A 121,896-nucleotide genomic window follows, 5' to 3' on the forward strand; every position below is an offset into this window, starting at 1 on the left:
CCCAATTTTAACAACTCTATACAGTAACTTCATCTTCCCCCAGGGCTTTCTGATTCTTCATTTTCTTAAACGCCTGTTCTACCTCATCAGGAAGATTATCGGGTATGTCGTATGTTTTGCTAATTTGCGATCCATCTTCCCCACTGCTGGCATCATGTCCTCGCTCCTTGTATAATTCTCTATAGTAGTCTTCTGCTATTTGAATTATGCCTTCTCTGCTGTTTATAAGTACACCATTGCTATTCTTCAGTTTCTGTATCATTTGTCTTTCTGTATGCTTGTTCTATGTTTCTTGTGTTAAATCTTCTTATGTCCTCTCTGAGTCTCTTTCTAATGGCTTTGCATAACTCAGTATATTCAATTTTTACCTTGTCAGTGTTTATCTTGCTCTTCACTTTTTGCCTTCGGTTCATCATAACAAGTGTTTCTTGGCTAATTTTTTCTTCTTTGGATTTCTTTTTCCCTATAAGTTTCTTGGGCTTTATCACTTTCAGAAAGTTGTAATATTCCTCGTCGATATCTTGGTCCTGAACAGTCTGCAGAAGTTCAAACTTGTTCTTAAGTTCCAGTACATACTGCTTTTTTCCTCTTCTGTTATCTCAAAGACCTTTGTATTTTTACTCGAGTCACTTTTTTCCTTTCCTATATCAAGTGTACATCTTACCATTCTGTGATCACTTCCAACATTTACCTTATTCAGGACGGTAACATCATTCACGGTATATCTTCTGTTAGTGAGGATGAAGTCGATTTCATTAGTTGTTAATCCATTTGGACTCTTCCATGTCCACTTTCTGTTCACCCTTTTCTTGAAAAAAGTGTTCATTACTGACAGTCCTTGAGATTCTGCAAATTCCACAAGTCTTTCACCTCTTTCATTTCTTTCACCAATTCCAAAATTTCCTACAGTTCCCCTTTCTGCGCTGTTTTGTCTTTTTCCAACCTTAGCATTGAAGTCCCCCATAATAATAGTGTAGTGTGTTTTCTTCTATGTAGAAGACTCTCAATTTCGGTGTACATTTCTTCAATCTCTTCATCATCATGGTTCGATGTTGGTGCATAAATCATTATAACCTTTAGCTTGTACCTCTTAGAAATCTTGAGTATTAGTCTTGACACCCTTGGTGATGTACTTTTGAATTCCAAAATGTTGTTTTTTAAATCTTTATGTACCAGAAAGCCAACTCGACCTTCACTGTTTCCACTGGTGTACAGCAGATTTTCATTTGATAAACTTATAAGTGATTCATTTCTTCTTCTTGTTTCAACCAAACCGATGATATTCCAATTCACATTTTCTAATTCCTTTTCCACCTCTAATATCCTGTCTTCACTGATGAGTGATCTTCCCTTATAACAGGCCAAATTCAGTTTCCGTGCATGGCAGCTGGTCGTACCCAGAGATTCTTAGCACCCTCTGCTTCCACTCTGATCCTCTCGCTGCCGTAAGAGGGAGAGTGAAAGCTGTTGGGGACTGAGGGCCATTTGTTTTGTCGTGCTGTCATATGCTGGAGGGCTTGGTCTTTTCCTCTTCACGCTTACCAGGCGTCTTGAAGAGAACCACTCTACACGTTCGTTGCCACCTAAGTGACGTAACAGGGCTTACCATCGAGAAGGTCTGCATGAGTGGATTTTAGGGAGGCAGGCCAACTGGACTTCTCCTAAATCTTCTTCTCCTAATTGGATCCATCAGTGTTTTAGGCTGAGTACCTGATAACACACAGGTTGTCTGATAACACACAAAACTGAGGCATTAATCCTGAATCATCGCCGTATTAGCGTCAAAGAACTAGCTGCAGAGTTCCAAATTAGTGTGGGGGTCTGTGGAGAACATCATGAATTACATGGCAGCTAATCACCATGGATGAAACTTCAATCTATTACTATGATCTCAAAACTAAACAAATGTCAAAACAATGGAAGCATGTAAAATTACAGCCTCCTAAAAAGGTAATCAAGTGCTGGCAAGGTGATGTTGTCAGTTTTTTGGGTTCGGCTTGGTGTAATACTAACAGATTACTTTCAAAAGAGCTGTCTTGTGAGGACGATGTATTATTCCAACGTCCTCATAAAGCTACTGCTGCTATATAAGAAAAAAAGACAGGAAAAGCCTACAAAAGGTGTGTGCTTGCTCCATGATAATGCTCTTGCGCATTCTTCGCGTGCTGCAGTGAGGTGTGCCCAAAAATGTGGGTTTGTGGGGCACAATAGTCAGAGTACTTCTATAAAACTAACCTTCGAAAGTGTATTGAGAGAATTGGCCTTGGAAAGCGTATTGAGAGGACTGGCCTTCGAAAGTGTATTGAGAGGTGGCAAAAATGTATTAATTTGCCTGGTGATGATGTTGAAAAAAAAAAAAAATAATAATATATGGTGTTTGTTTCAACTTTTTACCATAACTACTTCTTAGTGAATCTTTTTTGAGCTCCCCACGTAATTTGCATTTATCGGAATATTAAAATCTCATAATCGATTATTTCGATTGTGCCAATCACTAATTGTGTTACAAAAAGAAATGATTTGTCAACGAAACCTAAACATGTGTTTTATCAATGACAAAACTGATACTGATGACCATCTGTTTTCATTTAATTACTCTTTTAGATGTTTTAAAAAAAAAAAAGTAAAGTGCAGCCATTATCAACCCACTGCAGGATGGAAGCCTCCTCAACAATTCATGCTGAGGGAAATGGACCATAATCTGCCACGCTGGTCCAGTGCGGGTTGGCAGATCGACCATATTCAGCAGTCAGGGGCTTGAACCCCGGTCTACTCAAAGAGCGTGTGCTACTGCACTCCCGCTCCTCACCACTCGGCTACGAAGGCCGTTAGGGATGTTTAAATAGAAATGGAATTCTGAAGAATAACATGCAACACAGTTTTACTTTATTTGGATTTTAGCAAAGCATTTGACACATTCCTGTAAGAGGTTGCTGTATAAGCTGGAACTTGTTAGGATAATGTGTAAAATTCTAAAATGGATTGCAGGGTAGAAGGAAGCAGAGGATGGCACATACCAATTTATCAAACATTTAACGATACTCTTGAGACGGGTCTAACTTCAGAGGTTGGATTTCTCAAGGATCAGTTTTGGAACCATTGTCATTTGTGATTTTCATAAATGACATGATGAATGGATTGAGGGAATAGTGTCAAAATCTGCAGATAAGATTGGGAGAGTGGTTAATGGTCAGTGCCAAGCGGCACTCCTGCAGGATGACTAGGACATGCTTCAAGGACAGTCAGAAAACTCAGCTACGTTTTAATGCAGCAAAATGCAAGTTCTCCCATTTAGGGAATAGCAACCCCAAAATAACTTAATTCAACCCCACCGAGTGGGGCTGAATTAAAAACAGTATGGAAGATTTGGGAGTTTCGATATGGTTGGACATGAAGTTCTCCGAGCATAACAGATAGGAGGTAGAGTAGGCCCTTAACAGGTTGTCAATTTATCGAACATTTGCTTGTACAGACAGCAAGGTCATAATCCCACTCTGTGTGCTACAGGAGTTGGCAACGAGGCACCCATGGAATCTCAGTGAGGTCTAAAAGGGCACAGAAAACTGAACAAAGGCAAAATTTTCACTTTCATAAATGATTCTAGAACTAGAAGCCAAATTAAGGGAAAAGAGGCTTAGACTGAATTGTAGGAAGTTTTCTTTTAGCCAGAAATTTGTTAATTACTGGATAAGTTGGCTCCGTCAGTAACTAAGGCTGACAGCTTGAGGAAATTCAAAGTAATAGTTTGTAAATAAGAACAAGTAGTATAAGAGTAAGTAGTAGTAGTATAATAAGAAGTAAGTTACAAATAAGAATGAACTTAAAATAAGACAATAGGTAGTTTATTTTTTTTTTAATACTTATTTTATTTTTATGATTATATTTAATTTTTTTTTACATTTTTTTGGCTGTGCTGCAAAAGCCTGGGGCTTCCTTGCACTCTATGCTAATATAGATATTCCCCACTTAGCCCTTAACTGGATTTATAAAAATAGAGCACTAAGCGAATCCACATTAAGCACAAGAGTTATCCATAGGAAATAATGTAAATAATTTTAACTGGTTAAAATTATTTACATTAACTAGTTAACAATCACTTGTTACGTAATACTTACATTAATTATTATTTACATAATACTTACATTAATTATTACTTACATAATACTTACATTAATTATTGCTTACATACTAACTTATATTAGTTATTACTTATAGCTCCTAAATGTTATCATGTAGCTAAATTTTCTTCGAGTATTTTGGTGATCGTATAACATGATGGAAACATCAAATAATCGAGTATATTCTCAAAGGAATAGTTCTTTGAATGGCGAAGGCATAAAAATTTATTTTATGACTGAACTTCTTTTAAAAATAAATTCTTATTATATTCCTCGGTTTCATTTAATTTTTAACTTTTATTTTCCTTTAGTTAACTTCTGATCGTTCATTCGGATACTTGCCATAAGTAAATATTATTTGTTGGATACTTTAACGGCTTAAGTACATAAGTATTTAAGCTGTTAATAAACTACTTGATATTATTGCTAAGGTTTCGGTAATCATTTCAGTGTGGAGGGATAAAATAACCGTCCTTTTTCCAGTGAACGAAGGACACAAGTCTCGTGACTTGTTCCAGGAATTAAATGATAAATTAGCTCGCTTTCTTTTGGTCTTTTAGAAAATATCGCTGTTATAATCACACATGAACAGCATGACCGGCGAGGGAAAGAATCCTAATTAGTTATATCAGGAAAGCTAGTGGCAGCTCGTCTGCTCATGAAAAACAAATTTGAATCCCTCATTTGTTTTAAAAAAATTTTCATTCAATTGAACTGGAGTTAAATTTAGAAAATTTTCCTACATATATTTCTAAGATGTACAATATCATCAAGCCCTTAGTGTGCTTGTGGAGACGAATATAAAACGAAATAAATAGACAATTAAATTTTGTCTCTGTTTTCCTGTTAATTCTCATCGTTTTGACTACAGTTCCAATGTCGTCTTATTCCTCTACCTTTGCGTGTGACTTCAAGGTATTGTTTTCAACTAAAAACTTGTTGACGATCATTGAGCAATTATGGTACTTTGCATTTTAATGCAAAGTATCATAATTACCCTAAGGACAGTCCTCGCATGGTACCTTGCATTTTAATGCAAGGTACCATGCATTAAAATGCAAGGTACCAATTATACATGTTAACAAAATACCATAACTTCTTTATTAGACCTCAATGCAATGCTAGAATAATAGTTAAGACTTTCGATTTCTTTCCCAATATTATAAATGATATGATGCAAAATAAATTCTTCTTAACCAAAACCTGATAATGCAAATATTATTTCTGATACTTATTCTATGTTTTTTTTTTTTTTTACTTTATCTTGCCTAATTATATTTATTTAGGACTGGACCAGACGTTTAGATAAATGTTATTTATTAAAAGTAACAGCAATAGTAAATTTGAAACTATCAGCTTTGCTTTAATTTTTACTAGATAGTAAACATTAAAGTAAAAATCTTGCATACTGTATATGAGGAAGTAATTCATGTCCGTATGGAATTTTCGCTCAATGGGTAACATTGTCTGTATTAGGGCCATATAAACTGTCATATTAGGGCAACTTGAGAATTATTTCATTTATCTGCGTGCTCTCATGGTTGGTTTCTCTGTTTTTCTGGACCAAACGCGAATTTCCGGGGAAGGGGAACCTCACTGTCCTCGCCTGAGACAAACTAACTCAGTCACGCAATGAAAAGTCCATAAAAGTTCCTTTATCACTGACTATAGACTTTGCATGGTGTAGGTAAGAGACGAACTAGGGTAACCAGTATGGCGCTGGCCACAGGAAAAAAAAAAAAAAGATATAGAATAATTGAATTTATAATTTATTGTAAAAATATCACAATTTTCATTATGTGTATAAATCGAATTGAATTATATCAACCGAATTATAGAAAATAATCGTTATATTATTATCTATGAGATGGCACCTTTATTTTAAAAAAAGTGGCTTTTATAATAACTGTTACAGTAATGGACATAGCGTAATTGTTAAGCGATAACTCTATGTCTACATCAATTATTTTAAAAGACTCACTTTTTTATTTTTAATAAAAGCACCATATCATGGATAATGATTTAATAACTATTATTTTATATAGTTCAATTAATATTATAAAGTAGACATGGTTAAGCATTCAGCCTCAATAGGAAGTACAATGATTTAGTATTATAATTAATTCAAAAATTTAAATTAATCTTATAATAACTTAATTATTATTTTTTTAAAACAAAGGTACATTTCGTATATTTGGTGTCAAAATTTCTAGTTACACAATTAGAAATTGCATGAATCGACAAGCTAGCAATGTAACATTCGATAACACTCCTCTTAAAATCGGTCAGTTCGGCTGTACATGTCTGTGACTCATAAACCTTCCTTATATACCACAGGTCTGAGTTAGGGGGTTATTGGGAAGGCCAAAATGAGACTGTGAAATAAATTATGAAAACAGGGGTGTCTGAATACCTTTTGATGGATAAAGTACAAATTTACAGTATTTATGTATATACACCTACATATACGGAACAGCCGAGCCGTCCGTCGCGTACACTGTGTTTGAAACAACAACACCTTACAAAATATTCTGACAGCCCCCATTGCATCCGGTGCTGGGGCTGCTGGGAATTTTTCATTTTAAAAAGTTTGAGAACTAATGTTCTAGATTGTAAGTTAAACTTCCAGAAACATGTACTGCACCTTCATGATAAAATAGTCATGTATACTGTACTTCTATGCTTGTCCGTCTTTCGCATCAATCCTGGACTATTAACCATCGTACTCTTCGTCTTTTGTACAAAGTGATGTTTGTTACTATTTGTACCTATGGCGCTTCCGCCTGGTTTTGGTATACTAAGAAGGTAGCCATCCAATAGAAACTCTCCTCTATCCAAAGACGTATGCTCTTAATGATGAGTAGTACCTGTCGCACTACATCAACAGCTCCGCTACAGGCTTTAAACGGTTGCCTACCTCTGAACCTCCAAATGGCTTATCGAGGTTTTTGCTATTACCTTAAACATGCCATTCCAGTTGACTTTTTAGACTTAACTGTTAATATCCACTGCGATCCTAAAACCGAAAAAAACTCGTTGCTGAAACCATCTCTGCAAGATCAGTAGTCTTCTTTTTCCAAAGGTATGATCACAAGAAAGTTTATTCCATCTGTATCCTTTGCCTTACGAAAATCTATTCTATAATGGTTCAGTCCGAGTCTGCACATTCGTTTTCTTCTAACTGGCCATGGTTCCCTTCGTACTAAACTTGTTATGTTTAACCTGTCTGATTCTCCACTCTGTAAATGTGACAGACCAGAACACTGGCAGCGTGTTCTTTTCACCTTTCCATATTACTTGGATCTTCGTCAGCGTCTGTCTGTTGTGTGGCAACCATTTTCTAGAGGCAACGAGTTCTCTCTCTTGGACTCCAAAGAAAAATTTAATTTAATTTTCTGCAAGATTTTGCACATAAAGCATTTGCCAGAGGCGGACAACTCATCAGTAGTGCTTCAATTCCAGGAACTACTCCTATTCCGGCTCTCCCTCCAGTCCAGATCATCACCTCCATCGTCGCCATTTCGTGTTAACACCACCACCATCATCACTGCCACCATCTTTAGCTCAAGTACCATTTTCACCACCACTACCACCACCACCACCTTCGACCTGAACGGTTGCTAATCTTACTTGTACGATGCCGAACGATATCACTGTATTTTCCTGAGCCTATCTCCAGCTGGCCTCAGGCTGGTCCCAAGGCGGGATCATCTGCTGACACTGGTTATCCTGTGTGGAATCTTTATCTCGCCCTCTCTCTCCTTTTAACTTTATTTACTTGTTTACTTTCTATTCTTCCTTTATTTTTCTTTTTTCCCATTTTTTAAAATTTAAATTTTATTTATTTACTTATTTTTATTTTTTCCGATTTTTATTTTATTTTTCTTAATTTTATTTTATTTCATTTATTTTTATTTTTATTTTTTTAAATTTCTTTTTTACTTTTTAATTCCTTTTATTTCTATAATTTTTATTACTTTATTATTTTGTTTTCTCATACAGTATTTTGAATGGCTTGGACATTCAGTACGTGACACTCGAGGTTCGCTACGGTTCGCGCTTAAGTTGTAGCCCGTCTGCTCGTGGGGAAGGCGGTGGGTGTATCAGGACGCATCTCCCTGGTGCTTGTTGCTTCCTGATAGCAAAGCAGCCAGAAACAACATAACAGACACATACACGACACAAACATAGCATTACCCGCATTTCTGGCCTTTCTGCAGAAACTCTGCAGAAGGGCCAGAAATCATCACAGAGTACCACGGCGGAGTTGAACTAGCGTTTGTGAGCCGCCTTACATAATATACTATACATGTCTACATGGGCTGTGTTAGGTAACTAAGAGTAAGAACATGTGTATGTATACTTGCATGTACACTAATGCTAGGAAAATTGTAAATAAATTTGATGAATTTGAAGTACTGATCAAGTCGTCGAATGCAGACATTGTGGGAATAACAGAGACGCGTTGTCACTGAGACATAAGTGATATTGAATTTGAATATGGGGAGTAAAATTTTCAAAATGATGAATTTTGTAACAAGTTTGTTATATATATAGGAAGGACGGACAGAAGAGGTGGAGGAGTTATGCTCTTAGTAGTTAAGAAGCATATTAAATCTAAGGCAGTGTATCCAGTTGACTTCGGAGACTAGTGCAATGTTGAGTCAGTTTGGTGTGATATAAGCAGTGGGAAAACAAAATCGTAAGACTGTGTTATAGGCCTAATGACTGTGATGAGTATACCAAACAGCTATACAGGGAATTAGAGTGGGCTAGCAAAACAGAATATCTCATATTGGAGGATTTTAACTTTCCGGATGTTGACTGGAATTTTTGGATTGGTCACTCACACACTAGGAAGACTTATGTGGATTTCTTGGATGACTGTTTTCTACAGCAGCATGTTATAGGCAACAAGAGGAAGCGATACTCTTGATCTGGTTATCAACAGTGATTCTTCGTGCATTAAGAATCTGCTAGGATAAAGACCCACTGGGTGTCTTTTACCTGTTTTTTTTTTTTTTTTTTGGTTGATGCTTGCTTTCTTGCATCATTTTCCATTACATCTATTACTATGTTGCTAGATTTACCGCAGCCGGTGGAGGCAGGGAGTTGGAAGGGAAGCGTAGAAATATTTTGGTGGAGGAGAGAACCTGAACTTCTGTCACCAGGATTGCAACTAAACTAAGCAACTGTTTCTCTTAATATTCAGAATATACTCTTGAGTGTATGCAATTTTATTGAGTTTAGAATCAATATAGTGTTTTGTTTGTTTCTTTATTTATTTTTTTAGCGTATTTTCTTCGTGGGTATGTAATCTTGGGTTAGGAAGTAGTATTTTTATAGTCGATATTTTCCTAGATTTCAATGGGTGGCGTTCATGGATTTGCATTTTAAAATTCGTTTTTAAATGAGTGAACATTGGCATCAAACAAAGCTTTAATTTGTTAGATTCTTGATTAAATGGTAACATTATACATAGAAGATAATTAGCGGTACTACCAAAAAAAGAAGCAAAAGCTCTCTCTTTTGTAAGGTACTAAAATAACCATTTTCAGACGCAATTAATTTTAAAAATAAAGAGAGGAATTACCTCAATATATGCATGTAGGACGTTTCTTAACTACTCTCCTTGAATTTAAACTAATATTAAAATAACAAAATGAATTCTACCCCCGGAGGCAACCCATTAGCGATGCAACGTACCCAGCGTCCGTGGTCCGAGTGCTCTAAACCCACCACAAAAATACATCAGACCTCCAACGAACGAGTGGGAGAAGACATTGTATCTATAATTAAAAATGAATAAAAATCTTAAACTTCTAAAATCTTATTTACTTTCCTCTGATACCTGGTATATTGTGATTAAAGTTCACAACAGCAAATTTTGAGATGATATTTTGTTTAAGACAAAATTTTAAAAACCTAATGTGGTTAAGATTTTCGGAAGTTATTTTTATTCATTTTTAACTTATAGACACAATGTATTCTTTCATTCGCTATCGTTCGTTGGAGGTCTGATGTATTTTGGTGGCTGGTTTAGAGTTCTTGGACCACGCATGGCGGGCCGGGTACATTGGATCGGGTTGCCTCAGGGGATGGAATTCATTTCGTTGTTTTAATATTCCTTTAAATTCAAGGGGAGTGTTAGCGAAGAAACGTCCTACATCATATTTAGGCAATTCCTCTCTTTATTTTAAAAATTGATTAATAACATAGGATTTAAATATGTTGACATAGTTAATATATACACTTTGAATAGGTCTTACATCAATCTCGCTTCTCAAGTTCTAAACTAATAAACACTGGTTACTGTTAATCGTATATACCACTTTTGTGTTCTTAAATTATAATAATAATAATAAATAAATAAATAAAAAAGGTTAAATTTGCTTTATTTATCATACAAAAATCGGTAACAAAATCTTAATGTCACAATTTACCTATGTCCGCATTGAATTTTCAATTCAGTTTTCCTTAACTCTCTTGCTAACCACAGTTTTGTAATGGATACTTGGGAATATATCAAATGCGGGCACGCACGCGTGCCAACTTAAATCATTTCTCAGTTTACAGTTCAATGTTCGACATAGTGGTCTCTCCATTGGCTTTAAAAATATACAGTTACAGCTAATACATCTGTTCATGATAATACTCGGAAGTTGTTATAGCTGTCGTTTCGGAGTTTTGAGAGCGTTTAATTTAATATTTATGCTGACAACGACGAAAACTGCTACTGTACTGTAGATATTAACCACGAAATCTCTTTTACATTAGTGAGTTATCCGCACTTTTATAATAAAAGTCAAATAGAAAATAAAAAGTAACATCCAGTTCGAGAAATGCTTTCTTTTGCGATAAATTCTAAAATAAACATATTTGTAATTTGATTTTATGCAGAAAAATCAAATTAGAAAATTGAGTTGCCTGTGACATTACACTGTACTTCAGTCCCATAATTTTTTTTCAGGCACAGACCCCTTTTTATTCCTAGCTTTACCGGAGGATCCCCAAATGTTGTTCTTGTTCATTGGAGTTTAACGACACAAGGGCAGCTAAAGTCTACATGTACCATTAGACGATTTACTTGCTTATACGATGATTAGCTGCTCGTTGATGTTAATCAGATGCAATGGAAAGATTGATTTCCAAGGAAGATAAAAAGCACTGCAAGATTTGCTGTTTTCCGTAGATGTTGTAGAGTTAAAACGTCCTGTAGATTTGAAAGGATCTGAAATATGCTAAACCTATTATTAGAGTAGCAGGGACGGTGAATTAAGATATGTTCCACAATGAGCTTGGTCTTACATGAATTGCATTGAGGGGGACTTCCACCTTTTTTTTTTTTTTTTTTATGAGAACCCCAAACACGAGAGGTATTAGAACCTATAGTACTTAGTACCGTGCTTGGGTTGGAGGTTGAGAAGACGAAAGAAGATATTTGTTGACATTGGACTTGAACTTCTGTAGATTGTAATTTTCAGGAAATACGTATGAAGGAAGGTTGTTCCAGAAAACGGCAGTTGAATGAATAAATGAGGAAGATGAAAAGTTGGTTCTGTGGGTTTGAAGTTGGACAGTAAATGGATGTTGGCTGGTGGCGGCACGTGTTCGGACTGTTTTGAAAGAGAGAGCGGGAATTATAGAAGCCAATTCAGAAGAACAGTGCCCATGGAAGTATCTGTAGAAGAGGCATGCAGCAGAAACAGTACGTCTATGAGAAAGTGAGTGGAGAGACTCTGTTAGAGATGAATCATTAATTAACCTAACTGCCCTCTTCTGAATGGAATCAAGAAGCCTGAGAGAGGTTTTGGGGGCACCACCCCAGATGTGGGAACAATATTCCATGGCAGGGCGGATTTGCGATTTATACAGAGTGAGCAGCTGTTTGGAAGAAAAGTAACGCCGAGAGCGAAAGAGAAAACCAAGTTTTTTAGATGCAGAGGAAGCAATATTTGTAATGTGCTTGTGCCAAGAGAGATTAGAAGTCAGGGTAATCCCCAAAAGAGATATATCATTTTGCCTAGAAATCGGAGTGTCACTAAAGATAAGCATAGGAGCAGAAGAATCCTTTTTGCGAGATATAAGACAAGACTGAGTTTTAGATGGGTTGAAATCAACTAAGTTGTCTTTGCCCCACTGGAGAATTACCTGAAGATCGGCATTTAAGGAATTGGCAGCAGATTTTCGAGAACGTGAAGCTGATTGAGCAGGACAAGGTTTCTCAAAATGGAAAGTTGAATGCAATGTGCTATCATCGGCAAAACTATGGATAGGATTTCCAGTCAATGGAAGAAGGTCATTGATATACAAGAGGAAAAGAGTGGGGGAAAGAACTGAACCTTTGGGGACACCGGCATTAGTGGAGAAGTTAGAAGACAGAGAGCCATCTACCATCACCCTCAGTGAGCGATCACCTGTAAGCAAATGGAGATGGGTAAGTTAAGTGTGTCCAATTCGCAAACGGGCCAATACAACTTCTTCTTGTCTGTTTTGGCGGGAGCTAGAAATCCACTTTTCCGGTTCATTTTCAATTTGATGAATTTTGTAACAAGTTTGTTCCCTCTACATCTATGCCCATTCGAGATTACACGCTTTTTTGATCATGCTCTTAAAATCAATGTAGGAACTAGAGTAAGAGATTGCGGTAAGAGGTCAGTTCGTTTTGCAGCTGGATCTGCTGTTTCATTTTCCGGAATACCATAGTGTCCTGGTATCCAGCAGAGTATTATTTCTTTATCCCGTTCTTGACAGTATTGGAGGCGACTTTTGATGTCTTTGAGCACTGGATGGGAAGAGGAGATTTCATTTCTAATAGCCGATAATGCGCTTAGGGAGTCTGTATAAATTATGGTGGACCATAAGGAAAGACTGCAGATTCTTGTCAAGGCTAGTCGGATTGCATAACGCTCATCTGTTAGTATGGTACATTCCAGGGGTAGTGAAATACTGTCTGTAAAAGAAGGAAAACAGCTGCACATGGTAATTAAATTTTGCACCATCAGTCTATATTACACATTTATGGGAATTTTCTGTAGTATAAGCAGCATGCAATTATTGGAAACAACTATGAGTTGGTAGATTATTCTTCCTCCATTGTGTAAGGAAACATCGCAGCAAGGAATAAATTTTCCATGGTGGATCAGGTAAATAAGTAAGTATCCTGATGGCGAAATCCTGCAGGCTTTGCTTCATAGAAAGGAAACCACTGAGAATCAAAGAGATATTTCCAATTCGGTTGAGTAGGAAAGATTTGCATCTTTGCAGCATATAGACATAAGAGGGTTTGCCATCACTTTGTTTTATTTATTTGTTTTCAGAAATATATATTACAAAAAATATACAGCATAACAATAATGAAAAACAACAACAATATTTATTAATTATATAAATAATATATTTGTATATAAAAATAAAAGTAAATCAGATCATAACCGCTACATTATTTTAATTAGAAAACTCGTTTTACTTGATTTGGATAATGATTGATAAGTTATAAACTCCTGGCTTTTGTTGTTGTGCTGGAGAATAAACATAATCATTTTAAAATCGTATAATAATTAGATGCAGGTCAAAGTAATCGCATATTTCATTTAATTTTGATACTCTATTCTAAGACACTGTAAATAGAAATGATCTGTAGTGTCTATATTTTTAAATTTTATTTTAGAAAGAGAACGTTCTCCACTCTCCAGTGGTAGCATTCAAAGGAAGAGTTGACGTAATGACAACGCAATATTTTGAAAAGTACTGCAAATTGATCATTCGAAGTGGCATTAATTGATGTCGATGAACTTTGAGTTAAATAACATGTAATTATTGAAGTAATTCGCTTTTTCTTCTTATACTTTTTTTTTATTCATTGTAGAATTTGAAGCCTGAGGTTTGAAGCCCTCTTGTTAATTAAATTATTGTATACAGTAGACAATAGTATACAATAAGAAAATTATTAACCTTTTATTATCTAAAAATTAGAGATATCTATTGTTGCAATAAAGCTTGGAGGCCGTCTCGATAAAGAAGAAACAGCAAGAACAATCTAATTTCAGTAAGTATATGATTATAAGAAAGAAGACAACAACAGCTAATGCAATTTTAACCATTTAGTTTCTCTCTCTTAACTCACGTTTAAAACTAATTTCATATATTTTTTAAATTTTCAAAACATAAATTTATCAACCCTTCTCGCCCTCAACAATCCAATCAAATTCATCTTAGAATTTGTTTATTCTGGCCAAATATCGTTCCATTCGACCTTGCTGCATTTTTTAAAATAAAATTTACAAACTTGCCTATAATAATTGTCGGCACTACACCAATAAATTAACCCCCAGTAAAATCAGTTACACCGTTAACCCACTGGTAACATTAGCCATTTCCACAGATTCAAAAATTACAAAAATGTTGGGTTTCATCTTTAGTTGTTTAAACCAGTGGTTCCCAAACTACTGAGATCTACGGACTCTTTCAAAAAATCAAAAAAAGTTAACGGACCCCTTCAAATATCAAAAAAAAGTTTGCGAACCCCTATATATAGCATATGCATATATATATGGTCGACCACCGTTTCGCGAACCCCCTAGAACTGGTCTACGGACCCTCAGGGGTCCGCGGACCCCTGAGGGGTGCCACATAATTTGGGTTTAAATTACTTAAACTTATTATTTTTTTAAATTTTTATGTTTATTTAATTATAAAACAGTGTACAGTATGGTAGGGGTGCCGCAAAATAAAATAAATTACTTAGGGGTGCCGTTATTAAAAAAAGGTTGAAAACCATTGCAATACGGTGACTGTCACAGCGAATCTTCGCTGAAAATTACAAACCGCCTTCGCGGGTTGCAGAGGGTTACAATTAAAATCCTACCACACAGGGCGTAATAGTTTGAATTCGAATGACGTGGGGAAGTGTTAATGGCTTTTGTTTTTTTCAAAAGTTAGCAGAGTTATTTGGTCTTCCGAGAGGGTTGCATGTTTATTTATTTATTTTTTAGACTTTATTTTATTCTTTCTAGAAACTCGGGTTCATCTAGCAAACCAACCCAAGAATACACGCAGTTACAGACAATAAACTGTAGTAACACCTCATAGCCTTAATTGCTTTGGCGCTTGTAGTAGATGGCTTTCATCAACCGGTGAAATACCACCACTTTGCTTATTGGAGGCTTGAAGTGGTGAAACCCATGTTTAGTCTCTAGAGCAAAGTTTCCGGCATCCCCCTCCCCCCATACTTCTCCTTCAACCCTAGCCCAAGCACGGTACTGTACTAAGTACTATAGGTTCTAATACCTCTCGTGTTTGGGGTTCACATAAAAAAAAAAAAACATACACTACTTAACATAAACATATTAAAAACAAATCAATCGTCAGTATCCGTGACGGAGCGGCGTTCTCAGAATCAGGCGCCCGTGCATGCGTTACACCCTTCTTGGTGTGACTCTGGCGCTTATATTCTGAATTAAAGCCTGACTCTGGAGGGTCTATGGGAAGACATGTAAAGGCATCTTCACTTCCTATTTTATAATTAACAACCTCCTGAAGTTTTGCTAGTTTCGTGGAGCATCTCATTTAAATTTGTAGGCTATAGTATTTATTTATTTTTACCTTTTTTATATTATTTATTTGTTATTGTTTTTTTTTTTTTCATTAATGCATGCATTTTTCTCAATGCATCTTTATCCTTGCGGGCCTTTTTCCCGCTGGACCCTTCCTGTGGGCGTTTTTTCCCTAGATTCGAGAGATGCGCATGTTAACACACGAATCATCCTACAAAGACTAAAAGCTACAGACTGGAAAAAAATTGCTGCTAGCCATCCTGATCAAACGCTTACCAATTTAGCAAACTTGTTAAAAGACATCGCCTGTGAAGGGGCCTCCAAATCTGTACGCCTGTCTCCCAGGACCAAGAACTGGTTTACCAGCGACGCAAAACTCGCCTTCATCATCAAACAGAAACTATACAGGAAATGGCAAAAAACACGGGATCTAGCCGACTACCAACTCTATAAAAAAACATCGGGCACGCTTCCTACGCATTCGGAGGAAGGCGCAGAATGACTGGATTGCACACAGAATGAAACTTGGGAAAAGAATCTTCACCAACAAGAATCAACAGTCCCCCATGTCCACTGACACCTTCCTTGCATGGGCTAACTCGCTCGCAACTAAGCCCCTATCTGCCCCAAACCCCTTTATTCGGGTTAATCCACCAGCTAACCAGACATCACTGGATAAAATAGCCATCACAAAGGAACGCCTTACTGAGGTCATCAACAGTCTTCCCAACAAGTCTACCACTGGCCCGGATGGATTCCCTATTTTCATGGTTAAACTGTGCAGTGTATATATCATTGATCTCTTGCTTGATGCATTCAATTCCGTCCTCGTAACAGGAGTTTACCCTGCTATCTGGAACACATATTATGTTTCTCCAGTTCCAAAAAAGTCTAACCCAAAATTGCCTAATGACTACAGACCAATTTCTGTAGGATGCACTTTTCTCAAAATCTTGGAAAAAGCCATACTTCCTGCTCTCATCCATCACATGTTCGGCCACAAACCTCCATACCTCCATAGTGTACTACCTGGACGTTCCGCGATCACCAACCTCTTGGACACACTGTTCAGAATTGAAAGTACCTTAAGCAACAAAGAGCAACTGGATATTGTGTTTCTCGACATTAAGGCGGCCTTTGACAATCTGTCCACCCATGCATTATGTACCATACTGTGCAACTATTTCAAAATCTCTGGCAACATCTAGTTCTCCTTAGGAAACTCCTTCAGTCCAGGATCCTATGGATCAGAAATCAAAACCATAATCACCACATTCTCTGCTCCAGAGGGCTCCCTCAAGGGGGCGTTCTCTCTGCCGCCCTCTTCGCCGCATCTTTAGAACCCTTCCTATCAAACCGTACTAATTTTACCACCTACGCAGATGATATTAAGTTCTTCGTCATCACAAAATGCCCCCAGTCTCTCCAGTCTATTACTGTGAGCTCCAACCGACAGCTACATGAACTGCAAAACTACCTTCATGCGATTGGGCTCTCCATTAATAAAGAGAAAACTGCACAACTCTCTATCACCAAGAAGAAAAATACCAACGATGTGGACATCATTATTGCGAATTCTCCAGTTAAAAAAGTCACCCAGCATAAAGATTTGGGTATCATCTGGGACAAAGACCTCACCTTCTTGCCTCACTTTAATGCCACTCGAACGAAAACATATTCGGCTTTATGGGCAGTAAAACAAGAGATCTCCAACTTCCATAACCCGGACCTTATCATCAAATACATTCTTCGTTGTATTTTCCCAATTCCATTATATGCCTCGACTATATGGTCCTCAGCACCCTCATCATACCAAGCCAGGTTCCTCTCCCTGGAATTCTGGATCTTGAAATGGCTAAATAGGGTTGCCGGGCTAACACCTACAATCTCAAAATCTGTTCTGGTCACCAATCTTAATACGCTTCCTTGGAGGTATCACATCATCTCTAGGAACCTTCTTACCCTCTCTCAGCTTCTATCCGGAAAACTGAGGTCACCCGATATTTGGGATATCATCGCCAGACCGTCCGACAGGAGAAGATGCCAGTCCAACACCTCCCCATACAGATCGAAGCTGCGTAGCATGTCCTCCTTGGACAACATGTTTCCACACAACTCCTTCCAAATATTTAACAGATTAGCCATAGACGCTGAGAAACTTTGCAAGGACAGAACCTACAGATCTTCCATTCTTGCAGACATGTATGCCTTAGTCATGCTCTAGGTGGACTCTCTGTGATACCGCAATATCCACGCTTCGATGTATCCGGATGCACTTTTATTTGTTGTAACTTTATGTTTTTGTACTTGTTGTAACTTTATGTTTTTGTACTTGTTGTAACTTTATGTTTTTGTTATAACTTTATGTTTTTGTATCTTCACCAGTGGCTGTTTAAGGCCGTATATTGTATCTGGCTCTGTATGCAATGCATATGTCTGTATTTTATGTTTTTTTCTCTGTATATAACTCATGTCCTCTAGCTGCATAGCTGTAAAAGGACACTTCTTCGGAAATAAATTGATATTAATAATAATAATAATAATAATAACTTCAGAGCAAGTGATATACTGTAGTAATTTCATGATTGCAGTTGACACTTCGAAACATATTTTGTCTGTTCTAAACGACAGATCTGTTGGTTGTTTCGTTTCCGGTGTTATTTTGTGTCGAGAAATAATATTTAAACATTAACACTGTCATGCTGCAGAAATCTTTCACCCATTTTAGAGATGTAGTACGATCAAATGCAGAGTAATACTTTTGTTCACAAGTAATTGGCTGTTATATGGCTCTTTTCATAGGCTCTATAATGTCAGGATTGGATTACTCAATACAGGTTGTACCTTGAATTGATAATAAAACTAATTCCGTTTTTCAGTTTTCACGTTAAAATCCTTGAAACAGTTTTGCTGCTTATTGTGTACTTTGACTTGTGTACATTCTATAGGTTTAAATTTTAATATAGACAGTCTTAATTTTAACCACATGCTTATCCAAGTGATATTTACAAAATATTGGCTTTTTTAATTCACATCGACTTCCATGGGAGAGCAGTGACGCGTTATGCCTTCATGGTGCTCACATCTGGTGAGTATGGGCTTGACACACCCAGGGTCCTGAGCTGGAAATCATAATTCTTCTCTTTCTTGGTGATTCCCTTCTACTTCTCTCTATCTCTCTCTCACTCACAGGGTAACTGGGTAATTTTTTTTAGCTGGGGCAACATAAGCCTCAAGCTTCCTTGCACCATATGGCTAATAATAATAATAATAATGGTGCCCAAGGCAAAATGAAATTTGGGGGGGGGGGCATCTAAAGAAAAACTAAAAGAGAACATTTTCAATGTAATTTTATTATTACAACAAAACAAACAAATTATATGATTTAAGGAGTAAATATAAAATTTCATCAAAATTGGTAAAACTATTTTTGAAAAAACGTAATTTTCAAATTAATCTTCAAGCAAAGTTCATTGACCTTGGCAGGTAAAAAAGATCAGTTTCCGATAAAAACCACTTTAAAATATTAGGGAAAAACAGCAATGAGTGTTTGAAACAGTGATTTTGGGGCCCCCTCTGATCAGTCCCCAGGCAGATGTCTTTTTTGCCTATAGGATAATGTGCCATTGTGGGAGTGGAAAACTAAATGTACGATAAGCCATTGAGAAACCTAGTCACATTCTATTGCAATGCACTTCGATAGTCTTAATACTGACATTACTGAATATAATAAAACCCAAAGTAAAGGAATTTTAAGAAAGAACATAATGTTAAAAAGGGTACCAGTCTTTTCGGATTCGTTGTGAATTACCATACTGGTGCACGCGAAAGCCAAGGATTTATATTCAGTAATGGTAGTATTGAGAATATCACGCTATTGAAGTGCGCTTCAGGGAAGCTGTGCTTCTTAATAGTTTTCCATAATTTTAGTCCTCCCCCCAATATTCTTCCCACTTTTCCATGGAAGTCTGATGATCCTGATCAGCAGATCTATAGAGGTGAGTTATCTTAATAAAGACTTCTTTAACATCTTGAAATTTTAATGCAGTAAAATTAGATGCAAAAATTATATACCTCATCATATTCAATGAAAAAAATATATACAAAGAATAATATTTTAAAATAAACGATTTTAAAGCAAAATGATGTAATAAATCGGAATGCACTTTAGAAGGTCATCATCCTCCGCAATGCTACGTATTGAGATGCTTAATTGGAGTATAAACGAGATTGGAGTAATTGGAGTAAAAAGCTACTTGCTAAAAACATGCCATTCATTCCTTAAATGAATTACTGGTATTTTTTCCACCAATATTTTTTGTGTTCATACAGCACTCTATATATAGGACTGTATGAACAATAGGCTTGTGACGTTATCTAAAACTATTATTTTTGATTGCTGTTTTCGAAAGAGGCCAACCTGACCTAATACAGGTCCTTGTGTAGTCTAGTTGTATCGTCTATTAAGTAGCACAAGACCTTGCCGCTGTCTATCCTGGGTTCATGATCAAAGAGAACCGGAAATATTAGGCACGTGGGAATGACGTCACGAGAAACATGCGACCGTTTATTTGGTGGAGAAGGTGGCGCCCTGCATGATCGACGGTACTTGTAAAAATGGTTTCCGTTAAGGAGGAGTGGGAGAGGATTCCTTCGTATTCCGAATTAGCACATGGAGTGTACAATTTTAGTTTGTATATTATTCAGCAAGCAAAACTGATCAGTTATACGGATAGCATCAGATATGCATGGAAATATTGCCAATTGGATATAAATGATGTGATCCTTGTGTTATTGTTAGCTTTTGCATGGACAGCAATTCGGCATTTTGCTACGGAATGGCTATTCAAGGTGAATGAACTTATTTTTGTATGTCTGTTATTTCTTAAGAAAACTAATTCCTTCAGGTGGGTTAAAAATAATCTTTATTGTTATTTTTTTTTTCTTGCGTTTGTTTAATTGTTACGGCCCTTGTTATTACAGAATGCTCTTAGCTGGTAATCTAAACACGCTGTGCGGTTTCTGACTCGAATTGCGCATCTCACCGAAACGTAGTTTGTCGATATTTATTTTATTGTTTTGTTGTATTACGAAATTGTTTTAATAAATGTACTGTAGAATAACAACAATAATAAAAGGTCAGCGTATTTAAGGTGCTTGGCGTCGTTGCCGTACCAAGTGGTGTCATATTTCTTTTTGACAGTTTGTAATATTACCGGTGATCAAGAGGTAGGGAAAAGAAACTTGATACACCAGCGACAATGAATGCAATTCAAACTTACATTTGTAAGCTGAAAATCTGGCAATTAGTAATTCCATTTGGAAAAGAAAGGTAAATAATATATGTGGAGAGGGAGTTTTAGTTTCAGGTAAGTTAATTAGAACTTGCCATGGAAAATTATTTGATACTGGGAAGTTTGCGACTTCAAGGGCAGGAAACCACTTGGGACCTTGCACCCGGTGAAAATAAAAATCATGCAGAGGCAGAAACTAATTTTATATTAATAGAATTATATTTTATAACTGGAAACGCACTTTTATAAACAGGTAGTATATTTGTAGGAACGGTTTTCTGTAACATTACAGAAAATTGACTACTTGTTTTCTGTAATAATGTCGCAGGGTATGAAGAAAGAAATTATGTATTGGCTGGTTTATGCGATAAGTAGCAATTAGCTTTATTGCTTCTATTGTAAATATTTCCCTTGACTGAATCGCTTAAAACGAGACAGGGTTTCTGGTTTGGCCTAACGTATCTCAAGCTCGTTTAATTAAACAATAATAAATCTGCTATACAGATAATAGACGATGTAATGTAGTCTCTACCACAGCAAGGAATTTTTGCAGCTGGAGGGAGCAAAGCCAAAAAATACCACCACAGAATTCTGTTATGAGAATAATTTTGATCGTGCCAAATAGCAATAATGTTGCATTATAAGCAACTGATATAATATATATTAGTTACATAAAAAAATGAGGGGATATTCACACACAACATGAGGTGGAAGTTACACGGATGAAAAATTCCTTTTTAGTATGTGTTAAATTCATTACAATTTTTGAATTTACATATTGATATTTTTATTTTACATGCAAATAATAAAATACAAACCATTTACAAAACGTAATGAACTGATATTCAAAAATTATTTTCACAGTTTATAAGCATCTCTTGTGTTTGATGGCCTTGTCCTTCAAGCATACCCGTTTCCCCCCAAGAGGCCCCACATGAGTTGCATTTTCAAATTAGCACTCTATGCCACTACACTATTCAAAATTAAATATCTATTATCAGTGATCAGGCTGTCACTGCTGAAAGGATATTTCCTGAGCTGGATATCATCATCATTCTTCTCTTTCTTGGTGATTCCTTTCTACTTCTGACTCTTGTTTTCTCTCTCTCTCTCTCTCTCTCTCTCTCTTGGAGTAATTCAGAATTTTTTTTTTTTTTTTTTGGCTGGTGCAGCATAAGCCTCAGGCTTCCTTGCACCACATGGCTGTTAATAATAATAATAATTTGGAATAGTATAGTGCAAAGAGCGTTAATGTTATTAAAACATTTTTGCCACCTGTCACTTGTGTGGTGCTCACAGTTCAACCACTGTCACAAAAATGAATTTATATAGATAATCCTATTTGCTTCATAATGAGGTAGTCTGAGTGCAGTGATCCAAAAATAGCGCTATTTTCTGATCCCATATAATTACAAAATATATTAATACCTTTTTATAATAAAGAATGTAATAAAATTGTGATAGTATACTCTTTAATTGAGATAAAGAATTGTTATTGATGATTCATATAAGAGGAAACAGCTCTTACCTATTCTCATGACATTTCATTTGAAAAACTAGAATACTAACTAGAAAGGGAATTAGTATCTCTGAATAGAAATTTTAGGTAGTGCTGTTGGAAGCAGAACTGAAGTAAGGCTTTTATAAAACTCAAACATGTAAGAAAGGGACCCCTTATGATTTTATTCACAGGGTCAGATATACATTAGCATTAGCATTAGCATTAGTAGAGGCATTTGATGCAAGAAAGCAAGCTTATGCAGCATCAGCCAAAAAAAAAAAAAAAAAAAAAAAAAAAAAAAGTAACATAAATAAATAAAAATAACCACTTCCACTTCACCCCTCTGTACATTGTATATTATAGTGATATGTGGGTTTACAGTAGGAGCGAGAAAGTAGAGGAGTTAGAAAAGATGTATATGGAAGATGCTAAAGTAACCTTGTCCACATATGGAGAATATAATCTGACTTTGGTAGTAACGAGTTTTAATTTTGAAGCTTTAATTTGTTACTTTTTTAATTTTTTTAAAAAACTCTAACCGAGTAATAAAATAGTTGAAAAACTTTTGTAAAAGTAACATATTTCACATTACGTTAGTTCAGAAATATCTTATATTTTTGCAATTTTTTTCCTTAACAAAAATAAATCTAAAAGAAATATTGAAAAAAATAATTATTATCAAAGGGTTAGCTTGAATCTTTGGAATGAATGTGAATATTCTAAATGGGTACAGCCTAATTACTGCACAAAGATTACTAACATCCCAAATTCCAAAATATGATTAGCACTTGACCATTGAAAGGAATATTATATGATCTGTAACTTGCACACAACTGCCAGTTCCTGTTCCTAGGAAAGAACCTACTACTCTTTTTTTTATACATAAAATAAAGTTTTATTTCATATTTTAGGCATTTAAAACAATAGCAATTTGTATTTTGCACAAAGGTAATTATTTTTGTTGACTTTTTAGATTATGGTTTGAAATGTGAAATAACACTATCAATGATATTTCAGAACAGCCTAGCAAAATGATCTGTTCTTGCAAAAATAAACACAAAACTATGGTAACTTTAATGTGAAAGATATAAATAACTTTAAATGAAATAGTTATAATTCTGAGAAATAATTTTAGCCAGTTTCCTTTCTAGGAACGATGATGCTTTAGTGTCATTAACTCTAAGCACCACACACTTAGAAAATTTTATATATACAATAGAATAATGCTGTGCTGTTTTCATATAATATTAATATGAAATTTTAAGCAAAAATACTAGAATTATTCATATGTAACTTTTAGTTATTATGCAAAATACTTTTATCAACCATTTATATTATATATTCTGCTAGTAGGGCATTACATTCTGTTAGCATTTTTTTTTACCTGACAAAAAAGAATGTACTTAAATGAAATTAATTACCACATTTGTCAGATGACAACATCCATCTAGATTTTAGAAGGTGGATTTTGGAAAAAATATTTTATTGCAAATGTTTAAAATACAAATTCACAACTAAAGGTCATTTTCTTAATTATTGGATAAATGCAGTATCTTTCAGATCCCCTGTTTCCATGTTTTTGACATAAAATTTAAAATTTAACACTTTAAATTTAAAGGCAACAGCATGCGAGAACCTCTTCTGCCTTGTACCCATTTCATCATGGCTACAAATTTATGACAAATCAGACTGTTGTATTGCAAAAAACATAGACACCTGAGCTACTAAAGAGTTGTTTTTATCTCTGCACTGGTGACTCATTGATTTATAGAAGGGGCTACTGATATTCTTGGAGGTCATGAGAGATAAGGTCAGTAAAATGTTTACTAATACCAGTAATACAGACTGATCATGCTACTTGTTACATGTGTATATTTCAGTGGGAAGAAGCAGGATGGGAAGTTAGACAGTTTTCATATGTGATAGTAATGCAGAGCATAATGGTAACTTCCTATAATCCTTTCCAGAAAAAGGTTTCTGGAAGAAAGTAGAGTTTTATTGTACCAGGAAAAAAGTGCATCTTATGGTTGGTCCAACAAATATGGTAATCCCTTAATGAAAATGGCATTAAGCTGAAGTGTGTAGTTCTTGTTTTTGAAATGACTATTCACAATGCTGTTGGTTTTATTTGCCATGAAACTGGTATTATTAGAGGTCTTTCATTTAGGACAAGCTGGTTTGAGAATCCAGGAATTGGTTCATTATGTGAATATAAAAGTTTGTAATCAGATGAAGTAAAATGGATGATATATCTGTTTGGCATTCAATTTGAATTCCAGTGAAGTTGGTGAATGTTTTGTATATGATTTTATGTCTGTAATGTGCAGTGATGAAAGATTGATTCATTTTGCTGATCACCTGATTTCCATGTCTATAAGCAAAAACTTTTAATTTCCTGCTATTACTTGGTAACAACCAAGTCTTGGTATGGATCAGATTTAGAATCAGAGGGAGAAAAAAAAAATTTTTAAAACCAAAAATATCTTTGTAGACTATAAATAAGAAAATTAATCTATTTTTAATTGTTCCATTCCAGCCATTGAAATTTGTGGGTATTAAAAGTTGTTAGAATGAAATGAATTGTATTGAATGAGTGAATTTTATTAAATGAATGAATTTTATTATGAATACTTTCATAATAAAATTTATAGATTTCATTTCATCCAGTCTAAACAATGCCATTTAATTATGTTAAATATACCAGTTTTTACTGGTACTTACAACACATGTAATGCTTAATTTGTGCTGATGCATTGCTTTCATTCTGGTAGCAGAGCTTCAATTAAAACCATGTGCTACTAAGGTGAGAGATATTTGCTCCCGACACTGGCACCCTCATGTGCAACATCTTACACCTACCTGCCATTCCATATTTATGCATGAGTGGAGTTGGGTAGACATGTTGTTCATAGTGCAACTTTTCCTCTAGTGGTGATATTTAGTACCAATTTTATTTTTAATATATTTCTTTTTGTACATTTCCTCCATTAGATCATGTTTCAGATAGCTCTAAGCAGGAATACTTAGGCCATCTGGTACTTAGATACACTATACTGGGGAGTTTCAGGATGTATGATGAAGAGCTGCTGGAATGAGTACAGAGAAGGGTAACGAGATTGGTGAGGGGAAACAAAGGGTTGGTGTTGGCTTCTGGAGACTAGGCACCTGCGAGGTGGTCTGATTTGAGGTGTATAAAGACTTGAATGGATTGAGCAAGCTCAGTGCTAATGAGATTCTTCCTCTTGCTCAGATTACTCACTTTAGGGGGTATAAATTCCAATTGAGGAAAGACAATTGTAGAATAGATGTGTAGAAATTCGCCTTTAGCCACTGGGTGGTTGATAGTTTGAACAAACTTCCATCTGTTGTAGTGGAGATCAGCAACTTAAATAAGTTCAAGGCAGAACTAGACAAACATTTGGAGTGAATGGATGGGTGAAATGGGAAGGGTGTTTTTTTTTTGGTTGATGCTATATAAGCTTGCTTTCTTGCGTCGTATGCCCTGCTAATGCTAATATGCCCATTGTGGTTCCTGCTTAATTCATTAGTGTGTGGAAGGAATTTTTTTCCTACCATAGTTCAGAAGTGCCATTTATACATCAGAATGTTTCAGATTGACTGTGAGATATTCATTGCATTTTTTGTTACTGCCCCAATATTATATAAAAAATACTCGTCAGCTAAAAGGATTTTAGTGTCATTCTAACAACATTTTTAAATGTACTAATCAAAAATTGGAATTGAATTTAAGACCTTGATAGGCATTGGTAATATTTTTGGGGTGTGAAGTAGAGTTATCCTATATTGGTTGTGGTGATCATTATAGTATAATAAAACTTCCTGCAAATACCTCAATTGACTCCTCTAAGGTGCCTAGTTTCCAAGCTCTGCAACCCACATATTCAAAGTCTTTCCTTTTACCGATCTCACCAAGTGAGTTATTCGTCTTTGGACCCTTTCAAAAAGAACAATGTCTTTCTTTAGGTGCAGTCTCTATACTTGAACACAGTATTCCAAGTGTGGTCTAACAATAGCCTTATAATGGCATTATTATGTACTTATCTCTATTAGCAAATGTTCTATAAATCATCGATAAGACACCATGGGCCTTCCTTGCAGCCTGTCTACGATGCTCGGAGAACTTCATGTCTGACCGTATTGTAACACTCAAGTCCCTTTCCTCCACTACCGGCTTTAGTTCAACTCCACTTTGCTAGATTGAAGCATAGCTGCCATTTTTCTGACTACCCCTGAAGTCTATCTAGGTCACTGAAGTATCTCTGCTTGGCGGTGATCATTAACATCATATAAAATTTACACACTTCATTTGTCAATTCATTCTAATAAATTACATACAACCTTTTCAATAAAAAGTTGTTTATCTGCATTTCTTTCGGTCTCTTTATGAACTTGGTATATGCTGATTCTGAATATTACCCCAGTTTTTCCATAGCATTAATGGTTTGCCTAGTAATGAAAGAAAAGTAAATATGCAATGATATTATATTGTATTTATTAACAATGTTTAATTTCTGTATAGAATTGATTTGAGTATACTCAATTCTGCATAATAAAAAAATAAACAACAAGCTAAAAATTACAACGTAAAAAGCTAAAACCCTTTTATGGTTAAAAAAATTTTTTCTTAAAATTTGAACATGTATGTCTTTGATGTCAGTGTGATCATCCTGAACCAAGAACTCACCCATTATAGTTTCAATCTACTTTCCTTGATACCTGGGTGCCTCCGTAGCCAGGTGAGCAGGAGCAGCAGTGCGTAGCACACGCTTCTTAATTAGACCGGGGTTCGAGACCATGACCACCAAATACGAAGGATGCGGAAAGGTCAGGGAATGACCGCCGCATATCCCCAGAGCAATATGGCCTTAGTTGCTAATGCTCCTAAAAAAAAAACCAAACCTTGGTACCTCTTCTCCATTGCCTGTGTCTTGGTGGTGGTGGTGTCTTCCCTATACTTTTCACTAACATTTGCCTAGATTTGGCCTGAAAAAATCTAGGCGAGAGTGCAAGTAATGGAGCTTGATTGTTATTCCACATCTCATTTTTCAGTAATTCTTAATCAACTTGTCCACTAGTTTCTATGTAATTTTTAATCAGTGTTACCAAGCATGGCATTCACTATAAGGGGAAATAATTGCAAAGTATTTTATTCAGCATCAGTTATTTTGTCTTTGGCTCTTGTGAGGAAAACAGATTCTTGATTTGTGAACCAATAAATATGCCACCTTTTTGCCTTTGAATGTGCAATTTTGGAAACAGATTTTATATGCTTGAAGAGCTCACTTTGAGGTTTCAGTACTTTAATAAATTGTTTGACCAGTCCCAACTGGAGTGATGGAAACAAGACTGTTTCTTGGAACCAAGTGATTGCTTACTACATTATGTGCACAGGCTGCAACTCAGTTATTGAAGAGAATTCTTTTTTTCTGTAGTGCTGATCCTATTATATATATATAATATTATATATATATATAATATTATATATAATATACAAATTAATGGGTGACGTGGAAGCCTATGATAGATATAAGTTGGTCTGTAACCAAGTCACAAAGGAGATTAGGCAGGCAAAGGCAGATTATGAGAAATCCTTGGCAAAGGATGCAAAGAAAAACAGAAAAGAGTTCTTTACCTATTTAAACTCAAGAAGGAAAGGGATGAATCAGATTGGTCCACTGGATGTTGATGGTTCAACAGTTGAGGATCCAGCTCAGGTGGCTAACAATCTAAACGAGTATTTTGCATCTACATTCACACATGAGGAGTTATTCAGGAAGGGGAATGTCGTAGGTGAAGTAAACATTGGCAGTGAGCTAGATGATTTTCTAATAACTGAGAGGAAAGTGGAGGAGAAATTGTTGAGGATAAACATAAAAAAGGCACCCGGGGTGGATGGGATCTATCCAGTTATATTAAAGGAGGCAGCAAAGGAAGTAAGCAAACCCCTAGCCATAATTATGAGAGCTTCTTTGGACTCAGGGGAGGTACCCATGGACTGGAGATGTGCAAATGTAACCCCAATTCACAAAGGAGGATCAAAGGCTGACACAAGTAATTATAGACCTGTTAGTTTAACTTCGGTTCCAGGAAAATTAATGGAGGCACTGGTTAAAGAAGCACTGCAGGATCATCTGGACAAGAATTCAGTTATAGCTCAGACACAGCATGGGTTTGTTAAGGGCAGGTCTTGTCTGACCAATTTGATTGGATACTATGATGTAGTCACAAAAGAACTGGATGCAGGGAATAACTTTGATATTATATATTTGGATCTTAGAAAGGCTTTTGATACTGTTGCGCATGGAAGACTGCTGCACAAATTGGAGAAGTGTGGCATTCGAGGCAAATTGCTGCTATGGATAAAGGGATGGTTGAGTGGCAGAAGACAGAGAGTGGTAATCAATGGACACTGCTCAACGTGGACTAATGTTATTAGTGGAGTTCCTCAGGGTTCAGTGTTGGGTCCATTGTTGTTTTCTGTATTTATAAATGATATTGATGATGGTGTATCAGGCTTAATGTCCAAGTTTGCAGACGATACAAAGATTGGCAGGGTTGTTAAGGACACTACTGATACTATGCTGCTGCAACAGGATCTGGAAAGGTTGAGCAGATGGGCTGAGAGGTGGCAAATGAAGTTTAACATTGACAAATGTAAAGTACTACATATGGGAAACAGTAACCCCAGATCAACGTATCAACTCTGTGGTACTACGCTGACAGTGGTAGAGAATGAAAAGGACCTGGGGGTAATTGTGCAGGCAGATATGAAGTTCTCTGAGCAGTGCAGACGAGCTGCAAGAGTAGCTCATGGTGTCTTGTCAATGATATACAGGAATTTTTCTAGCAGGGACAGGGATGTGATTATTCCCTTGTATAAGGCATTGGTCAGGCCACACCTTGAGTACTGTATACAGGTCTGGAGGCCTCATTTCAAGAAGGATGTAGAGCTGCTGGAACGAGTACAGAGAAGGGCAACAAGATTAGTGAATGGAACAAAGGGTTGCTCTTACGAAGAAAGGCTTAAGTTTTGCAAATTACAGAGCCTGGAGACTAGGCATCGCCGAGGTGATCTGATAGAGGTGTACAAGGCTTTGAATGGCTTGAGCATGCTCAATGCCGATGGAATTCTTCCTCTTGCTCAGAATAATCACCTGAGAGGGCATAAATTCAAATTGAGGAAGGACGGATGTCGGATAGATGTGCGGAAATTCGCCTTTAGCCAGCGGGCAGTTGGTTTGTGGAATAGACTTCCATCGCTTGTTGTTGAAGTTGATAGCCTAAACAAATTTAAGGCTCAGCTGGACAGGTATTTCGAACGAATTGAGGGGTGAAATGGGAGTAGTGGTTGTTTTTTTTTTTTTTTTGGCTGATGCTGAATAAGCTTGCTTTCTTGCATCATATGCCTCTACTAATGCTAATGCTAATGCTATTGCCTTGTTGTTCCAGAGGCAGAGAAAGCAAACCTACCTGAGGTCCTCGTCTTCCTATTTATACTGATTGTACTGCTTGATCTTCTCTAACATATGCTTCACATTTCTATAGTCTTCTTTTATGAATACTGTGTAACAGGAATTGATGTACCTTCCCATTGTGGTGCAACACAGCTTTCAAGCTTCAACTGTCTGTGAAAATATGCCACTCGTGTGGATTGTAACTAGTACCAATTTCTTCATAAAAATCAAAACACAGGGATCCTGCAATAGTGTAAAAAATACTTAAGTGAGATGTTCTGTATGTGGAAGTTATGCTACTGGAATTCAGTAGATTCCACTCTTAAAAGAGGTGTCAGGAGTTCTGCATTGGATTTAGTTATACCCAAGTCCCTCACTTAGTCATCCAGTTCTTTCTGATTAGAGAAATGTGGCACTTTACATGTATATAGTAATAACTAGGATTACACCTTGGGGTCCTGAGGTGTAATCCTAGTTATTCTGCGTTCCCTAGATTTATCATCCAATTCGGAAACTCTTCTCTGAAAGATGAATTGGGAATTGGCAGGGCTTCGTGTTTGAGGCATCAGAGCAAGAGAGGATGGTTATTTTGAGATACACTGCAGATTTTTGATCTGCAGAACTTTTTAAATTTTGATATATTTACCATACAAAAGTAGCAGTGATCATGGTGGTTTGTGTATTCTCTCAAAATTTTGAGGTATAGAAAAGGCATACACTTACGATTACCATGAAAGCATTGTTCTAATGCTGAGCTGAAAAGATTTCTACCACAGCAGAAATTATACACCCAAAACTTCATTTCTGATAGGCATTTCAAAATAGGCTCCATATGCATTGCAGAACTTGGTGGCATTAATAATGTTATGCTTTACTTGCTTCAGACCTACATCATAGCAGGAGGCCAGAGATAACTTGCACCTGTTTGACAGTCAAAATTACAAAAAAAACCCCTTAATATATGAATGATATTGATATTAGTATTAGTAATGGTCATATGGTACAAGGAAACCCAGGCTTATGCTGGACCAGCCAAAACACAAAAAAAAAAGATAATATAAAAGAAAGATAATATAAACAATAATAATATAAAAGAAAAAATATAAACAATAATAATATAAAAGAAAAAGATAATATAAAAGAAAGAAGAAAAAGAGTAAAAAAAAAATTAAATAAAATAAATAATAAAAGTAAAGGAATTTGACAACCAATGCATTTCCCTTCTCCCATAGGTAACTATCCAGCTGACTTTTGAATTTCCCCAAATTATCAGCCTCTACCACCCGTGTAGGTAACTTATTCCACTAAGTTAACTCGCTGGCTAAAATAAAACTTCTTGTAATGCAGTCTTTCAAGTTGCAGTCCCTGTAACTTGAATTTATGGCCCCTTGTTCTAGAATCATTTATAACCTTGAAAATTTGGTTCTCATTCATTTTACTTTTGCCTCTCAGTGCTTTAAATAAATTTAAATTTTCTGTTTATACTCTGGCACGACAATCAAGTCAGTAGAGTTAACAATAAATCATCGATACAAATATTTATCGTATTTAGTAATCACAGGCTTGAACCCCGGTCCACTCAAGGAACGCATGCTATGCACTCTTGCTCCTGACCTCTCGGCTACGTCAGGCCTAAAACCTCAATCAAGTCTCCTCTAAGGCATATAGTTTCCAAGCTGTCCAACCCACATATTCAAAGTCTCCTCATATGGACACCCTTTTGCTGATCTCTCTCTGAGTTACCTATCTTTGGACCCTTTCAAGAAGCTTGATGTCTTTTTTTTTTAGGTGTGGTCTCCATACTTGAACACAGTATAGCCTTGTATAATGGGATTATGACGTCTTTATCTCTACTAGCAAATGTTCGATATATCATCAGTAGGTGGCAGTGGGCCTTCCTTGCAACTTGTCTACAATGTTCAGAGAACTTCATGTAGGTGCCTCCGTAGCCAGGTGGGAAGGGGCAGCAGTGCGTAGCACATGCTTCTTGATTAGACTGGGGTTCGAGCCCGTCACCACCAAATACAGAGGATGCGGAAAGGTCAGGGAATGACCACCGCATATCCCGGAGCAATATGGCCTTGGTTGCTAATGCTCCTAAAAACCAAATAACAGAACTTCGTGTCTGACTGTATCATAATTCCCAAATCCCTTTCTTCCACTACTGACTTTAGTTCAACTCTACCAATGTATAAGTTATTTTGGGGTTAATGTTCCCCAGGCATAAGACTTTTCACTGGATTAAAACATAGCTGCCACTTTTCTGACTAGGCGCCTCCGTAGCCAGGTGGGAAGGAGCAGCAGTGCGTAGCACACGCTTCTTGATTAGACCAGGGTTCGAGGGGTTCGAGCCCGTCACCACCAAATACGGAGGATGCGGAAAGGTCAGGGAATGACCACCGCATATTCCCGGAGCAATATGGCCTTAGTTGCTAATGCTCCTAAAAACCAAACAATAACAACAACTTTTCTGACTGATCTCTGAAATCTATCTAGATCATTCTGCAGAAGTTCTGCTTGGTGGTGATCATTAACTTTTCTATAAATGTTTACATCATCTTTATTTCTTTAAATTAATTTTTTGGCTTGCTCAGTGTATTTTGCCCTGTCTTTCTGTAAAAAATTAAATTGATAAAATTGGTTTAATTTTTGATGTTACAATTGAACTTTAATGAAAAAGTTTTGAAATTGATTTAAGTAACTCCATGTGTTGCAAATTAAGATATTTATCAAAATGCTACAATTAGAAAATTGACTCCCTCAGTACTTAACTCTATTATGCATTATTAAAAACCATTCTTGAATATATTTCATGCCCTCTATCTCTTCATCGATGTTGATTTAAGAAGATCAACAAACAACAGTGGTCCCAATACTGATCCCTGGGGAACCTCACTTCATTAACTCAATCTGAGGAATAACCATATACCACAACCCTCTGCCTCCTTTCCTGAAGCCATCCTGCTATCGGTCTAAGGATTTTCCCTGCGATTCTAAACTGTTCTAACATAAAGTAACCACTCATGTGGGACTGGAAAACATATCAAAATTATTCCCCAAATCCAGCTGATGAGTGGCCCTGTCAAAATAGCTAACCAGATCTGTTAAACATGATTTTCCCTTTATAAAACCATGCTGCATATCCTTCAGAATTCCATTTCTATCTGAATGATCTTGAATTCCACCCTTGATCATTGCCTCCATGAATTTCCCTACTACTGAAGTTAGACTGACCCGGTCAGTAATTTCCCACTGCGCTCTTAGAACTGCCCTTATGTATTGGTTTGTTTGTTATTTGGTTTTTAGGAGCATTAGCAACTAAGGCCATATTACTCCGGGGATATGCGGTGGTCATTCTCTGACCTTTCCATATTTGGTGGTCACCGACTCGAACCCCGGTCTAATCAAGAAGCGTGTGCTATGCACTGCTGCTCCTGCCCACCTGGCTACAGAGGAGCCCTTATGTATGGGAGATACATTGGCACTTTTCCAATCCAATGGAATCTTTCCTTATTCCAGTGACGTTCTCATAATTAGCCCCAATGGTTCAGTGCGCTAACTTGCCACCTCCCTTAAATTTATAGGGTATATGCCATCAACCCCAGGAGACTTACTTACCTGTAGGCTCGAAAGGTTTTCATTAAATAATCATATGAAATTTCAGTATCATTAATTACATATTTTTCGACTTCATTCTCTTATGGTACGCACTTACGTAATACATATAAATGTTGCGAAACGAAAAATTAAATTGCTGTTAAACTATTTACACTAAAATAAAACCAGTGAAACTTTGATTCAGCACAGCAGATACATATAAGAAACAGTTTAAATATAAACTAGAACTTTTTTTTTTTGTTTCAAAGCTTAATTTGTTCATACCTTTTTTAAAACACCCACTTTTGTAGCACTAGGTGGAAGTTTATTCCAAACCAAATATCAGTTATTCTCTAGTTCAGTTAGGGTTCCATGCAGCTGTTATGTCCCCATGCACGTATTATAATTTAAGCTACTGGTTTTTACTTTCCCTGATTAGTAGTGCACCTTCTGGAAATGAATTCTTACTAATAAAATATTTTCCCAGTTATTAATTTACCTTGTAAGTTCAATTCATTAATTTCTGTATTTGTGTATTGTTTGTATGGGAAATTTTGCATTTTAGATGGTTTATTGTTTCAGCTCCTGCTTGTCATATTGCCTTTATTGTAATATGACTCCACCCCCAGGTGGGGTCAGCATCAAAGATCCCACCCTAGGTGGGGGTAAGCAGCATAGATCCTGCCCCAGGCAGTGGTCAGCTCAAAGGATCCCATCTTCGGAAGATCAGGGTCTGCAGTGTTTTCTGTCAAGGTGTGGTTCTGTAGGCCAAGTGAAGTGTCCATCACTGGATATAACTATGAATGAAGTTAGGCAAGTCACAGTTGAAGGATTGGTCTCATTAATGTGTCAGGATGTCGTTGGTGCTGTTCTTGAGTAGCATTAGCATTAGTAGAGGCATTTGATGCAAGAAAGCAAGCTTATGCAGCATCAGCCAAAAAAAAAAAAAAACCCACTTCCACTTCACCCCCTCTGTTCGTTCAAAATACCTGTCCAGCTGAGCCTTAAACTTATTTAGGCTATCAACCTCCACCACAAGGGATGGAAGTCTGTTCCACCAACCAACCAAGTAATAGTTGTCCTACACTTGAAGAGGGCATTAGCATACCTACAGAAGCCTGCATGGTTAGCCTGAGTTGCATTTAATTCCGGTGCTTCATCTTGGGTGTAGCAGTCAGTCTCAATTTCAAGTTGTGTCTGGATGTCCATGTACAGGTGACAATCATATATCAGGTGGCCCCAAGATTCACTGTTTCCACAGGTGCAATCCAGGGTGTCTGTGAGGCCCATGCTGTGGAGTTTTTTGTTGAAGCTACCATGGCCTGTTAACAAGAATAGGGCATGGAGCCCTGCAGTGAACCATTTAGTGTAGTTCACTGCAGGGTGAATTTACAGGTGATTGCTCCGTGCTCTGTGTGTTGATACATTTCTCATGCCACCTGGAGACCAACAGCATTCTTATTCTTTTCAGATCTTGTTTAGCAGGAATGGTGAGGTCTATCTGAATGTTGTGAGCACTGTCCTATATGTTTCTTTTGTGGAGAAACTTTATCTGGTGATGAAGCAACTTCCATATCAAGAGGAATCTTGCTGGTAAGGACCTGGAGTGCAAAGGTGGAGGGTGTTCTGCAGGTCCTTGTCATTTGCTAGAAGGGCAGTCCTTTGGGCCTGTAGTAGTGAATTTCTCACAGCCTGTATGTTGACTCTGTGCCCCCATGCCTCTGCTCCATATGTTATTATTGGAAGCACAATACAATCGTAGAATAGATTTAGGGTTTGGAGTTTAAGGCCCCACTCTTAGTAATATTAATAATCCTTCTTATATATGTCTCGACTTTTTCTTTGACATACAGTACTTGACATGAAAAGAGAGCCTGCAATCAAATATTGCTACAAGGTATTTTGTGCTGGCTACGCTTTTAATGGATTGGCCATTGTACCCAACAGCGGGCGGCCTCGCTGGGTCTAATTTACCCTTGATGAGCATCTGTACTGTCTTGTGTGGGGATATCTGTAGCTTATGCTGAGTATTCCAGTCTTGGAGGTCTGTCATGATTGTATTGATCTGTTGTTCTATTTGAGCTCTGGAGTTCCCTCTACCAGCATCGTAAGGTCATCTGCATATGCCAGGAAGGTGGTGTTTAGGTATTCTTTTCTCAGCCAAATATCAAATACCATTGTCCAACACAAGGGTACCAGGATGAACAGGTGGTGGATTTTTGTCAGCTCTAAAAGGAATAAGTATTTTTAATTTTTTACTGTATTCTTCCTTAATTAACATACTACATTGTGTTTTACAGAGATATTACATATGTTTAGTAGCATTCGTTAGCTTCTTATTTTGAATTTAACCAGCGATTTTTGGAAGTTATACTCCCAGTGTTGGCACCAATATTGTTGAACTAGCTGGCATATTGTAGTCGATAAGAAATAGCATAATGTATATATATCTCGAACTGATAGCGTAAGGTATAAAGTAAAACTAGATAGCACAATACAAAGCACTGTATTAGGAATTTGTTAGCTTATTATAGTATTATCAATTAATCAAAAATATTATTAATCTTATTAAATTTCATTGTTAATTAAATTGTATTTAAACAGAAATTATGACCCAAACTAGAGCTGTGAAGCAAAGATCACAAACTAGCGAGAGTGCTGTGACTCGGGGAGAAACAAAGGGGGCAATTCTCCAACGCATCATAGTCTCAAAAAATGTGCAAAATGTTAAATGTTTGCTAACCTTTCTAAAACAGGATGTGATCTAGCCAAGGAAGATGCCTTTGTGTGTGTGCTAGGTGTCTAAAGTGTCAGGAAATTAGATGCCAATTCAGCGTTTTGATGGGCATCTATGAGAGCTTGAGGTGTAGGGTAAATGCCCTCGAAGAAATTAATATGAGGGGCCCATCAAGCTCTGAGCTGCCTAGCTCAACGGCAGAGCTCACTCTGTGCATCAAGCAACACAGAGGCAATCTCCAAGGCAGAATGCATTGCTCCCAAAGGAACTAGTTATTGTTGGTGACTATTGTCAGGGACATGGGGAATATACTATGTAAGAAGGATAGGTGAATCAGGACCAGAGTATGTCTGCCAGGGGCAAAATTTGATCATCTTGTAGAGCAGATATCATCTTTTAAGGGCACGAAACGTGATATTGTTGTACATGTTGGAACTAATGCCATTGAGTAAAAAATCTGCAGATTTACTTAACAAGTATAGGTCAGTGTTAGGTGGGTCTGAAAACTGCTAGCTTGGGGGGGGGGGGGATACACAGACTAAAAGATTAACAGTGGTGGCAGGCAGAGGCAAAAGTGATTTTTGCATTGCTTCTATTAGAATGAGTAGCAGCCTAGAGAGCAAGTTGCTGGGGATTTCAAGAGCTGCTGGGAGTGATCTTGGAACAAGTAAATACATGGGCTGTGTTAGGGTAACTAAGAGTAGGAACAGGTGCATGTACACCAATGCTAGGAGTATAATTAATAAATTTGATGAGCTTGAAATGCTAGTCAAGACATCAAAGGCAGATATTGTTGGGATATCAGAGACATAGTGTCACACAGATATAAGCAGTGAAGAATTTGGAATTTGGGGAATACAATGTGTACAGAAAGGATAGACAGGACAGGGAGGGAGGAGGGGTTATGCTGTTAGTTGAGAAACACATAAAATCTAAGAAAGTGCATCCAATTGATTGTTGGTGGACAATGCAAATGGTGTAGGACAGTAAATCAGAATGTCTTATAATGGGGAATTTTAATTTTCCAGATATTGACTGGAACTTGTGGGTTGGTCACTCGCACACTAGCAAGACTTTTGTAGATTTATTGGATGACATGTTCTACAGCAACATGTTCTAGAGGCAATCAGAGGGCGCAATACTCTTGATCTGATTTATCAGCAGTGATTATTCATGCATTAAGAATTTGCAGATAAAGGAAACACTGGGTGACAGTGATCACAGTGTACTGATGTGGGAATTACTTAAAGATGTAACTACCATCAAGACTAAAGGGAAGGGCTTTTGTAAAGGTGACTACAGGGGTCTCAGACAGTTTTTAAATTCTGTACAGTGGGATCAACTGATGATGTTCAATGTTGAATTCAAAATGTGAAGCCTTTGGGGACTTAATTTTGGAGGCTACTTGGCTTTTCATTCCAACTAAGAAATACTGTTCAAAGTTTAGGCCTAAATGGATGTCAAATGAATTAATGAGACTTGTGGCAGAGAAGAAAAATGTATGTTATGCATATAACGTATCAGGTGACATAGAAACCTATGGCAGATATAAACTAGTCCGTAATCAAGTCACAAAGAAAGTTAGGCAGGCGAAGGCAGATTATGAAAAATCTTTGGCAAAGGATGCAAAGAAAAACGGCAAGGAGTTCTTTACTTATGTAAACTCTAGAAGGAAAGGGATGATTCGGATTGGACACATTTAACATAGATGTGTTGACAATTGATGATCATGCTCAGGTAGCTGATAAACTGAATGAGTATTTTGCATCTACATTCACACATGAGGAGTTATTCAGTCAAGGAGTGCCAAACGTTTATTAATTCTAACAGGGAGCTAAGTGATTTTGTAATAACTGAGAGCAAAGTGGAGAAGAAATTGTTGAAGTTAAATATAAAAAAGGCACCCATGGTGGACAGGATCTATCCGGTTATATTAAAGGAGGCAGCAAATAAGTAAGCAAACCCTTAGCCATAATTATGAGAGCTTCCTTGGACTCGGTGGGGGGGGGGATACCCATGGACTGGAGGTGTGCAAATGTATCACCAAGTCACAAATGGGGGGTTCAAAAGGTGACACAAGTAACTGTAAAACTGTTAGTTTAACTTGTATTCCAGGGAAAATAATGGAATCACTGGTTAAAGAAGCATTGCAGGATCATCTAGACAAGACTGCAGTAATAATTAAGACACAGCATGGGTTTGTTAAAGGGAGGTCTCATCTGACTAATTTGATCGGATATTATGCTACAATGGATAAATTATATTATTGCTACAATGGATAAAGGGATGGTTGAGTGGGAGACGACAGAGAATGGTAATCAATGGACACTGCTGTTTGTGGACAAATGTTATTAGTGGAATTCCCCGGGTTTCGGTGTTGGGCCCATTGTTGTTTTGTATATTTATCAGTGATATTGATGAAGGTATATCAGGTTTAATGTCCAAGTTTGCAGATGATACAAAGGTTGGCAGGGTTGTTAATGACAGTAAAGAGAGTATGCTACTCCAACTGGATCTAGATAAGTTGGACAAATGGGCTGAGAAGTGGCAACTGATGTTTAACATTGACAAATGCAAAGTACTGCATATGGGTAGCAATAACTGTAGAGAAATGTGCCAACTGTGTGGTACTACATTCAGGGAAGTGGAAAGTGAAAAAGACCTGGGGGGGGGGGGTAATTGTGCAGTTTAATATGAAGTTTGCTGAGCAGTGCAGACTGGCTGCCAGGGCAGGTCATGGAGTCTTGTCGATGATATATAGGAATTTTGATAGCAGGGACAAGGAGGTGATTATTCTGTTATACAAGGCAGTGGTCAGGCCACACCTAGAATACTGTGTACAGGTCTGGAGGCCTCATTTTAGGAAGGATGTAGAGTTGCCAGAATGAGTACAAAGAAGGGCAACAAAGGGGTGCTCTTATCAGGAAAGGCTTAAATTCTGCAAATTGTAGCGCCTGGAAAGTAGGCACCTGCAAGGTGATCTGATTGAGGTGTATAAGGCCTTGTGAATGGATTTAGCAAGTTGAAAATGCTAATGGGATTCTTCCTCTTGCTCAGATTAAGAACCTGAGGGGCCACAGTTTCAAATTGAGGAAAGATAGTTGTAGAATAGATGTAAATTTGCCTTTAGTCAGCAGGTAGGTGAATGTTTTGTTGTGGAAGTTGATAGCCTAAATAAATTTAAGGGTGAGCTGGACAGGTATTTGGAATGAAGGGAGGGGTGAAATGGGAGAGTTTGTTTTTTTTCTGGCTGATGCTGCATAAGTCTGCTTCCTTGCATCGTATGCTAATGCTAAGATATGGGCAAAGTGCAGATATTTTACAATTTCTCCTACTTGTATTTTGCTGCTAATTTCAATTTTTAAACAAATTTTTCTTTCATTGATTAATAATAATTACTGATCTTCGATAATTGTAGATTACTTAAAATACCATTTATAATTGACTTAATATGATAGCATAGCTTAATTTATTATTGGTACTCACCTTTTTTTATAATCTGCAATTGATGTTTGAATAGGGTGGATGATAATTTTAATTTAAATTACGAGTAAGTAAGTTGGGGTTTAAAAACAGAAGTTAAAATATGCGCAAGGAAGTAAAGTGCAAGTCTTCATCCTTGGTTGTCGATATTAAAATTGAAAATAAATGGTTAAACTTGATTTAATACTTTATTTTCAATTTTAATATTGACAACCAAGGACGAAGACGTGCACTTCTACTTCCTTGCGCATATTTTAACTTCTGTTTTTAAACCCCAACTTACTTACTCCTAATTAAAATTATCATTCACCCTATTCAAACATCAATTGCAGATTATATAAAAAAAGGTGAGTACCATATTAAATTAAGCTATGCTATCATATTAAGTTAATTACTGATCTGTAATTGGTAATTGTGTGATGGTAAATGTAAGGAGTATATAGTTAGGTTTTTTTTTTTTTTTTTTTTAAATCCATATGTAAAGCAGTATTCTTTGTAAAGTAAAATTTACTCTGCCTAGTTAGGTCAACTTGTGTAATACACTTATTGGTCATTTCCAAATTCCACTAAATCTTGTCATTGGGCTTATAGTATGAAGTACATAACAGTATTTATAATTTAATACCAAGTGTGTGAGGCATGGCTATTAAATAATGAGACCATGCATGTAGCCACTACACACTTGTGAAAAAAGAAATAACAAAGATAGTTTTTTTAAATGTAGATAACCAATATCTTTGCATATAAAATCCAACATCAAACACTACATGGAGAGAAAACAAAGCAGTAATAACAGGAATGTAATATGGTTAATAAGCAGTATTTACGAAGAAAAATGAAAACAGTATTTTGCACAAACAGTATTTAGGGAACTCTTTTGTGCTAGTAATGGAAGGGATGGCATAAACTGAATTTATTATCAAAATAAATTCAATTGGGGGAGTCTGCTGACGAGGCTACTAGAGACGGTCGTGTTCCAAGCCGCTAAGTAGATTTTTCTTATTTATTGATTTGAAATTATTGTTTTTCTAAAACTTTTGATTTAAATTTAGTAGTATAACATTATTTTGTGATTTTCTGATTAACTTGGTGTATTTATTCCTTACTCGGCCTTGTAATTGCATAAAAGTATCGGTAAAGGTTTCCACGTGTTTCAACTCCGCTACGTTCGTAATTTTCCCGCCATTGTGATACGATAGTTGTATGCCGTACTAGATAGCGTTAGTTGAACTTCGTTAGCAGTTAAATTGTACGTTTAAATAAATACATATAACGACTTAGATTACAAACGTAATATAATTAATTATATTTAACATAATTAATAACATAACATAATTAATTATAATTAATTAATAAATTAATAGAATCATGACTCACACCAGAGCAGCAAAGCAAAAGGCTCAAGCTAATGGAAGCGCTGTGGCTCAGAGCAGAACTGAGGGGGGCAGTTGTCCTCTGACTCACAGCCTTATAAAATGCACTGTTTGCTTAATGTTTGCAGAGCAATCGGGTACGGGACATGATACTGCCAAGGGGGATGTCTTTGTGTGTGCGCGATGCAAGGAGTGTATCGATATCAGGCAACAACTCGGCGTTCTTGTGGGCCTATATGAGAGCTTGAAGGACAGGGTGGATGCCCTCGAAGGAACTAAATTGAGGGGCCCATCAAGCTCTCAGCTGCCCACATCAACGCCAGAGCTTGCACTTGGGCATCGTGTGACACAGAGACAACCCCCAAGGCAGAATGCGCTGGTCCCGAAGGAACTAGTAGTTATTGGTGACTCTATTGTCAGGGAAACGGGGAACATGCTTTGTAAAAAAGATAGGTGGAACAGGACCAGGGTATGTCTGCCAGGGGCAAAGGTTGATGACGTTGTAGAGCGAATATCATCTTTTAAGGGCACAAAAGGTGATATAGTTGTACACGTTGGCACTAATAATATTAAGAGTAGGAGACCGGCAGAATTACTTAACAAGTACAGGTCACTGTTGAACAAAAGCCGAGAATTAGGGTTGAATTTGAAAGTGTCTGCAATTCTGCCCAGACACGATAGGAGGGAGTATATGATGAGAGCCTTGTCAATCAATTCGGCCCTGGAAAGATTGTGCAAGGCTCAAGGGGTAGAATTTTTTTCAGCCTGGACTGTACTTGTTAACAGGAGAGATTGCTTTTACAGGGATGGGATACACTTAAATAGAAAGGGTGCAAGAATATTTGCTGATGCTATCGAGGCAGTGTTAGGTGGGTCGGAAAACTGCTAGCTTGGGGGGAGACAAAGACCAATAGATTGACAGTAGCCACTGGCAGAGGTGAAAGAGATTCTTGCACTGCTTCTATTAGAATGAGCAGAAGCCTGAAAAACAATATGCATGGTATTTCAGAGACTGCTGGGAGCCATTGCGGTACAAGTAAACACATCGGTTGTGTTAGGGTAGCTAAGAATAGAAACAGGTGCAGGTATACTTGCGTGTACACCAATGCTAGGAGTTTAGTAAATAAATTTGATGAATTTGAGGTATTGCTCAAAACATCAAAGGCAGATATTATTGGGATATCAGAGACGTGGTGTCACACAGATATAAGGGATGCAGAACTGCAATTTGGGGAGTACAACGTCTACAGAAAGGATAGACAGGATAGGAAGGGGGGAGGGGTTATGCTATTAGTTAAGAAACACATAAAAACCAAGGAAGGGAAGCCAGTCGACATCGCTGGACAGTGCAGTGTTGAGTCAGTTTGGTGTGACATAAGCATTGGGTGATCAAAATTGAGAGTAGGAGTGTGCTATAGGCCTAATGACTCTGATGAGTATAATAAGGAACTGTACAGGGAAATAGAGTGGGCCAGTAAATCAGAGAGTCTTATAATGGGAGATTTTAATTTCCCAGATATTGACTGGAATTTGGGGGCTGGTTACTCACACACTAGCAGGGCTTTTGTGGATTTATTGGATGATTGTTTTTTACATCAGCATGTTCGGGAGGCAACTAGAGGGAGTAATACTCTTGATTTGATTATCAGCAGTGATTCTTCATGCATTAAGAATCTGCAGATAAATGAACCACTAGGTGGCAGTGATCACAGTGTGCTGAAGTGGGATTTACTGAAAGAGGTAACTACCATTAGGGGTAAAGGGAAGGGTTATTGCTTCCGTAAAGGCGACTACGATGGACTGAGACAGTATTTAAATTCTATACAGTGGGACCAACTGATGATGTTACCAACAGCCAATTCAAAATGGGAAGCATTCAAAGAACTTATCTTGGAAGCTACTAGGCTTTACATACCAACTAAGAAATACTGTTCAAGGTTTAGGCCAAAATGGATGTCAGATGAACTAATGAGACATATGGCAGAGAAGAAAAATGCATGGGATACTTACAAATTAACACATGACACAGAAGCCTATGATAGATACAAGTTGATATGCAACCAAGTTACAAAGGAGGTTAGGCAGGTGAAGGCAGATTACGAGAAATCCTTGGCAAGGGATGCAAAGAAAAACAGCAAAGAGTTCTTTACTTATGTAAACTCTAGAAGGAAGGGGATGAATCAGATTGGTCCACTTGATATTGATGGGTCAACTGTTGATGATCCTGCTCAGGTAGCTAACAAACTAAATGAATATTTTGCATCGACATTCACACATGAGGAGTTATTCAGCAAGGGGAATGCCAGAGGTGTATTCAACTCTAGCAGTAAGCTACAAAATCTTGAAATAACTGGGAGTAAAGTGGAGGAGAAACTGTTGAAGATAAACACAAGAAAGGCACTCGGGGTGGATGGGATCTATCCAGTTATATTAAAGGAGGCAGCAAAGGAAGTAAGCAAACCCTTAGCCATAATTATGAGAGCTTCCTTGGACTCAGGGGAGGTACCCATAGACTGGAAATGTGCAAATGTGACCCCAATTCACAAAGGAGGATCAAAGGCTGACACAAGTAATTATAGACCTGTGAGCTTAACTTCTGTTCCAGGAAAATTAATGGAGGCACTGGTTAAAGAAGCACTGCAGGATCATTTAGACAAGACTTCAGTTATAGCTCAGACACAGCATGGTTTTGTTAAGGGGAAGTCTTGCCTGACCAACTTGATTGGATACTATGATGCAGTCACAAAAGAACTGGATGCAGGGAATAACTTTGATATTATATACTTGGATCTTAGAAAGGCTTTTGATACTGTTGCACATGGAAGACTGCTACACAAATTGGAGCAGTGTGACATTGGAGGCAAATTGCTGCTATGGATAAAGGGGTGGTTGAGGGGGAGAAGACAGAGAGTGGTAATCAATGGACACTGCTCATCGTGGACTAATGTTATTAGTGGAGTCCCTCAGGGCTCAGTGTTGGGTCCATTATTGTTTTCTGTATTTATAAATGATATTGATGATGGTATATCAAGCTTAATGTCCAAGTTTGCAGATGATACAAAGGTTGGCAGGGTTGTCAAGGACACTACTGACACTATGCTGCTGCAACAGGATCTGGAAAGGTTGAGCAGATGGGCTGAGAGGTGGCAAATGAAGTTTAACATTGACAAATGTAAAGTACTACACATGGGAAACAGCAACCCCAGAGCAACGTATCAACTCTGTGGTACTACACTGACAGTGGTAGAGAATGAAAGGGACTTGGGGGTGATTGTGCAAGCAGATATGAAGTTCTCTGAGCAGTGCAGACGGGCTGTAAGAGTAGCTCATGGAGTATTGTCAATGATATACAGGAATTTTTCCAGCAGGGATAAGGAGGTGATTATTCCCTTGTATAAGGCAATGGTCAGGCTACACCTTGAGTACTGTATACAGGTCTGGAGGCCTCATTTCAAGAAGGACGTAGAGCTGCTGGAACGAGTACAGAGAAGGGCAACAAGATTAGTGAATGGAACAAAGGGGTGCTCTTACGAAGAAAGGCTTAAGTTTTGCAAATTACAGTGTCTGGAGACTAGGCACCAGCGAGGTGATCTGATAGAGGTGTATAAAGCCTTGAATGGTTTAAGCATGCTCAATGCTGATGGGATTCTTCCTCTAGCTCAGAAAAATCACCTGAGAGGGCATAAATTCAAATTGAGGAAAGACAGATGTAGGATAGACGTGCGGAAATTTGCCTTTAGCCAGCGGGTGGTTGGTTGGTGGAACAGACTGCCATCCCTTGTGGTGGAGGTTGATAGCCTAAATAAGTTTAAGGCTCGGCTGGACAGGTATTTTGAACGAACAGAGGGGTGAAGTGGAAGTGGGTTTTTTTTTTTTTTTTTTTGGCTGATGCTGCATAAGCTTGCTTTCTTGCATCAAATGCCTCTACTAATGCTAAGGCTAATGCTAAAAATATCCTAAGAATGATGAAGTTATATACTTGAAGAACCTAATATATGGATTAAACTGGACCTGAAGAGATATGACAAAAAAATAATAGTAAAGTTAAGCTAAAGATAAAACAAAAAAAACCAAAAGATAATAAAATGATAAATGAAATGCTGTAATATGAAAACTAAGGGATAAGAGTGAGAATCAGGTAAGCATCTATATATTTATATATATATATATATAAAGTTAAGCTAAAGATAAAACAAAAAAAACCAAAAGATAATAAAATGATAAATGAAATGCTGTAATATGAAAACTAAGGGATAAGAGTGAGAATCAGGTAAGCATCTATATATATATATATATGGGAGGTCAACATTTAATGTTTTCAATTTGTTTGTATCTATAATCGTGCAGTTATTTGGGGAGTGGGGTGGGGCAGAGGAGTTGTCTATTATATGTACTGTGTTATAAATGAGGAATTCTATTTCTCACTTTAATGAATGAGAAGTTACTAAAAATTTGGATAATCTAGGTTCTCTCTCTTTTTTAAAATTTTTTTTTTTTATACAATATGAATGTGGGAATAATGGGTATTATGTTGAAATTGCAGATAATGTGTAGATCAGGAGGCGGCATAACAATATGTATCAGGTCAAGCTTCTTCAGAATGATATGCATTATGAATGGTTAGAGAAAGTTCAGTTGTTTTAATCTGCCGTATGTAAGGTTCCACATTTCAGAATTAACAACTTAAGAATAACAAAGTGGGGATAGCACTGAAGGATATCAGTGTCAATTGGAAATGAAGGTTGCTATACAGGGTAAACAGTTGGTGAAGAAGGTGCACTGAAGCTTGTCAGTGATTTACTATATGTTTGCCTCTAGGGAGAAAGAGATTAAAGTTCCATTTTACCAGTCAGTGGTAAGACTACATTTGGAATATTGTGCTCACATCTGGAGACTGGTTAAAGAAGGATATTGAGCTCTTGTAAATGAGGCAACACTTAACTTGCACATTGTTAACAAATTTTAGTTTTATTGTAACATACTAGAAAGTAAAAAGCCCTTGACCCAGCACTCGATTTGTTAAGACTTTATAGGCTTTGTTTTGGATCCTCTGTAGAACCCTTCTTCGAGTTTTAAGAGTTGAGGAGCTGATGTTCTGAAACAACATAAGGGGTAATCATCATTAGTCCTTCAGTAATTCCCTTTTTGCCACTGCAGTGCAACACATTGATACCATTTGATTGTTTAATGGGTTTTTTTTTTTTTTATGCATTTGTTATTGTATTCTCCTTTGTTTCACCAACTTTCAGCCCAATTGTAAATAGCACTTTTTATGTTATAATTTTAATATTAGCCACAGTCTTTTCTCTTTTTGTGTCTTACTCACTGTCAGAACTTTCGGGTGTGGAGAATAACACCCTTGTTTACTTCAATACAAATGTTTAGTGTATGACTCCATTCATAGATTGTATATGGGCCATGTTATTTAGAGGTAAAGAAAGGTCCTTTATATTGCCATTGTCGCATAATAAAATTTTATTTGAAGGATGTACAAATGCTTATCTAATAATACCTTAATGTTTTCATTTGCATTTAATTTTTCCATTTGAATGGTTTTTCTTGTTTTAAAAAGTGATCAGGAAAAAATTCCGAAAAAAGTTCAAAATTATATTATTTGATTCTCATTTAGAAGAAACCTTCATTCTGCATAAATAAAATATATACATAAAAGAAGTGGCCTGAATTTGTGAACTTTTAGTGTATGCCAGTTTTTAAATCAGTATAGTAAATTATTCATTTGCTGAATTCATACGAAATCCTTATAAGAATAGGATAACATTTATTAAAGAAATATGATTTCTGCCTATGAGTTCAAAGGCAGGTAAATTCTATTTTTGGTTACTGATTTATTGTATTTTTTCATAGCCTTTAGGACATCATTTTGCATTGACACCATGGAACCAAGAAAAGATGCCAGAAAGTGCCTGGAAGTTCCTGTATTATCTCAGTGCCTGGAGTTTTGCCCTTTACTTAGTTTGTGTAAAAAGAAGCTTCTTTCAAAAACCAAGCACTGTATGGGATGGTATGTTTTTAAATTTAGAGCACTTTTTTATTTTAAACAGTTGCTAAAGAAAAGCTAAGCATGATTTTTATAAAATATCTTTTACTTAATAGTTAAGGTCAAATGTCATCATGACCCTTTTAAGGGTCATGGCGACATTTACCTTATTCGATATTTGACCTACATTCTTCTTAACTCTCTGCACTTATCCCAGGGTCTCATACATGGTGTGGAAGAAGCGGTTCTTGGATATCTACCAGTTACTTCAGTGACTTTGACAGCTGCCTCTCTGGTACCCAAGTAATAGCTGTAGAACTTTTCCCATTGTTGTAAACAAGAAGTGAAATGGGAAATATTCAAATTACTATCTCATCAAAATCCTTGAATTTGAGGTTATGGGGGGTGCAGTTAGTGCAAGTAATCCTACATTTTTTTTCACATAAAATATACATGTTTTGGTGATTAATTTCAAACTAATAAATGAATGTTAATTTTTAAATTAAAAAAAATTTAAAAAAGGTCTTTTGTGATAACTACTTGTATAGATTTTGGATGATTTTATCAATGCTACAGTTTAAAACAAGGGTCAGAAAATGGTCATGCACAGAAATAAAAATACATAATTTTGTGGACAGCGTTACTATCAGAAATCGTATTAATTACTTTTCTGATTTAATTTTTAAGTTTACTTCAATTTTTTTCTACACTTTTACCTATTTTTACATTGCTTTCCGGGTTGCTGCTCATTATAATAAAGCACTGCAAGAATAACTTTCGCCTCTGCCTGCAGATACCGTTAATCTTTTAGTCTGTGAATCCTCCCAATCTAGCAGTTTTCCGATCCATCTAACACTGCCTCGATAGTATCAGCAAATATTCTTGCACAATTTCTATTTAAGTGTCCCATCCCTGTAGAAGCAGTCTCTCCTGCTAGCAAGACAGACAGACCGCTGAAAAATATTCTACGCCATGAGCCTTGCACAGTCTCTCCAGGGCTGAATTGATTGACAAGGCTCTCATAATATACCCCCTCCTATTGTGTCTGGGCAGAATTGCAGACACTTTCAAATTTAACCTTAACTCGCGACTTTTTTCCAGCATTGATCTGTACTTGTTAAGTAAAGCTGCAGATCTCTTACTCTTAAGGTCATTAGTGCTAATGTGTACAACAGTTTCACCTTTTGTGCCCTTAAAATATGATATCTGCCCTACGTCATCAACTTTTGCCCCTGGCAGACACTCCCTGGTCCATATTATGAAACATTATTATGAAACCATATTTTGAATGTGTAACATGAATTTGTAACTCTTGTAACTCTGTACTTGTATACTGAACTTGTAACTCTGTACTTGTTTTGCAATTCAGCCCCTTCACTTTTCTGAAATTATTTCTGGCCTTTTTTGAACCAAAAAGAGAGAAAAAAAGAGCAGTTGACTGGCAATACCTCATCACCACCATATAAACTTCTTTTAAGCTGACATCACTAGTTTTCTTAATTGCCTGCAAAACTTCAGACCTTATTCTGTTTGTATGTCCATACTGAATTTTGGAGGTGATCTGAAAACAAGGATAAATTGTGACCATCTCTGCACATGCTTTTGCATAAGAAGAGAATATTACTTGGTGTACTGAGTCAGCTAATAAAGTAAACAGATGACAGTTTTTCTTAGCTGTCCTCTAGCATATTTCTCTATATTAGTCTCATGTATCTCTTGTTTAGTAGAAAATCGCAGTGCTAAATGAAAATTTCTTTTCAATAAGAATCCATCTAATAATGATAATGTGCTCTCTGACTTAAACTTTTGTGTATAGCATCACAAAAAGTTTATCACTAATGTTTTTCATTGTAGTTCAGTTCAGTCGCAGAATTAGTATTTTGTGATAACTGTGTATGTATAGAACCTTATAAGAAATTGGAAAATTTAATTAAAACTAAAAATATTTAAAAAAACAATCTCCAAAAAAAGAAGAAATTACTGCATATACACTGAGTGATCGCTGAACTATGACCACCCTATGAAAACTGAATGTGACCTATTGGCCACGTGGGGTACAAGGGTGCACAATTAGTCAACCTACATAGCATAGATAAGGTTTCAGTGGTTCAGGTAGTAAAATTCCGAACGTGATGGGTAAAATGAAGGATTTGTTGGACTTTGATAAAGGATAGATTGTGGGTGCTTGACGAGCTGGTGCCTCGATTTCCCAAATGGAACTGGTGGAGTGTTTGAGAGCTGCTGTAGTTAAAGTGTACTGGGACTGGCATCAAAATAGTCAATGACCCGAAGGAAAAAATACTGCAGAGGTCAGCAAAAGATTGATGTTAGACGTGAACACCAGGTCCGACGACTCGTACAGGCACAGCACGGTTGAAGAGTTGACTACCCAATACAACATGGGCCAACCAGGAACAATATCTGGCATGACCATGCATCGCATGTATGAGCTATACCAGCAGACGACCCCCATGGCATCCTCTCCTAACCAAGGTTCATTGGCGTAAAAGACTCTTCTGGTGCAACGAGCATGCAAGTTGAACATTAGAAGACTGGAAGAAGGTGCACTGGTCGGATGAGTCACATTATTTACTCCACACCGTGGATGGTCATGTATGGATTTGGCATCAACAACATGAGGCTCTTGATCCATCATGCATGGTATCAAAAGTGCAGGTTGATGGAGGCGGTTGTATGGTGTGGGGCACGTTTCCATTTCACTGGCAGGAACTTGGGACTCCTGGTGCATGTGGAACAACATATCAGTGGTCTCTGCTATCATCAACTGTTTGCTGACTGTGTACACCCTGCTATGTTACACTTTTACCTGAATGCCGATGGTGTCTTCCAAGATGACAATGCTCTGAGCCCTTGGGCACTTGTGCAGGAATGGTTTGAGGAACACAGTTCTCACTTCCAGCATATCGATTGGCCTCCAAACTGCCCTCCCCCTGATATCAATCCCACAGAGCACTTGTGAAGACTATGGAAAGGCATATCAGGCATCTGGATACACCAATCACTTCCATACTTGCATTGCTGACTGCATTACACACAGCTTGGTTGGCCATATCTTGTTGAATCAATGCCACGTCGGATAGCTGCTGTACTGATGGCAAAAGGAGGACGTATGAAGTATTAGGTAGGTGGTCATAATTCAGTGATCACTCAGTGTAGATTGGGAGTCTGTGCCTGAGGTGGCCTCATTGCTTTTGCTAGATGTCCGTATTATATCACTGTGTTCTACTGGAGGTATGCTTTGGTGCTGATAATGAACTGTTTCTAAAAAATATATTCAAGTGTACTTTGCCAGAGTACCAGATTTCTCCTTTTTCTCATGAATTTCCTTTCACATTGAACTGATTCAAGTCCCTGCATCTGCAACTATGGGTTCCATCTCTTGAATTGTTGACTGTGCCTCATCAGTTAATGTGAAAACTTATTCTAGTTGCTTTGTTATAATTTGGACATTGATATGTACTTCAGAGTCTTTCTTTTTCTTGTATTCTGAAGTTGCTTTCATCATCCTCAATTTAAACAAATCAATATTTGATAGAGCCAGCCTCACTATGTGACTTTAATAATTATCATATCTCCTTCCTCAACCTCATTATAGCCCATGTCTTGTGGAAGTTTAACCCTGGAATGTGGAGTCCCTCAGGGTTCAGTGTTGGGTACATTGTTGTTTTCTGTATTTATAAATGATATTGATGATGGTATATCAGGCTTAATGTCCAAGTTTGCAGACGATACGAAGGTTGGCAGGGTTGTTAACGACACTAATGACAGTACACTGCTGCAACAGGATCTAGAAAAGTTGAGCAGATGGGCTGAAAGGTGGCAAATGAAGTTTAACATTGACAAATGTAAAATACTACATATGGGAAGCAGTAATCCCAGAGTAACGTATCAACTCTGGTACCACACTAACAGTGGTAGAGAATGAAAAGGACCTGGGGGTAATTGTGCAGGCAGGTATGAAGTTTTCTGAGCAGTGCAGACGGTCTGCAAGAGTAGCTCATGGTGTCTTGTCAATGATATACAGGAATTTTTCTAGCAAGGATAAGGAGGTGATTATTCCCTTGTATAAGGCAGTAGTGAAGCCACACCTTGAGTACTGTATACAGGTCTGGAGGCCTCATTTTAAGAAGGATGTAGAGCTGTTGGAACGAGTACAGAGAAGGGCAACAAGATTAGTGAATGGAACAAAGGGTTGCTCTTACGAGTAAAGGCTTAAGTTTTGAAAATTGCAGTGTCTGGAGACTAGACACCTGCGAGGTGATCTGATTGAGGTGTATAAGGCCTTGAATGGGTTGAGCATGCTCAGTGCTGATGGGATTCTTCCTCTTGCTAAGAATAATCGCCTGAGAGGGCATAAATTCAAATTGAGGAAAGACGGTTGTAAGATAGATGTGCGGAAGTTTGCCTTTATCCAGCGGGTGGTTGATTGGTGGAACAAACTTCCATCTGTCATTGCAGAAGTTGATAGCTTAAATACATTCAAGGCAGAACTTGACAAAAATTTGGAGTGAGAGGATGGGTGAAATAAGGGGTGTTTTTTTTTTTTTTTTTTTTGGCTGATGCTATATAAGCTAATCTTCACTAATCTTGTTGCCCTTCTCTGTACCCGTTCCTTCAACTGTTGTTGAAGTTGATAGCCTAAACAAATTTAAGGCTCAACTGACAGGTATTTCGAGCGAACAGAGGGGTGAAATGGGAGTGTTGTGTTTTTTTTTTTTTTTTTTTTTGGCTGATGCTGAATAAGCTTGCTTTCTTGCATCATGTGCCTTTGCTAATGTGTGCACAAATGCCATTTCCCTAGGTAATGCATTCCTCCCCACCCAAGAGCCAGCTTTTTTTTTTTTTTTTAAAACTTTATCATTAGGAAATAGTTTAAAATTGTTCACTTTTTGATACCACTCTACATTTTCAACCTATTATAAACAGCTGTGAACGCCATTTTTAAAAAAAAAATTTTTTTTATTATAAATGTACATTTTTAAATACATATTTTTTTTAAATAACAACACCCTTGGGGCATGCGTTTGTTATTGCTCGAACTTTCTTCCTTCTTCGAGCATTGCCTAAATTGTTGCTGTGAGAAGGAGATTAATGCATTGATAAGGCTCATGATGCTAAGAATAGCAGAGAGCAGCACTTGCGAAAACAAAACTGACACATTTGTTATTGATGCTTGCATTGTCTGTGTAAGTCAACAATTCGAGCTGCTCCTGAAACACATGGTGATAGTGCATTGCCAGAATTTGGATAGAAAGACTCACTAATTTTAAATTAAGATTTTAAATAATTGTTATAAATTAGGTTTAAAATGTTATTTTATTTGTTTATAATCAAACTTTATAAATGATGCAATTTGAAAGTAATTGCATTACTTTCAAATTGCATCAAAAAGTAAAAGAAATGCAAATAATCATTTTTTTACATTTTGATTAAGTTCGCTAATCATGCTACAAGTAGATGAATTTATCAAATTGGGTATCAGATGTTTTTAAAGAGGGATGGGGAAGGAGGCACATTAATTGGATATCAGGTTCTGAGCCATTGTTGTTTTCTGTATTTACTAATAATGATATTGATGAGGGTACATCGGGCTTAATGTCTAAGTTTGCAGATGATACAAAGGTTTTCACAGTGGTTAATAACAGTAATGAAGGTATATTGTTGCAACAAGGTCTAGAAAAATTAAGCAAATGGGCTGAGAAATGGTAATTGAATATTGACAAATGCAAGGTACTACATATGGGTAGCAGTAATCCCAGAGTAACAGTATCAAATGTGTGGTACTACACTCAGGGTAGCTGAAAATGAAAAGGACCTGGTGGTAATTGTGCAGTCTGATATTAAGTTCCCTGAGCAGTGCAGACTGGCTGCCAGGAGAGCTCATAGGGTTTTGTCAATGATGTATGGGTATTTTGGTAGAAGGGGGGTGCTTATCCAATTGTATAAGGCAGTGGTTTTCAACTGGGGTGCCACAACAACATTCTAGGGATGCCATGTAATTTGGGTTTTAAATTATGTAATCTTAATTTATTTATTTTTATTTTTATTTTGAAAATTATATATTTATTTCATTATAAAAAGGTGTATGTTATCCATTGTACTGTGTCTTAATTTTGTGGTGATCTATAATTGATGTTTATCTATATAAAATTGATGTTCATCTATATAAAAAAATAAAATTATTATAGTATAAGTATATATAATTTGTATTATGAATTGTAATTTTGTTTATAATTATATTATTATAACTATCATATAACATGTTTTTTTAATATTATATATAGGGTATGTCAAAATTATGTTAACACTTATATGGAATGAATATTTGAATTTTATTTTTGTTTAATGTTGATAAATGTTTTTTTCTATATAAGTGTTAACATAATTTTGACAATGCTTTTTCCCTATAAGTATTAACATAAATTTGACATACTCTGTATATATAATATTACACACACACGCGTGCTTCTTGATTAGACTGGGGTTCGAGCCCGTGCCCACCAAATACAGAGGATGCGGCAAGATCAGGGAATGACCACCGCATATCCCTAGAGCAATATAGCCGTAGTTGCTAATGCTCCTAAAAACAGGCGCCTCCGTAGCCAGGTGGGTAGGAGCAGCAGTGCATAGCACATGCTTCTTGATTAGACCGGGGTTCGAGCCCGTGACCACCAAATACGGAGGATGCAGAAAGGTCAGGGAATGACCACCGCATATCCCCTGAGCAATATGGCCTTAGTTGCTAATGCTCCTAAAAATCAAATAACAACAACAACAGCTCCTAAAAACCAAATAACAAACAAACACACAGAATCGGATTATTAAAAGGTTAAAAACCACTGTGCTAGGTATTTCTTTTTAGCATTAGCATTAGTAGAGGCATTTGATGCAAGAAAGCAAGCTTATGCAGCATCAGCCAAAAAAAAAAAAAAAAAAACCCACTTCCACTTCACCCCTTTGTTCGTTCAAAATACCTGTCCAGCTGAGCCTTAAACGTATTTAGGCTATCAACCTCCACCACAAGGGATGGAAGTCTGTTCCACCAACCAACCACCCGCTGGCTAAAGGCAAATTTCCGCACGTCTATCCTACATCTGTCTTTCCTCAATTTGAATTTATGTCCTCTCAGGTGATTTTTCTGAGCTAGAGGAAGAATCCCATCAGCATTGAGCATGCTTAAACCATTCAAGGCTTTATACACCTCTATCAGATCACCTCGCTGGTGCCTAGTCTCCAGACACTGTAATTTGCAAAACTTAAGCCTTTCTTCGTAAGAGCACCCCTTTGTTCCATTCACTAATCTTGTTGCCCTTCTCTGTACTCGTTCCAGCAGCTCTACGTCCTTCTTGAAATGAGGCCTCCAGACCTGTATACAGTACTCTAGGTGTGGCCTGACCATTGCCTTATACAATGGAATAATCACCTCCTTATCCCTGCTGGAAAAATTCCTGTATATCATTGACAATACTCCATGAGCTACTCTTGCAGTCCGTCTGCACTGCTCAGAGAACTTCATATCTGCCTGCACAACCACCCCCAAGTCCCTTTCATTCTCTACCACTGTCAGTGTACCACAGAGTTGATACGTTGCTCTGGGGTTGCTGTTTCCCATGTGTAGTACTTTACATTTGTCAATGTTAAACTTCATTTGCCACCTCTCAGCCCATCTGCTCAACCTTTCCAGATTCTGTTGCAGCAGCGTAGTGTCCTTGACAACCCTGCCAACCTTTGTATCGTCTGCAAACTTGGACATTAAGCTTGATATACCATCATCAATATCATTTATAAATACAGAAAACAATAATGGACCCAACACTGAGCCCTGAGGGACTCCACTAATAACATTAGTCCACGATGAGCAGTGTCCATTGATTACCACTCTCTGTCTTCTCCCCCTCAACCACCCCTTTATCCATAGCAGCAATTTGCCTCCAATGTCACACTGCTCCAATTTGTGTAGCAGTCTTCCATGTGCAACAGTATCAAAAGCCTTTCTAAGATCCAAGTATATAATATCAAAGTTATTCCCTGCATCCAGTTCTTTTGTGACTGCATCATAGTATCCAATCAAGTTGGTCAGGCAAGACTTCCCCTTAACAAAACCATGCTGTGTCTGAGCTATAACTGAAGTCTTGTCTAAATGATCCTGCAGTGCTTCTTTAACCAGTGCCTCCATTAATTTTCCTGGAACAGAAGTTAAGCTCACAGGTCTATAATTACTTGTGTCAGCCTTTGATCCTCCTTTGTGAATTGGGGTCACATTTGCACATTTCCAGTCTATGGGTACCTCCCCTGAGTCCAAGGAAGCTCTCATAATTATGGCTAAGGGTTTGCTTACTTTCTTTGCTGCCTCCTTTAATATAACTGGATAGATCCCACCCACCCCGGGTGCCTTTCTTGTGTTTATCTTCAACAGTTTCTCCTCCACTTTACTCCCAGTTATTTCAAGATTCTGTAGCTTACTGCTAGAGTTGAATACACCTCTGGCATTCCCCTTGCTGAATAACTCCTCATGTGTGAATGTCGATGCAAAATATTCATTTAGTTTGTTAGCTACCTGAGCAGGATCATCAACAGTTGACCCATCAATATCAAGTGGACCAATCTGATTCATCCCCTTCCTTCTAGAGTTTACATAAGTAAAGAACTCTTTGCTGTTTTTCTTTGCATCCCTTGCCAAGGATTTCTCGTAATCTGCCTTCGCCTGCCTAACCTCCTTTGTAACTTGGTTGCATATCAACTTGTATCTATCATAGGCTTCTGTGTCATGTTTTAATTTGTAAGTATCCCATGCATTTTTCTTCTCTGCCATATGCCTCATTAGTTCATCTGACATCCATTTTGGCCTAAACCTTGAACAATATTTCTTAGTTGGTATGTAAAGCCTAGTAGCTTCCAAGATAAGTTCTTTGAATGCTTCCCATTTTGAATTTGCTGTTGGTAACATCATCAGTTGGTCCCACTGTATAGAATTTAAATACTGTCTCAGTCCATCGTAGTCGCCTTTACGGAAGCAATAACCCTTCCCTTTACCCCTAATAGTAGTTACCTCTTTGAGTAAATCCCACTTCAGCACACTGTGATCACTGCCACCTAGTGGTTCATTTATCTGCAGATTCTTAATGCATGAAGAATCACTGCTGATAATCAAATCAAGAGTATTACTCCCTCTAGTTGCCTCCCGAACATGCTGATGTAGAAAACAATCATCCAATAAATCCACAAAAGCCCTACTAGTGTGTGAGTAACCAGCCCCCAAATTCCAGTCAATATCTGGGAAATTAAAATCTCCCATTATAAGACTCTCTGATTTACTGGCCCACTCTATTTCCCTGTAGAGTTCCTTATTATACTCATCAGAGTCATTAGGCCTGTAGCACACTCCCACTCTCAATTTTGATCTCCCAATGCCTATGTCACACCAAACTGACTCAACACTGCACTGTTCAGCGATGTCGACTGGCTTCACTTCCTTGGTTTTTATGTGTTTCTTAACTAATAGCATAACCCTCCCCCCTTCCTATCCTGTCTATCCTTTCTGTAGACGTTGTACTCCCCAAAGTTCTCCCCTTTTTGGTCTGGGAGTGCTGTGAAAAAATTACTGGGATACTAAGGGCGAGAGAGATACTAAGGCCGTAAATCGAGAAAGTTTGGGAACCTCTGGTATAAGGCATGGGTGAGGCTACATCTTGAGTACTGCAAACAGGCCTGGAGGCTTCATTTTAGGAAGGAGTAGAGCTGCTGGAATGGGTACAGAGAAGGGGAACAAGGGGTGCTCTTACCAAGAAAGGCTTCAGACTATACATGTGAGGGGGGCCATAGATTCAAAATTGAAGAAGAATGGTTGCAGAATAGATGCAGAAATTTGCCTTTCATCCATTGTTGTGGAAGTGGATAGTTTGAATAAATTCAAGGAAGATCTAGACAGACTATTGAAGTGGTTGGATAGGTGAAATGGTATTTATTTATTTTTTGGCTGATGCTGTATAAGCTTGCTTTCTTGCATCATTCACCACTATTAATACTAATGCTAAAAGAGCTTCTGCTGTATGTAGTTAATATATGAACATAAAAAAAATATATTATTTGCTCTTTATCTTTTCAGTCTTATTTTTTATTGTTTCTTTTTTTTTTTTTTTTTTTTTTGTGATACGCCCTTGCCTCTTTTCATTTTGTGTGCTGCAGCCAGTAATTTGTAACTTATCAAGTATTTTACTATCTACAAATGGGTTATTTCCAATAGCTGATTGGAAATAGTCCACAAGATTGATCCCATAGGGGCTGTGATTTTTGACAAGCAGAAGGAGAAAGTTGTTGAAATTTGTGCAAATAAAATGTACTAGTAATATTATTAAAAATAGGTCTTGTCTTCTCAAAATTATTATTAGTGTATAAAAATGATAATTTTATTAGTGTATGTTTTTAGGCTCAAATATTATACTTTTACAACTTTTTCATGTACCATTTTTATTTGATTAGCAGTAATAGCTATTTTTATTTAGCAGTTAATAGTGTTATCAAATTACAGTCAAAAATTCATGTTCCACCTGAAAGAACAACATGAATTTTGAAGGTTATTCTTTGGAATATCTTCATTAAGTATTTAGAATAATAAGCAATAAGCAGCATTATTCCTTTAAATAAAATGTTTATTAAATTAAAAAAATTTTTTTTTGTTTCAGTACAAATTTTTTTACAAAAATTTGTACTGAAACAAAAAATGAAATAGTGGTCCTCGAGATTAAAGGAACAAGTTAATTGTTACTTATAATAATATTATATTGTATTTTATTAAATGTGCAAGTATTAGCGTTGTTTTTCCCACATCCCCTCTGTTATTGTGTAAAGATCTTGTCAATGAAGGAAAAATTCAATTTATAAACAAAGTATTTTATTAATGAAGTATATTAATTTATTTATATTCTTAAATTTCAGATTGGAAAGTACAGTCATCCATTCCAGGTGACATGTATGTATTGTATATGGTTCAGTTGAGTTTTTATTTACATGCTATGTATGCCACTGCCTTTCAAGACATATGGCGCAAGGATTCAATTGTTATGATAATACACCATGTGTTAACTCTGGCACTTCTTTTCATTTCTTATGCTTTCAGGTAAATAAAAATTGTTATTAGGATAATCCCAATAAATAGCGTTTACATTTTAAATAAAGAAAATGTAAAAATAATTTATATTACCACTTGTCCATCGAAATAATATTTCTCAGTAATGGCTGTGTTCAAGAATTCATTAGCTTGAATCAATTTGAAAAGTAGTAATAATTACTTCTCTGCAACTCTCCAGATTTACAAATACTTTCTCTTTTTGTCACTTTGATCCCATTCTCTGTTTCATCATTATTAAGGAAAAGGTTTTTTCTCTCTTTTTGGATTTACTCTTAAATTTATAATTTTTAACAAATTCTACAAGTTGGTATTATTTTTGTTAAAATAGTACCAACTTGTAGAATGTGTACCAACTTGTTACAGACCAGCATGCACTGGCCTGGGGTGCTAAGGTTTAGGGAGTGCCAATACTGTCCCTTTCTCCCAAGAACAAAGCCTGCAAGAAAAATTGTGTTATATTGCATATAATTTACTTTTTTGTAAGTAAATAAAATGTAAAATTAATCATTCTAAAAAATGAAAATCTTCACATCAGCAGAAGGGGGGAGTGTCATCAGTCAATGTGGCCTAGGGATGCCATAACCCTTGAGCTGGCATAGAGTACTAACTTGTTATCATTATTTTATTTTAATATTTTTTGTGTGGTATGAAGCTAATTAACAATGTACTTCAGTAAGATGCCAAATAAATACGACATAAAATTTCAGAAGACATGCAAGATTCTCTATGTATTATAAAATCTGAGAAAGGTAAAAGTATACTTTGTATACTGTGTGTAGATGTAAATTTTTGATTTCAATTGGAAGGAAATTCAGTCTAATTGGACATTTATAAACAAATAAGCATAAAAAACAATAGGCACTGTGTAGCAAAAATAGCATTATGCACTGATGATATTGTTATATATACTAAATTTGTATTCTTTGTTATCAGAATATTTCCTCTGAGTTGTGGGAATCATAGTTGTGCTAATTGATAATTCTATCAATTAGCACAACTCAGAGGAAATATGCTTCCTGATAGCAAAAATCTGAACATAGTATGTACTCATCGATTTTATTAAGGTCATTACGCATAGATATATTGAAGAATATGATCTAAATATGTTATATCAATAGTTATTAAATAATATAATTCTGTTTTGAATGTAGATTACTGTAATAGACAACCTGAAACAATTCTGACTTTTAGTCATGGACATTTCTACTAACCAGAGTCATTATTAGTGAAATTGGTCAGAGATGGAAAGAGGGCATTGTGATTTTTAAAAATGCATAATTTTTTGATTGCTATAGTTGGTAGTAATCAAAGTGATTCCAAGCTACATCCTTGGTAACTTTTCCTAATAGAAAAAAAAGTCAAATCAAAAGCAGTTTGTTCTCAGTGCCAGTGTTGGAAGGTGACTCTACAGGGTATGATGTTAAGCATTTACTCTTCTTCATTCTGAAAGCATCGTGGAATTCCTTTAAATAACCATTTTGCACTTTGCGTTAATTTCCATGTTACGGTAGGCCTAAAAACAAATATAGCATGTAGTATTGAAGGAGGAGATTGAGCACCTGACAGGGCCATCCTTGTCATCTAATTAATTTGTGTGCTGAAAAGGGGCTGCATGACCTCCTGTGAAAGTGGATCAATTCCTTCTACTACCTAGAAAGAATTGTCAAAGGAAAGATTGAAACAATTTCTGCTGTTAATCTCTGCCACTGATCAATGAAAAGTGACTTGTAGTAACAGTACAGATGTTGATTGTATTCATCATATCTCCCTTATTCTGGGATCTCAATGGCTGGCAGATTCTGCCTACCCTGCTTTGAGCAACCCCAACAATTTACTCTCTTCATTCCTGCCTCCACCTGTCAGACTGCTTTGTACCCTACTAGATGCTCAAATAAGTCAAGAATATTGATGCTGAACTCATGAAATTTGCTGTCAACTGACACCATAGAAATTATAATCTGAGGCTCATGTATCTGATGCCCCTCCATCGTTCATTGTCGGTAGCTGTGCACAACGTGCATTGACCCTTGCCATGACTGCCTGATTCTAAGCAGGAACCAGCGATTCCCTGAGAGATGACATCACCATCATGTGACAATGTCCTACAAGCCATCCTAGCCATCTGGACACAGCTATCTCATCCTTGCCCCCCCCCTCCCAGTGAGGAGGAAAAGTCATTGATGGACCAGATTGTGTACTGTGAAATGCCTCTTTGTCCATTATCATAGCTAGTGTGACCTGACTGCAATTGAAACTGTCCTGTAAATAAATGATCATAACAGAGATTGAGACATGAAGTCTGAGTATCAACTACTGTTCTCTCTCTCTCTCTCTCTCTCTCTCTCTCTCTCTCTCTCTCTCTCTCTCTCTCTCTCTCTCTCTCTCTCTCTCTCTCTCTCTCTCTCTCTCTGTGTGTGTGTGTACTTCCACTTGTATTTATATTGTCACTATTTATTTTTCTCTTGCTACTATATATATATCTATACTTGTACAACTATTTTTATCTTAATTTTATATAGCAGCCTACCACTTCTTTGTGCCATATACTATTTTTCATATTTTTTCCATAAATACTGCTTATTAACCATATTACATTCTTGTTATTACTGCTTCAAGTTGGTATTTGTTTTTTCTCTGGGTAGTGTTTTTAGCATTAGTAAAGGCATTTGATGCAAGAAAGCAAGCTTATGCATCATCAGCCAAAAAAAAAAACCCACTTCCACTTCACCCCTCTGTTCGTTCAAAATACCTGTCCAGCTGAGCCTTAAACTTATTTAGGCTATCAACCTCCACTACAAGGGATGGAAGTCTGTTCCACCAACCAACCACCCGCTGGCTAAAGGCAAATTTCCGCACGTCTATCCTACATCTGTCTTTCCTCAATTTGAATTTATGCCCTCTCAGGTGATTTTTCTGAGCTAGAGGAAGAATCCCATCAGAATTGAGCATGCTTAAACCATTCAAAGCTTTATACACCTCTATCAGATCACCTCACTGGTGCCTAGTCTCCAGACACTGTAATTTGCAAAATTTAAGCCTTTCTTCGTAAGAGCACCCCTTTGTTCCATTCACTAATCTTGTTGCCCTTCTCTGTACTCGTTCCAGCAGCTCTACATTCTTCTTGAAATGAGGCCTCCAGACCTGTATACAGTACTCCAGGTGTGGCCTGACCATTGCCTTATAAAAGGGAATAATCACCTCCTTATCTCTGCTGGAAAGCAGGGATAAGGGATATTTTTTGTTGGATATTATATGCAAAGATATTGGTTACTTACATTATGACATTTATAGAACACATTTAAAAGCCTATCTTTGTTATTACTCTGTAAACCAGTGGTTCTCACATTCTAGGATGTAGACTGTTGGTATTCTTGAAATGATTCCGGTGTACACTATAAATAATCTTGTTTATATTGCCATATTTTGGAAAAAAATTGGCAAGCTAAGATAGTAGGTAATGAATACTGGGTAACTTAAGAAATTAATCATAAAAAGTAAAAACTTAAAAATCACTGTTGAAGCTACTGCTTTTATAATGCACGTTTCTTTCCATATAGATTTCATAACATTGGATCTTTAACATTGTTACTTCATGATATCTGTGATGTGCAGCTGGAATTCACTAAACTTAATGTGTACTTCAAATTTCGGGGAGGACAACTAGTTAAAATCCATGAGCATCTTGCAAATATTATGTTCTGCTTTTTTGCATTTACATGGTAAGTTTGGCTTTCCTTGGAAACTTTTTTTTATTCTTATTAATAACAGTGAAACTTTTTTTTTTTATTTAGTCATATTTATAGATTGGCCAAATTTTAACTACCTATATAAATGTTCTTGTTTATACTCCGACACGACCACCAGGTCAGTGGAGTTTACAGTAAGTTTTCAATACAAATGTTAATCATATTTAGCAGTTACTGGCTTGAACCCCCGGTCTGCTAAAAGAGTGCATGCTCCTGACCACTTGGCTACATCAGGCCTAATGTCACCTGTGGCAAGAGTGAAGACTGGGCACATGTTCTATATGAATGCAATTTATTTTATGACATCACCACAACACAGCTAATAGCACAGATTGACCTCCTTCCCAGGGAAGAAGAACACCTATTCATCATAGAAGAGTAAAATTATAAAGCCTTTACTAACCTTCACTCAGAAAGTATTTCAAATTTACCAGAACTATCCAAAGAAGGTCAATTCAGCCCCCCAACAATTAAACAATAATCAATAGTTAAAATTGCCTACGTCTTCCACCATGCCCAGACAATGACTTAAAAACTGTCAGGATAGCAGTATTCCACACAATGACAGAAACGTGACATGACAAAACTGGTTTGAACTGGATATCCCCCAGAACTACTCTGCCATGTATAGGACCGCACGCCAGATAAGTAACCATTTAGGGGGGGGAGATGTAGGCAGTCAGGGGAGCAGATTAGCTAAAAAATATTAGTAAGCTAGTAGCAAGGGGATGCAATGTAGAATGAAAGGAGAACCAATGAGAAGAATGAAAGACAGAATGAATGGGCTGGGCACTGAGTGAAAGAGTGAATTAGGAATTATTGTAAAATGGAATAAATGTTAGTTTTGGTGAAAGAGAGAGTGATTGAATGTTATGTAATTGCAAATGTAATTGGCCAAAAGAATACAAAGTTAATAATAACTTACACTATTTTATATATATTAACAAATGACAAGCTGTATGTGCTACCTGGGAGTCTAAAACTCTGATGAAACTGATATCCAAGTGACATTCAAGTCAAGTGGACCCAATTTCAGCAAAGTCCGGATGGTCTGTGACAGTCAAATCCTCTGTTTACACCTTCACGGTGGTGGGACTGTTAGTAATCCTGGGTATAACCTCCATGCACAAGTACATGGTGGATGACCACCAAGGTGAGGTGTGAACCAACGTAAGCAGGGGTCGAGGTTTGGCGCCCACACCACATATTGGAATGCCACCCTTCTGTGTTACCAGGCAATACTAGGTGGTAGATGACTCTAATCAACTGGTGCAATACCACCACTTTGCTTATTGGAGGCTTGAAGGGGTGGAACCCATGTTTAGTCTTCAGAGCTAAGTTCCAGTCAACCCTTCCCCATCTCTTCCATCATGCAGTATTGACTAATGACTTTTCAGGTTATGATGAACATTATGGCGAGATCCAATCTTCCTTACATTTCGAGTGTACAGCACTAAAACGGTGTTCGCAGGCCGACTGCTAGTTAGTACACCAGACCGAACCTATTGGTAACTCTTTAGGAGGCTTCCGGATCAGCTAGTGTATAATCTTGCTACCTCTACTCTGCCAGATAGTGACTGGAGTGAGTCCGAGTAGTGTGTATGCAGGGGGGCATTGTTCAGGCCACGTTATGTCAAGGATCTGGGTATATTCTTACTATGTGCACGCCATATCCAATAATTTCATTACTTCATACAGCATGTTCCCCTCACATTTTCTTACTATTGAATACGCCATGAATTGTCAAACTAATAGAGTAAGCTTATCTGTGAAAAGATCTAAACCTCCCAAGCACTTCTTAATTCATTTCAAAAAATATACATGGTCTCAATTCTAATCTCAACGATGTCCATTTCCACTTGCAGTCTGCCAAACCCCTTGTACTTTTTCTGACAGAATCTCAGTTATCGGTTGATTCAACTGCTGCTCATCTCAGTCGCCCAAACTATTCGCTGTATGATTCCTTTTGCCTCAAAGGTGGTACTTGTGTATATGTCCATTCCGATATCCCTGTCAGAGACTTGGTAATTTGGAATCTCCTCTTTTCGATCTTCTCTGGCTTAAAATCTCTCTACCTCATTCTGTCAAATTCATCTGTCATCTCTACCGTTCTCCCAACTCTGCTAATCAGTTGGAGCTCTTTGACTTCCTCTCTTTGCAACTTGACTTTCTCCAGTCCAACTTTCCTAACAGTGAGGTAATTTTCCTTGGTGATTTTAATGTTCACAACTCCAGCTTCCGTTTTCTAGTTACACCGACCTAGCCAGTCGACATGCTGAGGCTTTTGCAATTACTAATGACCTTGCACAGATTGTTCATTTACCTACAAGAAAACCAGACAATCCTAACCATACAGCCAACACGTTTGATCTTTTTCTCACAAACAACCCTTCTAAATACATGGTCAAAATGAGTGGTCCTTTAGGCACCTCAGATCACAACTTGGTGATTGTCTCTTCTCTAATGGAGCCTTTATCTCGTGGCTATCCGAACTTCGTGTTGTTTGGCATTACAAGAATGCAAAATGGGATGACCTGCGAGATTTCTTTTCCTTGGTCTGATTACTGTTTCAAAACTTCTGATGTTAACGTTTGCTCAGATCGTGTCAGTGAAATTATTCTTGTAGGAATGGAATCCTTTATCCCACACTCCACTTTAAAATCTCGTCCTTTATCTGAACCTTGGTTTTCCATTAAATGTGCTAAGGCTGTTCAAGAGAAGAACGTTCTATATCATAATTGGCTTGTTTCCAATTCTTCAATTTCATTTTCTGCCTACACTAAAACTCGCAACAATTGTAAAGCAGTTATTAATCAGTCCAAACTAGATTTTGAACAGGCTAAGAGTAGAAAACTTTCTTCTTGCCCTAATGGTAGCCGAGCATTCTGGTCTCTTGCCAAAGCTATTGGTCGCAACTTTTGCCCATCTCTGCTCCCACCTCTGTCAAAAGCAGATGGTTCTGTTGTCACTTCAGCCAATGATAAAGCTGACATGCTAGCATCCCATTTTTCTTCCAACTCATGCATTAATGATCTTGGTAAAACACCTCCCACCATTCCCAACATGCTCCATTCAATGCCTCCTGTGGTCTTCTGTCAAAATGATGTCAGAAGGATTTTTACAAATCTTGATGCTAAGAAAGCTCCAGGTCCTGCTTGTATTTCTCCACTTGTTCTCAAAACCTGTGTTCCTGAACTTACTCCTGTTCTTTGCCGCATTTTTTCACTTTCTTATTCCAAAGGTGTTTGTTTTTCCTTCTGCTTGGAAATTTGCTCATATCCAGCCAGTTCCTAAAATGGGTGACAAATCCCTCCCATCCAGTTATTGTCCCATTGCAATTAATTCTACTCTTTCTAAAGTAATGGAGAAATCAATTAACCGCCAACTCTTAAACTACCTAGAAACCTTCCATCTAATGAATGATCGCCAGTATGGATTCCATTAATGATGATCCACTGGTGATATTCTGTCTTATATTATCCATTTATATACAAATTCAGTGGAAAAGTTCGGTGAAACACAAGTAGTTGCTCTTGACATCTCAGAGTCTTTCGATTGTGTTTGGCATAAAGGTCTTCTAAACAAGCTTCCATCTTATGGTTTGCAAACTGTTTTTTGTAATTGGTTATCCAGTTTTCTCTCTGATTGCTCACTGAACGTGATGGTAGATGGCTCTCTGTCTTGTCTAACTTCTCCACTAATGCTGGTGTCCCCCAAGGTTCAGTTCTTTCTCCCACTCTTTTCCTCTTGTATATTATATTAATGACCTTCTTCTGTTGACTGGAAATCCTATCCATAGTTTTGCCGATGATAGCAAATTGCATCCCACTTCCCATTTTGCCCTGCTGAATCAGCTTCAACTTCTCGAAAATCTGCTACCAATTTCTTAAATGCCGATCTCCAGATAATTATCCGGTGGAGTAAAGAAAAACTTAGTTGATTTCAAACCTTCTAAAACTCAGTCTTGTCTTATATCTCGCAAAAAGGATTATTCTACTCCTATGCTTATCTTTAGTGACACTCCGATTTCTAGGCAAAATGATATATCTCTTTTGGGGATTGTCCTGACTTCTAATCTCTCTTGGCACAAGCACATTACTAATATTGCTTTCTCTGCATCTAAAAAACTTTGCTTTCTCTTTCATTCTCGCCATTACTTTTCTTCCAAACAGCTGTTCACTCTGTACCAATCACAAATCTGCCCTACCATGGAATACTGTTCCCACATCTGGGGCAGTACCTCCAAAACCTCTCTCAATCATCTAGATTCCATTCAGAAGAGGACAGTTAGGTTAATTAATGACTCTTCTCTAACAGAGTCTCTCCGCTCACTGTCTCATAGATGTACTGTTTCTGCTGCATGTCTTTTCTACAGATACTTCCATTGGCACTGTTCTTCTGAATTGGTTTCTATAATTCCCGCTCTCTCTTTCAAAACAGTCCAGACACGTGCCGCCACCAGCCAACATCCATTTACTGTCCAACTTCAAACTCACAGAACTAACTTTTCATCTTCCTTGTTTATTCATTCAACTGCCTTTTTCTGGGACAACCTTCCTTCATATGTATTTCCTGAAAATTACAGTCTACAGAAATTCAAGTGTAATGTCCAAAAATATCTTCTTTCGTCTTCTGAACCTCCTACCCAAGCACGGTACTAAGTACTATAGGTTCTAATACCTCTCGTGTTTGGGGTTTCCATAAAAAAAAAAAAAAAAAAAAAATATTACTAACAACAGAAACACTGTCACTGCATTCTCCTCCTGGCCTACAAAAACTTGCAGCTAGGCCTGCACCACAACTGAAGAATAACAGTAAGTTCAGGTGCCCAAAGAGTGCAGTGCAGAAAGAGAGTGTCAAACAAATGAAATGAAATGAAAGCCTGAAGTCACAGTTAAGTACACAGTAACCCTAGTTTTTAATCTTTTATATTCCTACTTATTTAGCTTAATTATTATGTAATAGTATTTAAATTTACATTACACACCATTGCATTCTCCCCATGTGTGTGAGAGAGAGAGAGAGAGAGAGAGAGAGAGAGAGAGAGAGAGAGAGAGAGAGAGAGAGAGAGAGAGAGAGAGATGAGTGTGTGAAAAAAAAAAAAAAAAATATATATATATATATATATATATATATATATATATATATATATATTTATATTCAGGGCGTCTCAAAAATATTGGTACAAACGTTTAGGGGAGGTAGGTAACATCTAAAGGAATGTGAATCGCATAGGAACCCATGACTAGATACATCACCGTAAGTCAGTAGATGAACCTGTTCATCAGTTTCAAACAAATGAAATGAAATGAAAGCCTGAAGTCACAGTTAAGTACACAGTAACCCTAGTTTTTAATCTTTTATATTCCTACTTTCTCCTCTCTTTGATCTTCTCTGGCTTAAAATATCTCTACCTCATTGTGTACAATTCATCTGTTGTCTCTACCGTTCTCCCAACTCCACTAATCACTTGGAGCTCTTTGACTTCCTCTCTTTGCAACTTGACTTTCTCCAGTCCAACTTTCCTAACAGTGAGGTAATTTTCCTTGGTGATTTTAACGTTCACAACTCCAGCTGGCTTCCGTTTTCTAGTCACACTGACCCAGCAGGTCGAGATGCTGAGGCTTTTACAATTACTAATGACCTAGCACAGATTGTTCATTTACCTACAAGAATACCGGACAATCCTAATCATACAGCCAATACGCTTGATCTTTTTCTCACAAACAACCCTTCTAAGTACAAGGTTGAAGTGAGAGGTCCTTTAGGCACTTCAGATCACAACTTGGTGATTGTCTCTTCTCCAATGGAGCCTTTATCTCATGGCTATTCCCAACCTTGTATTGTTTGGCATTACAAGAATGCAAAATGGGATGACCTGCGTGACTTCTTTTCTTCCTTTCCTTGGTCTGATTACTGTTTCAAAACTCCTGATGTCAACGTTTGCTCAGATCGTGTCAGTGAAATTATTCTTGCAGGAATGGAATCCTTTATCCCACACTCCACTTTAAAATCTCGTCCTTTATCTAAACCTTGGTTTTCCAATAAATGTGCTAAGGCTGTCCAAGAGAAGAACGTTGCATATCGTAATTGGCTTGTTTCTAATTCTTCAGTTTCATTTTCTGCCTACACCAAAGCTCGCAACAATTGTAAAGCAGTTATTAATCAGTCCAAACTAGAGTTTGAACAGGCTAAGAGTAGAAAACTTGCTTCTTGCCCTAATGGTAGCCGAGCATTCTGGTCTCTTGCCAAAGCTATTGGCCGCAACTTTTGCCCATCTCTGCTCCCACCTCTGTCCAAACCAGATGGTTCTGTTGTCACTTCAGCCAAGGATAAAGCTGACCTGCTAGCATCCCATTTTTCTTCGAGCCCATGTATTAATGATCTGGGTAAAACACCTCCCACCATTCCTAACATGCTCCATTCAATGCCTCCTGTGGTCTTCCGTCAAAAGGATATCAGAAGGATTTTGATGAATCTTGATGCTAAGAAAGCTCCAGGTCCTGATGGTATTTCTCCACTTGTTCTCAAAACCTGTGCTCCTGAACTTACTCCTATTCTTTACCGCCTTTTTTCACTTTCTTATTCCAAAGGTGTTTTTCCTTCTGCTTGGAAATTTGCTCATATCCAGCCAGTTCCTAAAAAGGGTGACAAATCCCTCCCATCCAATTATCGTCCCATTGCAATTACTTCTACTCTTTCTAAAGTAATGGAGAAATCAATTAACCACCAACTCTTAAACTACCTAGAAATCTTCCGTCTGATCAACGATCGCCAGTATGGATTCCGTCAGTGTCGATCCACTGGTGATATTCTGGCTTATGTTACCCATTTATGGACTAATTCAATGGAAAGGTTCGGTGAAACACAAGTAGTTGCTCTTGACATCTCAAAGGCTTTGGATCGTGTTTGGCATAAAGGTCTTCTAAACAAGCTTCCATCTTATGGTTTGCCAACTGTTTTTAGTAATTGGTTATCCAGTTTTCTCTCTGATCGCTCACTGAGGGTGATGGTAGATGGCTCTCTGTCTTCTAACTTCTCCACTAATGCCAGTGTCCCCCAAGGTTCAGTTCTTTCCCCCACTCTTTTCCTCTTGTATATCAATGACCTTCTCCCATTGACTGGAAATCCTATCCATAGTTTTGCCGATGATAGCACATTGCATTCAACTTTCCATTTTGAGAAACCTTGTCCAGCTCAATCAGCTTCAAGTTCTCGAAAATCTGCTGCCAATTCCTATTCCTTAAATGCCGATCTTCAGATAATTCTCCAGTGGGGCAAAGACAACTTAGTTGATTTCAACCCTTCTAAAACTCAGTCTTGTCTTATATCTCGCAAAAAGGATTCTTCTACTCCTATGCTTATCTTTAGTGACACTCCGATTTCTAGGCAAAATGATATATCTCTTTTGGGGATTACCCTGACTTCTAATCTCTCTTGGCACAAGCACATTACAAATATTGCTTCCTCTGCATCTAAAAAACTTGGTTTTCTCTTTCGCTCTCGGCGTTACTTTTCTCCCAAACAGCTGCTCACTCTGTATAAATCGCAAATCCGCCCTGCCATGGAATATTGTTCCCACATCTGGGGTGGTGCCCCCAAAACCTCTCTCAGGCTTCTTGGTTCCATTCAGAAGAGGGCAGTTAGGTTAATTAATGATTCATCTCTAACAGAGTCTCTCCACTCGCTTTCTCATAGATGCACTGTTTCTGCTGCATGCCTCTTCTACAGATACTTCCATGGGCACTGTTCTTCTGAATTGGCTTCTATAATTCCCGCTCTCTCTTTCAAAACAGTTCGAACACGTGCCGCCACCAGCCAACATCCATTTACTGTCCAACTTCAAACCCACAGAACCTACTTTTCATCTTCCTCATTTATTCATTCAACTGCCGTTTTCTGGAACAACCTTCCTTCATACGTATTTCCTGAAAATTACAAACTACAGAAGTTCAAGTCCAATATCAACAAATATCTTCTTTCATTTCTCAACCTCCAACCCAAGCACGGTACTAAGTACTATAGGTTATAATACCTCTCGTGTTTGGGGTTCTCATAAAAAAAAAAAAAAAAAAAAAAGTTTGTGAGAGGAAAAATTTCTGGTTTATTCATTCAAGCAGTAGTTGCCACACGAAGAGCATGCATCGATATACCAACTGTGAGTGGTCAGACATGCATCGAGTGTATGGATTAGCAGAGGGCAATGGAGGAGCCACTCAACGAATTTATGGAGAACGCTTCCCAGACAGACATGTACCGGACCACCGTTTATTTGTGCATGTGCATCAAAATTTGTGCAGTTATGGGTCATTTAGAGGTAACAGGAGTAGTGCGGGCAGACCACTTTCAACACGAACTCCCACCATGGAAGAAAGTGTGTTGAATGCCATCCAGAATAATCCTACTACCAGCACAAGTGCCATTGCCTCTGCCTTAGGAGTGTCTCGTTGCAGTGTACAGCGTGTCTGGCACTACAATTCCTTACACCCCTTTCATCTCCAAAGGATTCAGTTACTGCTCCCCCAAGATCATCCTGCACGTGTGGCTTTTGCGCAGTGGTTTCTCCAAGAAAGTGTTCAAGACTTGAATTTTCCTGCCTATGTTTTGTTCACGGATGAAGCTTATTTGACTCGTGAAGGCTTTATTCAGTCAGCACAATGCTCATGTGTGGGCTCATGACAACCCACATGATGTGCGCCCTCATGCAGCGCACCATTGCTTTGCATTAAATATGTGGACAGGTATGGTCGGTGACTGCTTAGTCGGCCCATTCCTGTTACCATCCTGCATGAACTCGGCTAATTATTGGATCTTTCTTGAACAAGTTCTACAAGGGTTACTTGACGATGTTCCAGCAAATGTGAGACGCAACATTTGGTTTCAACATGACGGGGCACCTGCCCATTATGGAAGTTGTGTTCGTGACCATTTGACCAGCAGTTTTGGATGTCGATGGATTGACCGTGGTGGACCCGTTGCCTGGCCTGGCTCCCATACTCACCTGCTTTATCGAGTCTTGATTTCTTTCTGTGGGGACCCCTCAAACTATCGTGTATGAATCGCCTGTGGAGACGGAAATGGATTTCGGTGCGAGACTCGTCTGTGCTGCTGCTACTGTCAAAGAAACTCCAGGTGTGTTCGACCGTGTCCGCCAATCCATATTGCGTTGGTGTCACGCATGCAGCGCGTCTCATGGTGGAACCTTCGAGCATCTGTTGTAACATCATGAAATGCATCCATCTCGTACTCCCTTGTTAATATTATGTCAAATAAATGTTTGCCACTAATTACTGTCTTGTGTCATTTCTGCTTCTTGTGCCTCTGCTATTATTTTCCCGTGACGTTTCCGGTTATGGGTTCCTATGCGATTCACATTCCTTTAGATGCTACCTACCTCCCCTAAACGTTTGTACCAATATTGTTGAGACACCCTGTGTGTGTGTATTTTTTTTTTTTTATTTATTTATTTATTTTTTTACCGTAATAGATACCATAAAATAGAATTGACTAATATATATGCACACATATATAAGAGGGGGTATCAAAAAGTTCGTAGCCTGACCTAGATAAAACATCAGTAGGAAGATGCCATTTTTAATATAAGTTGTCTACATATTCAATAACTAATGTGAAATTTCATTCCCATAGGGGTGATTGTACACTAGAGGTGGAGCCTGGAATCTGAGGAAGGAGGCTATGGTTGACAAAGTGGAATATCGAGCAGTGATTAAGTTCTTGCATTTGCAGGGCAAGAAAGCTCAGGAAATTGACGAAGAAATGAAAGCTCTGTATGAGCAGAATTTTCAATCCTATGACACTGTAAAAAAGTGGAAACAGGAGTTTCAGTGCGGTTGTACAAATGTCTTTGACGAGCCAAGAGAAGGAAGGCCATAACATCCACAGACAGTGAGACGGTTGCAAAGGTTGAGCAGCTGGTGCTGAGTGACAGACGTATGACAATTCATTTCATCGCAAATGCAGTGGGAATTAGTTATGGTTCTGCCCACAGCATTTTACATGACCATCTGCACATGTCTAAGGTCTCTGCATGATGGGTTCCAAGATTGCTGATGCCTTTGCAGAAGCAATGTTGAATGCAGTTTTCTTGCCTAGTGTCCCGATCAGAGGAGGGCTCCAAAATCACTGTTTTAAAAACTTATTGCTGTTTTTTACTAATATTTTTAAGCAATTTTTATCAGAAACTGAACTTTTTACCTGCCTAGGTCAATGAACTTTGCTTGAAGATTAATTTGAAAATTGTTTTTTCAAAAATGACTTTACCGATTTTGATGAAATTTTATATTTATTTTTTAAATTATATAATTTGTTTCTTTTGTTATCATAATAAATTGAAAATATTCTTTACTAGTGTTATCTTTAGATGCCCCCCCCCCCCCAAATTCCATTTTGCCTTGGGGCCCCATGAAGGTATAATGTGCCACTGTACAGAGGGTGAATCATGTGGAGTGTTAGTTTTCTCAAAACTAAGTAAAGTGTTATTTTTTTGGAGGCATAACTTGTACTCCAATTTCAGAGGAATTTGGAAGTCTATTTCAGATAATGAGGAACTGGGACTCAAAAGTTTTAAATAGCATAAGAGGTAAATTAAGTATTTTGAAAGCCCTCAGTTGATATATAAATTTTGTTTTATGCTTAAGAACCTCCAAAAAAAAAAAAAAAAAAAAAAAATGAAAGCCCAACTCTAAAAAGAGTTTGAGAAAGCCTAACTCACAAGAAAACTTGTAATTTTATTGTTATTTTCTCTGCATACAGTGTCTTTTTGGATGAAGGTGGAGACAATCATCTATGTGACTACCTGAGTAAACCAGTGAATAAATACAGATTAGATGGTTTTGTGCATGTGTGTGTGTGTGTGAGGCGCCTCTGTAGCCAGGTGGGCAGGAGCGCAGTGCGTAACACACGCTTCTTGATTAGACCGGGGTTCGAGCCTGTGACCACCAAATACGGAGGATGCGGAAAGGTCAGGGAATGACCACTGCATATCCTCGGAGCAATATGGCCTTAGTTGCTAATGCTCCTAAAAACCAAACAACAACAACAACAGCATGTGTGTGTAAATAACTTAATTTACATACTTTCCTCACGTTGGGAGAGGAAATAAGTAATTATATTACTTATATAACATAATGTAGTTTGTCAGTTGAATTGGAGTAGGTTAAGTGAAGAGTAGTTTTTCATTAGCAACTGTAAACTGGTGTAATTGTTTAATGGTGTAACTAATTATAACGTAGTCACATGTAACATTGTAACTTTTTTTTTTATATTATTTGTAGGTTCTTATCTCGATTATATTGGTATCCACTTAAAGTTATATATACAGGAAGCTCAGTGGTTTTAGCGAAGCACATTCAATTGCCCTTTGCATCCTTAGTGAACATACTGCTGTGGATCCTTCAAATATTGAATATTTACTGGTTCCTGGTGAGTTAATTTTTTAAAATAATTAATTTATTTTTTTAAAGGATTTGTTATTGACCAAACAGATCCCAATGGTAAATTTACCCAGATCCTCTCCCTTAATATCAAACAAGAATAAATGCATTGTCAGTGTTTTTAATGCCCTAACCACCCACCCCCTCCAACAATCCCTTATGTTTCAGAATACATGATAGTTGAGGTGCAGTTGATGTATAATAATCAGGCCCCTGACTCAGGCTTTTGGGCTAATTTTACTTAACGTTAATTAAAATCTGATATAATTATACAGTTAGTCCTTGTTTTATGAATGTTCACATAGTTCCGGAAATGCTTGGTTTCCGATTTTTGAAGGTCTGTCTATGACACTTAACTGTTCACATCACCTTATAGTAACTATTTAAAATGTCCACCTTCTGCCTGAATACAGGCCTCATCGACATCTCATGGACTCTCGAAGATGGTGCTAAATTCCTGGCATGTTTCATATTGTCTCACAACATGCCACAATTTGATTGTGGAGAGTTTCCACACCAATTACGGAGTCAAATACACCGATGACTTTAAATGGCCCCACAAGAAGAAATCTAGTGCGTTTAAATCAGATGAGCATTGGAGGCTAGGCAGTTGATCCACCTCTACCTATCCACCGACCAGGAAACCTTTGATTCAAGTAAGTGCAGGCTAGGTGGCTGAAATGTGCTGGAGCACCATTGTGCATGAAGTGTGCTTGTTGTTGAATGATCAGTGGCACGTCGTCCAAGAAATCAGGCATGTTGTTTTCCAAGAAAGTTTCTGTACGCCTGCCCTGTGAGTTTGTTTTTGAAGTACATGGCACCCAAATAACTTATCACCAGAAACACCCGCCCAGATGTTGAGGCTGAACCGCTGTTGGTGATGTGATGGAAGAATTGCATGTGAATTTCCTCAGCCCATACATGCTGATTGTGAAAGTTTTGGATTCTGTCCCGTGTGAACTGTGCTTCATCTGTGAATGTTTCACAGATGAAGCACAGTTCACACGAATGTTTCACTGCTTCATCTAAGGCAGGAAAGTGAGGAGCTGTACCACACTGCTGCAAGAACCACTGGCAGAACATTACTCGCGCAGTCCCTTTTCAGTCCCATCTGCTGGTGACAAGGCCTGTACCCATTGCAGACAGTAAGGACACAGTTGGTGTTCTCGCAACACTCTCCAAATAGTTGAACGTTGAACAGCCAGTTGCGTTGCTATTCTGCGTGTGCTGATTCCAAGAGTGGCATGCACAATATCCAAAATCTCTTCCTCTACTTCAGGAGTCGTAGATCTTGGGCTTCCTCTGTCGGCAGCACGAGGTGTAAAGTCCCATGTTCACAAAGGTGGCAGTGGATACCTTCAAACGTTTTCCTGTCTGGACATCTTCATTCTGGGAACCTTTCGTGGTACAAACGACAAGCCTCCAGAGCATTGCCGTCTGCCAAACCATACATAAAGTGCATATCCGCTTGCTCCTGATTTGAGTACATGGTCGGAACGGAAAACCACCAGATTCTGTCAGTACCTTGTGATGAAGGAAATCACCTGCGGGAGATAAAACATTCCAGTTAATAACTCGGGAACCAAGCATTTCTGGAACTATGTTGATATAAAATATTTTTATTGTCTACATATGAGGAACTCATTCCTGAAGTTATGCCGTGTATTTTTGAGACACCCTGTATATACATCTGCATCCTTTGCTGTTGCTTTGTGGGCTCTTGTGCATTTGTCATATTCAACTTATTTTTATTTTTCCATTTCTCCTGGTTTTATATTTTATATCAATTTAAGAATTAGCTAACTGCTGCTTTGTGCAATGCTATTCTTTGAATTACAACCAGTCTGTTTTATATCTTCGGTTAGTTTGCTTGTTGCACATCCTGCCATATTTCTAAATGCTTTTTAGTCTTAATTTTATCTATATTTTTAAGATGGGTGTTTGCACCATCATTCCGGAAATATTCCGTTCCGTATCTCTATACACTTCATTATCAAAATTGACCAAAGAGGTCACTGGTTTTCAATTTCTTACAGCTCTCTTTGCCGTTAGGTTTATTATTATAAATTATTAATGCATAGAACTGCACTTATGTGCTACTGCTTTGGTCACGGTTATCGTATTGACCGTGTGTGTTTGTGCTGTCATTTCTAGCCCCTTCTTTTCGATATATCAGATATAGATTTTAAAGTGTTTTGCAATTTTTAGCAACCATTAAATTTAAATCTCTATTTTATTCGATGTTTCCGACTTTCACCACATTAGCATTTATATTAGTATCCAGCCTATGGCCATTTGCTTGCTTCAGAATTTATGAAAATTCTGAAATTAACACACAATTTATGGACACTACCTTGTCCATAAATTGTGTGTTATACTGCTTTCCCTTTTCAGTCCCATTTTCTTAAATTTCTTTTCTTAAATTTTTTACACAGTTATGGGCAAGTATAGAAAAGAATACTTGATGAGAATCAGTCGAAAGAGCAAGCTGGCTTTAGGACAGGATTCTCAACTATGGATCACCTTCATGTAATGTCACAGCTAATGGAGAAAGCAAATGAATGTAAAACACCATTATGCTTGGCATTTATGGATTATGAAAAGGCATTTGACTTCACACAGCATAAGGCAATGTTTCGGGCATTGGAAAGACAAGGCATAGATACCCAATATATTATGATTTTGAAGAAAATATATGAGAATGCTACATCCTTTATTAGACTAGACAAAGATAGTAGTAAATTTAAAATTGAGAAAGGAGTTCTACAAGGAGACACATCTCCGAAGTTGTTTACTGCTGCCCTTGAGGAAGCTTTCAGAAGATTAGACTGGTCGCAGAAACGAGTCAATGTGAATGGAGAGTATCTAAACCATTTATGATTTGCAAATGACATTGTGGTCATAAGCCATAATCCCAAAGAATTAGAGGAAAATCTTAATCAGTTATGCAGAGTTAGTAAGGATTTTGGACTAAAGATGAATATGGCTAAAACAAAAGAAATGATGAACAAGTATGCCACAGAAAGGGTTATAATGATTGAAGGAGCAGTAATTGAAAAGGTGGAGTCATATACTTATCTGGGACAAGTCATTAGCTGTAATAATGATAAATGGCTGGAAGTCAAGAGAAGAATAAATTTTGGATGGATAGTATTCAGGAAATATAGTCACATACTGAGGAGCAATATTCCAATTTGTCTGAAACGTAAAACAGTATACATTGGTTCATTATTCCGCAGCAGTGCGTAGAACATGCTTCTTTATTAGACTGGGGTTCGAGCCCATGACCACCAAATATGGAGGATGTGGAAAGGTCAGGGAATGACCACCACATATCCCCGGAGCAATATGGCCTTAGTTGCTAATGCTCTTAAAAACCAAATAACAAACAACAAACCAAAAGAATGGAAGAGAAGCTGAGAACTACACAGCGTAGAATGGAACGAATTATATTGGGAATCAGACTGTTAGATAAGAAGAGAAACAAATGGATTAGGCAGCAAACTCAAGTAAAGGACATTCTTATCAAAACTAAAGAACTAAAATGGTCTTGGGCAGAACACATAGCTTGAAGACATGATGACAGATGGACTAAGAAAATAACAGAATGGTACCCAAGAGGAGCTAAGAGAAAACCTGGAAGACAACAATGGAGATGGACAGATGAAATTCATGAGTTTGTGGGTAGTAAATGGATGACCATTGCACAAAACAGAAGGAACTGGAAAGTTGCTGGAGAGGCCTTCATTCTGCAGTGGATTGAAAATGGCTGATGATAGAAATGCAATCCTTTGATGCATGGTCAGGTGTAGTCCCCTGATGAAATACTTGATCATGCATCAGATTTTGCTTTTGCTGTCATTAGATTTTATTGCATCTTTTCTCTAATTCCCCTTTTTGAATTATAGCCAGATTTGCCCACCCTTATCTGATGCTAGTGACCATTATTTTTATTTTTCATTCTTATTTAATTTTGTACAAATCACTTCATTTTAATCGTCTTTATGATACAACCTGCATTTTTTTCTTGGTTTTTTGGCATTCAGTGTAACTTACATTTCCATCTTTATATTTAAATGTTATATTTCTTACTATTTATATATATATACATTTGCATCCTTTGCTGCTTTGCATGCTCTGGTGCTTTTGTCATATTCAACTTATTTTTATTTTTCACTTTTTTTCTGGTTTCAACTCTGGTATTTTATTTTATATCAATTTAAGAATTAGCTATCTGCTGCTTTGCGCGATCCTATTCTTTAAATTACAGCCACCTCTGTTTGTTACACATCCTGCCTGCCATACTTCTACATACTTTTTAGTCTGAAATTTAGCATGCATTTTCTCATATTTCGGTTATCTTTTTCGTCTTATTTCGAAATTTGTGTAACTTACATTTCCAGCTTCACATTTATATGTATATATACATATGCATCCTTTGCTGCTGCTTTGCACGCTCTGGTGCATTTGTTATATACAGCTAATTTTTTTTTCACTTTTTCTCCTCATTTTAACTCTCTGGTATTATTTTTATATATATATATATATATATATATATTAAAAAAATAATGGTGATAGTTATTATAATAATATAACTATAAATAAAATTATAATTCATAATACAAATTATATATACTTATATAATAATTTTATTCTTTATATAGAGGTACTAAATAAACATCAATTATAGCTCACCACAAAATTAAAAGATACCATACAATGGATACCGTACCTTTTTATAATGAAATAAATATATAAATTTAAAAAAAATAAGTTTAAGTAACCTAAACCCAAATTACAAGGCACCCCTGGAATGTTGTTGCAGCACCCCTAAGGTGCCATGGCAATTCGGTTGAAAACCCCTACTGTAGACTGTCAGAGAATCAAAGGATAATGAGGTTATTAGGATTGGTGTCACCGCAGATGGTGACAAACAAAAGCATGATGCTTTTGTTGAAGAATGCTGTTATATTGATGGGGTTGAATTTTTGTTTCAATTGCCTGCTTTCCCTTACACCACCTTCACACACCTTTTGAAGTAGATTTTCAAAATGACTTGAATGTGGAACAGTCTTGACATAATCAGAAAAGTTGAAGATTTCCTTCAAGTGCTATAGAGAACCCTAAAATAGGGAGCGACTTCTCATTTTGTTTCAGAAAACTTTAGCTATCAACGTCAATCATTTCTTTTTTATTTTATACTGTATGTTTTAATTTTTTACTCTTCATTTATGATTATTATTCATTATAGTAAATACATATTAGTAAAATAATAAGAGGAGTATACCTCAATATAGTGCGTAGAACCCTTCCGTATGATACCCTCCAGAAATTAAAACGGAAAAAACGAAAAAATCGGCAAACTTACCGGTACATTAGAGTAAAAAATAAATAATTAAATAATCAATTTAACACAATACAAATCAATTTAAAACAATTAAAAATCAAATTAATGCAATTAAAAGAATCAAACGAAAATATTCAAAACGATTTTCCTTCCTGAAGCTGACAACGCTTTTCGACCGTATGTCGTGATCACAGGAATGAAAATTACCGAATCGGGTTAAACCTGTTACTTAAATAGAGATTATTTGTCTTCGCGCATGCGCGTAAAGGTCCACGAATCGGAGATCAAATATGGCCGCCGAACATTAACAGAATTCTCGTGTAATTTAATTTCAACGGTTTCTGCAATTAATAGTCGCGTATAATTACGTTGAACTTTAAGTGTTTTGGCTTCGTTAAATAAAAAAGTATGTTTTTCGTTAATGGCATGAAAGGCTAATTCTGACGCTGCTGAACGAGAAACACGAACTGAGGCTTCATGTTGATTTACACGAATATTAAGAGAAAATCGGGTCGAACCCTGATAAGACGAGTCGCAATCACCGCAAGAAATGTTGTATACCAGATCATTAATTTGTGTTGCGAACGCTGAAAGAACCGAGCGATTGTTCAATATAGTGTGTAACTTACGTATTGGCCTAGCTACAATTTTAAATTCGGTATCTTTAAAGAATCTGTTAAGCTGTTTGTGCCACTGTTCAACATATGGGACAGAAATAAAGTATTTTTTGATGTTACTATTGTTGATCGGTGTAGTATTTTGTATCCTATCCTTAGCTTGTACCCTAATTCGGTTTATTGTGGTAATGGAATAACCCCTGTTTAAGAATCTGCTAGTTAATATTTGTATTTCTGAGTCCAAAGCAGATTCCGTCGTTGAATATTTATAGGCATTAAGAAATTGATTAAAGATAATCGATCTTTTGTAGGTGAACGGGTGATAGCTATTATAATGTAGAAGCATACCGGTGTTTGTAGGTTTTCGATAGATGCTAAATTGTATTCTATTCGCGTCCCGGGTAAGCGTGAAATTTAGAAAGTTTAATGACTTAGTATCCGTATCCTCGCTTTCCAATGTAAATTTGAGTCTAGAATGAATATTATTAAACGAATGTAAAATGTCTTGGATAGTATTACTATCGGTAATAACTAGAACATCATCTAAATACCTCCCATAGTATGTGATAACCCGTATCACATACTATGGGAGGTATTTAGATGATGTTCTAGTTATTACCGATAGTAATACTATCCAAGACATTTTACATTCGTTTAATAATATTCATTCTAGACTCAAATTTACATTGGAAAGGGAGGATACGGATACAAAGTCATTAAACTTTCTAAATTTCACGCTTACTCGGGACTCGAATAAAATACAATTTAGCATCTATCAAAAACCTACAAACACCGGTATGCTTCTACATTATAATAGCTATCACCCGTTCACCTACAAAAGATCGATTATCTTTAATCAATTTCTTAATGCCTATAAATATTCAACGACGGATTCTGCTTTGTACTCAGAAATACAAATATTAACTAGCAGATTCTTAAACAGGGGTTATTCCATTACCACAATAAACCGAATTAGGGTACAAGGATAAGCTAAGGATAGGATACAAAATACTACACCAATCAACAATAGTAATATCAAAAAATACTTTATTTCTGTCCCATACGTTGAACAGTGGCACAAACAGCTTAACAGATTCTTTAAAGATACCGAATTTAAAATTGTAGCTAGTCCAATGCAGAAGTTACACACTATACTGAACAATCACTCGGTTCTTTCAGCGTTCGCAACACAAATTAATGATCTGGTATACAACATTTCTTGCGGTGATTGCGACTCGTCTTATCAGGGTTCGACCCGATTTTCTCTTAATATTCGTGTAAATCAACATGAAGCCTCAGTTCGTGTTTCTCGTTCAGCAGCGTCAGAATTAGCCTTTCATGCCATTAACGAAAAACATACTTTTTTATTTAACGAAGCCAAAACACTTAAAGTTCAACGTAATTATACGCGACTATTAATTGCAGAAACCGTTGAAATTAAATTACACGAGAATTCTGTTAATGTTCGGCGGCCATATTTGATCTCCGATTCGTGGACCTTTACGCGCATGCGCGAAGACAAATAATCTCTATTTAAGTAACAGGTTTAACCCGATTCGGTAATTTTCATTCCTGTGATCACGACATACGGTCGAAAAGCGTTGTCAGCTTCAGGAAGGAAAATCGTTTTGAATATTTTCGTTTGATTCTTTTAATTGCGTTAATTTGATTTTTAATTGTTTTAAATTGATTTGTATTGTGTTAAATTGATTATTTAATTATTTATTTTTTACTCTAATGTACCGGTAAGTTTGCCGATTTTTTCGTTTTTTCCGTTTTAATTTCTGGAGGGTATCATACGGAAGGGTTCTACGCACTATATTGAGGTATACTCCTCTTATTATTTTACTAATATTATTATCAACGTAGAACATATTGAGTAGCACAGCTCTGATTCACACTATCTAAGTAAATACATATATACTATATTTACTTTTAGTTACTATTATTTATATATGCATGCACTGCCTCAATCACAACATCCCTAATTACTCCTTAAAGATGTCAATCTTTTCCAGCTGTACAGTAATATTCTTTAAAAAAATTAATAAAAATCATTAAAATCTGCATTGTATCATCATACTAATTCTAATTTTTCCATTTTATTTAAAATGTTAGGAAACATATTCCTGAGGGAATTTGGTAACTATGCAAAGTGGTGAAGTCCAAATGTGTACTGTTACCAAATCATTAATATTTATCAGTACTGTGAGTTACCTATTAAGGTGGCAATTAGATTATTTCTCTGGGGCACTAGAACAAGTAAGCACTTCTTTTTAGTAAATGGAAGGGATTTCATCTGTGAGGACTTATCACTCCAAGTAGCACCAGCATCTGCTGTTTGTAGCATTCTAACATCAACAGATGCATTTGAATGAGATTCAAAATCCACATCACTTGAATAGAATTCTGTGTGACTATTAGATGACATATTTTCAAGAGTTGATTCAATGTCATTAGCTTCATCATACTATCTATCCCTGTTCTTTTTCAGTCCTGATGTCCTAGGCTGTGGATCCATTATAACAACTGTTTAGAGTAAAATTTTATAGGAAAATTTTTCATACAAAATTTGATTAAAGTTTTTTTTTTATTGTTTCTGAAGAATTGAAGAATTATGATTGAATAATTAACCTTGCTGAATTTTAATTCTTTCTAAAGAATTCTTTTCTAATTCTTTTTTAATTCTTTTCTGAAGAATTAAAATTCATCTGGAGTCAACGTTTTAGCTGTTATCCACCTCCCAAAATTTATTAGTGACATTTCAAAATGCATATTCAGATAGTTAAATATTATTAAGCACATGGACAATACAGTGTTTAGCTGCTAACTGTCCAGATTTAAAATTGAGCATCCATCTTTTTGATCCTCCCTTTCCGTTTTAATAATATAATTGTCTCTATCTTTTTAAAGGTCAGAGAATGACCACTGCATATCCACGGAGCAATATGGCCTTAGTTACTAATGCTCCTAAAAACTAAATAACAACAACTATCTTTTCCACAAAAAAAAAAAAAAAAAAAAAAAAAAACATTGAATTTTTTGAAAAGTCTGCAAATTTTTTTTTTGTTAAAGAATTGGCCTTCAGATATGCTGGTCTATGTTGCACGACATATGTGGGGAAATGGCATTCTCTGTGGTTGCAAATTTCATCATACTTTTTTGTTGCAATGGTAATGAACAGTGTCCTTCAGTATGAAACCAGAGCAATATGTCAAAATTTCAGAAGACATGCAAGATTTTTCATGTATTGTAAAATGTGGAAAAGGTAACACTGTTTTGTTTACTAATGTAGATGTGATTTTTCAATTTCAAGTGAGATGTAATCAGATATTTGCAAACAAATATTCATTGTGCATGAATACAACTTCAACCATGTAGAAAGGGGTTCAAAAATAGATGTAACTTTTCACAGTAATAGTGATACTGTCATATACACCGAATATTCAAGCCATTTTTATCATAGAACATAAACTTCCTCTCCTATGAGTTATTCTAATCATGCAGTTGGGGGGGGGTTCCACCCCTTGTCAGTACTACTAAGTATACAGGGTTATTGTTATGTCTGGTGTTACTGTTGGTTGAGAAACTGTCTGACTATATTCCAGAAAGTAGCAATCAGTAGCCTGATTGCTACTTTCTGGAATTCCTTATAGGTGTTCTCTGGGAGACCTATTGCTGCTAGGGTGTTATGTAGGGTCTTTGGCACCACACCAGTGTTGACACTATGATGGGGATGGTCATTACTTGTTGCATATGCCACATCTCTTTGATCTCCTGTCTTAGGTTCGTGTACTTCCTGATCTTTCCTCATGGGCTTTCTAGAGGTTGCCAGTGTTGGGCACCACTATATCAATCTGATAGATAGCCATTTTCTTCTTGTCAACAAGGGTTATGTCTGGTCTGTTGTGTGGGATTGTCTTGTCCATTATTATGGCATGGTCCCAGTACAGCTTGTGGGTTGGGGTCTCTAGTACTGCCTGGTGTTTGTACTTGTAATGTGGTACACTTTCTTTGATCAACTGGTATTTTCTCTCTGATGATATTTTCTCTCTCATGAAAATGGTGTATTATCCTGGCTATCTGGTCGTGTCTACAAGTGATGATCACCTTGCATCCTGCAGTGATGTGTTGGATTGCTTCTGAGGCCAGTTGGCATTGTTGACATGAGTCATCTGACACTCTGGGTTCCTTGGCGATTGTATTTTCTATGGTTTCTGGTGTTGATTACCTGGTTTTGGATGGCAAGCATGAATCCTTCAGTCTTGGGGAAGAGCATCCCGCTCGTGAGCCATGCACTGGAAGCCATTTTATCTGTGTGATCTTGGAGTTCAGTGTAGTCTACCATGAAGTGTCTTCTTTGCCCATCTTTTTAGCTTCATTTGTGCCATCTGGGTGGGAGGGGCTCCTCGCTTAGGTGACTGGGGTTATACTGCTTGTCTATCTTCCTTATGGCCTGGTAAAGTACTTCTGTATTTTTCTGGAAGTAATCTTTCAGGTTAGCTATCACTGTTTTCTGTTTCTCAGTGAAGTCTGTTGGGCCCGTTCAATATTAATAGTTACAAGCTATTGTCAGTCTCTCCTCAGCTGACACTTCGAGTGGTGTTGGTGGCCCTTGGTCATCATTGTCCTTATCTTTCTTACCATATCATCCAGCTCGGTGTTAACCCAATCTATGATCCCAAAGGAGTATGTTAGCACTGGGACTGCATAGGTGTTTATGTTTTTAACTGTGTTCCCTCCATTCAGCTTTGTTTTGAGCAAGCTTAGTCTCTGATGGTATTTTTCAGTAGGCAGGCCTTGATTTCCTTGTGCTCTAACTGCTGAGCCTGCATCATCCCTAGGTATTTGTAGGTCTTTCCCCTGTCATGTCTTCTACCTCTTTACCAATCTACAGCTAGTAGTTTTGGCTGACTAATTTTCCTTGGTGCAATCTGTGGGTCTTGCATTTGTCTAGCCTGATATCATTGATTCCATCCTAATATCATTGCTGAATTCTTCGGTGGCTCAGTGTAGTTGCTTATTGGTTGCCATGTAGAGCTTGTTGTCATCCATGTACATCAAGTGGGAGAGAGTGTACAGGTTTTTCTCTCCTTCCTTTGAGGTTATATCCATTCTTTCTGTTGTTGAGCATGGTAGATATCGGGTTGAGTGCTAGACAGAACCATAGTGAGCTCAGGGTATCTTCTGAGGATTCCAGATTTGAAGACCAGAGTGTCACAAAGCACTCATTTCTTTGAGGTAAAAATATAAAATTTAAAGGTGGTACATTGTTCTGTGATCCTATATATTACTGGACAATAGCAATATTTCTTTATATTTCCTTTAATTTGACTGTATTTTGTTTCTGCAATCTTTTTGAAGTAGACAGCAAATTCAGAAGTTATGGAACCTGATTCAGACTTCAAATTTTGTTGTACATATATTTCAAATTATCCATATTAAAAGGCATATAAAACCCTATATTGTTAGTTGGCATGGTAGAAACTTTGAAATGCACCACATTTCAAATAATCTGTTTAATTAATGAGGATGCACTGTACTCTTTTCTGCTATTCTACAGTTATATCTTCAAGCTACTTTTCAGATTGTTTGTAATCCAGTGACATCATTTAGCAATTCTTGTGGTGTTAAGCAGTGAATTTTATCAGTTAGCTCATTCCACATTTTCATATGGGTAATATAGGGCCTCTTCATTCAAAAAAAAAAAAAAAAAATTGCCACTTAAATTTTGCACCAATTATCAAGCAGCATAATTCAACTGCCGACCAGGCTAGCCAGGTGGGTAAAGTGCCTGCCTGGCTTCCCAAAGGTCGTGGATTCGAATCCCGCCTCAGGCTTGGATCAAAGTACTGAAAAAACCTTGGGAAGTGCATTATGGCCACAGAAGCCGATGCGCCAACAACTACCAAAAAAATAAAAAAATAATTCACCTGCTGGGTCAAAATCTTATGTATATTGCTATGTGAATTTTTTTTTTAAATTCTTTATATTATTGAGAAGGGATTTTAGCATCTCAGTTTTATTAGTTATTTTAAGAACTAATTTTTCTTAAATATTTATTTAGTATTTAGTACTTATTTTATTTATTTTTTTTCTTTTCTTTTTTTCTGCTCTTAAAAGTTTATCTTGGGATTTTTATTACGTGTTGCAAGTGGTCAAATGAAGGAGGTTGATGACACAAGGGAATATGATGTAGTGGAAAAGGTTCACAAAATGTCTGTAGAAGGAGATACATGTACAGAAACTGCCCTCCAAAATGGGTAATGAAACTTTTTAGTTTTTATAGAACAGTCAGATAAATCATATGCATACCTATCCTAGAATATAAGCAATTTATTGCTTATAATGCAAAACTAATTTCTTTGATTGACTCATTTGGCATATTTAATTATTTAAACTTTTTTTTTTTCTCTGTCATATCTTACAACTTGAAGTGTTGGCATTTAATGGAATGCAAAACTTTGCTTTCATTGTTAGCTTATTTAATTTTTATTCAGAACAGGATCTAGAAAAGTTGAGCAGATGGGCTGATAGGTGGCAAATGAAGTTTAACATTGACAAATGAAAAGTACTACACATGGGAAGCAGTAACCCTAGAGTAACGTATCAACTCTGTGGTACTACACTGACAGAAGCGTGAAATTTAGAAAGTTTAATGACTTTGTATCCGTATCCTCCCTTTCCAATGTAAATTTGAGTCTAGAATGAATATTATTAAACGAATGTAAAATGTCTTGGATAGTATTACTATCGGTAATAACTAGAACATCATCTAAATATCTCCCATAGTATGTGATACGGGTTCGAAAAGGTGTCAAATGTATCTGCTCAATCATTGAGAGATAGATCTCTGACATTAAGCCACTCAGGTTCAAACCCATTGGTAATCCAGAAATTTGTTTGTACACCTTGTCTCGAAAGGTGATGTAGTTAGCCTCAACTAACAGTTTACTTAAGTGAAAAATTTCCTTAATAGGTAGCTTCGTATAATTAATCGGTGTCGAGTTTTTATTTAACATATCCCAAATAATATCTAATGTGTATTCAATGTTTACATTCGTATATAATGAGGTAACATCTAGTGAGAATAAATTGTCATTGTCGAGTCTACAGTCTTTGAGCTTATTAAATAATGTATTGTAGTTCTTAATTCCAAATTGTATTACCTGTCTAAAGGGTTTTATAATGTTATATACATGTGTGGCTAAGGACGAAAATGCTGAGTTCCTGTAGGAAACAATAGGTCGAATAGGAAACCCAGTCTTGTGTAATTTTACCTGACCGAAAAGTGCAGGAATATTGTATGTTCTGGACTTCAATTCCTTTAACTGAACCATAGTAATGTAGTCGTTTTTTCGATATGTGGTTAACGTTTTATTGTATTGATTGACCAAATTGGTAAACAGTGCCGGGTCTACTTCACGATAAGTGGAGGTATATGACACAACTGAATCTAACTTATTAATATAATCATGTTTATCTAGTATTACCACTGTATCTCCTTTATCTGCCCTCTGTATAATAATGTCTATATTTCCCCGAAGTTCTCGTAAAGCTGAACTGTCATGTGTATTTAATTTAGGAAGCCGCGTTTCTTTTATGTTATTCACTACTTGGTTAACTTGTTGAATAAATACATCTTTTTGTGGAACATTACGAAGTCCAAATTCAATATCAATTACGCATTGTTTTTTAGGCAGTTTTCGAGGTGGTAAATTATAATTTAGCCCTTTGGATAAAAGCAAAATCTGGTCCTGCGATAGTGTACACGAGGAAAGATTTGTAACCTGTCGGTTTGTCGGATACTGGGTGAGGGGGTGTTCGTGAACTAGCTGACATATTCTGTGGGGGGGGTGTCACCCAACTCATATGAACTTGGTCGCAAGCCCGCGACAGTGTGTTAGAATTCGCATGAACATGTCTTGACCTATCCGATAATTTTTGCAACTTATTAACGTGTCTGTTTTTTTATTTCTGAGGCCTGTGCTTCCCGTCGCATAGGATAGGATACAAAATACTACACCAATCAACAATGGTAATATCAAAAAATACTTTATTTCTGTCCCATATGTTGAACAGCGGCACAAACAGATTCTTTAAAGATACCGAATTTAAAATTGTAGCTAGACCAATACGGAAGTTACACACTATACTGAACAATCGCTCGGTTCTTTCAGTGTTCGCAACACAAATTAATGATCTGGTATACGGTGATTGCGACTCGTCTTATCAAGGTTCGACCCGATTTTCTCTTAATATTCGTGTAAATCAACTAGCCTTTCATGCCATTAACGAAAAACATACTTTTTTATTTAACGAGGCCAAAATACTTAACGTTCAACGTAATTATACCCGACTTAATTGCAGAAACCGTTGAAATTAAATTACACGAGAATTCTGTTAATGTTCAGCGGCCATATTTGATCTCCGATGCGTGGACCTTTACGTGCATGCGCGAAGACAAATAATCTCTATTTAAGTATCAGGTTTAACCCGATTCAGTAATTTTCATTCCTGTGATCACGACATACGGTCGAAAAGCGTTGTCAGCTTCAGGAAGGAAAATCGCTTTGAATATTTTCGTTAGATTCTTTTAATTGCGTTAATTTGATTTTAAATTGATTTGAATTGTGTTAAATTGATTATTTAATTATTTATATTTTACTCTAATGTACCGGTAAGTTGTCGATTTTTTCGTTTTTTCCGTTTTAATTTCTGGAGGGTAGCATAAGGAAGTGTTCTACGCACTATATTGAGGTTAACTCCTCTTATTATTTTACTAATATTATTATCAACGTAGAACATATTGAGTCGTACAGCCCTGACTCATACTATCTAAGGTCCAAATATATGATATCAAAGTTATTCTTTGCTTTCAATTCCTTTGTGACTACATCATAGTATCCAATCAAAATAGTCAGACAAGACTTCCCCTTAACAAACCCATGCTGTGTCTGAGCTATAATTGAAGTCTTGTCTAGATGATCCTGCAATGCTTCTTTAACCAGTGCCTCCATTAATTTCCCTGGAACAGAAGTTAAACTAACAGGTCTGTAATTACTTGTCTCCCTTTTATCCTCCTTTGTGACTACATCATACCTTTGTGAATTGGGGTCACATTTGCACATCTCCAGTCCATGGGTACCTCCCCTGAATCCAAGGAAGCTCTCATAATTATGGCTAAAGGTTTGCTTACTTCCTTTGCCGCCTCCTTTAATATAACTGGATAGATTCCATCCACCCCAGGTGCCTTACTTGTGTTTATCTTCAACAGTAACCACCAAATACGGAGGATGCAGAAAGGTCAGGGAATGACCACGGCATATTCCCGGAGCAATATGGCCTTAGTTGCTAATGCTCCTGAAAACCAAATAACAATAACAAATCTTCAACAATATCTTCTCCACTTTACTCTGTTATTACAAGATTATCTAGCTTACTGCCAGAGTTGAATACACCTCTGGCATGCCCCTCCCTGAATAACTCCTCATGTGTGAATGTCAAAGCAAAATATTCATTCAGTTTGATAGCTACCTGAGCAGGATCATCAACAGTTGAACCATCGATATAAAGTGAACCAATCTGATTCATCCCCTACCTTTTAGTATTTACATATGTAAAGAACTCTTTGCTGTTTTTTTTTTTGCACCCTTTGCCAAAGATTTCTCGTAATCTACCTTTGCCTGCCTAACCTCCTTTGTAACTTGGTTACAGACTAGTTTATATCTATCATAGGCTTCTGTGTCACATGTTAATTTATATGTATCCCATGCATTTTTCTTCTCTGTTACATGTCTAATTAGTTCATCTAACATCCATTTAGCCCTAAATCTTGAACAATATTTCTTTGTTGGTATGAAAAGCCTAGTGGCTTCCAAGATTAAATCTTTGAATGCTTCCCATTTTGAATTTGCTATTGGTAACATCATCAGTTGGTTCCACTGTGTAGAATTTAAATACTGTCTCAGACCACCGTAGTCACCTTTACGAAAGCAAAAACCCTTCTCTTTACCCATGATGGTAGTTACCTCTTTGAGTAAATCCCACTTCAGCACACTGTGATCACTGCCACCTAGTGGTTCCTTTATCTGCAGATTCTTGATGCATGAAGAATCACTACTGATAATCAGATGAAGAGAATTACTCCCTCTAGTTGCCTTCCGAACATGCTGCTGTAGAAAACAATCATTCAATAAATCCGCAACAGTCTTGCTAGTGTGTGAGTGACCAACCCACAAATTCTGAGAAATTAAAATCCCCCATTATAAGACACTCTAATTTACTGACCCACTGTATTTCTCTGCACTGTTGCTCATTATACTCATCAAATTCATTAGGCCTATAACACACACCTACTCATTTTTCCTTTCCCAGTGCTTGTCACACCAAACAGACTTAACATTGCATTGTCCACCAACATCAATTGGATGCACTTCCTTAAGATTTTATGTGTTTCTTAACTAACAGCATAACCCCTCCTCCCCTCCTGTCCTGTCTATCCTTTCTGTACACATTGTACTCCCCAAATTCCAGTTCTGCACTTCTATGTCTGTGTGACACCATGTCTCTGATATCCCAACAATATCTGCCTTTGATATCTTGACTAGCACTTCAAGCTCATTGAATTTATTAACTATACTCCTATCGTTGGTGTACATGCACGTATATAGCACCTGTTTCTACTCTTAGTTACCCTAACACAGCCCATGTATTTACTTGTTCCTGACACCTGGCAGTCCTGGTAATTCCCATTGCCTTGCTTTCCAGGCTGCTGCCCAATTGCATTTCAATTGGGCAGCAACTTCTACATTTTGTTGTGGAAGTTGAAAGCCTAAATAAATTCCACAATAACTACATTTTGTTTTGAAAGTTGATAGCCTAAATAAATTTAAGGCTGAGGTGGACAGGTATTTGGAAATGGTAGCATTTTTTTTTTCTGGCTGATGCTGCATAAGCTTTCTCTCTTTCATCGTATGCCTCTACTAATGCTAATGCATTGTGTTACCTGAATGCATTAGCATTCAGTATTCAGGTAACACTGAATTAGTAACAATGCATTAGTAGAGTACTGAATGCATTAGCATTCAGTATTCACTACTCTACTAATGCATTCAGTGTTACCTGAATATCAGTTCCAGAATATCAGTATAGAATAATTAACAATAATAGTTTAAAAACAATGCTGGAAGTGACATCCATTTGTACATTCGGTTTGTACATTTGCATGTATAAACTGAAGTTCATTCTTTTGATTGCAAGTGATCAGGAGTGCATCGGCACAATAAAGTGTGTCGATGCACTTCTGATTGTACTTTAATGTTCATTTTGCTGAATGCATTTTCAGTTGCTGTTGTAAATTTTCTGCTTTAATATTTTACAAAAAAAGAAGTCTGGCATTGTTAAATCAGGCAACCTGGTAGTCCTCGTGATATGGTTTGATCACCCAAAAAAACTCTTTCAACAATTCAGTGGTTGAACATGAGGTGTGGCAGGTTGTTCAGTTTTGTGAGCCAGATATCTTTTGTATTTTCCTCCTAGCAATGCAATAAACTGCATTATGGTGCTGTAGTAAACATCAGAGATGACACTGTTCAAAATATGTGGACCTGGTTATCCTTCTTTGAGATAAGCCACACTAAACACGAATTTTTTTTTGGCTATATAAGTGGATTTCATACAAAACAAGTACATATTTTCAGTGCTGTACTTTCATTTTGACTGTTGACATAGCCATTAAGGTGAAAACATGTCTTGTCAGTGAAATAAATTTTATCCAAAATTTCAATACCTTCACAGCAAAGTAAAATTTTTAACCAGCAGTAATACTTTAATCTTTTAACATTATCCTGAAATTGAAGTTCACGCATACTGTGGATTTGGTATGGAAAAAAGTTGGAGGTGTTTTCTTACGGTGAAACGATCTGAAACAAGTGACACTATTTGAATGCTGAATATCTGAATAGATTTGTTTGTAGATTGCAAAAAAATAAACTTTTGTTGACATCCTCTGTAAGACTTAGCTTCCAGTTAAAATTCCACTAAAAAAAATGCATTGTTCGATGGTATACATTGTGATGTTTATTCACCAGTAATAACAGGTGCAGCTTAAAACATGGATTGTGATGATGTGAAGACTTGAAATACAAAACTGTCACATCCTCCAGTTACGTAATATCATCCACCAGTTCCTTTGCACAATTAAATCAATGAATAGTACGTGATATAATTGTACTTAATACAAATAACTAAATATGAACAAGTTTTTCAAGCATATTTGAAACAACCAATTTGAATGTGATGTAAAGGTAAAAAAAAATTGCATTTCTTAATGGTTTTTCATGATCGTCAAACTGTAAATAAGATGATGGAATCAATTTGCAGTTATTCTTAAAAGATTTTGAATGTAATTTATTTTAACTGTAACTTGGCATTAAATTCCGGAAGATTTGTGTGAAATTTAATTATTCATGTAAAAGGTAACTGTCTTCAAGCTTGGATACTTCTTGCTAAATTGGAAGCACATCAGCCGTGTTTGAGTCTACTAAATTTTATTGCCATCTAATTTTAACAGTAATGGTTCTAGAAAAGAACCTAGTCAATACACAAATTCCACTTCACATTCTCTGCAAGTAAATCAAACAGGGGTCTTAATCAAATTGCATTTGAACCATTAGTTACTGGTATGTAAAGCTTTAGTCATCAAGCAGTTCCTGTACAATTTTTCTTCCAGTGTTCTTAATTTTCAGTTACCAGCTGACTTTTCTCAAGCTTGGACACCTAGTTGTATTGAATTTTCCCAAAAGCCATATACAGTCGATTCTGGTTATTTGGGACACATCGGGACTAGTGCATTTTGGTCCGATTAAGTGGCCGCCCCAATTATCCGAATTTTCACGTAAATAGTTCAAAATACAATGGACCCCTGCTTTACAATTGGTTCCCTGTGCAATCAAATCACGTTACAATGGAGTCACCATAGTAAAGTGCTGTTCACTATACGATGTTTGGTAAGCGCCGGTCATTGTGATCACGTTTGTGAATTGAATTTTAATTCTATTAAACAGAGATTCTAATTAGCGAAAATAGGAGGAATATTATCCACAGGCTATAAAAGTAAAAATATATTAAGCACAAATTTACCCTTATTACCTTACCAATTAAAAAATTAAATGATACGTGAAATTCGGAAGAATGTACGTGATAATCGGAATAATTAATATGTACTGTAACATGTACATACTAACTAGTTGACATTTTTGTTCACTGACATTTGTGGGTGGGGGTTAAAATTTAAAACAGTAAAAAGATAAGCAATCAATAACAAAAAACACAGCACATAAAAATTGCAAGTAACATGATATGCACAAGTGAGAACTTAGTAACTAGTTACGAAGCTTTAAAAATGGGAATGAAGAGAAGATTCTGAAAATTATTTTTTTATATGATTGAAGATTCCATAGCAGTGTAAACACATTTCACCATAATAACCCACTGAATTCCAGCTGTCTGTATTATCACAAATTCAATAAAATCGAGTTTACTATCAGTTTATTATAGATTTCACTAACAGAAATGCCCAGTAAACAGGTGACTGCTAATTGTTTTATGGTGTGACCTCCAGAAATCAGTCCAAACTACGTGGTATGGTCGGAGACAATCGTAGGGTTATCTTCAGTGCTGCGGTCTCCTGCCCCTATTAACCGGTGGCCCAAATAACCAGAATCCACTGTATAAACTTATATTAGTATATTTTGAGTACCAAAATATTTGCATCTAATACTAGCTATTTAGACCAATTGAAGACTGTGTGAAAGCTGGCTGTTTGGATCCATTGGTTTTAATTATTTCAATATTTTAATTTAACGTTTCCCATGTTGATGAACCAATATAAAAAAGTATATCCTTTTCTCAAAAGGGGGGGGGGGTCTTATTAATTTTAATTGTTGTTTCATAATTCATCAAGTTCAAAGCCTGTATCAAGAGGTAAGCCTCTTGATACAAGCTTTTGTTATGTAATTTGTAATTATTCATCACTAGACTCAAAGCATTAGTTATAACTACAAGGTTTTAAATTCAAATGACACTTCTTCCCTTCCCTATCTCTTCCATCATGCAGTATGATTGATGACTTTTGAGGTTATGATGAACATCGTGGCGAGATCCAATATTCCTTACATTTCGAGGGTACAGCTCTAAAACGGTGTTCGCTGGCCGGCCACTAGTTAGTACACCAGAGTGAACCTATTGGTAACTCTCTAGGAGGCTTCCGGATCAGCTAGTGTATAATCTTGCTACCTCTACTCTGCCAGATAGTGACTGGTGGGAGTCCCAGTAGTGTGTATGTGGGGAGCATTGTCAAGGCCACATTATGTCAAGGATTTGGGTATATTCTTACCATGTGTACGCCCTATCCAAAAATTTCATTACTTCATACAGCATGTCCCACCCACTTTTTCTTACTATTGAATACACCATGAATTGTCAAATTAATAGAGCAAGCTTATCTGAGAAAAGATCTAAACCTCCCAAGCACTTCCTAATTCATTTCACAAATATACGTGGTCTCAGTTCTAATCTCAATGATGTCCATTTCCACTTGCAGTCTGCCAAACCCCATGTACCTTTTCTGACAGACTCTCAGTTATTGGTTGATTCAACTACTGCTCATTTCAGATGCCCAAATTATTCGCTGTATGATTCCTTTCACCTCAAAGGTGGTACTTGTGCATATGTCCGTTCTGATGTTCCCTGTCAGAGACATGGCAATTTGGAATCTCCTCTGTTTGATCTTCTCTGGCTTAAAATCTCTCTACCTCATTGTGTCAAATTCATCTGTTGTCTCTGCCATTCTCCTTCACTAATCACTTGGAGCTCTTTGACTTCCTCTCTTTGCAACTTGATTTTCTTCAGTCCAGCTTTCCTAACAGCGAGGTAATTTTCCTTGATGATTTTAATGTTCACAACTCCAGCTGGCTTCCGTTTTCTAGTCACACCGACCCAGCTGGTCGAGATGCAGAGGCTTTTGCAATTACTGATGACCTTGCACAGATTGTTCATTTATCTACAAGAATACGAGACAATCCTAATCACACAGCCAACACGCTTGATCTTTTTCTCACAAACAACCCTTCTAAGTACATGGTCGAAGTGAGTGGTCCTCTAGGCACCTCAGATCACAACTTGGTAATTGTCTCTTCTCCAATGGAGCCTTTATCTCATGGTTATTCCCAGCCTCATGTTGTTTGGCATTACAAGAATGCAAAATGGGATGACCTGCGAGATTTATTTTTTTCTTTTCCTTGGTCGGACTACTGTTTCAAAACTTTTGATGTCAATGTTTGCTCTGATTCGTGTCAGTGAAATTATTCTTGCAGGAATCCTTTATCCCACACTCCACTTTAAAATCTTGTCCTTTATCTAAACCTTGGTTTTCCAATAAATGTGCTAAGGCTGTTCAAGAGAAGAATGTTGCATATCATAATTGGCTTGTTTCTAATTCTTCAGTTTCATTTTCTGCCTACACCAAAGCTCGCAACAATTGTAAAGCAGTTATTAATCAGTCCAAACTAGATTTTGAACAAGCTAAGAGTAGAAAACTTTCTTCTTGCCCTAATGGTAGCCGAGCATTCTGGTCTCTTGCCAAAGCTATTGGCCGCAACTTTTGCCCATCTCTGCTCCCACCTCTGTTCAAACCAGATGGTTCTGTTGTCACTTCAGCCAAGGATAAAGCTGACCTGCTAGCATCCCATTTTTCTTCCAACTCATTTATTAATGATCTTGGTAAAACATCCCACCATTCCCAACACATTCCATTCAATGCCTCCTGTGGTCTTCCGTCAAAAGGATGTCAGAAGGATTTTGATGAATCTTGATGCTAAGAAAGCTACAGGTCCTGATGATATTTTTCTACTTGTTATAAACATCTGTGCTCTTGAACTTACTCCTGTTTTTTGTTGCCTTTTTTCACTTTCTTATTCCAAAGGTGTTTGTTTTTCCTTCTGCTTGAAAATTTGCTCATATCCAGCCAGTTCCTAAAAAGGGTGACAAATCCCTCCCATCCAGTTATTGTCCCATTGCAATTACTTCTACTCTTTCTAAAGTAATGGAGAAATCAATTAACCGCCAACTCTTAAACTACCTAGAAATCTTCCGTCTGATCAACGATCGCCAATATGGATTCCGTCAGTGTCGATCCGCTGGTGATATTCTGGCTTATGTTACCAGGTTCGAGCCGTCACCACCAAATACGGAGGATGCGGAAACGTCATTCAGGGAATGACCACCGCATATCCCGGAGCAATATGGCCTTAGTTGCTAATGCTCCTAAAAACCAAATAACAAACAAACAAACAAACAAGCTTATGTTACCCATTTATGGACAAATTCAATGGAAAGGTTTAGTAAAACACAAGTAGTTGCTCTCGTCATCTCAAAGGCTTTCAATCGTGTTTGGCATAAAGGTCTTCTAAACAAGCTTCCATCTTATGGTTTGCCAACTGTTTTTAGTAATTGGTTATCCAGTTTTCTCTCTGATCACTCACTGAGAGTGATGGTAGATGGCTCTCTGTCTTCTAATTCTCCACTAATGCCGGTGTCCTCCAAGGTTCAGTTCTTTCCCCCACTCTTTTCCTCTTGTATATTAATGACCTTCTTCCATTGACTGGAAATCCTATCCATAGATTTGCTGATGATAGCACATTGCATTCTACTTTCCATTTTGAAAAACCTTGCCCTGCTCAATCAGCTTCAACTTCTCGAAAATCTGATACCAATTCCTTAAATGCCTATCTTCAGGTAATTCTCCAGTGGGGCAAAGACAACTTAGTTGATTTCAACCCTTCCAAAATTCAGTCTTGTCTTATATCTCGCAAAACGGATTCTTCTGCTCCTATGCCTATCTTTAGTGACACTCTGATTTCTAGGCAAAATGATATATCTCTTTTGGGGATTACCCTGACTTCTAATCTCTCTTGGCACAAGCACATTACAAATACACTCAGTCCTCATATAACAAGTGTTTACACTGCACGAATTTGATTATACACGATTTAGAAATAGGGGAACGATATCGTATATAACATGAACCGAATTTGCTTATGCTCGATTCGCCTCTGTGTTTACAAGAAATGGCAGTCAAACATGGAATCACCCGAATTGAACACAACACAATAGGAATGAAGAGAAGATTCTGAAATGTATTTGTTTTTTATATCAGTGAGGGAAAACACATTTCACCATAATAACGTAAAACCCACACAGTTTCAGCTATTGGTGTTATTGCAAATGTAATTAGATCGAGTTTACTACCGGTTTATAACAGATTCCACTAGCAGGAATGAAACTGGAAATTGTTTTATGGTAGTAACCCCCAGAAATGTGCTTTAGTAAAATGTGAGATGTTCATAGTGTGTCTGTGCCTTTATGGTGTTGTTTAATCGGTTGCTACACGCGTGCAGCTTTGTTTATGTGTATCAAACGTGCCTCCTCATTTTGTAACTGTGCTTTATTCCCTAAAAATGAGTAAAATACTTAAAAGGTGTGAAAAGGAAGCGTCCCGGTGAAGACACTACACATTCGGAGAAAAAAAGAAAAGCAATATCGATAAACAGAGGCGGACTGGGTCAAAAATTCTTACCAGGGAAAATTTGTAGTGGCCTCATACTAGCGTTTATGGCCAAAATCACGCCGGCCTTCAGCCCTCTGGGGTTTCCCCGGTAAGGCTTATGGCCAATCCACCTCTGTCGATAGAGAAAAAATATGAAATTGTGAAACACTTTGAGCGAAATGAAAGACCATGTGATATCCCTAAATGAGGCAATGCCGAGAATTACAAAGAAAGCAGAGAAAATAAAATCAACTTTCATAGCAGGAACAACTCAGTGTAATTAAAATCCATTAGATTAAAGCACAAAGAATTGGAAGAAATGGAACGGCTGTCATCTGTTTCAATAGAAAATCAAACAAAAAGCAAGTTTGCTTACAATAGAAGCAAAAGTATTAGCAATATTTTATTATGTAATATTTGTAATAAAATACGTAGGTATTTTATTACGATAATTTATTGTGTTTGGTAATGTTTTGTTTACAAACGTGGGTTCAATCTTGGGTGGTCGGCACCTAACCCTATTTTTCCCAAGGGCCTGTTGTTTATATTGCACGATTTTTATTGCCCGAGGGTTTCTAGGAACACAACTATCGTGCTATACTAGGACTGACTGTATTGCTTCCTCTGCATCTAAAAAACTTGGTTTTCTCTTTCGCTCCCGGCGTTACTTTTCTTCCAAACAGCTGCTCACTCTGTATAAATTGCAAATCCGCCCTGCCATGGAATATTGTTCCCACATCTGGGGTGGTGCCCCCAAAACCTCTCTCAGGCTTCTTGATTCCATTCAGAAGAGGGCAGTTAGGTTAATTAATGATTCATCTCTAACAGAGTCTCTCCACTCGCTGTCTCATAGACGTACTGTTTCTGTTGCATGCCTCTTCTACAGATACTTCCACAGGCACTGTTCTTCTGAATTGGCTTCTATAATTCCCACTCTCTCTTTCAAAACAGTCCAAACACGTGCCGCCAGCCAATATCCATTTACTATCCAACTTCAAACTCACAGAACCAACTTTTCATCTTCCTCGTTTATTCATTCAACTGCTGTTTTCTGGAACAACCTTCCTTCATACGTATTCTCTGAAAATTAGTCTACAGAAGTTCAAGTCTAATGTCAACAAATATCTTCTTTCGTCTTCTCAACTATTAGGGTAATTAAGAGTAAGAACATATACAGCCACTCCCCCGGCTTACTTAAGGATTGCGTTCCATGGAACTCTACATAAGTTGGAATTTCCGTAAATGCTTATGCAGCACTCGCAAATTTGATTGAATTTTATTGAAGAAAAAAATAAATGTTAGACAAACATGTAAATAGAATTATTTATTCAATTTTTTTATCTCATGCACAGGAAAAATTACAGAAGTGTACAAAATTACGAAAATTTCAAAATTATAAAATTACAAAGAGAGTAGATGTTCATAATGTCAGCACGTTTTACCTTCGAGCATCGCTGCCAGAATTAACTCTACCTGATAAGCAGGTTGCTGCAGAAGTTGAGGGCTGTGGAGATTTAGAAGAGATTTTTTCCAACAGAACCAGGGGCAAAGGTTGATGACGTTGCAGAGTGGATATCATCTTTTGAAGTCACAAAGGGTGATACAGTTGTACACGTTGGCACTAATGATATTAAGAGTAGGAGACCGGCGGAATTACTAAACATGTACAGGTCGCTGTTGAAAAAAAGCCGTGAATTAGGGTTGAATTTGAAAGTGTCTGCAATTCTGCCCAGACACGATAGGAGGGAGTATATGATGAGAGCCCTGTCGATCAATTCGGCCCTGTCAAAACAACCAGTCTCACGTAACCTTCTGTGCACATGTGCGAAAATCGTATGATGAGGAGCACGCCTGTGGGGGAAACGTTGATTCAAGCGTTGAGCGGCGCGCCCGTTACAGTCCGCAACTCCATACGCGAGGTGCATGCCAACCAGTTCAACGTTTGAATACTCGTCCATCCTATTGCTTCAGGAACCGGTTCGCAAATGCTGACTTCCAGCGGGATCGCTGTTCACGCCACCTCCCGTTCAACGTCCTCTACCGCATGACGAAGGCATTTCGGACCCTGCAATGCTATGTGATTCCGATTCGTCTTTGTGCCCCTACACCTCCTGCAACTTTGTCGCACTGGTATTGAATCACCCTGTATATTATTACTTTTTTATAATTAATTTTGGTATTACTAGGGAGCATCAGATTTGTAGTGACCCCAACTAACACGTTAGTTATATATAAATCTAGCCCTGGTATGTATAACCTAATACACCATCAAAAAAAAAAGTGCAGCCATTATCAACCCACGGCAGGATGGAAGCCTCCTCAACAATTCATGCTGAGGAAAATGGACCATAATCTGCCATGCTTGTCCAGTGCGGGTTGGCAGATCGACCGTATGCAGCAGTCAGGGGCTTGAACCCCGGTCTACTCAAAGAGCGTGTGCTACTGCACTCCCGCTCCTGACCACTCGGCTACGGTATACATATAAATATATAACATAGATACATATAAATATATAACATAGATACATATAAATATAAAAACAAATTTATGTAAAATTTAAAGAAGATTAGAGATATTTAGAGAAAACTGGAGAATAAGATTGTGCAAAGCTCAAAGGGTAGAATTTTTTTCAGCCTGGACTGTACTTGTTAACAGGAGACATTGCTTCTACAGGGATGGGATACACTTAAATAGAAAGGGTGCAAGAATATTTTCTGATGCATTGAAGCAGTGTTAGGTGGGTCAGAAAACTGCTAGCTTGGGGGAGAGACAAAGACTAATAGATTAACAGTAGCCACTGGCAGAGGTGAAAGAGATTCTTGCACTGCTTCTATTGGAATGAGCAGAAGCCTGAAAAACAAGATGCAGGATATTTCAGAGACTGCTGGAAGTCATTGCGGTACAAGTAAACACATAGGTTGTGTTAGGGTAGCTAAGAATAGAAACAGGTGCATGTATACTTGCGTGTACACCAATGCTAGGAGTTTAGTAAATAAATTTGATGAATTTGAGGTATTGCTCAAAACATCAAAGGCAGATATTGTGAGGATTTCAGAGACGTGGTGTCACACAGATATAAGGAATGCAGAACTGGAATTTGGGGAGTACAATGTCTACAGTAAGGATAGACAGGGTAGGAAGGGAGGAGGGGTTATGCTATTAGTTAAGAAATACATAAAATCCAAGGAAGTGAAGCCAGTCGACATTGCTGGACAGTGCAGTGTCGAGTCAGTTTGGTGTGACATAAGCATCGGGAAATCAAAATTGAGAGTAGGAGCGTGCTATAGGCTCTGATGACTCAGAGGCCCTAATGACTCTGATGAGTATAGTAAGAAACTGTACGGGGAAATAGAGTGGGCCAGTAAATCAGAGAGTCTTATAATGGGGGATTTTAATTTCCCAGATATTGACTGGAATTTGGGGGCTGTTCACTCGCACACTAGCAAGGCTTTTGTGGATTTATCGGATGATTGTTTTCTACATCAGCATGTTCGGGAGGCAACTAGAGGGAGTAATACCCTTGATTTGATTTCACTAGTGATTCTTCATGCATTAAGAATCTGCAGGTAAATGAACCACTAGGTGGCAGTGATCACAGTGTGCTGAAGTGGGATTTACTTAAAGAGGTAACTACCGTTAGGGGTAAAGGGAAGGGTTATTGCTTTTGTAAAGGCGACTACGATGGACTGAGACAGTATTTAAATTCTATACAGTGGGACCAACTGATGATGTTACCAACAGCAAATTCAAAATGGGAAGCATTCAAAGAACTTATCTTGGAAGCTACTAGGCTTTACATACCAACTAAGAAGTATTGTTCAAGGTTTAGGCCTAAGTGGATGTCAGATGAACTAATGAGACATAATGGCAGAGAAGAAAAATGCATGGGATACATACAAATTAACACGTGACACAGAAGCCTATGATAGATACAAGTTGATCTGTAACCAAGTTACAAAGGAGGTTAGGCAGGCGAAGGCAGATTACGAGAAATCTTTGGCAAGGGATGCAAAGAAAAACAGCAAAGAGTTCTTTACTTATGTAAACTCTAGAAGGAAGGGGATGAATCAGATTGGTCCACTTGATATCGATGGGTCAACTGTTTATGATCCTGCTGAGGTAGCTAACAAACTGAATGAATATTTTGCATCGACATTCACACATGAGGAGTTATTCAGCAAGGTACATGCCAGAGGTGTATTCAACTCTGGCAGTAAGCTAGAGAATCTTGTAATAACTGAGAGTAAAGTGGAGGAGAAATTGTTGAAGATAAATACAAGAAAGGCACTTGGGGTGGATGGGATCTATCCAGTTATATTAAAGGAGGCAGCAAAGGAAGTAAGCAAACCCTTAGCCATAATTATGAGAACTTCCTTGGACTCGGGAAGTACCAATGGACTGGAGATGTGCAAATGTAACCCCAATTCACAAAGGAGGATCAAAAGGGCGACACAAATAATTATAGACCTGTTAGTTTAACTTCTGTTCCTGGAAAATTAATGAAGGCACTGGTTAAAGAAGCACTGCAGGATCATCTAGACAAGACTTCAGTCATAGCTCAGACACAGCATGGTTTTGTTAAGGCGAAGTCTTGCCTGACCAATTTGATTGGATACTATGATGCAGTCACAAAAGAACTGGATGCATGGAATAACTTTGATATTATATACTTGGATCTTAGAAAGGCTTTTGATACTGTTGCACATGGAAGACTGCTGCACAAATTTGAGCAGTGTGGCATTGGAGGCAAATTGCTGCTGTGGATAAAGGGATGGTTGAGGTGGAGAAGACAGAGAGTGGTAATCAATGGACACTGCTCATCGTGGAATAATGTTATTAGTGGAGTCCCTCAGGGTTCAGTATTGGGTCTATTATTGTTTTCTGTATTTATAAATGATATTGATGATGGTATATCAAGCTTAATGTCCAAGTTTGCCGACGATATGAAGGTTGGCAGGGTTGTCAAGGACACTACTGACACTATGCTACTGCAACAGGATCTGGAAAGGTTGAGCAGATGGGCTTCAAGGTGGCAAATGAAGTTTAACATTCACAAATGTAAAGTACTACATATGGGAAACAGCAACCCCAGAGCAACGTATCAACTCTGTGGTACTACACAGACAGTGGTAGAGAATGAAAGGGACCTGGGGGTGGTTGTGCAGGCAGATATGAAGTTTTCTGAGCAGTGCAGACAAGCTGCAAGAGTAGCTCATGGTGTATTGTCGATGATATATAGGAATTTTTCTAGCAGGGATAAGGAGGTGATTATTCCCTTGTATAAGGCAATGGTCAGACCACATCTAGAGTACTGTATACAGGTCTGGAGGCCTCATTTCAAGAAGGATGTAGAGAGGCTGGAACGAGTACAGAGAAGGGCAACAAGATTAGTGAATGGAACAAAGGGGTGCTCTTACGAAGAAAGGCTTAAATTTTGCAAATTACAGTGTCTGGAGACTAGGCACTGCCGAGGTGATCTGATAGAGGTGTATAAAGCCTTGAATAGTTTGAGCATGCTCAATGCTGATGGGATTCTTCCTCTTGCTCAGAATAATCATCTGAGAGGGCATAAATTCAAATTGAGAAAAGACAGATGTAGGATAGACTTGAGGAAATTTGCCTTTAGCCAGCTGGTGGTTGGTTGGTGGAATAAACTTCCATCCCTTGTCGTGGAAGTTGATAGCCTAAATAAGTTTAAGGCTCAGGTGGACAGGTATTTCGAACGAACAGAGGCGTGAAGTGGAAGTGGTTATTTTTTTTTTTATTTATTTTTTTATTATTTTATTTTTTTTTTTTGGCTGATTTTGCATAAGCTTGCTTTCTTGCATCAAATGCCTCTACTAATGCTAATATCACAAAATTTTTCTGTGGGTGCAGAATTGGCACTGGCCACTTCACTGCATACTTTAATGTTTTGGAAACCAGCAAGATGCTTGAACCTATTAAACCATTGGTTGCATGCCACGAACTTGACTTAGGGTTCGCCTTACTTATCCTTAATATCTTCATAAATACTTCTTGCTTTTGCTTGAATGGCCATTAGATTCAAGGACACTTGCTTCTGAATCTGATTTTCCATCCATATTATTAATAGCTTTTCCATCTTTGATATAGCACCTGAATGCTGTTTTATGATCACTGTTGATCTGAAACGCATTGATCCTTTAACATGTTCTTTTATACATGCATTGTCCCTTAAAATAGTATTCACTGTTGAAGCAGCGAGACCTAATTCCGTTCAATAGATGACAAACTTTGTCCTGCTTTGTACTTCTTAATTAATCATCTTCATTTGTAAATCAATTTTGTTTTGTTTCCTAACACTGCCAGCACTTGCACTTTCTGTTTTGGTCCCTTTCCCTTCACCATTGTAATAAGTCAATAGGAATGAAGAGAAGATTCTGAAAATTTATGTATGTTTTTTTATATGATTGAAGATTTCAGTGAAGGGGAAACATATTTCACCATAATAATGTAACGTTAAAAACCCACAGAATTCCAGCTATCAGTATTATCACAAATGCAATAAGATAGTTTACTACCCGTTTATAATAGATTGCACTAACAGAAAAGCCCAATAAACTGGAAAGTGCACATTGTTTTATGGTAGTGACCTCCAGAAATGTGTTTTAGAAAAATATCACAAAAGTGTTCAAAATTGATTCTTATAATGGAACATATGATAACGATGAAAGTGTAACGCAATTTCCATTATAAAAATGACCTTTTAGAGAGATAAAATAGCTTAGTTATATAGCAAAAATTTCAAATTCCAAGGTCTTGGAATGAATTATCAAAAAAAAAAAAAAACCAATGTGTTATTGGGTTCACATTATGATATTTTCACGGTATCATATAAGTTACATAATATTGAGTATTACGTAAGCCTGGGAGTGGCTGTACATGTATACTTGCATGTACACTAATGCTAGGAGCATTGTAAATAAATTTGATGAATTTGAAATACTATTTAAGTCATCAAATGCAGACATTGTAGAGATAGCGGAAACATGTGTCACTTGGACATAAGTGTGCTGAATTTGAATATGGGGAGTACAATGTATACAGAAAGGACAGACAGGATAGCAGAGGTGGAGGGGTTATGCTCTTAGTTAAGAAGCATATTAAATCTAAGGCAGTGCATCCAGTTGACATGGGTGACGAGTAGGGCTCACAATACCAGTCAAAATCTCAATACCGGTATTTCTGTATTTTTAATTTATGAAACCAGGATACCGATTTAAAAAATATATATATATATAATATATATATATATATATATCTCAATAAATTTTGATGACAATTAGGTGCAATAAAGCAAGGAAAAAACAAGTAATTACTTGAATTCACATTTTAAATCAAACTTTTTATTACAATAATAGATATTATAGCAAAAATTATTAAACATACAGTTATTCTAAAAACAAAAAAATAAGCATCCACATTACCTGTCCGAATAAATTGAGCTCTTAAGAAGCTGAATAGTGTTATCATTTAAACTGGATCTAATTTTGGTACATATTTAATTAGCAGCAGAAAATGTCCTTTTGGATTCTGTGTTTGTGCTGAGATAGACGTAGACAAGTTGCTGTTTAACCCCCCTCCTTATTCCCTCATCTTCAAAAAATCTTATTTCCTTTTTGACTTTTTATGGCACTATATCCGTATTAATGAAAGAAAGGGTTGACAACTAAGCTTGGTGAGGAAACCAAATCTAAGTTGTGGGGGGCTTTTATTTATTTATTAAATTTTATTTCCCTGTACCTTTGTATCGCCGTCAGTGGCCATTTTTATGATTTTCATACAGGATCTCTCCTCAAGCAGTAAGCCCCACAAGCTACCTGACTGCGTTAAAAAATGAGAATTTCCAGGAGTTGAAGGATATTCCCCCCCCCCCCTACCACACATGAGTATATCATATATACATTATATGTGAGCTGTCAGTTTCTCAAGAGCAATGACACAAATATAAAACAAAAGCCATTTATCATACAAATCTACTTACAATACATAACTGGTGTTCATTTACATCTAACCTATTCATTTTTTTCATTTAATCTATCTGTTAATACATGCTGTCATTTCCATAAAATTTCTCTCCATTAACAATTTCAACTCTCTCTACAGCTTCAAACACTAACTAATTCAATCCTAATCACTACTTCATATTTCTCTTAATCACCAACATCAATTCTCTTCACAACAACAATCCGTAAGTAGCTAACTTAATGCTAACAATTCCATGTAATCACTCTTAATTTAGCAATATCGATTTTCTTTACAACTTCAACCAATAAACCAACTCCTTATTTCTCATGTTTCTTCAACTTCAATCTTACTTTAAAATAATCTCCCACTTTATCTAAGTACCATTTCCAAACAACACAGTTCAGAGGACTTGCCTTCCTTCTCTTTCTCGGTGGGATTCCTTTGTGTGGGTTCCTTCCACGGAGTGCAGTAATCTCCCCCTCTCTCTCTCTTCTTAGTTGAACTCTGCATCTCTGCTGTATAGCTCTTCCAATACTGTCTTATTTTGGGATTTCGAGAACAGTTCTCTGTTAATGCTGAAGCAAATTGCAAATTACCACAGCATTAGTAGAAGCCAGGGCACTATCTGAACGGCTTGTTATTCAGCATCGGGATTAACTTCTAGCACAGGAACATGCCGGCAGAACCCTTCACTATATAGCTGGACACTCCCAGAACTGGACTCGAACTGAACCCGGAACTACCACTGGAAGTCTGCAATGCCTCTGAACAACAACCACAAACCCCTCTTTTGGTGTGAGCACATTATTTATTTCCTTCTCATTTATTTATTTATTTAATTGATTGCAAGTTACAGTCGCCCCTTGTACTACTTTTTTACCTGCAAGCTTATGTGCAAACCCCAGAGGGTTTGCATGCATTTATGTACCTTCCTCCTATTTAATTTAAACATGACCCAATCACTGTGTTATTCTTTAAACTCACTCTCCATCCTTTGGTGAGAAAAACAGAGTATTTTCCCCACATAACGAAATGCTTTCATCTTTTACCTCAAGATCACCTGTTCACAATACCTTTGAACTGCTTCATACCGACACCCTTTCCCAAAATGCACTGTGTCACATCCTCAAGTAGCGGTGTAATAGAGGAATTAAACTATTGTTCAGAAGCTTTTAATTTTAACCCTTTTGCACCTGCCATACATTGTTCACCATATTCCTTAATTGCACTACCAGGCCTACTGCCACTAATGGAAATATTTCTGTAATGATGTTTTCATTATTCTTTAAATTCTTTATTTCCACGCACACACTATACTTATTAAGAGAAATATATTTGTAAGATTTTGTCTTACAATTTCATGACGTTTTCAGATTTCTGTTGCATTTGTACTGTGTATAACAGGCCTGGGCAAACTTTTTGGCTGAAGGGCCACATTAGGAATTCAAAAAGAAGGCGTGCCACACGTAAAATACTATTTTTAGATATATATTATTTGTTATCATGAAGAAATATAACATAAAAAAAACTATTCTCTAACATCCAAGAATTTAATGAGATGAATGGAACATTTTTTAAAATTTCTGGTGTTAATTTTGTAGTTGAGATTCTTAAAACTGCTTGTAAATGTTCATCAGTGATGCTCGCTTGTAAAGAATTTTTATTTAGATTCATGATGGAAAATGTTTGTTCGCATATGTAGCATGTTGCATATGTCGCATGTGTAGCATGTGTTGATCCAAAAATAACCAACATTTTTTGGCCAAAATCTTTAATTTTGTTGAATTTGTCCGAATTAAGAGTATTGTAAAATTTACAGATTTCCTCACGACGGTGCAATTCCCTTAAATCGGTATCACACTGCAGATCTATAATCTGAAGTTGTAGTTCACTCGGTGCACTATCAATTTCTATTGAAAATGTGTCGCGCACTATTTCCAAACTTGTCTCAATTTTTCGGAAGTCGCCAAATGTTCCAGAAAAGTCATCATTCAAAGCGTTGATAATTTCACAATATTTTTCAAATTTATTTTCTGGAATCTTCAGCAACTTCATGGTTGGAAAGTGGTCTTACCTTGTTAATCAATAAATGTCGAAGAAACAACTGGAGTTTTAATTGAAATCCATTCAAACTTTTTACCATATCATGGGCGTATAAATTTTTCCTGGTAACATGGTGTTGAAAGTATTTAAGTGGGTCACAATGTCCAGGGTAAACGCAAAATCACAAATCCAGTTATTATCAGTTAATTCAGGAAAGTCCATAATATTTTTCAGTTTTAAAAATAGAATGATGTCATCTTTAAGATCCCATACTCGCCAAAGAACTTTTCCTAAGCTAAGCCATCGAATTTGGCTATGATAAGGAATATCTGTGTACTCGGATTCAATATCTTGAAGAAAATGAACGAATTGTCTGTGTTTCAGGCCCCTGGATTGTATTAAATTTACTAGTTTAATAATACAAGATGTGACATATTCAATTTTTAACACATTTTTACATAATACTTGTTGATGTATAATACAATGAATTGTAATTAAATTATAATAAGGATAATTTTCACAAATTTTATCCTGAATTTTCTTTAACGCTCCAACATTTTTACCTGTCAAACTTGGTGAAAGTTGTTACACTTACTATTTTGTTCCCTTGTAAATTATATCTTGTTAAGCATTTTTCAAATATATCAGCTCCCGTTGTTTGGTCTTTAAGAGATTCCATTGAAAGAAGCTCTTCAATAATTTCAAAATTAGAGGTACATCCACGTATGAAAATTAATACCTGCGTCAGTATTCTTATGGTCGTTACTTTCGCCGAGAGCTATCGAGTACCATGTTATGGATTCTAATATTGATAATAATTGCTCATTCAAATTTGTATTGATACATTCAATTCTTCTTACTACGGTTCGCCGAGATAAACTTATATTCTCAAATTTGTGTTTTAATGTCAGGACATATAATTCCACAAGCTTCAGTAATACATTCTTTACTATAGTCTCCATCAGAAAAAGACTTGTTGCTTTTTGCAATTATATGATAAATAACAAAACTTGCCTCTACAGTAGCTTCTTGTTCCTTAGTTAGCCACGTAAACACATTTTGTTGTCTAGATAAATTTTGAATCAATCCATCAGCAGTTTTCTTTCTCGCTTCTGGAGTTAAATTGGCACCATATTCGGAATGTTTAGTAGTGAAATGTCTTTTAATATTGTACTCTTTCAGCACTGAGATGCTCTCCCGGCAGATGAGACAAATAGTCTTGTTATTTATGTTAGCAAAAAAATATATTGTGTTCCACTCTTCATTGAAGACACGATGCTCTTGTTGAGTTTTTCGTTTATTATTCATTTTTAAAAGGGCATAAATATTATTTTTATCACTACTGGCACCAAGATGATAACCGAAGCTAACGCAAAAAAACTAACTGCAGGATGACCGTCAGAGAGAACAGATTGGAACTGCGGCTGGTCAGCAGTCCTATCCTATTACTCCGCCACCGCAGCAAAGCCGTTGTCGTCACCACCGGTTGTCTGTTACTGTAGTTTCGCGGGGTTAGTTTGTAATCGCAAATTATACCGTTATAAAAGTGCCCGTTGGCTTGCTCCGGTTCGTGCACAATTTCAAATTTTATCTCAATTTGAACAATACAGAGATGATAAAATAATTTACAAGTCAACAAATTCTGTAATGTATTACATATACAAATTTATTTTTCAAAAAGGCATTGCAAAAGGCATAAAATAAGTAAAATTTTTTTCGAAAATACAATTAAAGCTTGTGGGCAGGGCCACACAAAAATGTGCGGCGGGCCGCATGCGGCCAGTGGGCCATAGTTTCCCCGGGCCTGGTATATAACAATCCCTCATTTGCAAATTCAGCAGTATTAATGATTTATTGTTGTTGATTTTCTTTTATGTGAATAAATCATGGATAATTATTTTTTAAATCAGTACCGAAAAACCAGTATTTTTGTATCAATACTGGGATTTGAATACCGGAAAAAAATGACCGGGATCCTGAAATCTCGGTATTGTAAGCCCTAGTGATGAGTGCAATGTTGAGTAAGTTTGGGGTAACATATGCACTGGGAAAACAAGATTGAGAGCAGGAGTCCTCTTACTACGCCGAACCGTAGTAAGAAGAATTGAATGTATCGATACAAATTTGAATGAGCAGTTATTATCAGTATTAGAATCCATAACATGGTACTCGATAGCTCTCGACGAAAGTAACGACCAAAAGAATACTGCGCAGTTATTAATTTTCATATGGCCTAATGACTGTGATGAGGATACCAAACAGCTATACAGAGAAATAGAGTAGACCAACAAATCAGAATGTCTTGTAATGAGAAATTTTAACTTTATGAATGTTGATTGGAATTTGTGGATTAGTCGCTCACATACTAGCAAGACTTTTGTGGATTTCTTGGATGGCCATTTTCTACAGCAGCATATTAGAGAGGCAACAAGAGGAAGAAATATTCTTGATCTGATTATCAGCAGTGATTCTTCATGCATTAAAAATCTGCACATAAAAAACCCATTGGGCAGCAGTGATCACAGTCTATTAATGTAGAATTTAATTAGACATAACTACTGTCAAGGATTATACAAGGGGCTTAGAGGGGAACAGGTATTCTGTGTGTTATCAGACATTCAGTCTAAAACACTGATGGATCCAATATCTTTCTATTACAGAAGATTTAGAAGTCCGGTTGGCCTGCCTCCCTAAAATCTACTCATGCACACCTTCTCAATGGTAAGCCCTGGAAACGAACATATAGAGTGTTTCTCTTCAAGACACCTGGTCAGCGTGACGAGGAAAAGACCAAACCCTCCAGCATATGACAGCACGACGAAACAAATGGCCCTCAGTCCCCAGCGACTTTCACTCCCCCTCTTACGTCGGCGAGAGGATCAGAGTGGAAGCAGAGGGTGCTAAGAATCTCTGGGTACGACCAGGCTGCCATGCACGGAAACTGAACTTGGCCTGTTACAACGTAAGATCGCTCATCAGTGAAGACAGGATATTAGAGCTGGAAAAGGAACTAGAAAATGTGAATTGGGATATCATCAGTTTGGCTGAAACAAGAAGAAGAAATGAATCACTTATGAGTTTATCAAGTGGAAATCTGCTGTACACCAATGGAAACAGTGAAAGGAGTGAAGGTGGAGTTTGGTTTCTGGTCCATAAAGATATAAAAAACAAAATTTTGGAATTCAAAAGTACATCACCAAGAGTGTCAAGACTAATACTCAAGATTTCTAAGAGGTACAAGCTAAAGGTTATAATGATTTATGCACCAACATCGAGCCATGATGATAAAGAGGTTAAAGAAATGTACACTGAAATTGAGAGTCTTCTACATGAGCAGAAAACCCACTACACTATTGTTATGGGGGACTTCAATCCTAAGATTGGAAAAAGACAAAACAGCGCAGAAAGGGGAACTATAGGAAATTTTGGAATTGGTGAAAGAACAATAGCCTAGTGGTCAGGCGCACGGGTGCATAAATACACGTGCCTTGAGTGACTGGGGGTTCAAGCCCGTGACTGCTGAATACGGTGCTGTTTCTTGTATTCTGTCTATCTTGTTAACTCCTCTGACTGTTTGGTCGTCCCAGAGTATAAACAGAAAATTTATTTATTTATTTATTTATTTAAATGAAAGAGGTGAAAGACTTGTGGAATTTGCAGAATCTCAAGGATTGTCAGTAATGAACACTTTTTTCAAGAAAAGGGTGAATAGAAAGTGAACATGGAAGAGTCCAAATGGATTAACAACTAATGAAATCGACTTCATCCTCACGAACAGAAGATATACCGTGAATGATGTTACCGTCCTGAATATGGTAAATGTTGGAAGTGATCACAGAATGGTAAGATGCACACTTGATATAGATGTAGGAAAGGAAAGGAAAAAACTGACTTGAGTAAATAATATGAAGTTCTTTGAGGTAACAGAAGACGAGAAAGAACAGTATATACTGGAACTTAAGAACAAGTTTGAGCTTCTGCAGACTGTTCAGGACCAAGATATCGACGAGGAATATTACAACTTTCTGAAAGTGATAAAGCCCAAGAAACCTATAGGGAAAAAGAAATCCAAAGAAGAAAAAATTAGTCAAGAAACACTTGTCAGGATGAACCGAAGACGACAAATGAAGAGTAAGAAAAACACTGACAGGGAGAAAATTGAGTATACTGAGTTATGCAAAGCCATTAGAAAGAAGCTCAGAGAGGACATAAGAAGATTTAACACAAGAAAAGTAGAACAAGCATTAAGGGAAAACAAAGGACTTAAATCAGCAGCCATGAGCAGTAATACAGAAAGACAAATGATACTGAAACTGAAGAATAGCAATGGTGTACTTATAAATAGCAGAGAAGGCATAATTCAAATAGCAGAAGACAACTATAGAGAATTATTCAAGGAGCGAGGACATGATGCCAGTAGTGGGGAAGATGGATCGCAAATTAGCAACACATACGACATACCCAATATTCTACCTGATGAGGTAGAACAGGGGTTGAAGAAAATGAAGAATCAAAAAGCCCGAGGGGAAGATGAAATTACTGTAGAGTTAAAATTGGGAGGAAGAGACATAACACAAAAACTGGCAAGACTCTTCACAAAATGCATTAGAAAATGTGTGACACCTAAGCAGTGGAATAATGCAATCATAGTTTTGCTGCATAAGAAAGGAAATAAATCAGAAATTGGAAATTATAGACCAATTAGCTCGTTATCCCACATCTAACCTTGTGAACACGTTGTTCACAAGGATCATTACTAACAGATTAGAAAGTGATGAGAATCAACCGAAAGAGCAAGCTGGCTTTAGGACAGGATTCTCAACTATGGATCACCTTCACGTAATATCACAGCTAATGGAGAAAGCAAATGAATATAAAACACCATTGTGCCTGGCATTTGTGGATTATGTAAGGCATTTGACTCCATACAGCATAAGGCAATGTTTCGGGCACTGGAAAGACAAGGCATAGATATCCCATATATTATGATTTTGAAGAAAATATATGAGAACGCTACCTCCTTTATTAGACTAGACAAAGACAGTAGCAAATTTAAAATCGAGAAAGGAGTTCAACAAGGAGACACAATATCTCTGAAGCTGTTTACTGCTGGTCTTGAGGAAGCTTTCAGAAGATTAGACTGGTCGCAGAAAGGAGTCAATGTGAATGGAGAGTACCTAAACCATTTACGATTTGCAGATGACATTGTGGTCATAAGCCATGATCCCAAAGAATTAGAGGAAAATCTTAATCAGTTATTATTATTATTATTATTATTATTAGCCATATAGTGCAAGGAAGCCAGAGGCTTATGCTGCACCAGCCAAAAAAAAAATTCCCAAGTTACCCTGAGAGAGAGAGAGAATCAGAAGTAGAAAGGAATCACCAAGAAAGAGAAGAATGATGATATCCAGCTCAGGACCCTGGGTGTGCCAAGCCCATACTCACTAATGTTAGCCCCTGGGAGCACAATTAGTAAGGATTTTGGACTAAAGATGAATATGGCTAAAACAAAAGTAATGATGAACAAGTATGCCACAGAAAGGGACATAATGATTGAAGGAGCAGTAATTGTAAAGGTGGAGTCATATACTTATCTGGGACAAGTTATTAGCTGTAATAATGATAAATGGCTGGAAGTCAAGAGAAGAATAAATTTTGGATGGATAGCATTCAGGAAATATAGTCACATACTGAAGAGCAATATACCAGTTTGTCTGAAAAGTAAAATGATGAACCAATGTATACTCCCCACCATGGTTTATGGAAGTGAAACTTGGGCACTCACCAAAAGAATGGAAGAGAAGCTGAGAATTACACAGTGAAGAATGGAACGAATTATATTGGGAATCAGATTATATTGGGAATCAGACTGTTAGATAAGAAGAGAAACACATGGATTAGGCAGCAAATTCAAGTAAAGGACATTTTTATCAGAACTAAAATGGTCTTGGGCAGGACACATAGCTTGAAGACATGATGACAGATGGACTAAGAAAATAACAGAATGGTACCCATGAGGAGCTAGAAGAAAACCTGGAAGACAAAAGGCAGAGATGGATAGATGAAATTAATGAGTTTGTGGGTAGTAAATGGATGGCCATTACAGAAAACAGAAGGAAGCAGAAAGTTGCTGGAGAGGCCTTCATCCTGCAATGGATTGAAAATGGCTGAAGATGATGATGACTGTCAAGGGTAAAGGGAAAGACTTTTGCTTTTATAATGGTAATTATGGTGGTCTCTGACAGTTTTTAAATTGTGTACAGTAGGACCAACTGATGATATTACCAACAGCAAATTCTAAATTGGAAGTATTCAGAGAAGCAATCAAAGAAGCTACTAGGCTTTTCATACCAATGAAGAAATAGCATTCAAGACTTAGACTTAAATGGATGTCAGATGAACTATTGGGCACATGACAGAGAAGAAAAGTGCATGGGGTGCATATAAATTATCATGTGATATAGAAGACTATGGTACATATAAATTAGTCTGTAATCAAATCACAAAGGAGGTTTGGCAAGCTAAGGCAGATTGTGAAAAGTCTCTGGCAAAGGTTGCAAAGAAAAACAGCAAAGACTTCTATGCTTATATTAACAGTAGAAGGAAGGGGGTTAAATCACATTGGGCCACTTGATGGCTTTTGGTTAATTGTTGATGACCTTTCTCAAGATTCAGACAAATTGAATAGGTATTTTGCATTAACATTGACACATGAGTAAACTTCCGGTGTCCTAATTCTCTAGGGAATTAGGACACCGGAAGTTTATCAAACTCTGACGAGGAACTAAATGACTGTGATAACTTAAAGGAAAGTGGAGGAGAAATTGTTGAAGATGAACATAAAAAAGGCACCTGGGATGGATCGAATCTATCCAATTATATTAAGGGAGGCAGGAAAAGAAGTAAGCAAACCCTTAGCCATAATTACGAGAGCATCCTTGGATTGGATCCTTAGATCCTATGGATTGGATATATGTAAATGAATCTCTAATCAAATCCTCAATTCATAAAGGAGGATCAAAGGATTAGAGACGTGAGTAATTATAGACGTGTTAGCTTAAAGTCTGTCAAGGAAAAATAATGGAATCTCTGTTTAAAGAAGTAATTCAGAACTAGCTGGACACACATGTAATTATACTGCAATCACAGCATGGGACAGTCTTGTCTAACCAATATGATAGGTTACTGTGATGCAGTGACCAAGGAACTGGATGCAAAAAATAATTTTGTCATCATATACTTGGATTTCAGGAAGTCTTTTGATACTGTTGCACATAAAAGACTGCTGTACAAATTGGAGCAATCCAGCTTAAGGGCAAGTTACTTCTACTCTATTTGCCTTTTTGTTTTATACTTTTGTGGATAAAGTGATGGTTAAGTAGTAGAGGCATGTAATGCAAGAAAGCAAGTGTATGCGCTTATGCAGCATCAGCCAAAAAAATAAAAATAAAAAAATATCAAAAAAAAAAAATCACACCATTCCCTCCAAATGCCTGTCCAGTTCCTCCTTAAATTTATTCAACCTATCAACTTCCACAACGACAGATGGAAGTTTGTTCCAGAAATTAACCACCCACTGGCTAAAGGCAAATTTCCGCACATCTATTCTACATCTGTCTTTTCTTAATTTGAATATATGCCCCCTTAGGTTCGTAATCTGAACAAGTGGAAGGATCCCATCAGAATTCAGCATGCTCAACCCATTCAAGGCCTTATACACCTCAATCAGATCACCGTGCAGGTGCCTAGTCTCCAGCCACTGCAATTTGCAGAACTTAAGACCCTCTCTTGGTAAGAGGATCCCTTCATTCCCCTCACCAATCTTGTTGCCCTTCTCTGTACACGCTCAAGCAAATCTACATCCTTCCGAAAATGAGACCTCCAGACCTATACGCAGTACTCAAGGCATTGCCTGACCATTGCCTTATACAGAGGGACAATCACCTCCTTTTCCCTGCTAGCAAAATTCCTATATATCTTTGACAAAACCTCATGACCTGCCCTGGCAGCCTGTCTGCATTGCTCAGAAAACTTCATATCTGATTGCACAATTACTCCCAGGTCTTTTTCATTTTCTGCCACCTTAAGTGTAGTACCACACAATTGGTACGTTTCTCTTGGGTTACTTCTACCCATATGCAGTACTTTTCATTTGTCAAGGTTAAACTTCAGTTGCCACTTCTTAGCCCATCTACACAAATTATCTAGATCCTGTTGCAGTAGCACACTACCATTTCTGTCATTAACAACCCTGCCACCTTTGTATCATCTGCAAACTTCGACACTAAGCCTGATATACCTTCATCAATATCATTGATAAATATACAAAACAACAGTGGACCCAACACCGAACCCGTGGGACTCCACTAATAACATTAGTCCACGAAGAGCAGCACCCATTAATTACCACCCTCTGTCTTCTCCCACTCACCATCCTTTTATCCATTGTAGCAACTTACCCATAATACCATTCTGCTCCAATTTGTACAATAGTCTTCCATGCGCAACAGTGTTAAAAGCTTTTCTGAAATCCAAATATATGATATCAAAATTATTTTTTTCATCTAGTTCCTTTGTAACCACATCATAATATCCTGTCAAATTTGTCAGACAAGACTTTCACTTAACAAACCCATGCTGTGTCTGAATTATTGCTGCAGTCTTGTCTAGATGATCCTGCAATGTATCTTTAACCAGCGACTCCATTATTTTACCAGGAACAGAAGTTAAACTAACTGGTCTGTAATTACTTGTGTCACCCTTCGATCCTCCTTTGTGAATTGGGATACATTTGCGCATCTCCAGTCCATGGGGACCTCCCCTGAGTCCAAGGATGCTCTCTCATAATTATGGCTAAGTGTTTGCTTAGTTGCTTTGCCGCCTCCTTTAATATAACTGGATAGATCCCATCCATCCCAGGTGCTTTTCTTATGTTTAACTTCAACAATTTCTCCTCCACTTTGTTCTCAGTTATTACAAAATCATTAAGCACCCTGCTACAATTTGATAACATTCTGCCATTTTCAAACCTTAATAACTCCTCATGTGTGAATGTAGGTGCAAAATACTCATTCAGTTTGTTTGCTATCTGAGCAGGATCATCAACAGTCAAACCATCGATATCAAGTGGACTAATCAGATTCATCCCCTTCCTTTTAGAGTTTATATAAGTAAAGAAATCCTTGCTGTTTTTCTTAGCATCTTTTGCCAAAGATTTCTCGTAATCTGCCTTCGCCTGCCTAACCTCCTTTGTGACCTGATTACAGACTAGCTTATATCTGCCCTAGGCTTCTGAGTCGTTTGATAATTTATATGCATCCCATGCATTTTTCTTCTCTGTCACGAGTCTCATTAGTTCATTTGATAACCATTTAGGCCTAAATCTTGAACGAGATTTCTTAATAAATATGAAACTTTAAGTAGCAACCACGATTAATTCCTTGAATGCTTCCCACTTAGAATTTACTGTTGGTAACATCATCAGTTGATCCCACTGTATAGAATTTAAAAACTGTCTGAGACCACTTTACTCACCTTTACGGAAGCAAAAACCTTTACTCCTGATGGTAATTATATCTTTAAGTAAATCTCACATCAGTACACTGTGATCACTGCCACCTAGTGGTTCCTTTAACTGCAAATTCTTAATACACGAATGATCACTGCTGATAACCAGATCAAGAGTATTGCCCTCTCTGGTTGCCTCTCGAACATGCTGCTGTAGAAAGCAATCATCCAATAAATCCAAAAAAGTCTTACTAGGTGTTCTTACTAAGTATAAGAACACCTAGAATAGTTATCAGTGGGCACTGCTCTTCATGGACTAATGTTATTAATGGAGTTCCACAGGGTTCACTACCGGGCCCATTTTTGTTTTCAATAATTATCAGTGATATTCACACTGGTATATCAGGCTTAATGTCTAAGTTTGCTGATGATACCAAGGTTGGCACCGGTGGTCAATGACAATAATCAGGGTGAACTACTGCAACAAGATCTAGGGAAATTGTGTTGATGGGCTGAGAAATGGCAATCGAAGTTTAACATTGACAATTGCAAGGTACTACATTCAGCATAGTAGAAAATGAAAAGACCTGGAGGTAATTGTTCAGTCAAATATGAAATTCTCTGAGCAGTGCAGACATGCTGCTAGGGCAGCTCATGGTGTTTTGTCAATGATATACAGAAACTTTGCTAGCAGGGATAAGGAGATGATTATCCTTTTTTATAACCATGATTAGGCTGCATCTTGAGTACTGTATACAGTTCTGGAGGCTTCACTTTAGGGAGGATGTAGATCTGTTGGAATGGGTGCAGAGAAGGGCAACCAGAATGGTGTAGGGAACAAAGGGATGCTCTTACCTAGAAAGGCTTTGGTTTTGAAAATTGCAGCATCTCAAGACTAGGCACCTGTGGGTAGATCTGATAGAAGTTTAAAGCCTTGAATGGATTAAGTAAGCCAAATGTTAACAGCATTCTTCCACTTGCTGACACCACATGCATGACAGGGCATAAATTGAATTTGAATAAGGATTGTTGCAGGATAGATGTGTGGAGGTTTGCCTTCTGCCAGCAGGTGGTTGATTGTTGGAACAGACCTCCATATGTTATTGTGGAAGTGGATAGAATGGGTTGAATAATGAAAATGTGGATTGTACAGATGAGTGAACTATGTAGGGTTTTTTTTTTTTTTTTTTTTTTTTTTGCTGATGCTATATAAGCTTGCTTTCTTTCATCATTTGTCACTACTACTATTCCCTTTGCTGAGTACTCTGAACCACTGGAAAGAAATTATGCATTGCAGTTATGTGGAGAAGTTGTTTGTTCATAAAATTTCATATTTAATTATTCTAATTCATAGTTTTTGAAATATTTTGATCATTTTGTACATTTAAAGGTTATTTAGCAGTATCTTACAATATTCTAATGAAGTTAGAGAATATTCTGCAAAATATTAACTCCAGAGAACATACATGTGAATTTTTTTTTTTTTTTTTTTTTTTTTTGGAGAAGTAATTTTGTTTCCTTTTTTCAAAACACCTTGATTGTTAGGAATAAAGTAAAGAATTTAATTTGCATTTTTTTTCATGGCATGTGTTACTATTTGTGTTTGTTGTTTTATTTATTTATTTATGTTTTTTCCTTTCAGAAATGCTAAATCTAATGGTTTAGTGCAACCTGCTGAAAATAAATATGCTATGAATGGTAGTTCTAGCAACACAAATATTCGAGATAGGTCAAGACAGAAGCTTCAAAGGTAGTTTAGGTTACCAAAATGGAAGAAGTTAAAGATGGTGTCATTCCATTCTGCTGGATTTAGGATTTGGCTTGAGTTATTATCTGAAGAAAAGAAAAACCAACTAAAATTGTCAATTTTGATAATTCCATGCAGATGGGGGTAAGTGCAAAGCAACCACATTGTTGTTGTTGTGGTGTACTTTAAATGGGGAAGCACCGTGTCACAACTACTGGTAGTTGTCTTTTGCAGTTGTAATTATTAATGTACTACACTTAAGTTCTGTGATGTGTAGAAAGCTCAATAGATCTTGCAATTTGTTTCATTACTCCCATAAACTCAAGTAACATTTACTCTTGAGTCTGAGGAAACAGTGTTATTTTGTAATGTTATGTATATTTTATAGCTAATATTAGGCAAGCAGCTGCTTGTGATATTTTTAGTTCATTTAAAATGCTTCATTTTATTTAGATTTTTATCATTCTATCATTAATGGCAAGTTCATGTAACAGTTTCACAATTTTTATTTGGCTATATGTATGTATGTATATTTTAATATAACTGTGTAGGTTGCAACATATCTTAAAGTGTGTACCCACCTAAAATATATATTTGAGATTATCCTTTTCATTTAATATATGAATTTTTGTATGGTCATATTTTAATATGCATATAATACTACAGATTATATGTGATTATATATTTTCGATTGAAACTAGTGATATTATTTGCATATTATCATATTCTGTCCAGGTGAAAAAGAAGCTGAACTACAAGAATGAAAATGTGAAAATCTTGTTCTCTGCCATTCCATTTACACAGTTTTCATTATTAATTTTAAAAATTATTTAAAAGGATAAAACTTCTACATCGAGAAGTATTTTATACCTCAGGTGAATAATTACTTACCTTTTTGTACTTGGATGATGAATGTGATAATCATAGACAAACTGTTAATAAAGGCAGCACTGCATTCTGATAAGAATGCTTTTCTAAACTGTTGGAATCAGGGTGTGTTTTTTTTTTTTTTTTTAAATAAGTGTGACCCTCCTGCCTATTCAACTCATGTGTCCCATTATATTTTTTCCTGTTTTTAATATTACCAATTATGTGATATTTAATAAAAATGTGACACAGTAAAAGAAAACTATTACATTTATAGATTAAATTAAATACAAATACATGTACATTTAAAATAATTTTTTTTTTCATTCATTCTGTGCACTTTATGAACACTCTTAGTGGACAACCACTAGTATAGATTGAATTAACACAAATTAAAAATACATCATAATTTCAGAATGAATGAATGCATGCTTGAATGAATCATTGACATCTTAAATTCCCTTTTCTAGTCAAAGAAGGCATATAGAAACATGACCTATGTCATAATAGATGAATTCATAAAAATGAATATATTTATGGCTTAATTGCCAGGGTTATTAAGATTCAAAAACGTTATGAAAATCTTTATAAAATTTTTGTAAAATCTGTAAGCAAAAATACATAACTACTTTTTTTTTTTTTTTTTTTTTTTTTTTTTTTTAATATATCATCTCATGTATACATGTTTTTGTGACTTCTGACATTCATAGCCGTGTATAGATTCTGTGATATTTGATAATTCATTAATTTTAAGTTGTTTATATTTAAGAAACAATGCCAATTTTTATATATGTTTGATGTTTATTGGCTAAAAAAAATTTCATCCTGCAAAACTTTATTTTAAAAAATTATTTTTGGAATCTTTTTTTCTCTGTAAAGTTTAACCTCTCAACATATATTTTAGGGCATTGTAATAGCTTTTTATGGTCAAGTGTTTTGTATTTAAATAATTCTTCTTGTTTCTTTTTATAATTATTCAAATTTATTAGCTTTCAAAATTATGAGCATGCAAATTAATAACCTTATTTTCTGTATGAATAGAAAATAACAGGATTTAGCATTTTGTACTAAATTAAATTTACTGTAATGAATGTAAATTTATTGGAAGCATTAAGAAATTTAGTTTTTATATTAAATTTTAAATGTAATGTACAGGTATATCCATCTCCTTGTGTTTAATTTTATTTTGATAGTAAATTTCAAATATGATTAATCTGTCTTAAAATTATTCTAGTCGTTATGCTTCATTATTAGAATAACATAATTCAGAAACATGTTTTTGAAGTCCATCCAAATAGTTACCTTCATCTTTGATATATATATGAATCAATTAGACAGAAATTAGAGATATTAGTGCCTTCTTGTGTATTTATTCACAAGTTTTTGAAGTAGAGTGCAGTTACATATCTGATTAGGTGTGGGTGGGGAAGTAATGGAAAAGAATTCAGTCAATATTAAGTTGTCCAGAAGTGTATTTGTAAAAGTGAAAAATTAAGAACACTGTCTAGTTTCTTGTATATTTACAAAATTTTCTCATATGCCTTAATATTTCTTAAATTAGTGGCACATGCATACACAGATTATTATAAAATTTAGATAAAGCAAAAATGCCTTATTCTGGAATTTGTGATTTCCATTTTTAAAATTTTCTGCAGTTTTGTATGATTTGTTAAATAACAAATTTTAATATTTACTCTCGTAAATTAAATTATAATAAAGGTGCTTATTGTATATAGTAAAATATTCTTAAAAAATATGCTACAATTTATAACTATACAAATGTTGTTTTAATTACTTTTGCTATTGGTTTTTAAGGAAATGCAGTAAGTGATAAAAGTAACTCAGAATAAAATTATTTAATTGCTTGCAATTACTTAATATTATTTAATAAAATCATTTAATTGCTTACAATTATTTAAAATTATTTAATAAAATCATTTAAAATATGCTTACAAAGCTTAAAGATTTCATTCTTTAATTTGAAAATTAATAGAAATCAAACATCAAAGTTACATATTATTGTTTTTTATATGGTATTGTTTTTATAATCAGATTACGTAAAGTTTCCCTTTCATAAATTAAAGCATATTAGACTTTCTATAGATCTGCCTTATACTTGTTCACCTAAAAATTTTAGAGAACTTGATATGATAAATACTAATTTATAAAACAAAGACTAGTGCCAGAATGAGAACTGGGAGCATATATTTCACTATATTGTAGAACATTGGGCCGTTCTTTTGGAAATGTCATATAATAATTAAAAAAAACATATAATTTCTTTTCCATTGAGTATTTATAACTATTTTAACCCAGTATTTGCTGTTGTAATAATAGATATTTCCTTTTGTGAACCTTTATTTGTGCACCAAATTTAGGTTTCCATCATTCTGATATTCATGAAAATGTTTGTAATATTTTATAAATATTGTAACAAATTTTTGACTTCAGTGACTTTGAAATGAAATATAGTTTTTAAAAAAATTGAAAATACAGTCAAGATCTTAATTATTAAAGATTAGTATGGAACTGAAGAGACTACCTTGGTTAACAGAAATTATTGGTGATAGAAACACAGCTTTTTTTTGTGTTTTCTTTATAAAGATTTGGAATTCATTTCTTTCTGTACTGTACTTATTATATTGAGTAATTGAAATAAAAATTACTTAGTAATTTTTACAATTTTTTT

General features: G+C 36.8%; 1 protein-coding gene across 1 annotated transcript; it reads left to right on the forward strand.

Moving 5' to 3' along the window:
* Positions 1-20,290: 20,290 nt before the first annotated feature.
* Positions 20,291-118,391, forward strand: LOC150080183 (ceramide synthase 1-like). Its single transcript, XM_090380639.1, has 7 exons — positions 20,291-20,524; positions 46,999-47,155; positions 58,088-58,268; positions 61,838-61,999; positions 73,321-73,468; positions 85,567-85,706; positions 118,236-118,391. Exons 1-7 carry the CDS (start codon positions 20,291-20,293, stop codon positions 118,345-118,347), a joined length of 1,134 nt encoding a protein of 377 aa, XP_090236765.1. The 3' UTR covers positions 118,348-118,391.
* The last annotated feature ends 3,505 nt before the right edge of the window (positions 118,392-121,896 follow it).

The sequence above is a fragment of the Mastigoproctus giganteus genome, chromosome 9 (assembly GCF_048544385.1).
Source record: "Mastigoproctus giganteus isolate SK-2022 chromosome 9, ASM4854438v1, whole genome shotgun sequence".
Classification (NCBI taxonomy): domain Eukaryota; kingdom Metazoa; phylum Arthropoda; class Arachnida; order Uropygi; family Thelyphonidae; genus Mastigoproctus; species Mastigoproctus giganteus.

What these genes read in the sequence shown, in the direction of transcription:
- LOC150080183 (XM_090380639.1), top strand. Translation starts at nt 20,291, where the DNA reads ATGGTTTCCGTTAAGGAGGAGTGGGAGAGGATTCCTTCGTATTCCGAA. An exon ending in ACCAAGCACTGTATGGGATG is followed by an intron (nt 47,156 to 58,087) that starts GTATGTTTTTAA and finishes CTTAAATTTCAG; the next exon opens with ATTGGAAAGTACAGTCATCC. An exon ending in GAAACTGCCCTCCAAAATGG is followed by an intron (nt 85,707 to 118,235) that starts GTAATGAAACTT and finishes TTTTCCTTTCAG; the next exon opens with AAATGCTAAATCTAATGGTT.